Below are 144,179 nucleotides of genomic sequence, written 5' to 3'. Positions count from 1 at the left end.
TTAACTAACTGATTGAGCTGGAAACTAGTACACAACTTAGAAATGATCGAGATACGCTATCTCTTTTTGCAATAGCGCAACTGATGGGGAACTTACACATGTACCGTGAAATTTACTTATGTGATAGGCCTCAATTATCTCACGCGTGGCCTGCGAGTGGTGCTTGCCTATTACCTCGCAACGCTCAAAGAGGGGCACGCAGCCGCAGTCGCGGCAGTGAATTCCGAGGTGTCCTTGAACCGCATTGTGCACATTGTTATTATGCTCTCTTAAAGGGGCCCTGCAACACTTTTCGAGCATGCTCAAAAACCGCTGCCGATCGATAGTCGAGGCTCCCGAGAACACGCGAGCCAAATATTATAGCGATGCGCACGGCCTGGAATTTACAATAAATTCTCAAAGTCAGCTGAAAATCGCTCCCTCTTCTCTCGACAAATGATGTATTAGTCCGCAAAATATGACGCGATTGTCGGCAGTTCCACCATTGGCTGATGTTATAATCACGATAACACCCTCATTATTACTTTCGTTGTTAATTTTGAGTTCAACAAGTGGATAATATGTATGTTTATATTATGTTATCGCGTTAAAAACACCGAACAAACATTAATATTAGCACTTCCGGTCTCACCGACAGCTCGTCTGCTCGTAGTTGCGTGGTTCCGTTTTCTTCGCCATGCGCAGTGCCGAAAACGTGAATATTTCTCTGCTTTTGACCATCGCCGGTTGCCGTTGAGAGTGGCAGCCGTTCGAGTGTTGCCTCGTCAGCTGAGAACTGCATCGTCGGCACGTTCTCACGACCGACCGAGGCACGGGCGCAGCGTGTCTCCGATAACAATGCTGGCGTCCGGTAATGGCGGCGCTTCGGGGTCGTATGCCAGTGCCGTCTTACGAGGCGGTGTATCGGAGTATGGGCCGAAACCGATCTCAGCTGTCATTCGTTCCAAACGAGCGCGCACGTTTGCTTCCATGGTTGGCAGAGCGATGAAAACACTACGGCGTTCGAGGTGCACACCCAACATTACCAAACCGACGCGCAGTTTTCAAGCACGCGCGATACACAGCGCGATCGACTCCGCTCGACGAGAACGACGCAAGCCGACCGGAAGTGGCGGCACAGACCACGTGGTTGCGCCGAGACGCCAGAGAGAAGAAAATGAAAAAAATGCCGCCGGCGCTGACGTCGCCTCCTCGCACCTCCGCCCTCCCTCCCTCCCCTCACGCCGCGCGCAGCTTTCCGCGCGCTCGCTGCGTTGAGTTGAGAGAGAAAGCTGCGGAACGTGATCTCTATAATTTGGTAACACCACTTAGACTTAACGGATTCGAAAAATTTTTGCGGCATATGGCTCGTGAAGACTCATACGTCAATAATGGGACTATTCCAATATAACAACGAAAGGTGTTGCAGGGCCCCTTTAAGCGGTCATTCAAGCACCTACCAGTTTGCCCTATGTATTTCTTACCGCAGGAAAGCGGAAGAAGATACAGGACACCAGTAGCACAAGGAACAAAGCGCGTTCTGTGGTTCACAGAGCATCTTACTCTATTTGCAGCTGGTTGATCACCAACTTACAAAGTTTCGATAGCTTTTCCGGGGCGGAAAAGACAACAGTGATGCCAGCGCGTTTCCCAATTTTTTTCAGCCTATGCGAAACGTTATGCAGATAAGGGACTGCAACACAGTTCTTAGGAACTGACGCATTTTGAGGCTGAGACTGCCCTCCTGGACATTTGAATTGCTTCAAAAGCTTTTCCGCAACAGCAGAAATCAGGGCAATCGGGTAACCAGCGCTTAAGAGGCGCTCGACCTGTGCTTTGAAACTTGGTTCCATCGAGTGCGGGCATGACCTCCTACTCAGTTATGACCTACCAACTTGCCCAAGTTTCCACGCTTCATGCCAAGGAAGATGTTTGCGCACAAGTATGGCGCCTGCTACTCTTTATGTCTTGAGTGAATCCAGCACGCAACATAAGAAATAAACATGCAAGCATTAGTGTATGGAAGATAAACACACGAGCACACATATGTAAAAAACGCACACATCGAACAACACCATCATAACGTAAAATAGAATGTTCAGAAGGTAAATAATAATGTCTCTGATAATGTCTCTGGTCATCACTGAATCGAATCAGCACATGGCGGTAACATAACAGTCAAGTCATGATAAACTTATTTCCACAAGAGAGTAAAATGCTGTAAATAATATAGCAGGTTCAACTAAGAAAGCGATTGCGATGATTCATTGAGAACATCTTCCTTCGCGTCCTTCCCGTTATTATTGCGATAGCAATTATATAGACACTCTCAGCGGATTTTCGACATCGCCGTCACCGTCATGTCCTGTATATATATATATATATATATATATATATATATATATAATATATATATATATATGTACACAAATGCACAAAGAAAAAATTCCGAAGCACCCGACCAGGGATTTGAACCAGCGACCCCTTACCCCACAGCGCGCCGCGTTAGAAAACTCTACCACACGCCATCCATCAGCTGGCATAATAACGGCGACCTATTTACCCTGGCGGTACGCAGGTCTCGGAGGAGCTTGAGTCTGTTTTATATCACGCCACCATCCTACATTTTCTTTCAGTTTGAAGACTGCCCTTGAGACCTGCATGAAAAAGTTGCCCATTTCTGTACCCACTATCGATGTGGAACGAAAAAATAGAAAGAAAGAAAAAAAGAAAGAAAGAAAGGAAGAGAGAAAGAAAGAAAGAAAGAAAGAAAGAAAGAAAGAAAGAAAGAAAGAAAGAAAGAAAGAAAGAAAGAAAGAAAGAAAGAAAGAAAGAAAGAAAGAAAGAACGCCGGGCACACCTTGCGTTAGCCGCCACCACCTGACAGGAGACGCGAAGGGGTCACTCCACGCGCCGCCGTTAAAAAAAAAATCACAGCATATCCACGGAGTGAATGATGATGAGTGGGCGAAGCTGCGGAGGTTCATCGGTAAACCGTGAATCTTCCGTGAATTCTGCCCAGTACATCATCACCGACGTGAGATCGGGCGCGTTTATACTAAAGGTTCGATGAGTTATGACGACTTGCAGCTCACTTTAATTTTACATGTACGCTGTGAATTTTCATTGTTTAGAAAACCATTGCTTTAGAAAACATCTGGCGTCTTTCGTTAAGCAGCTGGCGTCTTTTTGTTTTGCTTTAGAAACATCTGGCGTTCTTTCCTTTTGCTTTTACAAAACATCTGGCGTCTTTCGTTGGTTTATTTCATCAATCAACGGCGTTTTGAACAAAATTTTTATTGTTTAATCACGCACAGGAGAAATATCACCAGGCACTACCTTGGAGGTAAACAATGGCTGCTAATGGGAATGAGAGACAGAAGAAGTCGGCTTTTAGCTAACACTTCTACTAACGTTTCCTACTGGAACATGCCACTGCCAATGGCTGCTAATGGGGAATGAGAGACAGAAGAATTCGGCTTTTAGTTAACGCGCACGCTGCGAATTTTTTATTGTTCAACAACGCACAGGAAAAATCTCCCACCGGCACCAACTTGGAGGTCAAAGCGTAAGACTGGTTACGCACTACGACTACTACGACTACGACTACGACTACGAGGGACGAACGGGTGCCGCCTTAAGGAGCTTCGCCCCTAAAAGAACTATCTAAGAGCGTTGGGTTCTGCATAGTCAACACTTGGAGCGCGCTGCTCAAGCACAAAGACGTAACAACGGTGACAGTTGTTTGTTCGAACCCGTACTGCGTACCTGTGCATTATGTGTATACATGTGCGTTCTTTTCGGGCGTCTTTCTTTGTGCTTCAGTGGCGCGCGCTGCAAGTTTCGAACTGCTTGTCGTTCTTCGTGCGATATTCAATTTCTGGCTGTCGCATTCATTGCTTCGCCCTTGCGGCGAAACTGTGACTTCTTCTTCCTATCCACTGCAGCGCAGGCCCCTCCAACTATGTTGCCAACAGAAAATATGACGTTCACGTCAAATGCCGTGGAAATCTTCTTAAGGCGACGGGACAACGCATGCACATAGGGTATAACGCCTAAATTGTTTGGTTTGTATTCGAGCAAGCGTTTATTCGAGAGGTTGACAGCTTCAAGTATTGCTACAGCCTGTTAGATACGCATTATAAAACAGAATCCGGGAAGCTGCAGCCTCTGTTCAACGATATATTGCTGTGTTGTTTGCCTTGTGATCCCGTATTTTGTGCTGTTTAAATATGAACCTTCTCCAGCTAGCCCAGTCTTACATCCTTTTACAAGTCTAGAGAACATGGTCGAGCGAGCATAGGCGTGTGTGTTGCGAAATGCTGCGAAAGTATCTGCCGGAAAAAAAAGGGGCGAAAAAGCGCGATTATTTCCTACAAAAAAGCTCGAGGTTTGCGCGGAAAGCGCAGCACATTCACAGCGAAAGCTGGAAGAGCGGCATTTCTGGAGCGCGTTGCAAACTCTCTTGGGGCTACTCATACAAGTACACTAGCAAGGTATCCACTACGCTACAAATCACAATATTTGTGAAGTTGGGAAGCACCTACAACGCCATTATTCATCATTGTGCGCAGAAGCGAGGTTCCAGCTACACATACGTAAGGCATTATGTGCACTTTGTTTACGTGACGACTGATGACGATGAAGAATTGTTGCTCAGCCCTTGTAATCTGTTGGAAGCTTTAAACGGCTCACCAGATACGTAATTCGCATTATGTGACGCCCGGTCGCTATTCGCTCTCCCATCATGCAATATAACATACGTTGACGTGAGAAAGAGAGACAGAGAGAGGAAGGAAGAACTTTATCGAGACCCTGAGGAAATGGATGATGGGCTTATGGGCTTCCTTGGCAACCAATGCAAGTGCACTTGCGAGGAACCCACTACGCTATACCTCATCATAATTTCTGTGACATAGGGACACAGCCACTATGCCAGTTTTCTTCGTTCAATGGAGAGCCGTGGTACCCGCTAAAAACATGTAAGGTATTATGCGCACTTTGTTGGTGTTGTGCCTGATGACGATGAAGAATTATTTCAGAGCCCCTTGTAACGGGTTGGAAGCATCCAACAGCCCACTCGTTGCGCAATTCGCATTGTGTGACGCCTGGTTACAGAATTCGCGTTGTGTGGGGCATGATTGTTATTTCACTCTTCTATCACACTAAATTACATATGTTAATGTGGTTCCTTTCCGACATGAAACCTGTATAGGACCTTTTTGCAAAGCAGTTTCAAGCACCGGCATGGCTCAGAGGTTGAATACTGGGCTCCCACGCAGAGGGCCCAGGTTGGAACCCCGTTCCATCCTGGAATTTTTTTCTTATATCGTTTTTTTTTTCTTATTTCGAGCGATAGTGGTTACGGACACCGGCGGCGGCGGCGGCGGCGGCGGACAACTACGGCGCCAAAAAGGGCCGGTGAAATGATCTCATAACAGCTTTCGCTGCAAAACGCGAGGTTTGCGCGGAAAGCGCAGCACAGTCACGGCGAAAGCTGGAAGAGCGGCATTTCTGCAGCCCGTTATAAACTCTCTTGTGGCTACTAACATAAGTACACTAGCAACGTACCCACTACGGCACAAATCATAATTTTTGTGAAGTTGGGGAGCAACCCCTACGACATTATTCGTTATTCTGCGGAGAAGCGAGGCACCATCTGTAAGGCATTACGTGCACTTTGTTGATGCGACGGTTGATGACGATGAAGAATTATGGCTGGACCATTTGTAATGCGTTGGAAGCTTTAAACGACCCACTAGTTACATAATTCGCAGCGTGTGACTCCTGGACGTTATTTTACTCTCCCACCGCGTTATATAACATACGTTAACGTGAGAAAGGGAGAGAGAGAGGGAGAGAGACAGGAAAAGAACTCTATTGAGGCCCTGAGGAAATGGATCATGGGAGCCTTGAGGGCTTCCTTGGCAAAGAACAGAAGTTCACTTGCGAGGAACCCACAACGCTATAAATCATCATAATTTTTGTGAAGTAGGGAAGCAGCCACTATGCAATTTTTCGTCGTTCTGCGGAGAACCGTGGTACTCGCTAAAGAGCTGCAAGTCATTATGTGTACTTTGTTGATCCTGTGGCTGATGACGACGAAGAATTATGGCAGAGCCCTTTGTAATGGCTTGGAAGTAATCAACAACCCACTCGTTGCGCAATTCCCATTGTATGACGCCTGGCTACAGAATTCGCGTTGTGTGACGCTCCTGGTTGTTATTTTACTCTTCTACCACACAAGATATGTTAATGTGGTTTCTTTCCGGCATGAAGCCTGTATTGGTTCTTTTTGCAAAACAATTTTAAGCACCAGCATGGCTCTGAAGTCGAGCACTGGGCTCCCACGCAGAGGGCCCAGGTACGAACTTCGTTCCATCCCGGATATATTTTTCTTATTTATTTTTTTTTTCTTCTTTCGCGCGATAATGGTTACGGACACCGGCGGTGGCAGCGGCGGCGGACAACTACTGCGCCAAAAATGACCCTTGTGATCTCATAACAGCTTTCGCTGTAAAATGTGCGCAGCAGCCGCCTAAGATAGTTTGCTTATTTCAAAGGGTGAAATGTTTCTATGTATTTATTGCTAAGAATACCTCAAAGCAGAACATTTTCTTTATTTCACGGTAAAAATGCTGAACTATGTTTGAATACCAAACTATTTTTATACCGAACTACTTTTTTAGAGCGAAAGCTGTAATGAGATCACAACAAGGGCTGTTATTGACGCCGTAGTTGTCCGCCGCCGCCGCCGCCGCCGGTGTCCGTAACCACTATCGCTCGAAATAAGAAAAAACGAAATAAGAAAGAAATTCCAGGATGGAACGAGGTTCGAACCTGGGTCCTTTGCGTGGGAGCCCAGTGTTCTACCTCAGAGCCATGCCGGTGCTTGAAACTGCTTTGCAACAACGCCCCGTGCAGGCTTCATGTCGGGAAGAAACCACATTAACATATGTAATGTAGCGTGGTAGAAGAGCAAAACTTCAACCAGGCGTCACACAATGCGAATTGCGCAACGAGTGAGTTGTTGAATGCTTTCAACCCGTTACAGATGGCTCTGCTATGATTCTTCATCGTCATCAGCAGCAGCATCAACAATTAGATAGATAGAGCGAATTTATTAGAAGGCAGAGAGGTCGGCCTGAGCTTGAGCGCTCTAGACTGCTACTCTGCACAGGGGAAAAGGGGAGGGGGAAAAAGAGTAATGAAGATGATGATGGGGACAGGAAGAGGTAATGCATATGTACAATAACCACCGCATCAACAAAGTGCACATAATGCCATAGAGGTGCTTAGCGGTTACCATGGTTCTCCGCAGAATGACGAAAAATTGCATTGTGGCTGCTTCCCAACATCAAAAAAATTATGAATATTTATAGCGTAGCGGGTTCTTCGCAAGTGCACTTCTGTTGGTTGCCATGGAAGCCGATAACGCTCCCATGATTCATTTCCTCAGGGTCTCAATAAAGTTAATTTCCCTCCCTCTCTCTCTTTCTGACGTTAACATATGTCATAAAGCGTGGTGGGAGATTTAAATAACGACCGGGAGTCACACAATGCGAATTTCGTAACTAGAGGGTCGTTTAAATATTCCAACCCATTACAAAGGACTCAGCCATAATTCTTCATCGTCATCTGCCGTTGAATCAACAAAGTGCACATAATACCTCAAAGATGGTACTCAAATATGGTACCTCGCTTCTCCACAGAATTACGAATAATGTCGTGGTGGGTGCTTCCCAACTTCACAAAAATTATGAATTCTGGCGGAGTGGGTACGTTGCTAGTGTACATTTATTAGTAGCCACAAGAGAGCTTATAACGGGCTCTAGAAATGCCGCTCTTCCAGCTTTCGCTGTGACTGTGCTGCGCTTTCCGCTCAGGCCTGGCGGTTTTTTTTTTTTTTTTTTTACGGATAGGTATCGCTAGGGTCAATTAGAGTTAGCGTACTTGCACCCTGAACACTGATGAGAATATAGAATTACTGCATACTGCTTCACGGTAGCCGAATAATGTAACTGTAGCCTTAGCTGTCTTTCACACAATCAGAATGTGGCATAGATGTTTTGGTTTATTTGCGCATGCACCATTGCATGGGAAGCAAGACAGCTTTAGCAAGACACGAGTAACAGCGCCGCTGGGCGCGCCATACATTTTCTACTAGGACACATGCTCAATATTTAAGCGCATGAGGCATTGTCAACCTTAGCGCTGCTTGAAATGCCTATAGCATTTCTATAGATAACGCCTCGCGATTTCAACAGACTGGCCCACCGATAGACTTACCGGGCACCTTACACCTACATTCTGTACTGGACGCGGTTTTCGCTTGTACAACCGCAAGGGATGTCACTAAGAAATATGCACATAAACTCGCGCACGCACGAGTGACATCCGGTCAGCACAAATATCTACACAGGATCAACGTTAGAAATGTTCCTTCGGCTTAATTTGAACTTTGGGACTAGTGCTGAATCCTGGTGCCTCAGTGACTACGCCGCTGGTGCATGTTTCAGCAGGCCGGAAGAAAAACCTTTAAAGGAGCAGGGATAAAAACTTCGAGTTCGAGATGTTGCCCACTTGATAGCTTGGTATGCATAAGTTCTTTGGCAATGTATGAATTGCTTCTGTCACGCGGAAGTTATCTTATTTCGAGGGTGAACAGCGTACGAAGACCCAGCGTGTTGTTCAGCACCCTTCGACATCGATAATGTACTGTGACGAGTTCAGCGGACACCAAAGCGCTGAATGATGATGCGCTGGAAACGATTAAGTCGACGATCTCAGTGCTGTCATTGTGGTGCCACTGTCAACGGCTTCACTTTAATTGCCTGGTTTAGTTCGTCTCAAATCCTGCGTCTTCTACTCGCCGCTTTGAATGATTTGTCACGTGCTCGTCAGTATTAGGAGCGACGATCTCGACTGCATTACGTGCCAGCGTGTTGTGGAACGAGGAGGAATGTATTTGCCGCGGACAGCTCCAAAAGTCGTTTTTAAAAGCTTCCATGCAATTTGCGTCTCCGTGTGACGCCATCATAACGTTGACTAGAACGTCACAACATGCTATCACAGAATGACGTCACCAACTGACATCGTGGACCGTTGAAAGGTGGGCCTATCCCGGAGGCTGCGCAGAAACCTTAACGCGTAAGTCGAATCTATGCGCTGCGTTGGCGCGATTGTGCGTGGTAAGTATGGCTCGACCACTCATTGTGAGAACGCCAGAGGGGCATTCAGCGCCCTTATAAAAAGCGCCGACGAAAGCATAGGCGGTACTGCGCCGGTCAGTCTCGCTCGTCATACTCCTTCACCGAGTGAAATGGCTCCAACTTTTTCTCCTGCGTTATCTTACAGAGCAAGTTGATTTCACTTGTCTGCATATTTGTTCCGACATTTAGTGTCCTTTTACTCTCCTCTGTGTCTTGCCGCACTCGTGCGGCGAACTTCGCAATTCTTTGCGATAGATAATATAAGCGATTAGTTCGTCTGTACAAGTCCTTCGTTTCGTTTGCCCTGCGCAATGATGGACTAGCCCGTGCCAGTCAAGACCCACCGGATACTTTAATTTCATGTAGTTCAATGAAAAAGTTGCTCAGAATTGTTAAAGCCTTTATTGCTCGCTCATAATTATAAAGTCTTTATTTTGCTTTCTTTTGTAATTGGTTGCAAGTAGCTTTTTAGACTCTGTGTTCGCATTCGGAATCCGGCCACGTTCCTCTGAGGATACTACGCTAAGAATGTGCCCTCAGACATTGTACCGCCTCCGGCACCAGCTAAATCTGTAACGAAACGAACTCCCAGCGTTTTCTAACCTCAAAGTTATTTATGGCGGGCTCGACCAAGAATCTACTTACATCATATCCGTCACGGAATGACTTGTGTTAATGCGTTTATAGACAAATAAGTACATGCTTTACTATGAGAGCAGTACGAGCCCAAAAATAATACGTGTGTTTGGAAACATGGTTTACGATTTGTATATACTCGTGAGCCGTTTCAGAAAGTAAGAATGAGTAACAAAACATGGATACTGTGAATGCTGTTATATAAAAAAAAGGGTTTTATCGTAGGAGACAAGTTGTGGTGTTCGGCATCTTCCACATCCCACTCTGCACACCCTTCAGAAAGTTGATAAGCCGGTTGGTTGTTTCGTCAAATTATTGCATCTAATTATTACTCGATTTTATTATTATCAAGGTATTTCATGAGCGTAATGACCACTGCATGTGACTTTTATCTAGTACTGGGCAAGGTTTGAGGCAGAAAGGAAATAAATGTATAATTTCGTTAGAAATTACGGCAGCCTGCGGGCTAAGAATGCTTCAGAATACGAGCACTCTGAGCTATACACATTGAGGAAAGAACAAAATTCACCGACGATTACGATACTTCCTAATGCGAATTCTTAGCGCAGCTTCGTGTTGGGGCAACACCAGCTGTTTTTTTGGCTGTCCGAAGTTGTAGCAATGTAACATTCGTTACATATTGCCACAGAAACTGCCAGCGCTCGAGTGCTACGCACCCCACTCTGTGCATAAAGACAATCGACTGAGCAGAAAACAAGAAAATAGCTTTCGCCTTTCAGTCGTTTTAGGCAAATGCATAAGCCACCACGGGAATTTTTTTGTTGTTTTTCTGCAGTGGTACAACAAACACGTTGCCACGGGATTCATGTCAGCAACATGCAGTGCCTGTGCGTATGATCTTGCTGCTGTAATCGAATGTGCGGCTGCTACACGCAGTATTGCTGGCATTACACAAACACATCCGTCTTTCCGATAGCACTTTCCAGAGCTCTGCTAAAAATGCTAGATTTCTCACTGCCCGCAAATTTTACGCACAAAATTGCCTCACAGTGCATATACAGATGGCGTATCAAAGTTACCCATCCTTAACGTTACGGTCTTTCCTTCAATCGCACTCCTCAGTAAAGAGACGCAAAGGTTTGTCGCCTGTACCAGGTTAGAGAGCTGTCAGTCGAAGGAACAATTTCCAGATAGGGTTGTCGGTTCCCACTACTCCTTTATTTTTTTTAATGCAGCGCCACGTGGAACGTCTCTCACATTGCTTCGAAGGAGTGTGATTTGAGGTAGAACGTTACGTTCCTTTTACGAATGTCCATTTGCTCATGCTCCCGCAAAAAAGAGAAGCGACGTGGGAACGTGAGACACCTGTTTCAATTCGCGTTAATATTTCATCCGCTATACCTGATATCCTCTTTTTTTTACGTGTTTCATTGCACGCCACTCAAACCCGAGTGAAGCCGCTTCAATATCCAGATTATCTCCACATCCCCGGGCAGTTGATGCGGGCAAATGAAATGGCGCGTGTACAGCTGGCCCACGGAACGTTAAGCACTTTTCTACAACGCTTACAAATCAAGTAAAAGTTCCGATGGAAAACTTATCAAAAAAAGAAAAATAAAAGAAGAGAAAGAAGGCAACTTCGCACTAGAGGTGCCAAGCCTGGAGGACGTGTGGAGCTGGGGGACCGGCCTTGCTTCTCTTTTTTTTCTCTTTCTTTCTTTCTTTGTTTCTTTCTTTCTTTCTTTCTTTCTTTCTTTCTTTCTTTCTTTCTCTCTCTTCCTTTCTTTCTTTCTTTCGTTCTTTCTTTCTTTCTTTCGTTCGTTCTTTCTTTCTTTCTTTATTTCTTTCGTTCTTTCCTTCGTTCTTTCTTTCGTTCTTTCTTTCTTTCTTTCTTTCTTTCTTTCTTTCTTTCTTTCTTTCTTTCTTTCTTTCTTTCTTTCTTTCTTTCTTTCTTTCTCTCTCTTCCTTTCTTTCTTTCTTTCTTTCGTCCTTTCTTTCTTTCTTTCTTTCGTTCTTTCTTTCTTTCTTTCGTTCTTTGTTTCTTTCTTTCTTTCTTTCTTTCTTCCTTTCGTTCTTTCTTTCTTTCGTTCTTACGTTCTTTCTTTCTTTCTTTCTTCTTTCTTCCTTTCGTTCTTCCTTTCTTTCGTTCTTTCTTTCTTTCGTTCTTTCTTTCTTTCTTTCGTTCCTTCTTTCTTTCTTTCTTTCTCTTTTTCTCTTTCTCTCTGTTTTCTTCATCTCTTTTTTTGTCTCTGTTTATTTCTACTTCTGTCTTTCTCTCACTATCTACTTCTTCATCTTTCTCGCTCTTTCTCTCTTCCTTTCTCTTTCTTCCCTTTCTTTCTCTATCTCTCTATTTGTGCCTCCCTCTTTCTCTTTTTTTCTTTCTTTCTTTCTTTGTTCCTCTCTTTCTTTCTCCTTATGTCTTGCTCTTTTTTTCTATCTGTTTTTTGTGTCGCTTTCTTCCTATATCTTTCTCTCTCTTTCTATTTCTTTCTCTGTCTTTCTTCCCTCCCTTTAAGTCTATTTCTTTCCCTTTCTTTTTATTTCTTTCTCTCCCTCTCTCTCTCTCTGTACTCGTTCTCTCGTCCATCAGAGTTATTGCATACAACGCCGGAGAGATCGGCACACGTGTTCTGGGAGCAAAGCTGAAGATGAAGAAGAGGACAAAGAGAGCGCGTGCCAGTTCATGATGATGATAGTTTTCTGTACGCTCTGCACGGACTAACGGTCGGCTCAAACAGCTACGCAGTTATTATGCGAAGAAGAAAAAAAGGAACGGTTTCATCGAAACGGTGTGTAGAATCTCTTATTCCCCGTTAATTAACTGGGTCACATGGGTCACTCATCCTCGCCTATACTATAGCGGATACGCAGTTTCGATTTGCTAATACTCATTAAGCCGGCGCCCTGCAGCCCGCCAATTAGAGTGTCCGGTTCCAAGCACCGAATGAATGGCTAGGATTTTCGAAAAGTCAGAGCCCGCACGGCCCGCTCTCTTTCAGCAGACCGTTTAAACGAAAGCTATGCGTCGCCCTTGTGCATTATTTATCGGCGCGGAAAGCTTCAAGTGAACTGCTCGTTGAGTTCTGGTTTGCTTCGCTGCAATTTTAAAGTAAAACATTTAGACCTAGATTGATGTGGAAGACGGTATGGGCACGTGCACGTGTGGAACTAATTTGTATCTCGACGAGGATCCCCGTTCAGAAGGTCCGTTTCTTTTTTTTTCTTTTCTTTTTTTCTTGCTGTTGTGCTGGGCGTCTATGGGTCTGTTTACGCTGCCCTGGAGCTCTCTATACAGAGTCGTTCGGCGTAAAAAAAAAACACATACTGACGAACGTACAGTGTCGTTGATATCAACACCAGACTGCTTTGTGAAAAGTTGGACAGTGACTGTTCGCAAGTATCTCTGATTAATCTGGGACCGTGTTGAGAGAAACCACTCAACTAACGCCAACAAGTTCGGTGACTTTGGTTTGATCACTGCGTCCGATACTGTGCCAACGTTGACTGCATATCTTCTCGGACTCCATCTATTTTAATAACTATCTGATTCCCTGTCGCATGCGAGATTAATCTCACCAACTCAAGTACATTTTTACTAAAATTATATTCTTGATTTACTGCTGTTACTACAAAATTCTGCTACGTTGTTGTGCTGTTTCTCTTTGTAGTCCTGCAGCAATGTTCGTCGCGCGTTCGCGCTACATTTAGGAAAATGCCAGGGAAATAGTTTGCGCACAGGAATAAGGTATAAGTGTCGATATGGGTATCTTTGTGATTTCAAAAGCATATATCATTATGTAATTGCAGTTATTTGGTGATTTCAGCCATACCTCTTTTTTTTTTCACCTCAGCCATCTGGTATCAGCGTAACACGTGCCTTTCATATACGTTATTATAGTGCTGTAGGAGGAACTAATATTTTGCTCACGTTCTACGTGCGGCAATGTGTCACACTTGAAATTATCTTGGGTCAGCACAGAGAAGGCAAATTCGTAAGATGAAGAAACGTTGAAAAGCGAAGCGTTCCAATTAAACGACTAAAGTGAGCGCGTTTTACCGTTTCAGTCCATAGCCTGGCATTACTGTCGATCATTCGCGTTTTCCTCGATACTGAGCACAGTTTATGTGCTGAAGCAAAGAAGGGTTTCATGGTGGATAAAATATTGTGTAGATATTGGCTAAATTTTGAGCGCCGGTAGAAACGCTGACCCCCTGTTGCTTACACTTCGCATATCCGACACAATCCCGTTGAAGCACGCATTTCTTTTAAAAACCACAGCAACCGCAAATATTTCGCATGAATGCCAGGAACAGCTTTAGATCGTCAGCACCAAAGCTCTGGTTGAATCATAGTCCGTCGACATACCGCTATTGCAGGAATTGTTCTTTTTGTTTGTAATTATAAGCCCTAATCAAACATATTTACTCTCCATGGTGCATTACAGTCGTACTGTTATACAGGGCGTCCCAGCTATCCCGCGGCACGATTTAAGAAAGGAGGAACAAAGTTATGCGATGCACACCTATGCATATTGTACACAGTGCACTGTAGTAGCCACTATTAATTTTTTCGTTATTGCGGTTTAGTTAATGGGTCCCAATTATGTTTCTAACTTGACAAGTACTCACTTAATCATTGAAATGTCACTGAGACTTAAGTAGGTATGCTCAAATAACATCTAACTGCGCTATTTTCAGCAAAGTACTGATTATGGACTTATTTCTTCCGGCTGATATAGAAAGCACGCGAAAAACGAAAAAGAACGCCTGACTTCACTCCTACCCGCAAAATGTGGGAGCATAGTCTTGACTTGCTACCGCACAGTGATCCTGTTTGAAGGCGCTGCTTCCTGATGCGCGCTGCAGTCCAGTCACGTGTCATTTTTCAGAATTCACGGGCTTTTTTTAGTAGCCAAAAAAGCAAGCACGCAATTAGTACGTTGTTGAAAATAGCGCAGTTAGACGTCATTTGAACAAGCCTTTATATGCCTCATTGAGATTTTAATGTTTAGGTGAGTATGTATCGAGTTAGAAACATAATTAGGACTAATTAAGTAAACCTCACTGACGAAAAAATTAGGAGTGGCTACTACAGAATACTGGAAAAAATATGCGCTAGGTGTGCTTCGCGTAACGACGTTCCTCTTTGTTTAAATCATGCTGCGTGGTATTTGGGGCACCCTGTATAAATTTCTGTTGAAACACACATTTTCTTTTTCACAAATCTCTTTGATTCCTTCATATAATGGGATTGCTTGATAGCGCTCATTTCGTGTTACCGCAAGGGCGGGTTCCTGTGTTTACGACAGTGGTTTTACTATCACGGGGATACAGCTAGGCGCTTGTGTGCTTTGGTTGAGGTGCCGTTTACATTGGAATAACTATTGAGGAAACGTCCCCTCAAGCGATTATTAAGAGCCAACGTTCACTTTTAGAACGCCGGTGAGCAACAACGTTACCGGCTGCGCCTAGAGATTGTTTATAATCTGCGCGAATTCAGAACAGCATAACTTTCTGGCAATGTATGCAACACGTATGTCCTTAAACGACAGCGGAAAACGATGGCAACACGTAAAGGAAGACATAGTGTGGTCGCGTTCTAACAATCGACCGTCGACCATAAAAATTTCAGGGGGCACATTTATTAAACGCTGCCTTATTGTTTGACGTGAAGTCCAATTTTCTTCTAGCCGGCTTGGCACTGCCACTTCTTTAGGGCAAATATGACGAGGGAACATTTTCTAGCAGGAGAGATATGTTGAGTAGGAAAGTCCTTTCAGTTACTGAAGCAAAATTCGTGTGCTATACTAGCTATAGCGAGTGCAGGGCAATATTGCATGCATCCTTAATGATACAAGCCCATGCGAAAATAATTCCGTCGAAAGTTTCTTCGCTCTTATTTTCAATGACGGAGAAGCAGCTTAGGTCTAACGTACAGTACGTTCGATTTACATGAGAAAAAAAAAAAAGAACCCCGAAAAACATGGAGATGAAATACAGCAAAGAATGCGCCGTCTAAACGTTGCCTGATTATGCCGCCTTGCCTCTCTTCGCCCATTTCATAGGTTTGCGTTACAAATACCTTAAAGCTTTATTGAATAAACCAAACCGGCACACATTTTACAACATATGAGGTATTGATGCAAGGCGCATTCATATTATACAAGGCATTTTCGGTTGAGAAGAAACGATGCAGAAAAAGAGACGTGTTACTAGAAACTGTAGACGAAGGCTGAAGAAGTTTCGCATGTGCAATGAAGCCGATTTATCATAATCCTTGCCACGGGTTGGCCGCTGGCAGCTTTGGGGAATTACTTCGCTTCTTTTACAACCCATATTGCGGCATTGTTGCGATGTTTCTCACTGGGCCAACCGGGGCCGCGGTCGTGCAATATCAATTTGTTTTCTCTCTTCCGTGATCCACTGCGAACAAACAAAAGCCGGTTGAATAAAATAATAGGGTGACAGCTCTGTTTTCTTTTTTCTTTTTCAGGCCACTGAGCAGAAGCTCAATGTCGCGCGGTCCTGCTGTTATATTCTCCAGTGAATAATGCATGGCGGGAGCTACCCGAGTGGACGATCAATCTCCTTCGATTGTTTATTCAAAGTAGCTTCTCGCGTTGCTCGAACGGCATTCTTTTCGGGATGCAGCGAAGTGACGGAAAATGAGAGCCAGGACACACGAATTTGTCGGCGAAAAGTTAGCCTCTGTGCAAAGGGTGCTTGCGAATTCGGAAATTCAGGTCTGTTTCACAGTTCTGTAACCCTAAGCTCTGACTCGTGTACCGTCCTGGAATAAAGATGTGAACACAAAATGGATTCTAAAGCGCTAAAAAATTAAACTGAGGAATAGTGGCACAAAACAGGTAGCCGTGTTGGCGCCAGTTTGAGTGTCTCGAATGCTAGCAATATATGCCAAGCCCGTATATAGACTCTTTCGAAAGGCAAACTGGAAACTGTCGCTTGTGTAACAACTGCAACAAAACAGTGAGTGTATACATTTCAATAAATGACGGAAGTTTCACAAGCCCCTAGAGAGGAATATGAATAGATCTGCAGGCAAAGCACCCTAACAAGTGCGCGTCGGCTGTAACCTATATAGGGAAACGAGCCCGAGTGACCGAGCCTGCCCAGTACGTGGTTGCATCGTCGACGAATGTTTGACGCAGACAAAGAGGAACATATGGCTTCACAGTCTGTTCGCTTGCAAAGCCTAACTGTAAGACGTAATGCCCTTCACAGTTCTTTATTTAAATTGCTATACATAACCGTAAACTACTGAGCAAAAGGTACGACACGGAAACAATGGGTGCTGCTGTTCTATTTTGTTATTTTAAGCAGCTGCGGATATCAGTCAACCTCACGCGTCCAAATATGTCACTGTAATGAAAGTTCCTCGAGGAAATAATAAGAATGAGGTTGAGATAAAACGTATCTTAGAGATATCAAATAATACAGCTAACCTACAAACTGGTCTCTAAATATGTCTACTGCAGTTTTATTAACACATTGCCTTCCGTATCCAGTAGGAGCAGTATGTTAGAGGAAACGGTGCAAGAGAATTAGCAACAACGACAACAACACAATACATCTAAAAGGAACAATGACAACAACAAAAGCTATCACGTAAGGAAAGAGAAATAGCCAGCGTGACACATAGGTATCAATAGTCAAATATAACTATATTTATCAAGAAAAAAAAACAGCCCACACACCATCTAAAAATATATGAAATGTAGCGTAACAAGGGTTCGGTGCAATAATAAGAACACCGTGTTTTGTATACAATTCTCAATATGAAGAATAAGATCATCATGATCAGAAAGAAAAGTTTTGGTTTAGAAGACATTGCATGGAGTTCTTGAATGCAGCCTATTCATGAATGTTTGCGATGTTATCAGGGAATTGGTTTCTATTTTTGATCGCGAAAATAACACAGCACATGCATTGGAGACCTGGATTTGTCACAGGAACGAGGAAAGCTCGGTCGATTATGTAGTAGGGGAGATGTACTATGACTTGGTGTCAGAGTACTGACAGCGTGGCACAAGTGAACCAGAAAAAACTTGGAGGATGCTTGAGCTTCGCCTTCGAGAGGAGAGCGTGATAGCGTAATCAGGTCCCGGGCGCATCGCGTTCAATTGCTAGCTTGGCTTCGGTTCTCGGTGGACGCCTCAACCGTGCCGTAAGGAAACGAACGACTGTGCGCGTAACATCGGCCGTTTCAAACTATCCTAGAATGCCTACTGCAAGTACAGTTGTTAAGTGTGCACTGCGCATGAATCCTTCCTTTTGCGAATCAGCGAATTACGCGTCCGTAAGGCAACATGCGAACCTACGCAGCTGCTCACTTTGTTGGTGGTATTGTAGCTGATAATGATTAACTTTGTCTCAGCACTTTGCAATGGGTGTGTCTTTAAAACAGACACTCAATGCGCAATTCACATGTTCGGACGCATGGCGCGATTCTACGCTTGTGCCGCGCAATATTACATGCGTTAAGAAGAATCCTTCCGCTACATGACATTCATAGAGCGTTTCTTTTCTAGGCAGTTTCAAGCAATATTATATCTCTGCGGTAGAACACCGGCTTGCCACGCAGGCGGCCTGGGTTTGATTCTCACTCGAACGTAACATTTTCTTATTTACATTATTGGCATCTTTCTTTTTGGGTCACGGACAAGATGATGATTTTTCGCTCACAACAGACGACACCGACGCCGACACCGAAATTTCTGCGAAACGAGCTCTTTAACGCTATGTCGTCAAAACTGATATAACAGCAAGAACTTTTAAGAAAATATGACTTTTAAGGGCTCGTTTTTCTTTGTTAGACGCAGTATTAATGAGAACTAATTGGGTACCTTGGCATTATGGTCTGTTTGTTCTCATTAAGAACTTTTAAGGGCTCACTACCTTCGTCTCTATAATTCTTGCCGAGTTCCCCGCCGCTCGCCTCACAGCAAGAATTCAAAGTTTGGATCCTCAGGTTGACATTCTAACGTATAACCAACACTGCCAATGTTGCAGCAAAGCAGAACACCGTACTTAACACGCTAAGGGCATTCTAAAAGGTAGTAGAAAAGTCGGGCAATTGTCCGAGGGGCTCGCTCTTTGTATTATACACAACTAAATAAACCGACAATGTTGACAATCTTTCTTTGGCTAAATTGTATGTCAGTCTCATTAGTAATTGTAAAATGAAGCAACTTAATCATAAACTCGAGTACATTCTTAAGGAGTACTTAACGAAGGTGTCCGCGGAAGTGAAGGGGAGGTTAGGAAACTAACTGAAAACAAAAATCATGCAACTTCAATCCTTCACGCACTTTTATACGGACGTATGCTTCAGCCAAAGTCGCACTAAACAGTGCAAGACTGTTTCAGTGAAATATTACGCCATCGGTTATGTTAGCCTTTGGCGTTGTCTATCTGTTCTACAGTCGCTCACGACGTAAGAATAAATAAAAGCTCCGCATTGAAAACCACGGCTAGCTTGTCAATAACCTCTAAAAGAGAGTTGTGCAAGCTGGTTTCCTTTCAAACCGTAACTACATTTTATGTGCTAATGTAAATAACATGCATATGTAATACTAAAGGTTCATCGTCTCTACTAAAGTTATAACATTTCGCTATAACCTTTGACTATGACCTTCGACCTTTGGCTATAACTTAAGGTATAACCTTTGGATGTCAGATTCTCTGATGAAATTTTCCAGGACGTTCAAGGTTTCGACTTCAAACCGGCGAAATGAACAGGTGTCTGCATGGGTACACCGACTATCTGAAACACGCCAAGAGCGCTTGACGTCACGGAAACAAGTAAATCTGATTGGGTGGAATGTCTATGCCAGTTCTCTCTGGTAGGACAGTGATGGCTGTTGGTGGAGCTTGTATTTATTCTTCGGTTGTGACAGACTACAGAATTTCGTATTTCACTTCACAAGGTGGGCATGATACTTGATGGTCTAGAGAGAGAGAGAGAGAGAGGTTTATTTGTAGAAAGGCAGAGAGGTCGGCCTGAGCGATATTATGCTCTAGCCTGCTACTCTACACCGGGGGTGGGGAGAGGGGAGAAAAAAGAATGATGGATGACGATGGTAAGTAAGAGAGGTGAGTATGTACAGTCCCGTCTAGGTGGTGCAGTGCTATAGCCGCGCATCCAGTCCAGTGGCTTGTAGGAAAGCTGCAACCGCTCTTATGACCACAGTTGTGCTGTTGGCGTCAGGCCATGGGCCCAACACAACCTCATCAGTTAATGGCCTATTATGCACTCCTTCAGTCGAGGAAATCAGTTTTTTTCGTTCGCGTGCGTATGCTGGGCAGGTACAAAATATGTGCTCAAGTGTTTCTGGCACTTGACAGTGATCACAGTTGGGACCGGTGTCACTGCGGCCGATGATATGTGCATAACGTCTTGTGAAGGCCACACCAAGACGAATTCGGTGAATCATACTTGTGTTGTGTCGTTTTAATTTACGAGGCATACAGAACCTCATTTCGGGGTCCCATTTGTGTAATCGCCGGTGTCGTCACTCCGGTTTCGTCCAGTGCTCAAGTGTGAGGTCACGCATTACGTACCGAAGCAGGGCGTTCGTGTCTGGTCGTGAAAACGCAGTGCGCACTTCAGGGCCACTGGTCAAGGCTCCTTTAGCTTCTGCGTCTGCGTCTTCGTTTCCCATTATGCCGCAGTGGGCAGGAATCCATTGGAAGGTGACGAGGTGGCCATTTGTTGAAGCAACGTGAAGAAGCTCCATAATTTCTATGGCTAAAATATAGTATGGACCTTGTCTCATGACGCAATTAATGGTTTGCAAAGCGGGTTTCGCATCGCAGAATATTGTCCATGTACGAGGTTGTTCTCCAGAAATGAATCTTATTGCCTCCCGGATAGCAACAAGCTCTGCGGCAGTTGATGTGGTCTTGTGGTCTATTTTGTACCGTCGAGCTATAACCATTTGTGGGATGACAAAGGCTGCAGCAGAGGTACATAGCGTGGTAGATCCATCGGTGTACACGTGCATGGTGCCGTCGTACGCTGTATAAATGTGATGTAGGGTCAGTTGCTTGAGGCCAATTGGTGAAACTAGGGACTTCTTCGTAATCCCAGGAATCACAAGGCTAACAGGCGGTTTAGGCAGGACCCACGGCGGTGTTCCAGGAAATCTCGGGGAAGAAAACCTTGATGGTAGAACGTTTTCGTGCCGTGATATTGCTCTTGAAAAGCTGCAGTTTGGGTGGGTGGCACGGAGTGCTGATAGCGGGTGCTGCCTGTGTCGGGTCAAGAGGCGAAGATGCACTCGAAGTGGCTCGCAGCGCATGTATACACTGATGGGACAAGCCCGAGCTTCCGCGATGGTTCCATTCGTTGACGTGCAGCGTGGTAGGCCCAAGCATGTTCGCAATCCTTGAGCTTGAATGCTCTCTAGCGTGTTCACACAGCTCGGTCTCATGTTTGAGAGCACCGGCATGCTATACCGTATATATCCTACAAACAGCGCATTGTAGAGTTGAAGAAGTGACGATTCTGATGGGCCCCATCTTGCTCCTGCCACAGTCCGAAGAACGAGAACAAAACTTTTCAATTTTGATTTCAGTGCTGCGACGTGTCTCGACCACGATAGATCCCTGTCTATGATTACCCCAAGGAACTTGTGGTGCGTTACAGTAGGTATCGCCGTTCCATTAATAGTTATAGGGTATCTTGACATATCTTTGCGCGTGAATGCAAGCACTGCGCATTTGTCAATGGAAAGAGTGAGACCCTGGAGCCGTAGATATTTAGCTGTTAACGTCACTGCACGTTGAAGTCGAGCACGCAATTGCGGACGAGTAGCTCCGGACGCCCATATGCATATGTCATCCGCATATGCGCTGACTTTTACCGTGCTGGGAATTTCTGCTGCCAGTCCAATCATAGTAACGTTGAACAGAATTGGGCTGAGAACTCCCCCTTGGGGAACACCACGGTGAATAGTATGTCGATCGGTGTCTCCGTCGCTTGTCGTCATGTAAATGGTACGGTCACTAAGGTAACTTACGATCCAGGCGTACAGTCGTCCGCCGACGTCTAAGTCTTCCAGTGCGTCAAGGATCGCATAATGCAGCACATTATCGTAGGCGCCCTTAATGTCTAGGAAGACGGCCGCTACTAGTCTGCGTCGGTTTCTTTCCTCTTCAACATTTGAGATCAAGTCGACCACACCGTCGACTGCAGATCGTCCTCTTCTAAAGCCGTTCATAAATTCAAGATTAGAGTGGCTTCTAGAAAGCAATAATTGCTTTCCTGATGGTCTATATTATTGAGTATATAAACGTGATTGGATGGAAAGCCACTGCCATTTCAACTACTAGTTGCATGCGGGACTGTATTTCGAATCTCTTCCGCATGCGACGAAAATTTCGTTTACTTATGTTGTTCACAGTACTCTTATTTATGAATGTACGTTCGCTCGCTGTGGTGGCCTAGTGGTTATGGCGCTCAACTGCTGACTCGAAGGTCGCGGGATTGAATTCCGGCCGCGGCGAAATGCTAGAGCCCCGTGGACGTACTAAGATTTGTGCACACGCCAAAGAACACCGGATGGTCAAAATTTCCGGAGCTTCGCACTACGGTGTCCCTCATAACCATGTCGTAGTTTTGGGGCGTAAAACCCCTATTATTATTATTATTATTATTATTATTATTATTATTATTATTATTATTATTATTATTATTATTATTATTATTATTATTATTATTATTATTAAACGAATGCACGTCTCTGTGTTTCAGAAGCGAATGGCGTTTAGGAAAACAGAGCCAGTTCTGAATGTATTCGCACGGGATGTACAACGTAGAAAAGTGATACTAAGGTTGCCCTATAGAATAACTCTTTTTTTTATTCAATTCTATTCTTTCCTTATCACCCGTCGCAAGCAATCACTTGTACGAAGAAAAAGCAAAGTCGTGGAGTTAGTGCAGTAGGAGTAGAGCATCAAAATAAACTTCCCAAAATACATGTAAGCACATTTTGAAATCAAGGTTCAGCTCTCTTCTTTCAGACAATGTTGAAGCTTAATGCACGAAGATTTCTTCAAAACAATTGCACTTGTGTGGAAAATGAATTGTAGCTATTCTGGAAGCACGGGCTTGAGAGTGGCTCACATACAAAGCAAGAAACGGCCCTAGAGTAAAACGGTGCAATATTTCCAGAGTCCGCTGTGGGCGTCATCCTATCCATGTGCGGATCGATGGGAGCCGCGCTCATTTGACGGTCACTCCAGAATTGTGACGTCATGGGCTGCGTCGCTATGGCTACCGTGATTGGTAGCGACATACGTGCGTGTGTTAATTCAAAATTTATTACAAGTTTGCTGCGAACGGGCACTCGCGTATCTTCTTGCATGCTCAAAGCTTCACGAAATAAAACGAAGGGAAGTCTTGCTATGAGGGCGGCGCAGCGAGCGGTGTAGAGCGTAGATAAGGCCATACAGACGGCAGTGGTCTTCGTGTACAGGTTCAACGTGCATGGAGTAGAACGTTTAGCTCACTTTTGTGTTTCTTAAACACTGCAATTCTCAATCGTGCACCTCGGGCTATGACGTCGTGTGATCCATCTATACGCCTTTTTGCAACGTTCTGTCCGTTATTTCACAATAAAACAATATGCTAAGACAAAAAAAAAAACGCAACCTACGCCCGTATTTCTTGAAACGTATCTCCCCTTGGCATAGACTGTCACCCATTCAGTCGAGAGCTCAGGCAAGAAAAGAAAGAGAAACGCACGTGGAGAGCGGCGAATAGGCGTTTGCTATCTACCAGAATGCAGAGGTCAGACGTCCACAGAAGCGCTTTGTGCTCCGATTCCTCGAGTGGTGATTGTTGTATTCCTCCATAGCTAGGTAAGCATTCAAGGCTTACTGAACCGTGAGCACAATAGAAAGGGCGGTAGGGACACCTCTTTTCTCATGCCTTCATTGTGTTCAATTTGCCTTTTGTAGAATGGTGCGAGCTTCTCGCTGCAAAGCTATGGTGCAGTGAGCACACTGCACTGCACAGGAGCTCGATGCTCCCATACTCACGAGCGGAATGGGTTCTTTTTTTCTGAATTTATCTGAAAGAAAATGAAGCTCTTTTTAATCTCAGTTCATATTCTAAGCAGACGGTGAGTTCTGCTTCACCCATTTGCTGCTGCTGAACGTAGTGGGACATTGCCGAATGCCCCGTTTCAAGGACTAAACACATTTTTCTAGAGTAAGAATTTTTGTTTTTGAAGTATACTATTCGGTACAAGGCTTCTTCTCATCCAATTACACTTCAAAATGGTCGGTCACAAGGAAAAGGAGCCCTTCTCTGTGACTTCGCCGCAGGACGTACCAGACTCCGTTGTATTGGAGTATAAATATCTCACTGCGGCATCGGTACGTAAAAAATAACTGTGCAGCCTGTAATACCTTATTTTTATGCAGCGAGTCAGCAGTGTACCGCCTACCTAGCTCTGCTGTCTCTTTTTTTAGGCTTTTAATCTAGTTGATTGTAGTTAAAATGATGAAGCATGCAAGAAAGGAAGGCGTACAAGCACAAACAATTACACCATATCCCGCTAAATGGGACCATGAGGCGATGCGAAGCCGGAGCACTTGCACGATCGCGTTCCCTTGGCGTTCGTTGCGCATACTACCGACCTCGGGCATGCTACCGACCTCGCGCCGTGGAACGCGAAGAGGAACACTACGCGCGTCGTGTCTTCCCTCTAGCCTGGCCGTTAATTCTCACAGGGCGAGCGGCGAATGCGGTCGACAGGCGCGTGAGAGGGGAGCAGCGTAGGAGAAAAGAGAGAGGGGGAAGGGACGCGCATGCGCAGGAGAGAATTTTCGCATGTCGAGCCTGCATTTCACAGGAGTCAACCGAAGCAAGCGCTGGACTGAAGGCGCGCAGCGCTCTACCACTTCAAGGAGAGGAGACTAGAGGAGGAGAGTAGCGCACGCGAGAGCAGAAGCGAGAACGCAGGAGAAGCGCAATCAGGTGCTGGTAGAGAAGTGGAGAGGGTGACGTGCGGCTGTTGGAGAGAGGGAAGGAGGAGAGTTGCGCATGCGTAGAGTGTGAGTGCGGACTACCGGGCCGACGCCGAGGCACATAGCCCCGAGCAAGAGATGCCCCTTCGGATCTAAAAATTTTCAAGAGTGAACAGTTGGACTGTTCATAAGCATCGTGATGGCTTCGAGTAGCCTGACATCTCGCAAATATCATTCGCTACACGTATTCACAGAAAGACTGCATTTACACACTCTAGTGACAAACGAGGCGTATCGAAACTCGTTGGACGAGTGTAACCTCCTGTTAAGATTCATATCGGTATTTAGTGCCATTGTTAGTCGTGCAAGTGGTTGTAATGAGACACTAGCCGAAGGCTCTCGCAAGATTCATTGAAGTATTGTTTTTTTTTTATTAACGAGTTCTTCATTCGTAAAAGTAACATAGGTTTCGCAAGGAATAAAAACATGAATGTTGAAAAGCTTGGGTGCTGCCAGGTATTTTTGAATGCGCGAGCTCTCACGCGACGCCACCACTGGCTAACTGATGGAGTGGCAGAGAGTTAGGTTACCGTTTAAAACTTTTAAGGAAGCATATGCTAAATTCAAAAGTGACCTTCTGGACAGAGATTTCAGAACTATAGTCGAGATCGCCGTGCATGAGACGTCGGATGCGCACGAACGGAAGTCGCTCCGAGAGCAGCCGCTCCTCGACGTCATGGTCTGTGATAGGAAGTTATACATACCCTTGCATGGTGGAATCGCAATCGCGATGCAGTCGCCGTACAATTGCAGCGAGCCATCGCAACCCATGCGGCTACTCATACGATGAAATACGATGATACGCAGGTGAGCTCGTATCCTTGTACGAAATGCTGTGTCATCTCTGCGTCATGTGCTGAAAAGTTTCGCTAGCCACCCGCCTTCGTCGAGTAGAATCGCTCACGATATTTTCTATTTTACCTTTTGACTCTTCTCTGAATACTTCAATCTCATATTTGTTCTCTCTGCTATTCTTCACTCATGCACTGTGCCATTTTTTAACAGCAGAGCTGTTTAGGGGCTGGCCTTCTCCGCTGTCCTTGATGTCAAGCGCGATGTCACGCTGCGGGGAATGACATCCAGATGTCATTCCCCACAGGTTCCCCGCAGGGTCAAGAGACGGCGCTATCGCCTCATAAAACTGAGCACCGGTGCGGTGCTCAGTTTATAGCGCGCGCCAAAAGGTGAGGTAGGAGAAGGGAAGGACAAAAGGGAGCGCGCACTTCAGACGACCTTTCCCGCCATGGATTCCGTTCGGAAAGGACGTGTGAGTGCGCTGGCCGGTGCCGCCAATCACTAATAAAAAAGTTAAACCCAGTTCCACGCAAAATCTGAAGAAACGGCGGACATGTGGTTCTCCTGTGTTTCCTTAAGATACCAGCAAGCCCGCGGAGCGGCCGGCAGGCTTGGCCTGACGGTCCTGACGTGGGAGTCGCCCGCTGCGCGCTGACGCGCGCCTTGCAGGACCTCAATAAAGTTTTGCAACCAACCAACCAACGTCAGCCGCACACCATAGCTTAACACAGTGCAATTTATACGTAAGAGCAATACAACAGTGAATACATGCGAACAACGAATAAGAATACAGCACAACCGGAGCTCCGCCCTTTCCTCAAGTTTCACATGCGTGGAACTGGGTTTAACTTTTTCATTGCAATAGCAATTATATGGACAGTCTCGGCTGGTTTTTGCCGTCGCCGCTTTCGAAGCGCGGAATCGAACCAGCGCCTTCTAGATCCGCAGCGCGTGGCTCTAACCACTGTGCCACAGAGCGCAGACCGTCCAGGTGGCTATCGGCGAGCGTTATATACACACCCTTTACCGCAGTACTCAGAGACCGCAGGCGCTTATAAGCGTTTCTTCATTACCAGCGAGATGGCACTAGGAGCGCAACGGGCGCACTTAAAGGCGTCGGCCAGCTCTCCCCGCTCCTGCGAACGCCGTTTCTCTTCGCCCTACATGGCGTGGTCGCATTCGTGCGCTTATCCGAGGAAAGAAGAGGGCGGGCGGGGGGGGGGGGGGGGGAGGTTGAGCGGGAGGTTGTCTGTCCTGTGCTTTGGCCGCGATGTCCACGCTGAAGTCACAGAGCGTACGAAGGTCACTTTGCTCGCTGCAGCGGCCGCATTTGCGAAAGGAGCGCGCTGTTCAAACAGAATAAGTAACAACTGTGACTGTTCGTTCGCGCTCGTCCTGTGTGTACCTGTTCGTTCGTTTCGTGCGTCCTGCTTTATGTGTGAGCAGTGCTCTTCAAGTGTCGACCTGTGACGCATGATAGTTCGCGCTCGTCCTGTGTGTGCTCTTTTCGTGCGTCCTTTGCGCTTGAGCGACGCGCTGGAAACTTCGAGCTGGTTTCGGTTCTTCTCGTTGCATTCCAGTTTGTTGCTATCGCGTTCATTGCTTCGCCGTTGTGGCGAAACTGTGATTTTTTTTAGTTAGCTTTCTGTTTCGTACTGAAGGCACGCATTGTGTTTGAATCCTGAGAGATCTGCCTGTTTTCTTGTGTTTAATATCTGCGAAAATAATAATAATAATAATCTCTAGCGCCACACTTTAGTCACGAACACGTTACATTCCTCAGCGGGTCCCCATTGCTGGAGTTTGCATAATGAGGCATGTTCACTGTGATTCTTTCGTATAATTGATAGCACTGCTGTGCACTCAAGTAGATAACTGCACTAGATGTGTGGCGATAGAAGGCAGGACGGGTTGATTAGCGAGGGGCGCACAATGTACACTGTACAAAACCCCTACATTCTGAAAACAGTCTCAACGCGATGCTGTAAAAAGCACGCTTAATTAGCCGGCTCAAGTTTAGAATGCGAAAGCAAAACGAGCCATATAGTACAAAAAGTTACGAACGCGTCCCTTCCTTCGAAAAGGCTTGACCTTGATGCATAGATTGAACTTGCATCCGCGTCATTATCTGTTCAGCTCAGCCGTACGTTCTGTGCAGCATCAAGGGTAAACTTGCACAAGTATTGTCGACGTTGCAGATTAGACGTTCTTAGCCGGCCCGAGTACCGGATAATGCTGCCACACAAGCCGGACTCACGCTAATGAAACTGTCCACCGCAATAAGTGGCGCATTATCCAGACTTCAGCATTCAGAGTGTCAGATTGTGATATTATGCGATCATAATGTTAGCCCTTCTGCTTGTTGTGATGGTGGCTGTGCAGGATCACAACACGCCTGCTCCTGTAATTATTTAACGTTGGGACTTTGTTGACAATTGTGGCGCCACCAAAAGTTTTATATTGCTACGCGTGGTTTACGTGGTCGGGTTCCACTCACAACTAACAGCACCGCTTGGCGCAGGCCGCGGCGCAATGTTTGAGAAGTGTTGCGATTGTTTAGTATCGTTCTCCTAAGATCACGTACGGAACTCGATTGGTCAACTTTATTCGGGAGAGTACGCTAGCACCAACGATAACGCTGGAAGGTTCGATCAGTGGATGGAAGACGACGCATTCCGCCGACGATTCCGTTACCGACGTCCGTGCTTGCAGTTATCATTGTACACTGTCGTCCTTTATGAAAGGGAACACGCGAGCGCGCGGCCTGCGCGCTGCGCCAGCTAGCGTACAGCACCATCAAGCGGGAGCTCAGGAAAGCACGTCCGCTTTTGGCGGCATCGCCCGCTGCGCGACCGAAGCGGGAGCGTAATGTAGCAGCGCTTGTCCACCGGTCATGCTCGTTATTTTGTTTGCCAATAGATGACGCCAAAAGCGGATAGCGCTTTCTTTCGCTCTCGGTTGATGGCACTGTAGGCAGCCGCAGCAGAGCTCAGGCCGCGCGCTCGCGTGTTCCCTTTCATAAAGGACCACAGTGTACGAAGAGTGTTGCTTGTACCTTGAGTTTTTGTTTTACTGGGCACAAGTTCGGCCAGTAGGCGTTTCAGCCAGCACCGGCTGCGATTGCTTCTTGGCCGTCACTACTGCGTGGCAATATACACCGCGTGTCTCGACTAACATTTGCTTTTGAAAAATGTATTGGCACGTATTGTAGTTATGATGCTTACTGTGTCGAGTCACGTGTCCTGCTCCACTAACAGGATGAATTTCGTGGACTGACTACCCTGCTAATTAAAGAATATCGAAGTGAGCATTTTTTAGCATTCACTCCCAGATTTTCCTGATCATGTTTGCTGCTGTATTTCCGAATAACTAGACCCAACAACGCGCTCCGCATGAAGTGATGTGCGCCCGCACGTTTTCAGTATAAGGAATGGAGGACGAATTAAAACAGAAATATAGCACCCAACTGCAATTCAGTATTTATTCCCACTTCACATACGGCAAAAACTTCATGAATGCAATCCCAGGGGTCGAGTGTGTGGTTATGTAGGGCCTAAAGACAGTGCTGCATATCCGTCGTGGTAGCTGCGCATAAGTACTTTTGACGAGATTTGAATGGCGTCCGTCACCTGGAAGTTACTTTATTTCGAGGGCAAAGAGCACACGAAAGTTGAAAGGGGCTTTTAGCACCCTGTGACGTCGACATACTGTGGCGTGTTCGGTGTGGCGTATCCACGGGGGAAGGAAAGAACTGAGGAGGGGCCCTGACGTCACTCTTGGTGAAGCCTCGGTGAAGCCGGAAGTTGGCCATATTTGACTGGGCAGATCCTCCTCTCTTGTTTATGCGCGAACAGCGCAGTGGAAGGCACGCCGCTCTCTCCGGCTCAAAAAAGAACGTAGGCTGCATGGCGCGTGTCGTGGCGATCCGATACCAACCGAACGGAAATCAACACGCTGGGCCAGCGCGATACCGCTGGCGAAATCATTTCGTGCGCTGCAGTTGCGCACGAGCCTACATTGAACGCGTTCGCCGGCTCGTCTGTCTACCCTTCGAATGCCCTTCCTCAGCGTCCGAGGTGAAAACGCAAGCAGCGCGCGCACCTGCTAGCAGAGGAGCGCGCGAGCGTCTGTTGGTGATTTAGGCAGTTTCGGGGCCTGGCGTTTCTCGCATCGGCTGCGGCGACGGCTTCCGTAACTGAGGAAACGGCTGTAGTGAGTGCACGCAGTACGGAACGTTCGCTTAGCCATATCGTTCGGTTGGCAGACTGTGCTTCGGCTACGAGGGTAAGCAGGCATAACCAAGTGAAGAAGCTTTCGCTTGCATAATCGAACCTAGACGAGCTAAGTCGCAGCCATTATTTTAAACACTTTAGTTTTATGCTGCTGCTTTGTTTTGCTCTGTTCCACAATGCGAGCTTGACGCGGGATCAGCCACAATGCGAGCTTGACGCGGGATAGTACGGGCAAAGCCTTCATGATTGCACTCCCAGGGGTCAAGTGTGTGGTTATGTAGGACCTAACGACAGTGCTGCATATCCACCTTGGTAGCTTAGCGGCTAAGGAGTCGCGCTGCTAAACCCGAGGATGCAGGTTCGATTCCCGGTCATGATAGCCTGATTTTGATGGGGGCGTAATGAAATAACTCCCGTGTACTTTGATTTATATGCACGATATGAACCCCAGGAGATCGAACTTAACGCCTAACGTCCAACGTTCCACCAAGGCTTGCCGCATACTCATGTAGTCAATGCACGTAAAAATTCTCAAAATGATATGTTTAATGCTTCATGCAAAATTCGAATCAGGCCCTTCACTTTAGCGATTCAAATAAAATTATTGCCTAAGAAAACTGACATATGATACTGCAAATAGTATAGCAACGTTGCGAGTGAACTCGGAACACAAGCACATGAGGTTACTCAGCAATTTTCCGGAATTTAGCAACCTTTCCTGATTTGTCTGTCGCTGGACCCCCATGGTAGAGATATATACACTCAGTTTCAATATTTGCAAGCAAGCAATCTGTCTTTATTTAAACTTTCACTGATATATATTGCCATACTTTTAATGTATGCGAGCAATAAAAATTAAATTGCTGATGCTGTCTCTTACTGCATTATTCAACACCAAGACAGACTTATATTTTTTTCGGCCTCCTTTTGTTCGTGTGAACAATGCCACATTGTTAGACTTGTCACAATTATGAATAGGTTTTTTCTTGCAAGTTCTGTTCAGTGTGGACAAAATGAACAGCCTCGTAAACCCGTTAGTCGATATTAAAATGAAAAGACGAATATTACGTACAAGACTAGTCAGGATATCAATAATCTTAGACTTTCAATTTCGTGTCCAATTCTGATCATCATCCAGAACTGCGTGAAGGTTTTCGTTCACACGAGCAGTGTTAAGCATCCTACTCCACAGCTACATACGTCAACCAGTACTGCCACACTCATAGCCCTTGTTAAATTGTCTTAATTCGACAATAATTAAATGCTCTTACATACTCCTTTACGCTGCCCGAACGGAAATATTTGAGAAAATATAGACACGCGAAATACGTATGTATGAATGAATACCCAGTGTACCGACAATAAGACATATGCGGGAATACAATTTCGGGTATTCTGAGAACACAACGATTCATCGCGAACGTGTCAGTAAACCGAAACCTCATCCGATCTCAGTTATGTCGGCTTTCGAAGTTACGTCTATAAGCTGACTGTTCGCGGCCAATTCTTCTTACGCGCTGATATTCGAACCACCCAGAAAGAAACCTTGTGCCAACAGCACGCATCGCCTAAATGCTTCATATCGGCAACACCAGATCAAGAAAGACTTAAGGCAAAGGAACACTTACGGGAAGGCAGGGCTAATCTCCTTGGCCTCCTTTGGTCTCCAGATGCCACAGATTATACCCAAATGGTACTAGCTTAGCGCTGGCCATGCTCTCATAGTGAGCTCGGTGCGTGCCTCGCTCATACGTTTGAGTGGTCGTCGGCCTGCACGTGTTGTCTGTCTTTTCACGCGGGAGCTTGTGTGTCTGAGAGTGATGGCGAGGCTCTGCAGTGGCCGCAGGTGAATGCTCTGATTGGTACGTTTGCGTTTAGCGCGCTTGGGTGCGTGCGTAAGAGCGGGTGGATATAAAGGTATCAGCCTCCATCGAAGAGCCCAAACGCAGGGTTGCTGGATTAGCACGGAGACGCGTCCTGAAGGTCAGCGATGCGCGTATTAGAGGTGGACAGTGGGCGGCACCTTGCTGCGTAATTAAAGGTCCCCAGGGCGTCCGGTCGGACTACGGAGCCTATATTGATCCCGTCCGCATGTGGGAAAAGATGAGTTGGTTAGGATCGCGGATGGCTTCAAGGTCACTTCTGTATCCTATTGTTAGGCTGCAACCCTTGTGCCGTGGGTAGTAGCACTGGATTGCGCATAAGGCTACAGTTCCCGACGTTGGGCAGAGGCGTTCGTCGTTACTATCTGTCCCGGTACTTGGTGTGTGCGTTGCATCGGCAGGTGGCCGCTCGTGAGTTATACTTTCAGTATACCTTACGGGTAGGCATAGTTACAGTGCAGAGTTAATGATTTACATTGGTAGATAGAACGAGCGTGTCTGTGACGTCTATTAACTTATTTTCGACCCGCCTTCAACATAGATGGTATTGCTTTGGGTGTTTAGCCATATAGTGCTGCCGAATAAAATTCACGTTCTTTTTCCTCCCATGCAGTCTAGTGATGCAGAACTATCGATGGTACTATCGATACTATCGATAGCTGAGTCACTATCGAACTATCGATGGTGAAAAATACTCTCGATAGCGCTATTGATAGTAAACAATTCGATGGTACTATAGATAGTATAAAATCAAGAGCGCGGACTCACTGCAGAATAAACTTGGTTTTCCGCGCGCGTGGGACATAGTGGAGCCGGAGGAGCAGGCTGAAAGGCAAGAAAGTTGACATCATTGCGTTCTTCACCAGAGTGCTTTGCTGACACATGATCATAAAGTCAAACTGTTCAGCTGTAGCGGAAAGGAAGCCTTTACATGTGGTAGGACTGCGTGACTTCAAATTGGTATTGGATTTTATTATTTCAAAATGAAAAAAATACCAAGAAGTTATTTCTAAGGTGTAACTGGTTGCTTTTGGATACGAATTTGTTGATGGACATATTCCTCCATTTCGACTGCGGAAATAATTAATTTCTCTGTCAAAAATTGCTCATAAATTAAGCGAAGCTGGTAGTAGGATATCGCAAATATTTTGGCAATATGGCCGGCCAGTAACCGCATCATTATTCACACCACTATCGATAGTATTGTCACGTGGTTGTGACGGTGAAGAATGCTGCAGCAAGACTGGCAAATACGGAGCTCTTTATTTGGGCGAACTTGTGTCCAGAAAATCAAAACTCAAAATACAAGCAATACATGCTGCGCACTGATAGCGGCAGGAGCAGTCGTCAGCCGTTGAGTAATATGATCATCGGCGTAACGCTCGTCCTTTATACATCAGTCATCAAACCATCCAGCTTTATCGCTGGTGCACGCCTAAGCTCTCGAATAAACTTGACTATTCGCGTCCGGCGCGTAATCTTAACAGAATGATCTCATACAAGTGTGAAGATTCTGACACATTACGGTGCGGTCTGTGTCAAACGTTGCTAACAGTCTTTGTGGGCGAAACCCGAATACGTCAAAACAAAGCAATAAACATGCGTGGCAGTAATATCGCTATAGCAATATTAACGATGGTACTACCGATTGCACTATCGATAGTTTGTAGATAGTAGCACTATCGATAGTTTATTTACACTATCGATAGTTTCAAAAAAACTATCGATACTATCGATAGTCAATTTACCGATAGTTCTGCATCACTAATGCAGTCAATATTCTAATGATTACAGCACGAACAACACATTTGCAGCTTATGTCACCGAGTTTGATATAGGGTAGTCCTCTACTGTTCTACTTAGCAAGAGGGGCAAATAGTTACCACATAAGGAGTTGTTTCCTATAAAACGCTCTAACGGTATCATAAGGCGAGGCTTATCATGCACCAAATATGCGTAATTAAGATTAAGGACAACTTACAGAAAATGACAGTTTCGCCGCAAGTTCGAAGCGATTAATGCGGTAGCAATGAATTCGAATGTTACACGAAGTAAGGCTAGCTGCTCACTTCTCTAGGAAACGCGGCCACTGCTGCGAGCGACGTGACCGTCGCGCTTTCTATGGCTTCAAACTGTCACGATGAGAGCAAAGCACATAACAAATCATGCGCCATCTGTTGAAGCCCCCTCTAGAGATAAGCGTGCGAGTACACGCCACCACGCCCTGTAAGCCAAAGTACGGGCGCTCTCCGGCTCCTATGTCCGTGCGGCGCTACGAAACACGGCGGGGAGATGCCCTTTAAAGCGCGCCCTTGGGCCCTTTCCGCCATGTGACAGTGAACAAGCTGCTGATGGTGAACACGCTTCTGACACGCCGAAGCACCTCTAAGATCTGCATACCGACCCACCACGGTGGTCTATAGTCGTCGTGATGCTCGACTGTTGACACGAAGGTCGCTGGGATGAAATCGCCGCCACGGCGGCCGCATTTTCGATGGAGGCTAAAATGTTTGAGGCCCGTGTACTTAGATTTAGGTGCACGTTAAAATTTCCCAGGTGGTCGAAATTTCCGGAGCCTTCCACTACGGCGCCCCTCATAATCATACCGTGGTGTTTAGACGTTAAACCCTAATAATTATTATTATTAAATTCACGTACCACCAACGGTAAATGTTGTATGATATAAATAGGGCAGCGTTAGTATGCTGAAGGTTGTATGCGTGGCGCGGAACGAGGGGCCGCAGGTTTGAATCCATATAGACGTACCTATACATATACGGAATGGTAAGATGGCACCTACGGCGAACCCCGCCGAGAGTGTCCCTATAATTGCTATCACAATAAGATTTCAAACTGGAGAAGTAATACGTATAAGAATCACAACCGCACCGAATATCTGCAGAGGGACAAAGCGGCTCTGTGACGAAATGCCTTTGTAATAAATGTTCGGGTTTTACGTCCAGAACCATGGCATTATTATGAGACACCTCGTAGTTTAGGATCCGGAAATTTCGACCATCGGAGGTTCTTCACCATGCACCCAAGTCTACGTACATGGGCCTCAAGCATGTTCACCTCTACCGAAAATGTGGCCGCCGCAGCCGGCATTTAATACCGTTACCTTCATTTCCGCAGCCGAGCACCATAACCACTAGACCACCGTGGCAGCCGGTGACATACACTTACAGCGGCAAGAGAGTGCTAGCAACTCTCTTTGCGAGAGTAAACGCTTGTCCCATATTTCACTCCCTTTTCAGGAGTGCAGGGAACTCCCTGCTGCACAGAGTAGGCACGCTCTCTCGACAGCATTCTGGTACTCTGGCTGAAGGAGAGTGAAGAAGCTCCCTAGCCAGAGTAAAGTGACGCTTTTGAAATGGAGTACATACACTCGCGGCTGGAATCACGCTACTCCCTCGCCGAGTTTCACAGTGCTGGTTGGGCTAGAGAGCATGAACTCCCTCCAAGAGTAGAATCACTCTTGCTGCTAGGACTAACGTCTAAAAAAAGGGAAAAAAAGAAGACCTTCGTAACAGTGAACATTACTGGAATGCCTGAAGCTTACCACACATATACACATAACTCACATCCGCACGCTCATTCATACAGACACAACACAGCAACACTGAACACATGCACTACTGGTGCTGCACACAACCATGCACCCGGTAGCCGGTATATATATCCATGGTGTTTTGCCCCCCATGTAGTGCCGGTGGCAACAGCTCTGCTTTGCGTATTTAAACAGCAAATATAGTCGGAACACGTGTAGGTATCTAATGATCTATTGGGATATTTCTGGCAGATCGACCTTTTACTATAAAACACCATAATATTCAACACTGTTTTCACTAGTAAATTCCCAATATCGGCTGGGACTCCACGATATCGGCTCAATGCCGCACAGCCGCTCATGCCCTAGTCTGAGAGTTGTAGCCACGCGCTTACACATACACTTACGACGATCTTTTACCAGGGCTGGCTGATGAATACTTTCCGACGGTACGATCTGGCGTCTCATCAGACATACAGTGCCGCGGCAGGCGCGGCATGTACGCCAGAAAAGCAACGCCGGTCAACATAACCACAATGCAAACGCATCTCTGGCAATTCTCGCACTTTCGCTCAACCTCGGTTGCATTTTAATGTAACAGGGAAAAGCTTTCGACGATAAAATGCGCAATCTTCAACCTTCGTCAGCCACTTGCGCCGAGATCGGTCGCACTCAATATGACCCGTACGACTCCCAGCGAAGGTAGGCCTAGCGCACCTGCCGAGTCCGTGTGTACATGCTGTCGGCGCTTCTGGGTTTAAGGATACGCGATTCTGACGTGTAAAAATGAGTGCGCAGTAAATATTGACTATCGGTTAACCTGAATGAACCATTTTTTCTTGCGTACGGTGCTCGTACAAGAGGCGATGGGCATCGTTACGACGCCGCTTTCAGCAAACGCACCCCGGCAGCCACCGAAAGCCGCCGGGCGCACTCGCCGGCACTTCGCAGACAGACTTGTCAATTAGTACGCATTGTTGAACTAACATGATGGCATACTTTCTTGCACGTTCAATTTGGTGTTTGGTGATCGGTTATGTATGTAGTTGCACCTATCGATTGAGATGCAAATCTGTACACTGGCATGGGCGTTGTATGCGTGTATCGTCGATAGCGCGAGAAAACACACGTTGTTCAATGTCATTCGTGGTCGTCAGCTGTTTGTGTGTTATGAAGACGCGAATTTTATTTGAAAAGGAAGATCGCGTCTATCTTCAGTATGCGACCCGTAAAGATAAAGTGGAGCGGTGAGCTCTGTCTTGACTAGTCTTTTTACGGATGTTATCTTTTTACTGGGTCTCCATTCGGTATGGCGCAGCATGTTAGCGTATAGACACTGTGATGTTAAAGTTCCATCTGTTCATGAGTGTTTCGTGGAAATTGTTGTCAAAGTTCGTGAGGTGTATAAGACGACTGACTGTGATGAAGATGTGATAGCTTTATTCGATGCATTAACGTACATGAAACGGATATGATGTGTGCTTGTTAGACGATCTTGACCTGTAGTCAAGAAGGCAATAAAGAAAAAAAAAAAGGAGCGTAACGCAGTGGTAGAGAACTTGGCTGAGAATCTGAGGGTGGCAGGTTCGATTCCTCCTGCCAAACGTTTTTTTTTCCGCGTCTCTTTTTTTTTATTGCAATAATGTTTTAGTGTCTACCTTATTCCAGTGGCAATTAGTTTGTGTCGTAAACTAAGTTGTCGATGCGTTAGAAGTTTCCGATGTTCGAGGCTTCGAAGCTGCCTCTGTTGGCGTTTCAGAAAGGTTTACGATCACAAACACTTTTTTTTTGTTATTACTGAAAGCTATCCTATCAACTTGCACATTAAAATGACATCTGTGGCGTCTACGCTCGGGGCATTATGGTTAAGAGACAGTTATATATCGCTGTGTGGCGTCGGCCACAACCTCGCGCTAGTTTGTACTCCGTCTGCTTGGGAGCGAGTTCCCGACCCTGTTCACGCTACGTGGGGGCGGGAGTTCCGTGGATTGGGAACTCTATCTGAGTAGCAGAGAGTTCGCGGTCTCTTTTACTCTGCCTTCAAGGAAAGAGTAAGTTCCGCGGCTAACTCTCCACTACTCCCCCACGGCGTTAAAGAACTCTGGCGAGAGTAATACAGTCGCTCTGCTCTTGCAGTACTCCCTCTACATCTGTGAGTGTAGGTTATTTGATGAACTTATAAGCACAATGGGCTGTTTACCATCACATATAGGTCTAAGTAGAAGTGGATTTCAGCGTGGAGTACCCTCCCCCCCCCTTCACTCCCTTTCTCTCCTACATGCGATCGCCGCTTCCTATAGATAAAACCCGCCAATCACAGCTCAGCATAGCCATCTGGCAGGAGTCAGGTAAGCTCATTTGAAAGCTTATCCCTATTACACATCCGCCAGTGCAGGGTAGCAAACCGGATGTGCATATGGTTGACCTCCCTCGCCTTCGTTTTCCTCTTCATTCTCCCTCTTTGGCTTTCGTTTAATAGCGTACCACTTTTCACTTGCTTCGCCAGGGTAATTGTTCCGTCTTTTACCACGTGGTTCGACGCCTACGTACTGTCCTAAATTCCTAAGTGGCCTTATTGGTTCCTCAATATGTGTACTTATTCTGCCTGCTTGACTGCGCAGCCATGGTATTATTTTCCTCGCATAACCGAGTGAGTGGCTCCAAAACTGGCGGGTAGTGTCAGGTCGCCTTAGCGATAAAGGGCCAATGGATCCGATTTAGTGAATTCCGCTATCACACAAGCAGTGCTTCGACATGAAAGGTAGGTCAATGACGCTGATATATGTTGCAGTGATACGGTCGCTCTCTTGATTATTCGTCGAAAGAAATTTTCGATGAAGGAGTGGTTCTTGGAGCAATATTTCGGACTGCATAAACAAAGTATTCAGTGGAAAATGCAGTTTCACCGTGCCGTCAGGTCACCCATAACTTTATTCTCAGAGCTACAGAGGTAAACGGCACCCACTGATACGAGGATCCCGGCTTAGAGAAAGGCAAGTCTGTTTCATTTTGAGCTTGTTCTTTACTCGTTTATTGTAGGCTGAGGGAGAAATATAGGATGTTATACTATTTTTCTTCTATTTCTCAAAGTGAGTGCGCCCTTTCCCTCGCCGGGCGCGGCGCGTCGTATCTCCTCTGAACAAACAACTCCACGCCTCCGAAAACACCAGGCGGCCTGCCTTCTTGAGATCTTTCAACTTCGCCCCTTCGGCATATGCAAAGGCAGTAGAGTCGGTGCCCGGGATTTGGTTAAATTATTCTGAGAATCATTCCTTGTTGAAAAGTAACGAGCATACACAAAAAAGCACGTCGTTATTGTTCGCAACGTAAATAGCGCTAAGGTCTTTATAGCAGTAGACGACGAAAGTAAGCACGGGCAATGATTAGGCAGGCCACGCCACCGCTTTCTGAACTTGGACGCTACGCCAGAAGAAAAAAAAACGTAGTTCATGGTATTATGTCACACGTTACTTTCGCTTTTGGACGAAATCAGACCTGTTCACATAAAAACAGGTTTAATAATCACGGAGGGCTACCCGAGCACCCATGGCAACGTCTTAGCCACAAGGCACCCGCAATACAATATATATAGAATGGAAATGTTCGACGGAATTCGGACGAATCATTCTGTGAAAATATTCTACAATAGCTAAAGACGCACGAGAACTCCTTCATTTTATTTTTCGATGTTCTCCGTTCCACAATGTTTTTATTGGTACCTGATATGCGGCCGGACTACGGCGACCGCTTAGCTGTCCGCAGCTTTCTAATGGCTGGAAGCGCCATGATTCTTGTACTTGAAATGTCGACGTCATAGAGTGACGTCACATGCAGGCGGTTTCCATAACATCCCTAAGTATGTTCACATTTTATACATACTCTCTGCAGCACATCTTCCGCGATACCGCGGAATGCAAACAATTTCCCCCAGGTCGCTGTCGTAGCTTCTCAAAAATCTTCTTTAGATTAAAAAGAATTAGGCGCTAAAATCTTAAGCATTTTGCCGGCATTGAAAAAGGTAAAAATACATGACCGACGTGAAAATACTAGATGTGTATCATCACGACACCGGTAGACTGCAGTCACACATAAATATACCCTTCAGTATCGCGCCCTGATTCTTATATGGTCGTATCTCATATAAACTGCGCCATTTTTGGGGGGTGGGAGTGCCACTGCCGGCGTTGCGTTCTTGTTTGCAGAGCTGGCGTGGATCAGATTGGACGGCGTTGATGAAACCGATACTCTTAAAGCACGACGTCTTGTGCCGTTCCTGCTATGAAAACACTCTTTACAAAGGCGGCTCTCTTCCGGCAGACGACGCTGCTCCTGTTACACAAGTTTACTCGTCACACTTGAGATGTTCTATTAGATGAAACGTAAAGCCGAGTTGGCGCCTGATGCGTCATTTTTGTCGCCAAAAATATCAGTCTCCTGAAAGAAACCCATTATACACACGCATCATGTATCTATAACATTTCAAAAATTTCGAGTATTTTGTAAAATATATCAAAACATATCTCGTTAACCTGGAAAGAAGAGTCATCATCATCATCATCAGCCTGACTACGCCCATTGGCAAAGGCCTCTCCCATATGTCACCTATTAACCCGGTCCTGTGCTTTCTGCGGCAACGTTGTCGCTGCGAATTACTAGTATCATCTGCCCACCTAACTTTCTGTCTCCACCTCGCGCGTTCGCCTTCTCTTGGAATCCAGTCAGTTACCCTTAATGACCAGCGGTTATCTTGCCTACGCGCTACGAGCTATGCCCATGTCCATTTTTACTTGATTTCCACTAAGATGTCATGTACACCCGCATGTTCCCTGACGAACTGTGCTCTCTTCTTGCCCCTTTTGTTTACACCTGTCATTTTTGTTTTCACGGCTCGTTGCACGATCTTCAATTTCAGTTGTACCCTTTTCGTAAGGCTACAGGTGTCTGCCTGTAGGCAAGTACCAGCAAGATACAGCTATTGTGTATCTTCCTCTTGAAGGATAGTGGTAAACTACTATTCATGATTTGAGAATGTCTGCCAATTGCGCTCTACCCCATTCTCATTCTTCTTGCTGCCCTAAGTAGACATATTCCTTTGCAACTTCTAGTGCTCTGCTACTTATCGCAAAGTGTTGTTCTTTTCTGGTACGGTCGCATTTTAGTTTAGTTTTCTGCATATTAATTTTCAGGCCTTCCGGCCAATTTTTAGTGGCCAGTTTTGCTAGCACAATATGTTCACCATATTTCATCAGAATGCATAGTTTGCCGCTGAAAACACGCACACAAAAGTTCGAAGTGCCGCCCGTGTCGTCGTTCTCGTCTCCTTTTGTGTGCGCGTTTTTAGCGGCAAGCTATGAATTCGGTATCTCACCAACTAGGCCAAGACACTAGCATATTTCAACAGTTCTGCTGTTGCCTGATCCTTACCAGCAGCCTGGCCTCTTGGCATTCGCTACAAGGCTTTCTTTACTACCTCTGTAGTTACTCGTGGGATGTGTGACTCCTCTTGGCTTACTGCTTATTCCATTAATATCCTGGTTCCCCGGGCTACTGTACATATTTCTGTAGAAATGCTCATCTACATTAACTACTTTATCCACATTGGTAGTCAGATTGCCTTCCTCGTCTCTTAGTGCATACATCTGGGTCCACATTCACAAAAACGTCTTACGCGAAAAATTTTCGCAGCAGACTATTTCAGCCACTCACGATGCCGGACATATCACTGGCGATACCGGCCTCTCAGTGGAAGAACGCACTTAGGAAAGAGAACTTTTGTGAATTCGGTCCCTCGTTCTTGCATGTGCCCAGTTTTCTTTTGACCGCTTTTAAGCTTCGTCCCTTCTTTAGAGCGTGTTCAATGCCCTTCATATTATACCTTCTTATGTCAGTTACCTTACACCTGCTGATTAACTTCAAACGCTCTTCAACTTTTACAGTGTCTGTTGGGTTGAAGGATACTATTATGAGGCACGCCATGGTGGGTGATTATAGATTGTTTTCAACTACACTGAGGCCGTCTATGCGCGCCTAAATGTAAGCACACGGGTGCACTTCCATTTTGCCCCCGTGGAAACGTGGCCGCTGTGCTTGGGAAGCGAACCCCCGTACTCGAGCTTAGCACCGCAGCACGCTTGCCGCTAAGCCGCCATGGCTGGTCATTTAAAGAGTTTCCGTGGGTATAGGTGAGAAATGTCTATTGTGGGAGGATGCGGGTTCGATTACCAGTCATAGCGGCTGCACCCCGAAGGGGACGAAATAGAAAAACAGCTTCCTACTTACATTTATGCCCACGTAAACGACCTCAAGTTTGCCTAAAAACAATCCATAGTCCATCGTCGTAGCGTGATTCATTATCATATCGTGGTTTCGGCGTTATAAAAATTCGGAAGTTAATTGAAATAAATATTTATTGCACCTGAATGAATGACATCACGACTGTGGAAAATAGGGGAGTTTGTGTTGTATATTCGACGACCAGGAGCATTGTGCGCCGAATGCAATGAAGTTGGGGGTATAGACAACTACATCTGGTCCTGCAAGTGATTTTGCCCTGAAAAGGGGGCGCTAATGAGCACCATAAAGAAGGTTTACCCATAAATACTGTGAAGATATTGCGTTTACATAAGGTGCGCGGATGATTCGCCAGGTAGTCACTCATATGCTTTTACGTTTTCTGCGAGAGACAGTTTAAGTGACACATGGTGAGAAATACTGCACGAAAAGGGTCGCTCGGGCGAAGCAATTGACGACCAGGTCTACCAGGCTACATCCGCCTGTGACAGCATTCCCACCACCACCTGCATGGTTGTGCCATGGAAAGCATGATTTATTCGTGCGGTCGCCGAGCCCAGTCACCTCGTTTGAAAGCGACCACGCTGTGTGAGAAAGTAGTCGCTAAGAGTAAGAACAAGGTTAACAAATTTAACGATATAATTGCATCATCGTCACTTGGTACCCTTCATGATGACCGATTCAAAGATAACACTTTCCAATACTAGTCGTTGTTTTCTTTCCCCTTTTTTTTAAGGTGGAACGTTTCGATGATAAACTTTCCGTACATTGCGATCGCTCAAGGTTGATCACTAACATGCGTATCTACAGATAGATGGCGCCATCGCGATCCACATAGTTAATGCTTCCAGTCTAATCAACCACCCCAGTAGATTCAAATGGACATTTTATTCCTTGAAAAGAAGTATCAGAAACAAAACTGCGACGTATTCTTTTACAGGTACAGAACAAAATCAAATGACGGGAAGAGCAGTGTCCTTACCCTGTTATTTTGTTAGCACGAGTTAATAAGTCCAAACAAGCACTTTCTTTTAGTATGCTATAATTGTAATGAGCTTACATCTAGAGTATTTATGACTGGGGCGAGTAAGCTCATATTTGTATCAAACAGTACAACACGCCCAACTAAAATACGCCGCAGATCCGCGAAGGAAAGGATCCCGTTGATGATACACGAGCGCGAAGCAGTAACCTTGTCTTCCAAACAAACGCTCAGCGTATAAATAAGCTGGTGCCGTGAAATCGAAGCATTTATTGCAGAAAAAAAAATAAAAGCCAAGAAAACAAAAGCGCAGAAACAAGACCGATCCATTCAACGTCTGTAATCACATACGTTTATCGATGCCTCCCGTCTCATATTTTTCCCTGAGTGGTAATGGGGCCTCGTTCCTAACCTGGAAATATCGATGACGCATTAATGTACATTGCGGCCCAGTGGCGTTGATATTTGCATCAGTGTGTCATCGATTTGTCTTCTATAAGTGATGATGAGGTCACATTTATTATTGGGGGAAAATACAACAGCGGGCATCATTGAACGCATGTTGATTAAAGAAAGGAAATGGTCCTCTCTTTACCGAGCTCTTGCATTCTTGCTTTGTAGGTATTTTTACACGTGCCATGGCTGGACATCAACAGCGGCGCAATTATTTATTCATACATTCAGAGCGACTGCTTAGAAGAAACAGTTGGCAGTCTGCGCTTGTCCTGTGTCCAGTGCGCCCCGTCTTTGTGTCCTTGCGTCTTGTTTCATTATGGCTCGTTTGCTATCATTACTGTGTTTCCTGATGAAAAAGGTCCTTAAAGGGGCCCTGCAACACATTTACAAGTAGCCATGGACTGGCTTCATTAAAGGAGCTTATTTCATTCGCGAATCGACCAACGCAAAAATTTTCTTAGAATCCGTCCAGTAGGAGCGGAGTTAAAAAAATTTGTCGCACGCTGTAATTGCTTTCTCTCTTCTCTCGTCCTGACGAAAGCGCTGGAAGCTAAGCAGGGAGGGATGGCGCGGGGGAAGAAGGTACGTCACGCGCGCCTCGTGACCTTGAGCACTTTTTGTTTCTTCGAACGCGCGCGCGCGCGGGCAAGTGGCGGCCTCGAGCGGCGGCCGCAGTAACTACCGAGCGCACCATGTTCAAATCAGCCAGGGTAGTGGAACTTGTGTCGGTGACGCCGTAAGCATCATTTTTGTCGAGAGAAGAGGAAGCGATTTTTAGCTGATTTTGGGAATTTATTGTAAATCCCAGGCCGCGTGCTGCGCTATAATGTTTGGCTCGCGAGTTCTCGGGAGCCTCAACAACCGATCGGCAGCGTTTTCTGACCATGCTGAAAAAGAGTTGCAGGGCCCCTTTAAGTGTTCCGACGTAAAGTGCTTCGACCACTTACTCATCGTTGTAGTTGTGACAACAATGCGTCAGAGGTCCGCTTTCCCTCAAAAACTTGGCTCCTTGTAATCGACCGTCGAGCCATTGTGCTCTTTAAGCATATTCTCTTTCTGTACAGAAAAGAATCCCATCAAGCGACATAGTAGAAACAAAAAAAGTGTGGTCCACACCGTGAAAACTGTCAGATAGCGAAGATGTAATGATGATGCGAATGATGAATTGGGATAAAAAGAAAGTCATCATCATCACTTCGAGCATCGCCATATTCATCATAACACGCCACGGTGGTCTAGTGGCTGTGGTGCTGACTGCTGACCCGAAGGTCGCGGGATCGAATGCCGGTCGCGGCGGCCGCCTTTCCGGTGGAGGCGAAAATGCTTCAGGCCTGTGCGCGTAGATTAAGGCGCATGTTAAAGAACCCCGGCTGGTCGAAATTTCCGGAGCCCTCCACTACGGCGTCCCTCATAATCATATTGTGGTTTTGGGACATTATACTCTAACAATTATTATTAACATCGTGGTTTAGCGCTAAAAAAAGATAGACACATGTGAGAGACAGTCCTGTCTCTCACATGTGCTAAGTACTCACCAACTCGCCCAACAACAAGTTCTTATCAATTATTATTAATTTACAAACCCTTGCGTTCGTAAACGCGATTTGCCATTGGTCGGCTCAGTTTGCTAATGACATGTCCAATATACCTATTGGCCAACATTATGCGCTATGAAGGACCCTAACATCAGAGCTGTTCTGTAAATACAGCCCTCGCTGTGGCCAAAATCAGCGCAATTCATGGCAGTAAACATGATGTTCGGTGACCCTTTGTGTGCAGTATGGCAAGGACCCAGCCATGGTTGCCATGTTTGGCTACCTGCGCCGATTCGGTTGCTATTTTAAGCCGCTGGCGACAGCAAAGAGAAAAAAAAGAACAGCTAGGCTATTTGGCTATATTGTTGCTCCCTCGATATTCACAAAATTATCAGTATCTGGTGATGCCGCAGCAGGTGCCTTTGAAGTATGCGATGTCCAAACACGGCAGCCAAAGCGTGTTTCCAGCTCCGAAAAATTAATTTGCCGTAAAAATTAATTTGCCGTTTGCATTAACCAAACGAAACGAGTTTCCCTACTTAGAGGGGGGGGGGGGTAAAAAAAACTGTTTCATGGGGCCTCATTTTGCGGACCACCTATATTGCTGAACGCGGCTTTAAACCGTAATTGGATGCGAACAGGACAATCGAAAGCGTTCCGCATCCAGGGCGCTCTGCAGTCATTTACATTAAAAATCGGGTATCCCACAAACTCCTGTGTGTCATTTCATGGACTGCGACTCAGGAATATAAAGTGCTCGCACTTCGGCATCACGCAAAACGATTATTGCGATACTGACTACAACATAATCTCCAAGCCCTGAAAGTGTGATTTTGAGCACGCTCATGCAGTACTTATTTTTATTGTCTACACAAGGCTGTTACTCTTAGTCCATTTAAGTAAGGTCACCCAAGACGCTTTTAGAGTATCATTTTTGCAATAGCGCCAGAAACGTCGTCATCCTGCATGAAATCATCTCTAAAGTCAACAATTCTTGCTTTAATCTCAGGAATTCTGGTTTTGAAAGGTTCGGGCTGTACTCATTTTTGATTTCGTCGAAAGGCTTTTGCATTTAGTCATTTAAATAAAACTTCACAGTCGTGTTCAGTAAAGTTGACAGTTGGGCGAGTTGGTGGCAGTTGATGTTAACGTGTGAAGCAGCGCACTGAGACAAGGCTCAGACAAGACAAGGATCAGTGGACCAGGGATGTAATCGAGGCCTTCCATATCATTAAAAGAAAATATTATTGTATCAGCTAAGCCTCAGTAGTTCTAAGCGATTGCGAAGTGTCTTTTTTGTAAGATCACCGGAAAGCTGTTGCAACTTGAACGTCATGGTCCCACGTGGTACGCTTTCATGTATGTATATAACAATATGTTTCCTTGAAATAAACTAGTTCCGAGTACAGCAATTATCCTATCGTTTTGTACTTTTTATGTCTTGTCTCAGTGCGCTGCTTCACACGTTAACATTCACAGTCGTTTTCACACACGTAGGGCTACTTATGGCTACATTGCAGCCCTTGGCTCAAGTTTGCCACTTTTCCGCTACTTTTTTATATTTTTTGGCTGTATATCGGCTTTTCCATCAGGCAACCCCTGACACAGCATCAATCAATGAAAAGACGGCAAAGACCATAAAAGTTCAACAATCTTTATTTGCATGGTGGCAGACGAGCGCTCTCTGAGCAAAAAATATTGCACCACTTTTTTTATCCGCAAACTCTTTCCTTGAGCTTCTAAAGGTTCTGCATAAAACGCGAGCCTCATATGCGCACATGACATTCAACACGTTCGCTTTCACGCGCAGCGCTCGTTTCTCCATACATTTTCAGAATTTGTTATACTTAAGCATGTCCTCAAAACTCAATCAGCCAGAGATATCTCGAAAGGCATGCTAATCTTTGAGATCATTTCGGACTACTAAGAACACACGACCGAGTTTTCCACGGGCAGATCAGAACACGGCTGATGGTTGACAGAAACAACGTGCGCTATATAAGCGCTCTTTTGTTACATAACTTGTACAACGACCTGCGTCGACCTGCGTCGAAGGACATAAGCATGACCACCTAATGAAAATTATGCCACAGAACTTCACTACCACAGGTCGTAATTGCTAAACTCATAAATTTTTCGCTAGTGAGCTCGTATGGTTAGAATCTACCTAACTTTCGGCCGGAATCTAGAAATTTTAACATTCGCAATCGAAGGACGTCAAACTAATGCAGAGGTGTCGGTGTCGGCAGGGATTGTCGCGGTTCGGATGGAAGGGCGGTGAGACGGCAGGACCCGTACTTGTAACGTACACGCAACGCTTATTTTTTCCGGGCAGCCGAACGTTTGTAGAATCCCTCGAATCCGGTTCTATCGATCTCGTCGAAGTTTCGCTTGTTGAAGCCTTCGAATCCATTCCTGTCGATCTCGTCGAAGTTTCGCTTGTAGAAGCCCGGCCACCCGGCGTGGTCGATCTCGTCGAACTCGCCGTGGCCATAGCCCCGCTTGTGCAGCCCCGCCTGGTCGCCGCCGAAGGTCAAACCGCTTAAGGAGTCGAACCTGCGAGTGATAAGGTGGGCGTAAAGCATATGAATATAGCAAATACCCAGGCAGTACGACGTCGCAGTTAAAAAAAAGTTAGGGCAGGTACGCACTAGAGGTGCAAACACTGGGGAAGCGGAGGAGCTGGTGGCGTCGCTCTCCTCCTTTTCCTCCTCCTCACCCTCACTCCTTTTCCCACCCCCTCCTATACTATAGTATACAACACAGCACTATACTTCACCCTGTGACCTCCTCCTTTCCCTCCTTGTTACTCTCACTTCCTTTTCCCACCCCTTCCTATACTAAGCTATACATGGCTATGCTTGCTGTCTTTTTTTGTCTTTTTTTTGTGTATGTTGCTTTGTATCTCTTTCTCTCTCTGTCTATTTCTTTCTATCTTTTTCTCTCTCTTACGCCTTTTCTTTCTTTTTATCTCTTTCTTTTTCTTTAGCACTATCTCTTTCTCTCTCTGTGTACTTGTTCCCTCCCCTTCTATCTTTTCTCTCTTTCTTCGCTTTCATTCTCTCTCTGTCTATTTCTTTCTCTGTCTTTCTATATCTTTCTTCCTTTTTTTCCTTTCCTTTCTCTCTATTTCTTTCTGTCTATATCTCTCTGTACTCGTTCTCTCGCCCGTCGGAGTTACTTGAATTCCCCGCCGGACAAACCGGCGCACGTGACCTAGGTGCGAAGGAAAAGATGAAGACGACGACGATGAGAGCGCGTGCCAGTTCATGATGTTGATAGTTTTCGGATCGAGCAGGCAGATTACGTCCGGCTTAAACAGCTACTCTTGTAAAACTGCCGCTAAAGCACTCCGTACCGACTGTTAAGCAGCGAAGCTGAAACCTGCGGCCCCCGTGATTCCGGCGGTTTCCGGCGGTTCATTGGAGTAGTTCTCAATCATTGGTCACGTCTTTGTGTTTCTTAATGATGTACTGGTCTCCGACGGAGAGAACGACGTCACTAACGTGCCACTGGAGCGCCTTTCTAAACTGTTAGCTCCGCATTCATCTTTAGTGGACCAGTGGTGAGTAGTGGGGCTTGCCATATTTCTGTGGCACGCGTGCGCTAGAAGTTGTTGCGTGCTTAGGACGAACGAATTTTGATTTCACCTAGCCATGTACACCTTAACATAGCTAATATTGCAACAACGAGGCCATGAAAGTCCTCTGAACTTCTGCGCTGCGCTGTACACTTCTTCGTGATTACGTTTGGTGCTGCTTTTATGCAAAAGATACCACACTGATTTAGTTTGCGAATTGCCTAGGATGAACATTATCATAACAGTCGCTCTCAGTTGCAAAGCATTTAAATCACTCTGTCACTAGTTTTGCGTCATCATAACCTCCAACCTAACAAGAAACAATTTCAGGGAAAGGTGAAATCTTGAAGCGGTAAAAGTATCTTTGCCCACGGGGCACCGCTGTAGCCAATGCTTCTGCAAGTGGACTTGTCTTCGTCGAGGCAACAGCGATGTTAAATGCGCATATTTTTTTTTTTAATTAGTTCATTTTAGCCGTTGACCTGTCGACATTGATGAACGAATGAACAGTGCGACATTTTCGGAGAACCGTGAAGCTTGACGCCTTTAAGAAGAAAGACTGGCTGCGTACTTCCATTATGTACTTCTCTTATATTTGTTTGTGTGTGTACGTGCTCATGTGTTCAGTGGTGCGGAGCATGTAGTTTGAAACTGTACGTCACTTTACCATAAAATTTCGCCACGAAAACATTGCACAGCGCTGATTGACAGCTTTCTCGTCTATAATCTGGTACAACCTTGGAAACCCGCAGCGGCATTTCTTCCTCAAAGGCGGATGCACACAAGCATGAACCAATGGGCGCACTCTCCAGACTAACGTCATGAGCCGAACGGCATGTACAATTACAAGGGTAGGAGCCTTCTTTGGACTTCATACGGAACATGGTTTGGACTTTATACGGAACATGACGGCGATGGCAAAAAAGCGCATTGAGTGTTCATATACTTGCTATGCCAATGACAAGATAGCTCCAAGCGTGAGTTTACGCACGGTGCTTGCCTTTTGGCCGGACGAGAGCCAGGTGGGAAAGCGCCCGTGGCGCGAATGTACTCGCCGCCGCCAATCTTGTCCAATCCGCGGCGAGGACCGGAGCCGAGCGACGAAGAAGAGAGTCCTCGCAGAGCGTACGGCAGCACCAGCGACCGAAGGAGCTCGGCATCGTCGGCAGCAGAGCGCAGCAACTCGCCGCCGCTGATTTTGTCGAGGTGACGGCCGCTCAGTCCGCGGATGTACTCTCCAGCGTTTATCTTGTCCAGCGTCCGTGCCCCCTTGGACGATGACGACGACGAAGCAGCAGCGCGGCCACCCGACTCGTCACCACGAACCTCCTGCAAAAATCAAAGCAGGCGGTATACGTACGGCATCTCGAAACGCAAGATGTGCTTGACGCATCAGTGATATTACCTTTTCTATTCCAAACGGCTGTCAAGGGCTTTTTAGCCAAAATTGAGGAGAACAAATGGGCATTGGCAAGACATGCAGCGAGAAGGCAAGATAACCGGTTGTCATTTGGAACGGAGTGGATTCCAAGAAAAGGCAAGCGCGCGAGGGGAAGACAGAAGTTTTATGTGGGCAGACGAGATTAGGAAGTTTGCCGTTATAACGTGGCCGCAGTAAGCACATGACCAGGCTAATTGGAGGGACAAGGGAGATGCTATTGTCCTGCAGTAGACGTAGACATCTGGCGATGATGATGATGACTTCAAACTACGTCATCTGTGCACTTGTAAACACGGTGTCCGAAAAAGCATCTCTATCGCAATATGCTGAATTGCTTCGACGTTTCTGATGAGTGTTGACAAAAATTGCTTACTCAGAGTTTCGCGGGTTTATAACTTAACGTAGCTGTTTTAACAGCTAAGCTGTTCTTGGTGAAGCCTTTGATGTCCGGGATCCGTGGTAACGCTTGTGGGCATCATAAACGGGCATGCGCCACAGACATTGGCTAAATCCCACTACTACCACCGGTCTAGCAAAGACGAAGGCAACATTTAGCCCAACAAACGGGTATATGCCGCAGAAATCTGAGTAGCCTATCGGAAAACTATCGTCATCATAAACGCGTATGTGCTGCTGAAATTGGGTAAATACCACTACACACAACTTCCACTAAAAGCAAGAAGGCAACAGTTAGCCCAAGAAATGGCGTGCGCGTGACCACAGTCACACCACTGTCACGTGATACTTTGTGGTTATAAAAGGTGGTGGCTATAAAACAACTTCAAACTTAAAGGACCCCTGACACCAAAATTGAAACCTCGAGATCGTTGTGTTATTTGACTTTCCTGTATACGGGGGCACATCTGACCGATTATTAGTGACGAACGTTGCCTTCAAGGTATCTTAATTTGGTTTTAAAGTAAGCGTGAGTGCTCACTTGAGTTGGCTGCACCTTGCGACATCCTGGTATGACGTAGATAGAGGCCCCTTGTGACGTTCCACGAGTAAAGCAAGTATTGTGGACGTCACAGAAGGTTTGCGGGGCGCACGTGCACAATACGACGACTGGCACCCGGCGAGGCCTATTGTTCCTCACCCCCCTGGCTCTGTTTTCGGGCTGCTCTCGAAGTAGTTTTCGTGAGGGGACACGCGCTTAACAAGTTTAACCCATACCGAGGCACCCACATACTTTCAATCTCTACCGCGCGCGGGGCCCCGACTTGAAAACCGCGCTGTCAACGTCACCACAGCTTGAGTGCACGTGGTCTTTGACGCTTCGCCGCATGGGGCGCCAGTTTCTTGTGATATTTAGGCGGGCGTTTTGAAGTGATGCTAAAATGGTCACAATTAACTACGCTAGAATTAGTTGTACGATACGCTAGAGCATTTACGATTTAATTTAGAGATTACCAGACATAAAGCTACAAATTACATCAAAAAAGTCACCAACAAAAATTTCGCTGTCAGGGGTCCTTTAACAAACAGTGTTTCATAAAGAGCAGTGATACAACATATCGGAGCATCATAAGCGAAGGCTTCTTTGTAAACCTGTGTGTAAGAGTGGTATGGTCAAGATGCGATAAAACTATACTACCACCTCAAAACTTAACAGAAAGTGTTCAATAAAGAGGAGTGATATAACATATCTGAAAGACTTGCTAAACATAGAAATGCGTTAGCCTGACGAAGGGAACGCCACAAGCCTCGCAGTTTCATTGGTGTCTGCTAAGCGAACCTTGTTGAATGGTTTCGTTTCTTTTTTACCATATAAAACTGCACAAACAGTGAAGTGCGGGACAGGGATGAATGCAGTAATACGCACCGCAGCAGCATTATCTTACAAGTACGTTGTGTTGTGAATGTGAACATGCTTTTCGGAAAGATAGTGAAATCAGTAAGCACTGCTTGGCAACATTGCTCTTTTCTCTTCGTATTATTGCAGCTGTTATGCGATGAATGATCTGATGGTCCATCACATCATTCATCTATCAGACAACCTGTTCATCGAAGATTATTGATTATTCAGCGAGTCGTTTACTCATTGCACCAGTTATGTCATGAATCATCGTATTGTTCAGCACGCAATGGCTGCATTACTGCGAAAAAAACGAAGAATTATTACAAATAGTATAAAATCACTTATACGCCTCGCATGTACTTATGTACGGTTCATATGCCCTCCTCACGGTATATTCGGTTCACTTAAATATCAACGTTCGCATTGAATTTGTATAGTTTTAGAAATTTTGAGAGCATTTTCAGAACCAATACTCCTAGTTAGATGACCTGGATTTTATATGAAAGAATACATATGCGAGGTGCTATTTCATAGAGTACAAAGCCCCACACCAAAGCGTACGTGGTAGCACATTCCCGGAAAGAGCGTTCGAGTTTCCTTCGTCGTTGCTATAGGATCACGGGAAGCTTCGTGTCCCCACTGTCGTCTTTTACCGTAGTAGACTAGTGGCGCACTACGTACACATAAGTGAGAAATGACACGAACATGCAATTGCGATAGGTGAAGACGTGCATAAAGCAAAAGGAAATCGGGTCGTCAAGATGACCGTTTCGAGGGGACCACGACACCCGCTCATGCATATGCAAACGCTTCCGTCCAGGCTGCATGCAGATCAGTGAGAGGCTGGAAGGAATTCTCGAGAATGTGCATATAGGCGAATGCAGTGCACACCTCCGAGGTGGGGCAGGCTGTTTTGCTGCTCCACGCAAGCAAAACGACCGTGCGCTGCCTCACTAATAGGGGACTACTGGCGTCCTATCTCTCTCTCTCTCTCTCACTGGTTCCAATTCTCTCATTCCAACTTTCTTGAGTCTAGCTTATGTCACGCGCTCGCCACGGATTAGCCTTGACCTTTTAGACTCCGCCATTTCGTCGTCTTCGTACAACCTCGTGAACCCAAGCGTACTCATGTGCCGGTGCCATTCTCGGCTTTAGCCTGGCTGGAATTATTAGTTCAAGAACTAGCTATGTCGCATGCATTGCAGAAGCCAAATATGCCCGGATAAACATTTCTTGGCAGGCCTAGGCCGCGCCACTCAAATTGCTGGTTCCCAATAAAGTTCATTCCTCCTACTATTTCTTGAATTGTCTTCTTCAAGACTGCACGTTCAGCGAGGTCTCGAAAGAGAATTGAAAGCTTTAGGGGTAGCAGTGAATGGATCTCCTCTGGCCTGGCACGTTTACCTTAACGAGTTGTCATCCTAATAATAAGAAAAGCTCACTATGTTTGTGCCTTGAATGTGCGGCACAGCTACATGTGTAAACGCTACTTGACAAAATGTGTTGTCCTGCTGTTGGTTCATTTTGAAGAGGCTTGAAACAGTACTAACATTTAAGGGACACGAAGGTAGAGACACGATAACCTCTCTTCCTTTATCTATCATCTTGTTCCGTAAAAGGTTTGCGGTGTGCTATATCTCATCAGAGCTTCCTGACGACATTGTCACTCCTGTCATTGTGCTTTTTCTGGTTGTCAGTGGCAGCGTTGTACCAGTTACAGTTGTTTTGAGTAGTCTTTTCGGTGTTCCTTCGAGTAACTCCACACAACTTTCTTGTCAGAGCCACTGTCACTCTCTATTTTTAGGGGCGTAGCTTTGTCTAACCTTGTCACGTCTCCGTTGTCCGGCGTAAACGGCAGTATCTCTGTCCGGCGTATACGGCAGATGGCGCTGTCTCATAGAAGTACATACAAACTGCAGTTCAGGGACGATACTCTAGATGGCGCTGTACACAATGTGTTTCGCCATCACCATTTCTCGTCTCATTTCCTAGATGGTGTTGGTCCAATAGAATTGTATGCAATATGGCGCTTGTGTGAATCGACACTAGATGGCGCTAGAAGTGTCGTTGCTCTCCGATTGGCTGCTGCGCGCGCTGCGCGGGGATCCGCGGGGAGCGAGCGCCTCTCTCATTCTCCTGGATCGTCGCCGTACGTGTCGGATCGTTGGTGGAGCATGAACGATGCGCAGCGGCGGGCGCTCGCTTGGCGGCAGCCAGGCGGATCCCCAGACGGTGCGCGCCAAGGACGCCGCTGCAAAACGGGCTCAACGAGAAGCCGATCCCGAGACCATGATTGCTTCAGGAGCTTCGCCCAAGCTCTTCATCATTCACCCGTGGATATGCTGTAATTTTTTCCTAGCTGAACTATTTTTATAGTTTTACTTATCTTCTATTTAACAGCGGAAAGAAGAGCCGTTGGCAGTGATAAGCACCAGGAAATAAGATGGTAAATGTAGATATTTCAATAAATAAAGACGTTCGCAATGAACCCAAAAAGTCGCATTTTGATAGTTTCCCAGCGCTCTCCCCACAGGCGCAGGAAAGGAACGCCCAAATTCCTGGAAGCCTTATCTCATCGTCATTTGCGTCGTTTCATCACATAGCAACAAGTGGTTCCAAGTATGACAGCAAGCAAACCAGTTTTCCCTGGTGTTGCATTACCATGTGCATTTGGAGCACCGTCTTCTGGAACAAGTTGTGACATATTGTAAATCACCTAGTCGGAAGCATAATAATTTCGTCCACATGTCGTCGCCGTCGGCATAATTGATTAGGCTGTGGCCGTCGTTTCATCCATCCCCGTCGTGTTGCAGCTGTTATTGTACATACGCGTGCCGCAGAAGATCGATTGATCGTCTTAGGCAAACGCGTTGATCCACATGGCAACGTTCTGCACTACGTTTTGCATATAATATATTTGTCGCAGTGCGGTGGGCACCTGGGTAACTTTATTTGTTTTTCAGTCCTAATAATGGCTGCATTTTTTTCTGAAAATTTTGTGACATATCAGCACTAAGTCTGCGAGTTGCAAGAGCCATCGTGCCGACAGAGTAAATCTATAGCTGCGCAGACTAAGCCTTAACTACGCCAGACGTATGCTCTCAAGTGCCCCTGCCTACTAAACAATTGTAGCACGGCCGATCCGAGAATCGCGCTTAACCATGACCTATCGGAAACACCATAGCGTACTGCCGAAGAGAAACCACGGGGCCTAATGAAAACGCACCGCTGTAGATTTCGAAAGAGCTCGCGAGAATCGTGTGATCCGAACGAGAGCCGCTGGGAGCGCGACAAGCGCAAACTGTAAAACGTCAGTCTGTGGACGTGAACTGCCCTTCGATCGGCTTCGTCTCACGTGCGGCAGCGTTCCTCACCTATTTAGCTGCGGTTAGTCGTGAACTAAAGTGGTTCTCGCTACCTCTCTATATATCGCCCCCTTCTGAAGGCGAGTAAACAAGTAGAGTGAAAGATAATTGCGGGCTTTGCTAAGTGCACTGAGCCTTTCCCATAGCACCCTTTCTTAATGAGCCGCAGCGAACGAGTCCCCCGTGGCCCGGCACCGCTGCCTGCAGACTCGAGCCGGCAAACACATTGGATTGGAGGGCGTAGGACTCCGCCAGTGCTCGTAAGCCTATACGACTAGCTTCACAGAAAATGGCGGCTGCTCCCCAGCCAGCAGAGCTGCCTCGCAAGCCACAATCTTCTACCCAGCACCGCCAACCAACGAATCTCAAGCGACGGCCACGTGCTTCTTTTCAGCTCGTTGAACGCGTTGTTGTTTAGATTTTTTTATATACGGTATCCTTTCTATTACGTCCTCCGCAGCATGTGGTTCGCCCCTCTCGAGAGTGCACGCAGCGTCGTATCGGGGGTGTCGTTGACCCAGAAAATGGCCAGATTGCGGGCGTGCGCTCCTTGTTTTCGTCTGCGCAGCTCGAGCCATTACACGCGCAACGGAGGAGACCACGCACACTTGCCGCTCTTTCGCGATCCTTTCGACGCTCACCTACTGTGCGTTAAAAAAAAATAGGAATACTAACCGAAGACGTGGGTGCGATAGTTTCCTAGTAGACTTTAATATATTAAGACGCGCAGTGAGCCCTATGATAATCCATGATAATTAGTGAAATTTGGTCGGCCGTAAATTGAGAACACTCGCGCTTAGGCCTCTACTCTTACCTGAATTTCGCCTTAGGGGAAAGTAAGGAGTAGAGACAAGGACGGAAGAGAACAGAAACTGATACCATAAAAAAGTAGGTCGAGCTGCTGCTTTTCGATTTCGACTGACCTCGGTAGAATGAACTAAGTGACGCCACCCGCACGTAACCTAACTGTCTGCCACTCCCTGAGTAAGCCAGTGGTGGCGTCGCGTGAGAGCTCGCGCCATCAAAAATACCTTGCAGCACCCCAGCTTTTCAACATTCATCCTTTTATCCCTTGCCAAACCTATGTTACTTCTACGAATGAAGAACTCGTTAATAAAAAAAATTCGGCAGATCCCACGTACCGTGGGAGTCGATGTTATGCGAAGCATGCGGTGGGAAGGTGACTGTGGCGTAATTTTTTTTTTTTTTACTGAGCGACACGTTACAAGATGAAGCTAAAGATTTGTATAAATTTTATGCGCACGCATATATGTTGAAGAGCCGCATATGTGTTATATAACCAATTGTTTACGGTTGGGTAACGCTGCCAATGGCAACGTGGGTATTACCAACACCAGGAGCGGTAAGCTCATATTTATTCAGCTTACCCCTCCTAAGTGGGTAATACCCACCTGGTGTTGGTATAAGCATATGTAGTGCTTATACGTGTCCCGAGAACGCACGCACGTTTCACGAACTCTTGTTCATGCGTGGAAGAAGTTCTTGACAGTTCTTGAACAAGGGCATCATCACCGTGATCAGTGAGCACCAGCAGCTGGTCATGACTTGTTATAGGATCCGGTCGTGATGGTGGTGAAGAGGGGTCCATGTGTAGTGAGATATGTGGTCTAGTAGAGCTGTTGGAATTTGTGGATGCCTCGGTCATTTCGTCAACAAATTGCCTGTGGATAGAGCCGGTGATATGTCGGAACCTGAAGCCACACTTTGCGTTGGTGAAGTATAGGCCGTCGAGGCTGGTAGGCCTGGATAGTGCTTCGTAGACCAACATCAATGGATGGTGTTTGTCGTATTCGTACACTACCTGAGCGTATGTGGCCTACATAGTCTAGTCTACAAAGCGGCTGTAAATCAATCTGGCATCCCCTCGGTCAGCATGAGGCCATCGCCCAGCCTCGTAAGAAATGAAGAGGGCACTGCGTCGTTCTGGCGGACGAAGTGCACTTTACGGTGCGGTGATGTGGATATCATATGTAACTTTCATTAATGTATTCCTCCGGGGTCGAGCAACGCTTCAATATAGCTTGCTGAATCATACGATTAAAAACGTAATGTTTATTAGACTGCTATAAAAGCGGACCCAATACTAGAACCGCAGACGTTATTCTGATATGACGCCTGTATCGTAGGAGTGCATATCGGATATCAATATCATATCATATTGCTTTCTTGTGAAATTAGATACCAAGCACCACAACCACAATTGACGTTGCGCCGATATTACGCCTGCGTAGGCTGTTTTTCCAAGCCAGTTTATAGACCTGGCGTGGCTGAGTGGTAGAACATCTGATTGCCACGCAGAATGGTTGGGTTCGATTCCTGTTGAGATCCTAGTTTTCATGTTTCCATTCGTCGAGTCAACGCTGCCGATGTTGGTTTTCCTTAACGCTCTAGCATTTAAGTTATCAATGTCTGTTCTCGCCGCTCCTGGGTAGATATAAACTGTCAATCACCTGTGGCGCATACCCGTACACCGCGGCCCGTGGCAAACGGGTATGTGCCACACGTGTCTAGTGGAAAGGGTTTGACGACGTACGCGACAGGATTTTCACGTTATTCAAGTCATGACCCGTCATTCATATTCGTCAAATCCTCTTCCTCTCCCATGCCAATTTTGGTCAACACCAAGTTAAGGAGGCGACCGTGAGAGCACCCAGACGTAGGCGGCTAGATAGATAGATATGTAGATAGATAGATAGATAGATAGATAGATAGATAGATAGATAGATAGATACGTAGATAGAAACGCTCAAAGTGCCAGAGGTTCGCTAAGAAATGCTTCGCATTTAATACGTCGGTGCTTGCGCTGCCGGTCTCTTTTGCTCATGTCTGCACGCCTCTTTAAAAGCGAAGCATTTCTTGGTGAACCAACCGCCCTTTGGCAGTATCTATCTATCTATCTATCTATCTATCTATCTATCTATCTATCTATCTATCTATCTATCTATCTATCTATCTATCTATCTATCTATCTATCTATCTATCTATCTATCTATCTATCTACACAAAGTGTATGACGAGCATCAGTAACAGGTAATGACATGAACAACGTGACATGTCTGCCGCGTACGTCATGAAACCTATTCCGCCAGTCACGTGTGGCGCATGCCCGCATTGCACGGCCTGTAATATGCGCGTATGCATTACAGGTGATTCAGAGTCTACGACAACTCAGGAACGGTGAGAATACACACAGAAAATTTTATCACTCATTTTGCGCTGGTAAAACTAGAGACGTACATGTCGTTCGTTATAGATGGCGATCTTAACATATCAGACGAAGTTTGGCAAGCGTGCTGCAACGACCCTCAGCTAGCAGGCATGCGGTACAGATCGTCAATAAATGTATTACATAAACGGCTGCCTAACACCATTTGTAGTGGTGGTGCTTGCCTAACGTCAATAATGCTTGCAGTGTTGACTATCCGCTTGTATAACAATGTAATAAACCTTAGATATTTACTGTTATGGCACATCATGCTATAGTCAAGGTTTGCTGAACTGCAGAGGAATACCCCGACAACCGTTACTTGTGATACGCACATCATCGCACTTTAACATGCTCTTCGTTTCGGTGACACTGACATCTGTGCTCTGATTTGATTGCGGACGTTACCTCGTACCAGAAGCTACCCTTTAGGCACCAGCGTAGTCGACGTGCCAGGAAAGTCCACGATATGCACAAACTACTCAATTTACACAAAGGCGTGTATCCAGCTCGTAGCGCCCGTAAGGTTTCCCTCTATAGCCTGAAAGGTTAATGAGTATACGTGGGTGCGCAAGATATATTGAGGGAATGGAAGTCGCATATCCTTTCTTCGACCACCGTCGATAATGTTTCAAGGTGTGTCTTGTTTTCATACGCGTACATAACTTCACTCTTGTGTCTAGAATGCGACCCAACGAAACTTTTCTCTGGTGGTTGGGTAAAAGCATAGGAGGTGTTACCGAGAAACAGCCTGACATCGAGAAACCGAGAAGTGTGCAATATGGCGTCAAGGCGGGCGAAACCGTAGGACCACCGAAGTGCGTCCGGAGGTCGACGTGGGAAAGTTTGGGTCGCGTGCGAGAGCAGAGTTCTGCAAACTCTTGGGGTGACAGGTGTCGCTCGCGTGTTGCCAAGTCGCGGTAACGATGCGGTCGGGAAGCACGTCCGACGCAAATCCTATGTGCCCAACTCATTTCCCGTTCACTTATTACGAAAGAGCTAATTTCGTCTAAGGGAAGGTGGCGAGACGAAATCGGCTTATAGGGGGCCCCCGTCCTGATTGCAGCATTCTTGTATAAAACGCATCAGTTACGTAAGGAACCTTTATATCATGTCGTTCATGTGACTACTAAATAATGCTTCGGTGTAGCAAGGAGTACGTTCCGCTCGCTTTTTTTGATGATGAATAGACCAAGAGCCACAATAAAAACAACAGATATTTTGCTCTACTTGTACTTCTACTACTGTACGCACACACGGCACGCGCACACGCACACACACACACACACACACACACGCGCGCACACACACACACACACACACACACACACACACACACACACACACACACACACACACACACACACACACACACACACGCACGCACGCACGCACGCACACTCACACATTAGCCTAAACAAGCGCCAGAAAAAGCTTGTGTCGTATAGGAAAGGAAGTGTACACACCGTGACTGGCAAGCATGCATTTGTCGATCACACTCGACATGAAAAAGCGAGCGGGAGACTCCATACAATGTACGACAAGCTATAGTATTGAACTTGTATTGAGCCAGTTCTGAATTACTGATCTAAAATTATTTCTTCTTGTTTCTTCCCTCCTCACTTATCATTAGGATACACAACAGCGAAAATAAAAATAAAGCAACAGTACAGCTTCGCTGCGGCTCGATAGTCAATCTAGCAAAAATTCAATCGCTAGAAAAAAACGAGAAGTTTCGCAGATCGATAGGAGGAAAAAAATATAGGATGAATGGGATATTATAAATATTATTTAGTGAATGTTTCTTCTCAAAGATATTGTCACGGGTATGGTAACAATATGTACAATTTTACATAATCCAGGATTGCGGGAGTACGGTTGTGAAACAAGGGAAGCTGCAGAAAAGGACGGCTATCAGAAAGTATAATCTAAGAAAACGAAAGCCATAGGAGGGTATACAAAGCACTCATAAACCTGTAACGAAAAGCCACAGCATGAACGGCGCAGTATTCTTGTGCTGTAGAGAAAGGAAGAAAAGAAAAGAGATGTACTGAATGTTGAAGGAAAAGCCCGACCTGCGAGCGCCATTGCCGTGCCACGCTACGCAGATTCCAAGCGAGCTCCTTTCACCGCGATGGTTTATTGTCTTTCCCCGTGTAAGACAGTGATGCAACAAAGGTTGACATTGATCTCGTTGCCAAACACCTCGAGCGTAGCGACTTCACCTTTTCTTTTCAATGGGGTGCGGCATGTTTGCAATGGAATTCCCTCAGTAGCGATCCGTCATTGTTCTGGGTGTCTTATTGTTTTATCTTTCTATTGCTCCTGCCTTCCCAAAAAGAAAACTTTTCATTCACTGCCGTGGATCGAAGGACAATCCTGTCGACACGAGTTTGGCGACACCCCGTTCGCGAAGCAGTTCATTCTGACAGTTGTAAAATAGTGGGGGATGCGTAGCTGTACCCTTTATTATGTACGCTAACTTATTAAGGCAAATAAGCAAATTACTGAGCCAAAGCAATCTACAGAGCAAGCTGCAGAGCTAAAGGACAATAGCTGCGACCTTAAAGACCCGATGAAGTTGGTCATTCCATTCGAAACCTGATCTCGTGAAGAAAACCAAACGATAAGAGAAAAATCAGGTAAAAAGAATGCACATATTTTATAGCTGCTGTCGTCATTCTTACTTGCTGGCATACAAACTCGGCCAAAATAAGGGTTTATTGTAGTTTACACAATCGTTCAACGCAGGAGGGTAGAAAGAATCAATTCTTCTAGACATGTTCTACTTGTCGTCTCAACTGTGTGGCGAGGTTCTTGTGATTAATTGGGCAGGCAGATTGTGTCCATGTCATGGTGTCGTTTTTATATTCTTTCCAGCGTTCGTGAGCCTGTAGAATGGCCCAACGAAAGGACCATCACGCCATCTCTGAAACACGGGTTAGAAATTCAATTTTCTCGGAATCGGAATTTTCCTGAGATGTGCTCAATTCCTAATATCGACCTTACGCGTTGTCCAGCCGATCGCTTTTAGTGCACCAGCGCGAAATATTTCAATGAAGCGCCCATAGCAAGTGTAATGTTTCGCAATCGTTTTTTGCATCGTCGGTAGAACGCATTCGTATGCTTCAGTTCACTTCACAATGGGCAAGCATGGGCGCGTAATCTAGTGCTAAAGGCACTCGCTTTCGCAGCGGGGAGACCCGGGTTCAAACCCAGTCAACCCCCAGCCCTGGAAAGAAAATGCATTGTGTTTTATTTCGTATTTCATTGGTGCGCGCCAGCTGCGGGTGAGGAAACCGCTGTCACCAGCTACACAGGTCAGTGGGTAAAAGCTTCGCTTAAAGAAGCACACAGAGGAAAGGCGTTCTAAGCAGAGCCGTTCAGATAGGCCGGTGGAACGCAGAAAGCATGGTTGCGCTTCTACAGCCGCCCAATTTTTAACCTGAACGCTCGAGCGTCGACTGCCGAGTCGATAAGCGCTGTATAACTGAGCACAGCGGAAAAATGAGCGGGAATGAATGCATGCGTGCAGTGAACAGTCTCGCGCAGCTTTGGTCTGCCAGGCTGTTATGCGAAACGTACCCGATCCCACCTGCCTTTTTAACACGAAAGTGTTTTATGCCGGGGTCCACCAAGACTTCGGTGACGTATTTCCGTCAAGGAAATGACGTCGAAAAAATATACACGATTAGATGGCAAAGAAGAAACGTTCCATCAACGGGCATCGCACCCACGACCGCTCGGTCCGCAACAGATGCCGGGCACGCTATCCACTGCGCCACGGTCACAGACTCTGGATGCTTTACAAACGCGCCTTTTATATCTACCATTCTCCCGGTCGGTGGGGTGGTGTTGCCCTCGGGGAGTGGTAAAGTAATTCGTCATTACTGTGGCCTCCGCGATTAGCACCTGCAACGCGTTACACGTCCCTCTCATTCGGCGCGTTTTCAATAGATGTTCTATTTTGTCAATGCCTTAAGACACCGCGGGGTGGCGACCTTAGCCAAGCGTTGTAAAAGCGTCGGCCTCACTGGGACGCGCGCCTGCCCAGCGCCCTCTAGAATATTTTCAGGCCTGCTCACTACTCCGGGCATGGCCTCTGACGTCAGTCATTTTTGACCCTCGTCTCCTGCCGAGTAGACGTGCGCATGCATGCTCACGCCATTCGAGAGAGCAGGATTGCTAAGCCTGACGAAGCCTGCCGTGGTATACTGGTGTTTCTTTTGGCGTCTGCTTGAAGACCGTGGTCTGCGTTTGTGAAGTGCTGCGTGGTGATGTGATGTGTTTCGTTCACGGAATGTTGTACACCTGCAAGCTCTCCCAATGGAGCAGTGCTGTGGGCCCAAGTGTCGCCGATATTGGCGATGTACCGAAGGTTCCAGTGGTTTCATTCTCCCAAGGCGACCAAAAAGAGAAATGAGAGCGTGCCGTTCATCGGGATGACATCGATATGCATTCTCTCCGTGATTCAAAGGTATGTGTAGTCTATGCTATTGCTTTTCAGATGTTTTAAAGGCACCACCTCTAACGCGTTCAGTTATTTCGACAAAATAATGTCGTGTGCACTTCTGACTTGTTAGCGTAAGCCTTGACATAAGGCACATTTAGCTGAGCGTGGCAGGCGCTCACCCCCCGCGATGATGTGGCGTCTCGCGTCTCTAGAGAGGGCATAGATTTCCCGTTTTTGACGAGCGCGTCTTGCCGAGACGCGATGAGCTTGGCTGCAAAACGACGGCGAAACGAAGTAGACGCACCTTCATGCTACAATCAAGCGACTTCACAAGCGGTGCGAGAGATGCGTTTTGCGTTCCGCTGCTCGCCCCCCGAACTCATAAAAATGGAGCAATAAACGCGCGTGGCAGTATATTCTCAGAACAGGCGTTTTTTTCCTTCAGGGTCGATAAACATTTCGCTATTTGAGCGTAGCTCCGCGGGCTTCTTTTGACTGAGAAAAGCTAAGGAGTGTCGGTGCGTGGCGTCGTGCATCTGTTTTGTACATAGTATTTCTTACCGGTGCTCCGACCACTTTTTGCGGTATTATAATTATGCGCCAGTCTCGCCAGCACTTTCGCCTAACTTTTTTCCTTGAAATGTGTACTGCTGCAAGTCAGCCGAATTGGGATGCCTGTAGACACCTCATAGATTTTGTTGTTTTGTAACTGAGCATATAAGGAGCACAGTGGGGCGGAAAGCCTGTGATAAACCGCTTTCTTAAATGGTTTTCAGGTCTGTGAGCTCGATTTCAAGCCAGAACACTGAAGGACGACTACCAAGTACACCGATCTAAGAACCGGCAGGACAGTAGTAGCTCCCATGGGGGCTACTCGGCTGACTCTGGACCTCTGGACGCAGTGCCGACAATTTTTCTCAGTTTACCAAATCAATAGGAACACTTCTGCGCATCTTATGGACAGTGTGGCGTGTGAGTGTGTGTAAATAAAGAGTGAAGTATGAATCAAAGTTACCCTATTTATTTCGTCAATTTTCGGGGCCATCAACCTTCGCATTTATAAATCTGTGACATTTTCGATAGCGCACAATCTTATCTTATTTTTAGGTGGAATAATAAGTCGCTTACAGACCAATCAGCAAAGACTCTAAAGCGTAACACATTCCTTAAGCCAGCGCCAATCCCGACGCTAAAGGCAAAATAAAGCTGTTACGAATGTAAAACTAGCCACGAACGCTTTATCATTTCATACGAGACGATAGTGGCAATGGCTTCACTGTCTCCCGCGCGTTCGCTCGCTCGGTCAAGACGCGTGACGTCACGGCGGCAGTGAGCAGGCCTGAATTTTTTTTCTAGGTGGCATTGGCCTGCCTCACTTGGCTGTAATACCGCGTTCCCCGCTCAGGTTAGAACATTGGACCACTGTAAAGCCTTCCTCTGCAACGTGAAGTTCTGTCAATGGTGGAGGATTCCATCTTCCGATAGAGGTTGGTCGTTCAACTTCTTGAACGCGCTGCAAAGTGGTTGTCTGTCTTCATTACTGTAGGCAGTCGCTCAGGACATGTCTAATCGTTTCTTCATTGCCGATGCGGTAACATGCTGCGTTCTCGGCCGATCCTATGCGGACCGCGTACGAATATGTAAATGCGATACCCAACCATAGCCTACGCGAGCAGGTAGCCTCTCCTCGGAGAGATCCTGATGGAATTGGAATGCTAAGGGTTCGATCTGCAGGAATATATTCGTGCCTGCTTGAACTGTGGCTAGTTGGGAGGTGGTGCACTGGCGAGCAAGGCCGCGGAGCTTCCATGCAACGTAAGTCCTAGAAACCGGTATTAATAGTTTGTGGTCTTCCGTATCGGCTGAACGGACCACTTGATCGGCCCGTTCATTGCCGATAATCCCGCAGTGACTTGGAAGCCAATGAAAAGCTGTTTTACTTAGATGACGTGTCATCTCTGCGATTTAAAATACCAGTGGCACGTGCGGACCGCGGCGTAAAGGTGACAGCCGAGATTGCAGCGCCGCATTTGAGTCGCTATAGCCACGTTATGCACGTAGCTATTGTAAGCATTATGCACGTGGCTATTCTTTATTATTTAATAGCACGCGCACTTTTGGGATATCAGATTGCTCACCTTCAAGTATGCAACTACGTGCGTCGCAGTTTTTTACTTGACTCGAAGTAGGTGAAATAAGATGAAGATCAAGAAGGATTAAACTACTGCTAAACATACGGAAACAAGATGAAGGTATGGATGACAAGAATTTAATTGTTTCCGTCTTGCGTAATAAATAATTATTGCTGGAGTTTTACGTCCCAGAACCATGATATCAATAAGGGAGACGCCGCAGTAGAGGGCTCCTGAAATTTCGGCCACCTGGGGTTCCTTAACGTGCACCAAAATCGAAGTGCACGGAGCTCTAGCATTTTTCTCTGTAGAAATTTGGCCACCACGGCCGGGATTCGATTCCACGATCTTTGAGTCAGCAGTTAAGCATCATAACCCCTAGACCACCGTGGCGGACTTCCGTCTAGTGTGTTTCGGGCCATTTCAACTCTTTAAAGGATCAGTAGAACACTTCTCCAAGTAAACATTGAATGGACTCACTAAAAGAGTTCATTGCTTCACGAATCGACTGCGGCAAAATCTTTAGAATACGTCAAGTACGAGCGGAGTTACAGAGATTTGTCGCATTCTTCAAACCCTTTCGTGCCAACGAGCCCGCTGAAAGCTATGTAGGAGGTGGAAGGGGGGGGGGAGGTGTGGAGGGGATCACACTGAGGCAAGATGATGTATCCGTTCGTCAGCGCGCGTCGTCACCTTGAGAACTTTCTTTTCTAATTGTGGAGCACTTTAGGGGCCCGGGCTGTCGTATGCTGTCGTCGTCTCATGTAGCTTGGCGTAACGATGGCAACACTAAACACTAAGGAGTACTCTTTTACCATATTATAGTGCAGTTTCACGCAATCGCTTACTGCTGAATTACTACGAATGGATTGGAAAACAGGAACAGTAATTCCTATTTGTAAATCCGGTGGTACGTGTAACCTGCGCAATTATGGGCCAATATCACTTACATCACTATCACGCAAAATAATAGAACATGTCATATATTCACACCTTGCACATTTTCTTGAGAATAAAATTTTTTTACTCCGTTTCAACATGGATTTGGTAAAAAAATATTCAGGTGATACTCAGCTTCTACTGTTCACTAATGATTTGCCTAATAATGTGGATTCTGGTTTTCTTACTTAATGTGTATTCCTTAATTTTGCTAAGGCTTTTGACAAAGTAAATCACTGCCAACAAATACTTAACATCGACCCTGCTATATTTAAATGGATTGAAGCCCTCCTGATTAACCACGTTCAATTCGTTTTGGCAAACGACACAGCGTCACCTGCGACACATGTCTTGTCTGGTGTGCCACAAGACTCCGTACTCGGACCATTACTATTTCTAATATACATAAATGACTTGCTTAATAACATTCTCTCACATATTTCCTCGTTTGCAGATGATTGTGTAATCTACCGTAAAATAACTAGCACCACTGACTTAGCGATTCTTCATAATGATCTGAACACTGTGCATGAGCGATGCCGTACTTGGCATATGGAATTAAATATAAGTACGTGCAAGGCTCTGCGAATTTCTTGTACTGAGATGGCGGACCATGCCTATCTCATAAATAACGAACCATTAGAATCAGTAATGTCATATAACACTTACGTGTACATATAACCAACAACTTACCTTGGCATAAACACATCGAACATATCACAACTAAAGCCAACCGTACTCTAGGTTACCTTCGTAAAAACTTTCGCGCACTACCATCCCCTGCTATGTTACTCTTATACACCACATGCGTTCGCCCACAGCCTGAGCGTGCGTCAGCGTTGTGGGACCCCCACCTTATCACATTAACACAAAACATAGAGGGGACACAAGACCGCGCTGCCCGTTTCATCTGATCTTGTTACCAGAGAACATCCAGCGTAACCTCCATGAAAGCATCGTTACCACTTCCTTTACTTGGTGTTCGCAGAAAACAATCGCGTCTATGTGTTTATCATAAGATTTACTGTCATAACGCCCATCCGTCTTCACTGTTGATACATGCCACATCTTTCATATCAGAGCGTCTGGACCATCGTTAGGAGGTTCAGATGCCCAAGAGTAACAGAATAACCCATTCATTGACATTTTTGCCCAAGGAAGGAAAACGGAAAACGGGAGAGAAGAAAGACAGGGATGTTAACCAGTTTGGCATAACCGGTATGCTACCTTGCACAGGGCGAAGGGATGGGGGAGATTGAAAGAAGAGTAAAGAAAGAGAGAAAGAGAGGGGAACACACACGCGCACACATAACTTCACAGCGCAAAGCGGCACTCTTGTGCGGTATGCGGCATCATTAAAAGTCTACAGCCGCTCGTGTAAGTCTGTTGTCCTTAGAAATTTGAGCAATGCCTTGGTTGCTTGAATTATCGATGACTTTTCAGAATGACATTGGAGAATTGTTTCTAGTGTTACCGTTCTATTGTGAAGACGAGCGAGAGCGAATATGAGGGATCGTCTCTACGCAGCGTAGCGAGAACCGTCGCAGAGGATATGCTGCAAGGTCTCCTCGGTGCCGCAGGCGTCGCAAAGAGCGTTGTCGGCCATCCCTATTCGAAACGAATATGACTTCGTGAAAGCCACTCTTAGCCACAAGCGGCATAGCAGAGTGGCCTCTCTTCGGTGGAGTCCAGATGGTATTTGAAGTCGCCACAACTCGTTTAGGTGGTGTTGCCGATAGTTATCACTTCTTGAGGTATTCAGTGTTGAGTGCGAAATATTCTTTGCGATCCTTTAGACTGCTTGAGAATGGAACCTGCTTCCTAGGTCTATGACAAAGATCCATCGCCCCATGCATTTTAAGAATGCTTGTTTAATAATTAATTCCCTAGAGTTAGCCGTTGTGAAATTTTATCTCTTTGTTGTACTATTGCGAGCTGGCTTATCCATTTACTGCGTGTATCAGTGTACTAATGGGCTTTTTAGGTTATGTACTACCGGTATGTTTTGTAATCATTGTCAAGTTCTATATTACATTTTTTGTCTATGAATAGACTGTTACAAACATGTATGATAGCCCCTCCCCTCTGCAACGTACTGTGTAACCTGAGGGTAAAATAAAATAAAATTAAAAAAAAATCACAGCATATCCACGGAGTGAATGATGATGAGTGGGCGAAGCTGCGGAGGTTCATCGGTAAACCGTGAATCTTCCGTGAATTCTGCCCAGTACATCATCACCGACGTGAGATCGGGCGCGTTTATACTAAAGGTTCGATGAGTTATGACGACTTGCAGCTCACTTTAATTTTACATGTACGCTGTGAATTTTCATTGTTTAGAAAACCATCGCTTTAGAAAACATCTGGCGTCTTTCGTTAAGCAGCTGGCGTCTTTTCGTTTTGCTTTAGAAACATCTGGCGTTCTTCCGTTTTGCTTTTACAAAACATCTGGCGTCTTTCGTTGGTTTATTTCATCAATCAACGGCGTTTTGAACAAAATTTTTATTGTTTAATCACGCACAGGAGAAATCTCACCAGGCACTACCTTGGAGGTAAAGAATGGCTGCTAATGGGAATGAGAGACAGAAGAAGTCGGCTTTTAGCTACCGCTGCGAATTTTTTATTGTTCAACAACGCACAGGAAAAATCTCCCACCGGCACCACCTTGGAGGTCAAAGCGTAAGACTGGTTACGCACTACGACTACGACTACGAGGGACGAACGGGTGCCGCCTTAAGGAGCTTCGCCCCTAAAAACACAAATAGCGTAGCCATCTGTAACACATTGAGCGTGCGCTCGCGCCAAGGAGAAGTCGTCATCCTCTTGTTCTTCGAGCGACTTGATGATGACAGGTAGCTAACGGCGAGCGTTATATACACACCCTTTTCCGCTGGCCGGACTCAGAGACGACATGCGCCTATAAGCGTTTCTTCATTACCAGCGAGATGGCGCGAGGAGCGCAGCGGGCGCATTTAAACGTCGTCGGCCAGCTCGCTCGCTTCTAATATTTACGCAGGGAGAACCTTGCCCTTCCGCTGTCTGCTCTTTATATATACCATTTACTTCAGCGTGCTTACTTACTCACCAGCGAGATGGCGTGATGTTCGCGCTGGGCGCTGGGCTTTAGTCGCCCCGCTCCAGCGAACGCCGATGCTCTTTGCCCTACAGGGTGTGGTCACCTTCGTGCGCTTATCTCAAGGAAAGAAGGAGGGCGGGCGGCGGGTGGAGCGGGAGGTTGTATGTGCTGTGCTTTCCCCGCAATGTCCGCGCTGAAGTCACAGAGCGTACGAAGGTCACTTCGCTCGCTGCAGCGGCCGCGTTTGCGAAATGAGAGCGCTGTTCAAACAGAAATAAGTAACAACTGCGACATTTAGTTCGCGCTCGTCCTGTGTGCACCTGATCGTTCGTTTCGTGCGTCCTGCTTTATGTTTCAGCAGTGTGCTTCAAGTATCTAGCTGTGACGTATGATAGTTGGCGCTCGTACTGTGTGCGTTCTTTTCGTGCGTCCTTTGGGCTCGAGGGACGCGCTGGCAATTTCGAGCTGCTTTCCGTTCTTCGCGTTACATTCCAATTTGTTGCTATTGCATTCATTGCTTCGCCGTTGTGGCGAAACTGGGACTTCTTTTCTTCGAACGTGCTGCTTACCTTAAGTGTGATTGCGAGCACGCGCGCGGGCACGTGGCGGCATCTTGCGGAGGCTGCGGTAACTGTGCAGCACACGATGCTCAAATCACTCAATGGCCGTGGACTTCTGGTCTATGGCGCCATTTGTCGAGACAAGAGGGAGGGATTTCTAGCGGACTTTGAGAATCAGTTGTAAATTCCTGGCCGCATGCTGCGCTGTAATGATTGGCTCGCGTGTTGACAGGAGCCTCGACTACAGATCGGCAGCGTTTTCTGAACATGCTGGAAAAGAGTTGCAGGACCGCTTTAAGGTCATTGTTTACGGTCCTCAAGTAAAGTTTAATTTCAGCGCCTTAAAAGTCATCGTGATAAATAGAGTATGGTGACATAAGTTACTTTTTCGCTCTTTCTGAAGATGTGTAAGGTTTACACTTGCAGGAGGGATCTAGCCATAATGCACATGGCGCAACAACGCTTAAACCTACACTTTTCGCAAACCTAATGTCAAAAACAAAAGGGCACCAGAAAAATCCTTTTTATACGTCGTGTGTCGCGCATTACAAGACATACAAAATATACACGGTTTTTAGCAATATATTATATATGAGACATCGTTCGTGTTGCCTGTCGACAGGGGAAGCTAAGAGTTCGTAGTGAAGTCATCCTTTCAGCAAGTCGTTTAGGAGAAGAGACAAGCGCTCGTCGGCGACATCCTGCCGTTACACGGCAGTCGTGGCGACAGTTCCATTCACGAGCGCTCGTGAATTCGCGCGAGTTCTGGGTGGTGGCACCTCGGTAGAGCGCGACGTCAGGGTTAATTTAGCTTTACAAGACCCTATTCAGACAGCGCAGGCTTGTCAATATTTCAACATCTACAAAGGAAGGATCCCTTCCCTATCGGGAAAATGGGGCCACACGAAGCTTGACGTGTGCGTGTGTGACCTACTATACTTCTTTCTTTCTTTCTTTCTTTCTTCCTTTCTCTCTCTCTTTCTTTCTTTCTTTTTTTCTTTCTCTCTTTCTTTCTTTCTTTCTTTCTTTATTTCTCTCTCTCTCTCTTTCTTTCTTCCTTTCTTTCTTTCTCTCTTTCCTTTTGATCGCATTACGCAATGCTTCCTCCTAACTTTTTCTTTCCGCCATGCTCCGGCATGGCGGAAAGGCCCTTCATTCGCGAGCTTAGCAATGCAACGACGGTCATGCGTGAAATAATGAAACGCAACACTGAAATGTGGCGACATAAAATGGCAAGTGACCTCGATAAAAGGTCAGATTGCCGTATAAGAAACGGCTTATCGCCGGCAAGCCCACGATCTAGAGAACATCAATTATTGGGAAACGGCGCATACTAATACGTATGTGAACGGCGCACCCTTCGAGGACCGTATTTCTGTACAACCGCATTTCCGTACGCTTGCCGGCGCCGGGTTTTTCGCGAACTATGCCACCGCCGCGGCCACCGAAGTCTGTAACCCGTAGTATCTTCGCTTAAAACGGCTTAGTAGTTTCCAACATTACCCAACGACTGATAACGTCGTCTCGGGAAACTTCTAAAAAATGCGTGAACGTTCAATGGTTTGTATTGCGCAAGCGGCGACAATCGTGCAGAGTCGTGCATCGAGCGCTGAGTTCAGATGGGGCACGAGTATTGTGCTAGGGCATAAGAAAACATCAAATACAAACGTTGAAAAAAAAAAGGAAAAGTGACGACACCCAGTGTGAAACCTGAGCCAATGGCGAAAGCGTCCCTAATCCCGGCTTTGCGAGCGCCGCTCCTCTAAATTAAATCGCGAGATGTGAGCGAGTATTCAAATTACTCGTAGCGAGGATAAGTTGCGGGGCATAAATTTACGTTAGGCTTTATTTTTTTAACGGGCATTCACATTTCAAAGCTGCAGTGCTGTTACGTGACTGGACGTTGTGTATTATTTTCAGCACAGATACGGTGTTCATGTGACTGCATTTTATGTCAACTATATTGATATGTGAGCGGACTGTTATATTATGCTGTTTTTCGTGACGCTACGTGAATGGCCTTAAACGAACTCTCCCTGGGTGGTGTTTTACGTAAATTTTTTTTCACTGCTGTGATTTTCACGAATTCGATTATTTGTGAAAAGAAGTAGCCGGCGCAATGTAAAAACACTATCGTCTCTTAAACAACCCATAACGAAAAAAAGCTTCAGTACATGTGCAACTAGTTTTATTAATTGCCCATAATGTGCTTTTATTCGTGTATATTATGTCCACTCACAGTTGTCTCCACATATGATTTTTTTCGGGAGTCATGAACACACTGCTTGCTGCTTCTTGCGCGCCTTTACGTTCTTCGTTTAGTTTCCGGGCCTTCCTTCGTCGCTGCTGGAAGAATCGAGTCGACTGCGCTCCACACACCGGTGGCAATTGCTCTTTGTCTCTTCTTCCTTTTTCTCTTATCTGTGGCAGCGCAAGACCTTTTAGCCGCACTGAAAGAGAGCTGGACCGTACTGGTCGCTTCAGTCCGATGCACCGGAGTGCTAAGCGCTAGCTCATAGCACTGAGCCCCCGCTGCGCACCAATATTTTCTGGGGGCGCCGAGCATAAAAGGGCGCTACCGCCATCTCGGCCACCCCGCGTTCTAATCTCGGAAAGACATCTGTGCCTCAGTCCGGTGGTCAATATCGAGCTGTAGCTTAAACAAAAGTGTGTTTTTAGTCCCTATCTGTCTTTCTGAACGTTTCTGGCGAACTCTGGTAGTGAAGGGTTTCGATTAGGGCTCTGTTTTCGAGTTGCATACTTCCTGGATTTGCTTCGTTGCCAAAGAGACTCTTTGCTGCTGAGGATGACGCGACGAAGAATGCCGTCGTTGGTGCCATTCCATTTTTGCGCCATATCATTTTGAGTTCGTGGTCAACTATCAATTGAGCTGGGTCGCGGAAAACAGTAATGGTAGCTGTGCTCCATTAGTGCAGTTCAGGCAGAAGCGTTTCTGTGTCTAACGGAGCGATGAGCGTAGTTGGACAATTTTTGCAACGAAGCTGTCTATGGCTAGGATCCGGGGATTTTGTGCCATCCGCACCGAAAAGCCTCTACCACACAAGGCAATGTAAAGGAACGCGGCTGGCTGTTTTTCAGTTGGACGTGCAAAGAAGTCTTCTCTAACACAGATGCTAACGAAGGTGCAGAGCGTGCAAACTAACGAAGGTGCAGAGCGAGTGAGTGAGTGAGTGAGTGAGTGAGTGAGTGAGTGAGTGAGTGAGTGAGTGAGTGAGTGAGTGAGTGAGTGAGTGAGTGAGTGAGTGAGTGAGTGAGTGAGTGAGTGAGTGAGTGAGTGAGTGAGTGAGTGAGTGAGTGAGTGAGTGAGTGAGTGAGTGAGTGAGTGAGTGAGTGAGTGAGTGAGTGAGTGAGTGAGTGAGTGAGGTTATATGTGAAGTTCTGCCTCACCGTGCCCTGATTTATTTTTACTCGTTAACGTTTTCCCCGTTTCGTTGGTGCCTACAGCAGAGATTCACATGATTAATTATTTGTTATTGCAAGAGCACAAAGTAATGCATTCTGTGTTCGACAAAAATAAAGATTATCATTCACTCTTCAAGAAGTACAATTGCCTTAATTATCTTACTGCGACCAATACAACTGTTCTTTAACTTCTGCGCGCATGTAAGGTACGACCTAACTAGAGTCATTCCGGTACTTGTTGCTTGAAGGATTCTAATTCTCAGAAGATTGAGTCCAACAGGAATGTTTTAGTGGATCACTTCTTGCAATCAGCACAGAGCCACGCGTACTTGCAATATCATATAAAAATATTATCTACGAAGTGTACCAATCTGCATAAGCAATTATACGTATATACAAAGCAAGGCCTGGTTTGCCAATATTCACCAGAAGGGTGCTATGGATTGGCCCATGGGCTCAAGAATCATCACAGCTCCCCCTACGGAGCTTGTTATATCAAAAAGTGAAAAATCGAGACAATGGTGCCCATTATACCATTAATAATCGGTCTGGCTATGACTTCTTTGCTCCTGTAAGAATAGAAGAAGCAATGTTTCAAGCAACTAGTAAGCATTAAACAATCAAATATACCTTTTTCTGTGGTTACGAATTTTAGGCGGTTCATTACCTGTAAGCACGCAGTCGTAGGAATATTCTTGCAAGGGAATGTCGGCCGTTGCGTTAGGCGTATAACAGGCATCCGGCGTAAATTTCTTAAACCAATATAAAGCACCTTTTTCCGTGTCTACTTCATTATGGACTTTGTCACGCTTTCGAAATCAGGTAGTGATTAACACAGGGCAACTGGGGGAAACATGGCTAACATTTCAGCGCCTGATGTACCACGTGAATAAAACAAATTACGTGAGCGACGATGAAATTAAAGCAAGGCACAATAAAACAAACACTAGCTCCGGCTGCTTTCTTTGTGACATTAGGCAAAAGGAAAGCATGGGAGGTTATCCACTAGTGATAATACACTCGTTACTCAAAGAAGCTAGCCAAGAATAAATAGTCGTCCAGCTAGGCCGCAATAAAACGGATAGGCAGTGTTATGGAACCGGTCTTAAAACCGGTCCCCCTGAAACCGGTCTTGTGAAGCCGGTTACGTGGAACCACGCCATGGCTCCCAGAACAGCGCTTAATAACTATCCGTGTGATTTATGATGACCTTTCAACCATTCCATCGTTATTTATTTGAAACTATAACTCGTAGAAAATGGACGCTAATAGATAGAACGCCTGACAGAAGCTTAGTAGTAGTAATTCTCTGTATTGAAAGGAAATAAACGTTGCTGCGGTCGTTCATTCCCATTATGAAAAAAGCTGTAGCATTCCATCGAGCGAAACAAAGCGAAGAGATGGAGAAGGACAGCTGCGTTCCCTCAGAACAAACTGACCTGCCAAGTTGTCTACCTGTGCGAAAAAACACCAGGCCTGCGCTGAAACCGCAGCACAGTCACAGCGAAAGCTGGAAGAGCGGCGTTTCTAGAACCTGTTGTAAGCTCTCTTGGGGCTACAATACAAGTACACTAGAAAGGTACCCACTACGCCATAAATCACAATTTTTGTGAAGTTGGGAAGCACCTACTAAGCCATTATTTGTCATTCTGCGGGGAAGCGAGGCACCAGCTACACGTCTGTAAGGCATTATGTCCACTTTGCTGACGCGACGACTGATGACGATGAAGAATTATGGCTCAGCCCTTTGTAATGCGTTGGAAGCTTTAAACGGCCCACCAGTTATGTAATTTGCATTGGGTGACGCCCGGTCGCTATTTCCCTCTCCCGTCATGCTGTATAACATACGTTGACGTGGGAGAGGACGGGGAGGGGGGGGGAGGGAGAACTTTACTGAGACCCGGAGGAAATGGATCATGCGCTTATGAGCTTCCTTGGCAACCAATATATGTGCACTTGCGAGGAACCCACTACGCTCTTAATCATTGTAATTTTACTGAGACCCCGAGGAAATGGATCATGCGCTTATGGGCTTTCTTGGCAACGAATACAAGTGTACTTGCGAGGAACCACCTACGCTATAGATCATTGTAATTTTTGAAAAGTAGGGCAGCAGGCACTGTGCCATTTTTCGTCATTCTACTGAGACCCGTAGTACCTGCTAAACGCATGTAAGGCATTAGCGCACTTTGTTGATGCTGTGCCTGATGACGACGAAGAATTATGGCAGAGCCCTCTGTAATGGGTTGCAAGCATTCAACAACCTACTCGTTGCGCAATTCGCATTGTGTGACGCCTGGTTACAGAATTCGCGTTGTGCGACGCTTGGCGCTTATTTTACTCTTCCACCACGCTATAATGCATATGCTAATGTGGCTCCTTCCCGACATGAAGCCTGTCTAGGACCTTTTTGCAAAGCCGTTTGAAGCACCGGTATGGCTCAGAGGTTGAATACTGGGCTCCCACGCAGAGGGCCCAGGTTCGAACCTTTTTTCTTATTTCGTTTTTTTTTTTCTTATTTCGAGCGATACTGGTTACGGACACCGGTGGCGGCGGCGGCGGCGGACAACTACGGCGCCAAAAACGGCCGGTGAAATGATCTCATAACAGCTTTCGCTGTAAAAGAGCACTGTGATATGATACAAGCAGAGAGAGACGTACTTTGTTCGCGCTGAGAGATGCTTGTCGTTTGGGATTATAGGGGACACGTTCTTTTCGTCGCGATGCCTGTTCTGCGAAGGTGGAGGATATCATGCTTGTTAAGCACCTCTCAGTGGCTTCGCGGCCAGAATGGTGTTGCACTCACTTCGGTATCGAGTAGGCGCCGTGCGTTTGTCTTTTTTTTTTTGTCCCTTCACACACTTGTCACTAGGGAGGGGAAAACTGATGCCTCTAGGGATGGTAAAATCGATGAACGATTAATCGATTAATCAATTAAAGGTCCACAATTAATCGACTAATCGTCGTCGATTTCCGCCTTTCGATTAATCGAATTAATCGATTAAAGCTATTCGATTAATCGATTACGGCACTCCCCACTCCCGCTGCCAACCTCCCCCCTTGGCCGGAGCGCATGACTTCGAGGCGCGCTATCCTGAGGCGCAAATGCAGTGCACATCGCCTCTCTTTTACTGCTTTCACTACAGCGCATATTTCTGCGCTAGCAGAACGAGCCCGGAGTTGACGGCGGCCATACCCCATAGAGAAAGACATGAACTCGCCCTGAACTCCAAGCACTCCCCAATGCTTCAATCCCGGACAGGAGGCGGCTCCACCCCATCGAGAGAGAAACGAACTTGCCCGCTTCGCTCCGGCTCACAGTCTACTGCTGCTACTGCCTTCACCTCCTCTCCCTTAAGGTGGTTAGCGTCGCCTGAGTATACGTGGGGCTTGCGTTGCTTGCGTGTTATATTGTGTAATTATTACACATTGGTGGTTATACTGCTACCTTTGGGATGTCATAATGCCGGGCAATCGGAAGAGGAGTGCAGTGTGGTCGTTGTTCGCTGAAGATGAGAAAACGAAGACTGCAGGTGTAATAAATGTGGCAATAAGCACTTCTCGAAGCCAGCGACGGAGACTCTAAGATATCACAAGCTACACGCCCACTTTATTCACGTGCCAAAGAGCCATCTCCCAAAGAAAGGTGGTAACGACGAAGGTGACAGTGTTGAAGAACCCTATCCTGGCAACACCAATCCGCCTCTCCAGTTAAGTTATCAGTATCTCGCTATTTAGCCAACAGCCATCTCCCGACGAAGGGCCCTTTGTGTCCAGTGTGCGAAAGTGGGAATTTTCGCACACTGGACACGAGGCTCGTCGTCGACACTTTCGAAAGCGGGAATTTTCGATCGTCAGTGCGTCTGATAAAAAGATTTGGGTCCATATCAAGCACGAACGATGCCTCTCAAGCAAAGAGATATTGCTTTTAAAGCGCCCATAAAAATGTCGATTAATCGATTAATCGATTAAAACTTTCCACCGAAAGCAATTATTCGATTAAAGGCTAAATCGGTTAACGATTAACGATTAATCGATTAAAAAATTTAATCGGCCATCCCTAGATGCTGCAGTCGTCATTTCAGCTTTATTAGAACTACATCATGCGACTTGTAGTCTCGGCTCTATACTGACACGCACATTCTGTTGGAGAAGTAACATGAACGCCAGTATGTATTACGTTTCCGAATTTTTCGTCTCCTATTTTTGTGTGTGTGTGTGTCTCTGTGTGTGTGTGTGTCTGTGTGTGTGTGTGTGTCTCTGTGTGTGTGTGTGTGTGTGCGTGTGTGTGTGTGTGTGCGTGTGTGTGTGTGTGTGTGTGTGCGTGTGTGTGTGTGTGTGTGTGTGTGTGTGTGTGTGTGTGTGTGTGTGTGTGTGTGTGCGTTTGTGTGTGTGTGTGTGTGTGTTTAAGCTTCACTTTTACAGTCACAATGGAGAGAACGAATTTCCGTTTCGGTTGTCGTACTGCGCGACTATAACTGACAATAAGAATTAAGGTTTTTCAAAGTATGATTACGTGCACACCGCAATGAGAGAATGTGAAGTAGGTAGCAAATGTTTCCTCTGCAATAACATCAAGACCGTTCCAGCATGAAATGCAAAATAGACAGACCATGGGCAGAAGACGTCAGAAGGAGCGCTCAAATGTCTTTCGACCGCGTGTAGTACCTAAACAAAAGCGTGTTAAATATTTGTCCAGAAAGCCACTTTTTGTAATGCGTTAACATCTCACATTCATCTAGAGTAATCCTTTTTTAAGATGTATTCTTGCTTTTATCTCATTGTTCACGCAACTGTAGAATATTGTGGTCGCTTCATACAACATATCATCTCTCGCTACATAACTTGCCCACATGCATTGAAGAATTTTAAGGTACGAGACAGATATCAGACTTCACTTGCGTTTTTAGGTTGAAGCCTTAAATGACTGTTTCAAGCTCCAGCGAGGCGCAAAAAGGATAGTTTAAAAATAGAAAAGCACGAAAGAGCGCTAGCAGCGCGTCTACTTCGGCCACCGCGTCATTGCGGCGCTGCCTGAGTGAAAAAAAAAAATCACAGCATATCCACGGGGTGAATGATGATGAGTGGGGCGAAGCTACGGAGGGAATCATCTGTAAACCGTGAAACTCTTCCGTGAAATGCGCCCAGTACATAATATAAATAGTGTGGAACATCGTGTATATATTAAACATCAAACTTTTATTGTACTGTTGGTTTACGTGGTCCCTTCATTGTCACTTGTGATCGGTGAAATGCAAGGAAGAAGTCCGCTCCCGAGCGAAAGAGCGACCGCATTCCCCGCTCGCCCTGTGCGAATTAAAGGCAAGGCTAGAGGGAAGACAGGACGCGCGTTCCACGACGCGAGGTCGGTAGCATGCCCAACGAAAGCCAACGGAACGCGATCGTGCAAGTGCTCCGGCTTCGCATCGCCTCATGGTTCCATTTAGCGTCCCAAAACCAAACATATTGCTCAAGGTGTGCCTTGCGTTTTTCGTAGAAATAATTTCTTTATCATGTACATTAAGACGAAAAGTTGAAAGCTCACTAGAGTGTATCGCCCGCAAAGTATGTCTTTTAGTGTGATTTAACTCTCGTACGGCAGGGTCCTCGCGCCGTTGCCGGTCCACCTCGCCCGTTGACGATCGGGCGAGGTGGCTACATGCAACTACTACTACTACACTTTAAGAAAAACATCTGGCGTTCTTTCGTTCTGCTTTTACAAAACATCTGGCGTCTTTCGTTGGTTTATTTCATCAATCAACGGCGTTTTGAACAAAATTTTTATTGTTTAATCACGCACAGGAGAAATCTCACCAGGCACTACCTTGGAGGTAAACAATGGCTGCTAATGGCAATGAGAGACAGAAGAAGTCGGCTTTTAGCTAACACTTACACTTCTACTTCTACTAACGTTTCCTACTGGAACATGCCAATGGCTGCTCATGGGGAATGAGAGACAGAAGAATTCGGCTTTTAGTTAACGCGCACGCTGCGAATTTTTTATTGTTCAACAACGCACAGGAGAAATCTCCCACCGGCACCACCTTGGAGGTCAAAGCGTAAGACTTGTTACTCACTACTACGACCACGACGACTACGAGGGACGAACGGGTGCCGCCTTAAGGAGCTTCGCCCCTAAAAAGAACAGAAAGCGTGTGAAGAAGGGTGAGACGCGTGCTCTACAACGGCCCTGCCGCGATGATCGTGCCAAGAAAGCGCCGTTTATACGAGAGGAGACGCGCAAGTCACGTTCGCTTCTATTCGGGTCCGGGCCCAATTTCCGTGCTTCTACTCGCTAGGTAGAAAGGTGCGTGAGTTAGAATCGATGCATCCTCTAAAAAAAAAAGAAAGCGTTGTTAGAAAATGAGTCAATGTACGTCAGGAGAAAGTCTACTTCCCCGTCACCCCTAGCCGTCGGCCAGAATCCCTTGAGACGCGGCAGCAGCAAGGGCTTGACTGATGATGTTCTGCTGGACGTTGGGGTCTGGGCTACGGAGCAGCGCCTCCTAGGATTCTAGAGTGTGTGAGCTATCGTAGTCGCATGTCGACGCCATGTGGACCAAGTCTGCTGCCTCATCACAAAATTTGGACTGTGACCTGAATACTTCTGGGTGCCACAGGCTGTACACTACGGGGTTCGAAATAACCCCCGTCTGTAATTTCCTCCACATAACCTCCCCTTTCTTAGCGAGAGATCTGTTCGCTCCCTGGTATATCAGCCGATTTAGTCTGTAGTGTGCCGTGATTTCGAGGTATGCCCGCATATCCTCTCTTTTCTTTGTAATATCGGTTACTTGGGCGGTTCCGGGGGTAAAAAACCAGCGCGAGGACGACGAATAACACAGAGAAGAAGGACACAGGACAAGCGCTGTGTCCTGGGTCCTTTTTCGTCTGTGCGTTATCCGTCGTCTTCGCGCTGGTTTTTTTTTTTTTTTTTTGTTCTGGCGCTGCTGTCGCATTTCAGAAGCTGCATTGCACGGTGCCTGTACGTCGCCGCGTGGGCTCAGCGCTTCATTCCACATCGTAATTGGCCCAACTAGGTTTTCGCGTTCACAGTCTTAGAAAGCTGTGAGCATGCTCCGCAATATTTTCCCTCTGCTCTTGCAACCTTCTTAACACATTGACGCAGCGTTTCTATGAATAACAGTTGCCTAGTATGTGCAGTGTGTTTTCTGGCGAACTTTCAGAGGGAAGGTAGCAATAAGGCTGCGTGAAATACTGTAGCGTGCTCTCCTTTTTGAGAAAACATAGCCAGTCGACATTTCGGTAACGAACGTAGCTTGGCACCAATACCACACATGGTGTAGCTCCCTACGAGACAAATCAAAGTTCTACTTAAGGCTAATTGGACAAAGGGCATAAAGATAAGAAACAAACTAACTAACAGTCAAACAACACAACGCATAACGCCTTGTGTGGTCAGACAACTGTAAAGCGTGCTTTGCCTGTAAGACACGTTTGTATGTGAAAGAAGCCGAAAAATTAACGTGGGGGGTTTAAAAATATTTGGCGTTTTACGTGTCGAAGCCACAATGTCATCTATAAATTGAGCAGCTGTGACTGGAAACCGAATTCGCGGACGCAAGCTTAGCAGAGGAACACGTTCGCCGCTTAGTTAAAGCGGGCGGGTAAATTTAGAAGGGTCGCATACGAACGACAATGAAGTTCTTGAACATTACAAATCATTTCAAGGGCGATCACATTAACTTGTACACAAAAAAAAAAGCAGCTTGACGCTCAATCATAGGAACATTGTTCATAATTGTGCCACAGTTTAACATGGGCTTGAACACTGTCTCGATTTAAGTACATATTGCATGCTGCTATAGAAATCTAAAATGACAGCTTCGTTCAAAGTAGACTTCGAAGTCTGTTAGTGATGTAATGGTCCGAAACCGCAATAAAAAAATTAAATTGCGCTGGAGATCATCTCGGGACATCACTCAATCAGGTGCGAACCACGACGGCCCCTTGACCTGTACCGTAATAGAGACGTCCATGATCGCAAATTTTAAAAATACGAGAAAAGGTTGACAAGTTGAAAATAAATTCATATCATCGATAGTTTTACGTAACATCATGTCTCTCTTCCCTTGCACATCACGAGTACCTTGCTTTCGATATTTTATTTTTTTTCCATCTTCTCCTCTCCTATCTCCGCTCTTTTAAGGGAAGCTTTTATAAATGACAGATTTCGGCGCCGTACTCGAAATACTTGGCTCTGGTGAGCATACAGAAATGGGACCTTCGAAGATGCGCTGGTCGTATGCGTCTTTGTAGGCGCCGTTTTCCAATAACTGATGCGCTCTCGATTCTAGGCTAGTTGGTGACCTGCCGTTTCTGATATGGCAGTTTGATCTTTCATGCAGGTCACTTGTCATATCACGTTACGTGAATGTCATTGTTGCCTGAGTATGAACGCATGCCCGTTGTTGTTGCCTGTAGCAACTGGAGTGTTGCGCTGCTAAGCACGTGGACGAAGTCAGGGAGGAAGGAAAAAGTTAAGAGGAAGCATTGAGCAATGCGAAAGAAAGTCAAATTAGTAGGTGATGCACGATCATGCCAAGCTTCGCCTGTCCCCATTTTTCTGATTGGGGAAGGGCACCGGAATTTTTTACTGATTGATTTAGCACTTTAGTAGAGAACCAATTATTCGAAGAAATGAACATCGACACCTACAAGATGGCTAATGATCTTTATGGTGTTCAACCACCGGGCTCGCAGCCGACCAGGGTTGCCAGCCGGGAGAGATGGATAGCAGCTATATACATTTATATACATACGATACATCTTCCCCCTTTAACACAAAGAATAAAAGCTCCCGATCAGCCATGTCACAAACACACCCCGCTCACCCCACACAGAAATGTCACAAGGAGCAATTGTCGAAGCATCGTCCTACCCACTGCCTGAGCTACATACTCCATTTCTTCTTTAACGATGTCTTGTGCAGCAGCAGCGGTAGCTATCAATTCAATAAGAGATGAAAAAAAAAGAAAGAGGACTAAAATAAACGCCAAGTGTAAAGGCTTAGACAAGCTAAGGGATGGAACGCAGTTAAAACTTTGTTGCAAAAACAGAAGGCGAAATAAAAAAAAGGAGTGGAAGTATCCGAAGGTGCCAATCGACACGTCGGTCAATCGAGAACCTTGCCGAGCTTGACACGAGAAAGGCGGGAGTGCGCACAAATGAACACCGGTTAGGAACGACCCGTGTCGCCATGAATATTCCTCTGTTTTCATTTTGAACAGCGCCTCGGAATTGAAACACAAACGAGGAAAAGCGCTTTGAGGGCACCCGTTGACTCCCGTCAACTTTTTTTCTTTCTGTCTGTTATCTGGTCCATCGTTTGTCATCTTCGCGCCCCGCGACCACCCGGCACACTTTGAGTTGCGCCACAAAGTTGTTGCCGCAGATATGTTGAAAGTCAGTGCGCCAAGATTCGAGCTTCTTCGCAAAAGTAGAAAACAAAAGAAAAAACTGCGCTGCGTTTTATGAATTGTTCATTGGCGATAGGGATATATGGCCCATAAAATATGCATGATAAGCAATATTTTTGTGTTCAGCACGTGCCCACCCTCTCCTCTATGCTTTTCCTTTTGAATGATCGAAGTTCACTTGCTAGCCGTCATTTTAAGCAAAACTAAGCACTTGTCCTCCTCAAGGTGAGGCATCACTTGGCTCGTTTTTCATACTGTGGTGGCCTGAACTTTAAGAACTTTCCTAACTTTTTCAGAGGTAACGTTGGGTCATTCCTGTGTGCACTGCATCATATTTGAGCATGGGCTCGCGCTTGTATGAATACTCACCCCCCCCCCTTTTTTTTTCTTGCATTGAGAAGGATAGATCGAGTAGTGATTACGGCAGCAAGAATAACGTTTCGGGCGGGGTCGCGGGTTTGATTCCCGGCAGCGGCGTTCGCATTCCGCGAAAGGAGGTGTGCAAAGATGTTCGCGGACTGTGCTTTGGGTGCGTATGAAAGAATCCCAGCTGGTCAAAAATTTATTCCGAGCCCTTTGCTCCGGCTAATCTTACGACACGGGCGCCTTGCTGTCTAAAGTCAAAGCGCGCGACTCGCACGAGGAACATTAATTATGCGTGCGGCTACCGTGTAAACAAGTGCGGTTGCGTCTAAAGTTGCACGATGTTATTAAGTTGTGACCTGCATCACGTCAGGAGAAGCGAGTCTGAAGAAACTCGTAGCGCTGATTTACAAGCTTCGTGCATATGCTACTCTGCGCATCTTAATTTCCTGCGCTGTACATCTAACTACGGATTAACCAACAACCTTAACCTCACACTTAGTTACACGGGGACTTGGAGGCAGTGTTCGCAATCTTAAGCGTCCCCGAATGAAATCTTGAATAAAGGGGCATTAAAAGCAATCGCATTATCGTTTCTGTGATAATTGTGGAACTGAATGTGTATAATTGCATCAGTGCAAGAGATTTAGGTAACGTATATGTGGAGCGCACTGAAGCATAAAAATGAATAAATTTTTACTGATGCCGATTCTGCAAAGGAATCTTTTGTGTATATCTAAACTTTCTTGTTGGCTAATTTGGACGGTATGCATATTAGTAGTTATTCGTACTCGCGTTAATTTATTTACTCTACTCGGACGTTCTAGCCCCTAGGTGAATTGCTAATACCGTCCGGTGCATGTAAGTGTGTCTAGATGATGTGATAAGAGTCGCGGAAAGAAGAAAGCCATTATGCCTTTTTTAACACAGACGACAACCTCGTAGTTTATAGTTAGAAAACCCTGTCGCAGCAGTTTAAAATGACCCAGCAGCTCATAAATAAAGTTTTAAAAGCATGCAGTGCATACGGCTTTATCCAACTCGGGCAAGTCGTGACGTTGAGAGCTGTTCCGTACTGCGAGGAAACGTTGACGCGGTCTTCGCTGCGACAACAGCTTTTGTAGACCGTTGTTCGCAGTGCCGACGGAGATAGATAGACCCATCACCAGCTACGAGCCTCACTCGAGCTTATCTCGACCGCGCGTGGAATATTTTATTTCAGTTTTTTTATCCGTATGGTCTAGGCTCTTCCGTCTCGACCACGGCAAGAAGCAAGGAAAGAAACCAAGCTTCTAGCCATCACGTTTAATGGTCACTAGGCCAAGCCATTGTTTATATTTTATAGCCCTGTTTTAGCTTCCGTTATGTAGAGCTAGCTTCGTAATGAGATGCCTAACGACCCGTTTTCTAGGGTCGTACAGAAAAACCGAAATAAATACTAAAAAAATACTGATTGTACAGGGTCAGGGCCTCAGTCAGGCGCAAGCTCGCGCCTTTAGCCCTCACCCCTTGGTTTTCTGTAAGAAAACTATCAAACGTGGGAATAAAAAAAAGAAAGGCAGAACAAGATGACATACATTGAGCTTCATCTCGCGGCTTAGCAATCTGCGTCCTCCTGAACTCGATACGAACTTATGCAAGTGAAGTGACGATTTTGTCATTTTAAATTTGTTCTTAAGGCTGACCAAGATGGTAAAATTCGCAATTATCTTACGACTTTCCTTTCCTTTTGTTCTTTTTATTTATTTCCTGCACTGCTTCAAATTCCCTCTTCAGGCACTTCGGACAGTGTCGGGGCGTCCTTAGAGTTTTAATTTCCGCGGCTGAAGACCGCTGATATGACGCGCACGGAAGTAGGGTCATAAGCGAGAAGCAGATTTAGGAAGGCGAGCACCTGCAAAAAAGAAAAAGAAAGAAAACGAGAAAACGGAGCTTCCAGCCATGTTGCTTTTTTTGGAAGCATATGTCGATGCTGGCACATGGAAATTTCCTTTCTGCAAGCGAGGTTTTGACTGCACGTGTACAGTCTCGACCTGAAACACCGCTATATCGGTGTGTCTTGGCCTATATGTATGTGCTCGCTACCACTTAGTGAGACGGCAGAGAGGGCCTCAAACTACATCGGTAAGATCACGCGAAGATACAGAAGGAAGGGCATAATAAAGCGTAAATCGCAAACTTTGACGGTAAACCGCTCCCTGCGAGACAACATGGGGGCTACTACCTCGTCCCTGCCGGGAGTGTGGACTGGCGCCGGTTTGAAGGCATAGCCTGTATTTTTACTTCGGGGTAAAAGTTTGCTGACACATATGTTAGGAAGGTGCCCAGATTGTCTGTGGCCTTACTGCGTTTGCTGCCATCGGGCTACGATTAGAAGTCATTGTATATGAGGAATTATTTTATTTATTCATTTTCCATACTCCGAATCTACGAGGCATTACAGAGTGGAGCACTTGGCGATGTATGTATAATCAATGCAAATTCACAGAACTCTACAAGCGGTGTTACATAATATTAGTGCTATGAAAAAATCCGTAAACAGGGGCTGGGTGCTCGAGCCGACGTTTCGACAAGTGGACTTGTCTTCTTCAAGGCTGGAACTGGTTTCCTTAGCTTTCGTGTGTATATGCTTCGTGTCCTCTCCACCACAAGAGAGAGGGGGAAGGCAACTGCCAGAGTGGGGGTGGGGGAGGGGGGGGAGAGGCCACGGTTACGAAGTGAGTGAGTCGCAAGGAAGGCGAAAAAAAAAGGAACAAAAAGTGGGGGGGGGGGGCGGGAAAGGGGAGGGTATACGTTTCGCTGAATGATTGTCAGTGGAAGCACATGGCATTTTAACAACAGTAGGTTCGGAATTCCTAGAAGAAGGGCTTAACTCTGATTGGTTTTCGTTGTGTATGTACCATAACGAATAGATTCAAGAGCCCCCTTAGAAACGTTAATACCTGCTGGCTGAAGTGTGTTCAACTTGAGAATAAGGTATGACTCGGTATATTTTCTCTCTCTTGGGGACCGGAAGTTTGACTGAAGTATGTAAAGTTTGAGATAGTATTAGTGCTAATCTTTTAGACGTACAAAACAAAAAAGTAACAAAAATGAACCGATACAAAAGCGTGTTTTACAATCTAGCGCGCCAAAATATAAACTTAGAAGATAAATTGCAAAGGGGACATAAAGAGACAATAAAGCTGCAGGTGGTGTGACAAATGTAAAAAGAAAGGGGTGGAAAAGAGATACATGAGATAATCAGGTAGGATTATCACAATGAAGCAACCTAGATAGATAATGGCAAAGTATTGGGAGTGACCAGCTACAGGGAGGTTGACGCCCGTTAGGTTGTTCGAATCGTTAAACGTGTGCGGTGAAAAGCAATAAGAGAAGTCAGGTGTGGTGGATAATATGCCTTTAATTTCGTGTGTAGGATCAATCCGATATGAACAAGTGGGTGGCGTGCTAAGCTCGGTACGTAACGATAAATGATGGAAGACCTTACTGAAATGGCACAAGGAGAAATACTTAATATGCAGTGATAGAAATGGTATTAACAGAGCATTTTTAATTGCTGCTGTGTTTGATGTACGATGGTAATAAGAAAGAGCGAAACGTGTAGCGCTATTCCGAATGAATTCAAGAAACTAGTTGCATTTGCGTGATGAGGATTCCAAATTACATCGACGTATTCTAACTTCGACCACACAAGCATTTTGCACAGAAGCATCTTGACAGAAGGTGGGGCTTTATTGAAATTACGCCGTCAGTATCACTGTTGCTGATCGTGTTGATGTGGGTATACCGTGTTAGACTCCAGGCAACGAGACACCGATGTAACGATTTGACGAGACACAGTCGACTTCGATGTCACCTAATTTGTGCGTTGAGAAGCATTGGTACTGCTTAGAAGCAGTCATTAGTTTCGTTCGTTAGGATTTAAATTCATGAGCCAACTATCTAAGTGAACTTCTAATATCACTTAAGTCCGTCCTGGAGATTTTTTTTCGTCGTCGTTACGCATTTACTTGTAAAGTACACCGTAAACCCCAAACAAGTCCATATTGTTGTTAGTGGGCACAAACGGTTCTTAGGGAATGCAGACACCCAAAGCTGTGGTTGTCGCAACATTAGCGTGCGATGCGTTCTCGACAAGTGCATTGGTGTTGTTGTTGTTGTAGTTCAAATATACATCGAGTCACCGACGACACCTCTTGACACCATGAGTGTATGAACTCCAGTGAGGCCTACGGCTCACAACTTCTCTGGGCTCACCCGCACAATTCCCTATGTCCGCCAGAACGCCATCTAATCATGTTGTACATACGAGGGTGCCTCGTTTTTTCTTACCATGCATTTGGCATAGCACTTATTGCGGCTCTGTTTGTTTAGTTAGCTCAGAAAATGTCTGAACATGTAATACGATCACTCAAGGAGGTTTCTTTTCTTTTTTTTTTTCACGATGTGATTTTTTTTACTACTTTGAGCACTCCGACAACGAATACCGACAAAGGGTCCTCCTTTCTTTCCCTTACAATTTTATCATTCGATCTTTCGTCTCCTTGCTTCGAGGGGACATTAGGTCGCTTTAGAAATTGCGCAAAGTCGCAGTGATGCCCCAGTGAACGGAGACGATTGTGTAAGGTTGCCAGTCATATAACCTTACATAACCAACTCAATCACGTATCTGCTGTTACCCTGAGTGTAGAGGAAGCAGCGAAGGGAATCCTGTCCAAAGAATTTCAAAGAATTTCAGGTGAATGGACATCGCTGCCTCATGGTCGATCGCCAGGACCGTTATATAAAACTGCGGCTACGTTAACATCTTCTTAAAGGGTTCAACTTATTGAGCTATTTTAAGATGTTCCAACTTTCAACTGCCATATAGGGCTTCTGCGAAGCGTGTGGCGTGTCACAATTGGTGGAGTTAGAGCGACAGTGCGTCTTCTTATAGGTACAATTGTGCTTGAGAAGCTTGGCGAACGCAGATAAAAAATGGTTGGTCCTTACAATGCTCGGGAAGCTTTTCTAATATTCCTAACAGAAATACACTCTTTAAAAAAATGGAGTGACCCTCTCTCCTTTAAGGGAGAAACGGCGATGTCCCCAATGTTCGTCTTCAAATGGAGAAACCGTTCCTCCCTTTTCAATGGAGAAACCGTCAAAATAAAGATGGCTGACGCCAAGCCAAGCCAGTGAAGCGAGCAATAGATTTAGGCCTAGCGAGCGCATCGATTCTCGACTGATAAAGAGTATGCGGCACTGGCAGTCACAAAAAACGGTCCCGCTGAGCTTAATATCGAACGCTATGACAATAAAATCAAGCAGACAAACCTGTAGTGATGAAAACCTCGCGAAACGGAACGACGGAACTCGTACGTTTCGCTCGGCCAGCGAGACGGCGTTCACTTTAAAAGAGACGGATACTGCAAAGGGGCTCTCACCCGGAGACTGTACGCTACGCTTGCTGTCTTTATTTGTCGAAGCGTCACCCGGTGTAGCGACGTTATCCACGCGTTTGTGCCTCCAAAATGTACATTCCGTCGCATCAAAACAATCCCGGCGCAGCAGAGCATAGTTTCGATAGATAGATGTTCAACTTCATATAAGTAGGTGGAGCTTTGAGAGCGCCGCGGCCGCGAAGTAGGTGGTAGCTGGCGCCATCTAGAGGGATTAAACAATACAAAAAAAAAGTTGTTTTTGACTGAGGCGGCGTACGTTGATACTGCACACGGCATTTCGGGGAGGTAGGCCCATTTATGGATTACTCAAGGACACCGGAAAGTTGATACAGCTTTTATTCATACGCACACGTTCACTGGCCAAACACATAGTATGCACATTGAATTCAATACATACACAATTCATTCGCATGTATAAAACCTATAACACGAACAATTCACTACAGACGCATACGTACAAACATTTACACATACTCCTCTATAAAGCGCTGGCCCTAATATAGTCACTGAATTACAGTGGACCATGGTGGCACAAAGATGCGTCACTTTTCTTCAACTCTTTACGATTTCATGGCTGCGTCACAATATACGCCAACATTATTAAATAGTAGCTATGGCTTAGCCAAGCGCACCAGTTAATCTAAAGCCGCATGATAATGAACAATATAATTACCGAGAGTTGATTAAGTTAGTGCGAAAGCGACCATATTGAGAACCGTTCGTACCATTCTGACGACATTTTGAAGTAGCGCCATCTTCCGACAGCGGCCACAGATGAAATTTCTCTCTCTGATTTCTTTATTTTCAATAGTTACTGTGTGAGGGCGCAACATCGGCAACATAGTTCAGAAATTCCGTCGCCTTCGTCGCGTCGACTTCGTTGAGTGGTTTGACGTTAACATCTGCTTACATTCTGTTCATGCGTTGACCACAAGTATGACGATGGGCTATGGATTCTTTCAACTGCTAGCCGTTCAGTGACAATGCTTCTGATGCGGTACGGCCGTCTCATTTGTGTATACGTACGTTACAACGCGGGTCGTGCGAAGAAACAAGACAAGATGGCCTCGCACCGGACGGTGGTCTTTCGAGAGCGATGTCAGTGGCTCTTGGCGTCGCGGCAGCTCGATTACTCGAGTAGAGAAACTGGCGCTACACCGCGCGAATTATGGAAAAGAACGCTACCCACACTACGTGTTTTGTAATATTTCAGTACGCTGTACCTACATGCTGCTCTGCTACTGTTACGTCACGGTATTCGCCTGGCGTGTGAAATTGTGGTCATTGTGCGACAACTGTGTAGTTGTCGTTGTGGCGGTGGTTTGTCTTGCGTTAGATTTGGAATACTCTTTTCACAAAGGTGAGTGAGAGTGTTAGTGATTACCCACTGTGCACAGCTGTCATTAGAAGCTCATTTTGTGTTGAGTTTCGCACGCCAAATCAAAATCCTGAGAACGAGAGATACATACTGCACGCGTGCATAAGTCGGTCCTAATTCTCAGTGATGGCATGCGTATTCCAAAACGCATGTGATTGAGAATTTTGGCTTAATTGACAGAAGTCATTGACTTATTTTTCAGATATGTGCAATTATGATGCAAGTTAACGTTAAAATGCGGCCACGGCGGCCACATTTCAATGGGGGCGAAAGGCAAAGAACACCCATGTGCTTATGCTCGGGTGCACGTTAAAGAACCCCAGTTGATCGAAATTAATCCGTAGTCCCACACTACGGCGTGCCTCATAATCATACGGTGGTTTCGACACGTCAAACTCCAGCAATTATATGTTATCGTACTTTCACGCATGCACTGTCCAGTGGTATCACGTTTGCTAAAATGTTGTAAAAATTAACCTTCATGCTTCTTTATATTGCTTGTTGTATTGATAAGCGCTATAAGTGCTGTGTAAAACTACAAACGCGTGCTCTAGCCAAGTATGTTAACGCCGAAAAAAGTTGAATTTTGGTGTACAGTCTAAGGTGTTCATTAAAACAAGACTGTTTTGTGAAGCGGGACTTACTGTATTTATGACAAGCAGATCGTGCGCAAACGTATACAAACAACACGAGACACACGGAAGTATGCGGCGCATCGCGCACACGCCGAGCCTATAAAAAAAAGAAAAAAAAACACCACGCACGTTACTCAACACATAGAACAAAAACAATGAACGTCACTCGTGTGTTGCTCACATCAATCCTAGGTACAAGTAATTGCACGCGATTGGCCGAGATCGGTAGCACTGGATAGTCTGGTCTGAGGCTGCCGAGTGAGCGCGAAAGGGCAGCCGCTCTCCGCAGCACTGAATCACGATTTAACTCGGCGTGCGCATGCGCGCGCGCGCAAGTCACGTGGTTGAGGAGAAAAGTTTCTCCCTTGGCGCTTGCCGCAAGAGGGCGCGACGAGTAAATCGTCCGCAAAGGAGAAAGTCGCGGCTCCGAAGGAGGAACGGAGCCCGTTGCTCCATTCTCGCTCCCTGTTTTTTTAGAGTGTATAGGCAGAAAAACCTTCTTTTTTCATGTGTGTGTTTGAGTACACTTCCCAAAGTATTCCCAAATCGTTGACCCAGCCTGTGGAAAATATAACGTGTAAGAACTGAAGCTTGGGCAAGTTGGTAAGGATCCACTACAAAGGTAATAACAGCGCATGGATGATAAAGAAGAGGGATAGGATAAGTAGCCGTTAAGAGCGGTTTTTGCCTCTACTTATCTTGTAATTTTTTGCTTATCGTATATGCGCTGTTAATACCTTCTTGTGGAAACTAATACCTCTGTTTTTTTTTGTTTTTTATATGTACGCGCTATAAGGCACATTGAAATAGTACTTAAAGAGGCTTAAACGAAGCCCACAGAAATACGAAGTGCGAACTAACGTCTGTTTTCAAATCATTTTTTACTTCCCGCTTTATCTTAGTCTGTGCTTCTTTTTAGGCCTCTTCAAGTCCTGTTACGAAAATGCCCCAAAACGCATAACCAACTGGCCCTCATCGCCGCACTACAGTGCAGTAAAACCTCGGTGATACGATCACGGCTCGTACGAATTTCGTGGTGATACGAATTTTTCCGTGGTCTCGGCCAAGGCCTATTAGAGTGCAATGTATTGGAGTACGGTTGTTGCGAACCGATTTGCACCCCGCGACGTTTGAAACAGTACGCGCATGCGCACAAAGCAGCGCTAGCGCAAGCGTCGTCTGCCACGCTGTTCCTTTCAGGACGATGCACGCCCTACCACAATGACTGTATTAGTCTCCTTAGATAAAAAAAAGGAAAACAAAAGCGGTGTGAACAAAACCATGCGCACAACTTAAACCGTGATCTACCGATTCATGTTCTCTTGATCTTTCCTGTGATTGCAGTCAAAGAAACTGCTCAAAGTTGATGCGCAGGGAAATTTGAATAAAAAAAAAGTAATACACAAGACCGATGAACACAAGAACACAAGAACGATTCCACCTAAAGAAGGTGCTAGTATTGGCAGCAGCGCATGCTGTTGAACGCAAACGTGGAAATAAAAAAAAAGCAAAACGTTCGTGACGTTTCTATCTGCGATTGTGCGCACTCCGGGCGCCTTTAACAAAGAAAGGGAGTGTTTGATCCTGAAAGGAACAGACTGGCAGGCGACGCTTGCGCTAGCGCTGCTTCGTGCGCCTGCGCGTACTGCTACCAGTCTCGCAGATTATCTCCGTTGTAAGGCGCTGATACTGCGTGCGGCCGACGCTCGCGCGATATTATTAATAATGCTGGAGGCTGTACGCTAGCGCACAGGTACGAACAGGTGCGGCCCGCGCTGTCGAGGAAGCCGCGGTAGTCACGCGCGGGCGCGGGCATGCGCGCTTCGCGACCATCAACGTTGCGTCGTTGCCTGCGAGATAGTGCGAGCGAATATTGGAGGCCTTTAGACGCCTTAGCGTTTAGGTTACAGATGACGTTGACGTCGCGCTTTTTTTTTTTCGACGCGTTGACGCGTGCTCTTATGCTCGAGGCAGCAGCGTCTTTGTACTGTGTTAACACGTGCCTGCCACGTCGATGCAAGCCATATCCCCGCAATCAGACCTTCTATGAAACAAGACTGAAGCTTGGGCTGCGGGTCTGCCATGAAATTAAAGGTGGACGAAGACCCCAAGACACGAAGCGGACGGTCTTGGCGAAGGAGCTTGGCCTCCATCTATCGTGTGCAAAGCGCACCTTAAGTCACTTTCGCCGCAGTACTTTGTTGTCACGCAGAAAGGAACTAGGAAGCGGCTACTAGCAGTCACGGGGCACAACACATCTGGTTCATTAATGACAGATGCGCGTATGCGCCTTATAGACGAGTACAAGTATGATAGTTGTCGTTTAAAATCTTTACTGGCAATCATTCAGAGCGGTTCGTGACGTCGCTGCGGCCCTGAGAAACACTGAATCAAAACGTATGCCAACTTCTTTTTTTTTTCGCATACTAATTTTCCATGTTTGCTGATGATACGAATTTCGGATGATATGAATATTTTTGTCAACCCCGTGAGATTCGTATCACCGAGGTTTCACTGTATTGCGCTTCAGTTCAACTCACTGGTCGTTCGTCGTAGACATTGTCTCAACGCGCGCAGGCAGCTCACGTATCGCGTTGTTGCTCAAACGCATTTGTTTCCAGAATGAACCTTTTATATAAACGCGGCGTCGAGCTGGGCCCGGCCAAGAAGCAGACGCCGGAAAATTGGCTTTGCGCCTGAAGACCATCGGTCAAGCGTATAGCCAGAATAAATGTTTTATTTTTGTTTGTTTTTTTTTCGTTTTCATTTCGCTAGGAAGTAGCCGTGTAATAGAAAACAATGAAACAAAGAATACAATTGGCCTGAGAAAAGCTTATGTGGATACACCGAAACAAATAGGTCATCTCGGTAAGGGTCCAGCGCGAAAATGTATCCACGAGACCCTTAGGACTCCCAGAATATTAAAGAGAAAAAGAAACCAGTGCACAAAAAAACGGACTATTATTCGGCAGTGTCTCACGTGTATAAGCCGCTCATTACTAAAACCAATTCGGAAACCTCTAAGGGGGCACCTGACCTATTTACCGCATGGAATAGTAGTGTGATATTGCGGTGAACGCGTCGCAATATGCATCGGCAGGCGATCGGACCATAAACGAGTAGATGGCACAGCCGCTCCAGCCCTTGGTATAGATTATTCCTCGCGGGGCACAAATAGGTCGATCATATGCCTTGAAAAATGATCTGGCGGGTTGCGTTAGTACTTGGCGTGTTGCCAAGAAGATGGCCACCGTCAGTTCTTAGTGGAGGACATTCGGTGGTGTACCCAATTGTTTTAGCAAGCGTGGGCGTCTGTTTGCCGAGGTAGACGCCGTGAGATTCATTTGAACATTCACCGTCTAAACGCACCGTTAGCTGAGCACAAACGCACAAGAAAAATCGAAACCTTAAGCCGATCTATAGAAATATACTCTAAGGAAGCCGACGTAATGGCATCAGCTTAGACCTATGCTTCGATATTTGGAAAGCACTTCCAAGCGCATTTTTCCCGTGAAGTTGTAGATATCATACGGCTGAGTAATTTAGAGGAAGTTTCCCTCGAGGAACATACGTATTTTATGGAAGAGGCTGTGGAAGCTGGCCCGGCGCCCACGTGCTCCCGTACAATTTATTGCAACTACGGGGCGACTGTTTCTAGACTTTGCAGTTTCCCAGTAGGAATAAAGATATACTCAGTAGCGGCATATAGTCCTACTTGGATGTTTCTCCATGTATATACTTGCACCAACTCCCTGCCTGCATGGTGAGCCAATGATAGAACACCTGTGATTTTTCCCGCGCTCTCTCGGGCATATGATTATTACGACCCGTGCTTGAGCACAGACGTTTTCTATTACATGAACACAGGGCGAGACTTACAGCCGGCGGTGGTAGGGGGCAGGGCCATAGGTTCTTCTTCCTCGGGAAGTTGCGCCGGAAGACAGGTTGCCAAACCGACCATGACAGCTGTCGACGATGCCGCGCCCGTACAGTGACCAGACGTGGACGTGCCCGGGGAAAGTGATGGCTGGTGGAAGCGGCGTAGATCATCGCTTACAGCAAATGCGGCTATTCAGGACCTTCTGCTCACTGCTAGACTTGTGCGCTGAACGGTGTCAGCGAATGATTCAAATGGAGGGCGTGACGAAAGGAAGGTGTTGCAGAGTTTTTATTGCGCAACGGCCCAGATCCCAGCTCCCTCCTGGCTGACCAGCTCTGGGCCGTCCAGCAGGCCCGCGGAGCGGCCGGCAGGCTTGGTCTGACGGTCCCGACGTGGGAGTCGCCCGCTGCGCGCTGACGCGCGCCTTGCAGGACCCAAATAAAGTTTTTTCAACCAACCAACCAACGGCCCAGATGGTCTTTCGTAGCTCATCGCAGTTGATACCAGGACTTCACAATTGTGCGTTTGAATTTGGAAGTTATACTATCTGGGCGAGGCTTTAGGCGCCTTCACAGTTAATTTTGCTGCCATGAAATGCTCAGAAAAAGTATTGCGCGGCTTTAGAGAGTATTCAACTATGAGGCCACTGACTTGTGGCCATTGTCAGTAAGCCAATTTTATATTCTGTAGAGAAGTCCGCGGGAGGGCTAGAAAGGGTATTGGGCTGATTATCTCATAAGTGAAGGCAGTAACGCCTTCAGTGCAGTGGGTGATTTGAGCTTGCTCTATCCGGACTTCGTTCATTTTTTTGTTAAGAACCAGTCGGTATGGCGCTCATTCAAAGAAGAGGTGGCATAACTTGTCGTCGCAGCTACTGTTGAAAGCAGCGACCCTTTCATATGTCTAGCTTTCTTGTACATAAATCGGCCAACATTTTGAAATGCCCCTATTTAGGAAGCCGCACCTTCACGTACGCAGATTGGGATGTGTTAGACGGCAAACAAAATGGCAGCGGGAGAAACGAAATCGTTTCACTGCGGGGTTCTTTTGAGGCACTGCGCTTACCTAATTTTCAATTGTGCGAGCGCAGGCGATAGGGTGCACAAAATGGCACGTGATTGGTGGCGTTGCTTTGTGCGTGATTTCTCCCAAGCATTTTGTCAGAGAGATAAATTGCAGACCCGCCTTAGCCTTTCGGTGTCATTCGACGTCTTCGCAACGCGCATCGCTCTTACGCGGTCGCGCCAACGTTGTAAAAGAAAATAATAAAAATATCACGTGTGTACCACCTTGGCAGTTTTATGAAGAGTATTCAGCTCACGTCCTGGCTCCTGTTAAGTTTAGCAACGACTGAAACGGTATGTTAGTCAATCTACGTAGTGCTAGTGATTATTACGCGTGGGCTATTGGTTGCAAAATGCCTAGCTAAATTACAATAGTTGCAACAAAGCCAGTGCAATACGCTTACGAGTTTCTTCATAAGTTATGCTTCGCGAAACATAACAGAGCTCTAAGTTTTACAATATCTAGCGCTCTATGTAGCTTTCAGGAATATAACTGGCGACTTCACATAAGGTATGAGTGAACATGAAAATGTTTCCGCGCATCCGCCATAAAAATAGAGTAAATGAAGAAAGAAGAGCCAATAAAAAGCAAAACACCACATAAAATTAACGAAAGCACAAAAATTTCTTATTAGTACGCAAACACGTACACACGGTGTTTATTAATTTAAGCAAACGTTAAGCATGAAAAATAATTTTCAGTTTGCGTGGTATGAAAATTTGAGGAGTCTCTTTGCTTTTTCTCTAAAATAATTTGCAGAACGTTCGCAACGCTTCGAATGCACTGGAGCCTATAATGCGCGTCGTGTCCTTGTTTTGCTAAGCGAAGCGAATGAGCGGAAATTGCGCGCTTTAATTTTCTACCAAAACTTTAGTGGTAGACGAGACGGCTCGCAAATTACTAAATGTATTGTTGCGAGGTTTACGTGTATTCACTCCAACAGTTTTAATAACAAATCTGGCCAGTGATTGATTTATACAGCGGGGCAGTCGTTGAGAGCTACCGCCTGAAATATATCAGGACGATCGAGGTTATGCTTTACGATTTTGTATCTTTCGTCTGGCAGGGCTATCCCTGTGTCCCCTTATATGCTGAATACGCCCGAAGTACAGGTTGACTTACCGATCCTGGCCAGTGTCCTCTTTCTTTTCCTTTCTTTTTTTTACAGGAACAAAAGTAAATGCGTGTTCTACTTTCGTACCGATGAGAGCGATATTCATTAACGATTCCATACGACGTTGACTTTTGTGCGTGCCTAGCGTGCTGCACTCGACGACATGAAACGAACCCCTGCAAATAAACAACAGCGGCATACAGCTAGAGTTACCTACAGAGTGTGTTTCCTAGGCCGGTGTACGGGTGCAATATTAATGACTGTCTCTACGGTATGCAAAGCAAGGCGCATGGGCGATGTTTTTGCAGTTTCGCTAAAAACCGTTGCATTTGTTCGATATCGTCGATGAACACAGCATCGCTGCACTTGAACTGTTACACACCATCGCTACGCAAACTTTCTTAGAGACAAATCAACCGGCTTCATTCACAGCGCGAAACTCTTTTTCGAAACATTTGCTCGAGCGGCAATGAATAGTGGCAACTTCGAGAGACTTAGATATTAGCTTTTACAGGGCACCTAAAAGCACCGCAATCGCTATATACACGATAAGCTGAAGTGCTTGCGCTGTGTGGAAGCCGTAAGTCTTCATGGTAACAAGAATATGACTCGAAGAATCCCCTGTTCGAAGGGGTTCATGCATTCAATATTGCTGCTATTCAGAAGGCAGAAAGAGCGGAAACCTGTTCATTTAGTTTTTAAAAAAATCGACAAGAGTTTGCGCTGGCGTCACGCAATACGCTTAAAGCGAATTGAGTATCAACTACGAGGTGAATACCCGCATATGAACTCTCAAACGGTTCTCGCGCTCGTGCGATTGCAGTAAGGTGTTCTTGGATTCCCGCAAGTTCTGAGATGTAGAGAACTGAATAAAGGCGAGTGCTCTTTAGCGATCGTACATGCAGTTTGTATGTTGTAGCACACGTGCTTTGAATTGGGAGCAATTTATGCGGCAATATTGAGCAATGCGAGCATGAATGGTAAGAGTTGGCTCATGGTAAGGGCTCTAACTAACACCTTCAGTGTAATTTTTTCTGTTACTGCTTACTTTACCACCGTAGCAGTCGAGAAACGTACGCTGACAACGTAGAAGCTTCGTGATTCACGATTAGAAAATCAATCCGTGGATAGACTTCTGTCATTTACTCCTTGATAGTCTGCACTGGTGTCTGATTGTTTATACAAAAACTACTCGCACCCACGCGCGTTCGCCATCAAACACGCAGTCACGAGCTTATCACACCGTGATAAATGTTTATAAAAATAAGCGATGTCATTTTATGGAAGCGAAGTGCTACATTCATTGAGAGACACGACCTAACACTTTAGACGTGTTTAATATACAATTGTGGGGTCAGTTGTATGCGTGTTTTCTTCGGAAGGTAATGTCATTTCTCAGATTTCTGAAGCTTGTGTATTGGCACATATATACAAAAGGCTGTTAAAAGTGCACGCATAAGTTTGAGTCATGTACAAAGTCTTGAAGAGGTCAAATTAAATGGCCCATAAATTTAGTGATGAAAGTGTGGTTGTCAGCCAGACCTGAGGCCTGTTGCTCGGTAGTAGCCAACGTGGCTTCATTTCAGGCCTGGTCAAGTCTACGGCAAGTGTGTCGCTATGGTATTCTGGACTGTGGCGTCAGTAGAATGGCACGACGTACTACCAAAAAATTACGCTTCTGGGATGTATTTCTGTCACGCTACAATAATCATCACCGACCTTGCGTGCCGTTCGAGGCTTTAGCGCCGCGTGCCCGGTACTTCCAGGTCACGAACGGCGTGCGTGCTATCAGCGGGACGTTGGACTAATGATAGAAACGAAGCGAACGCCAAGTTTCTACAAACGTAGCGCAACCAGGCGAGATGTCGATTATTGTGGTGCGACAGAGCGACACTCAAAAAGGATGCCGCGAATGTCAGAGGGTATACGGGCCCCATTATACTTCTTCGTCCAGATAGAGCGTTCACAGACGGAGTGAGCCCCGACTTTTACATTTTAAAACTAATTTGAAACAGACACAACGAACACAGACGACTTCGAAGGCCTTTCTACAAAAAAAATTGGCCGCGTATCTGCGTGCTCCGCCGTAAATGCCGTGTAAAGACGATGGAGGAGGCGCTGCGTGAGATATGGACGCCATCTGGCAATACGTCGGGAAACATGAGCTTGGGCAGAGGGTTTTCTTCCTCCGTGGCAGAGGGCGTTCGCCGGCGCGCATAGGCATTTTCAGCGCAGCCGCATTTTCAGCGCAGCTTAAGAAACTGTGGTCTTTAAAATTACGTATCTTTGTATTTTCTACTAACGGAACACACCACGTAATACTTACGTAGTGATGTTGCGCCTCAGGTATGCGTAATATTTAATTTTTGATCGACAATGTTCACAAGTATGAAGAGCCGTACCAGTTCAAGATGGGTGGGCGGTAAGCAAGTGGTTCAACTTTGGCCGGGTCGCTGAATCGGGTGACAGATAGACAAACAGAAAGACAGACAGACCAAACTTTCTGCGTTTAAGTTCCCCAAGAAAGACTATCGTCTTTAAAACACGAAGGCCTTTCTGCACCTAACGTGGTTTTGCACTGCCTCCGCGATCGGAGGCGTTGCAGGCTTTCTGCGCTTCCCGTGGTTTGCAGTGCCTCCGGGATCGGCCCAACTTTACCAAGCGACGATGTAATGTGAAGGCGTCATCGTGTGACGTCACGCTACATAACGTCATAGTGATGTCATGGCGATATCAAACATTTTGACGATCTGCGACGTCATGATAATGATTCTTGGCATTACTTCTTGATGACTCCGACGATCACGTGTCGCGTTTCATTAGGTAACCAAGGCCTTCGTCTTAATAACAGCGCGAAAACTGATTCTCGTAATCTATGTAAGCTCGTGCGTAGTTACATAACAAAAAGCGTTGCTTACTAGCATCACGCTGCAAGTGTGCATCACGCTTGTAATTTACGCTTAGAAACAAGCAAACATACAAAGCGCGTCTCAAGCGAACCAAAAACAATAAAGCTGCGCGCGCATTCTCAAATATGAGAGCGGCAAAACTGATGAGCCCGAAATCCCTTATGCTAGTGATTAAAATTTCGAGAGCAATTGCATTCCAAAAGGGACGCTGCTTTCGCAAACACAGATCGGGGCAGGGAAACTCATTTATGCTTAGTAAGCGGTTGCGGCAGCTAAACGACAGGTGCGCATTACTACCCTCCCCCTCTTCGTTATTACTTTTTTTTTATGGATGCCACAGTTAAACAACACGTTAACTATGATGGTAAAATACGACTTTGCAGCACCAAAGACACGGCTCATGCATTACCGAAAGGCTTCTTACTTTCGGAGCTTCGATCTAGGTAATCAAGGTAGCGGAAAAATCGTTTTTACTCGTTTGTATGCTGCCCTGAATGTGATCGGTGTTGAAGAATGATAAGCGAAAACTTACCATCTAAGGAATCTGGAGAACGTCTGTTTAATTTAAACCATCATTAGCTTTGATAATATTTGTTCAATATTGCTAAATAAGATGAAGCTGGACCAGAAATATACATGATTTGTCAAATCAGCATATAAAATTTTGATAGCTAATACGTAACTTAAACGAACTTTCATTGCGAATTCTCAGTAGGGAAATAGAACTCATTCTTATCACCTGTGATAACATCTGTATTTCAATGTACTTATTTGAATAAGAAAGAGTGATAATCAATTTGCTGATCGAAGGTGGTTTAACGTCACCTTATAGTGTGCCAGTAAACAGCGTGACAGGCCCGTACAAGTGGTGCCAGGAGGTGGCCTTCGCGACGCATTTACGCTTCTGCAATGACTTCCGGCGCATGCATTCAGAAAAAGCTTTTGACATTCATGTTCGTCCCTTGGACGGAGCCGTCGCAGGAGCTTGGGTTTGGACGCTGTACTTGTTTACGACGCCTGTATTACGTAAGCGGCGCCCACGATTACCCATCAAGCTGGCATTAGCGTCGTTATCACATCCGCTGCTGTTACGAAGGGTCAAAGCCTAAACGCCGTCTAACTGCGAAATACTTTTGTTTGTGGGGTAAGATTTCTAAATATGTTGTAGGATTTGCCGCCTACGTAACGACATGGTACACCCGGAATGTATGCTGAAAGTTTAACTGTCAGGATGTGTAAGATTTATGAGGCTTAGCCCGTACATACGTCATCTGCATCTAGGCTCTATGGCAGTCTGTGTGCGATTGAATTTTTTTTTATGCACCTGTTCTTTCGGACTTGCGGTATATCATAGTTTTTATATTTTTACGCCATCCCTGAATACCTCACTAGTGATTGGTGCAATCGAAAAAGAAGGCCAAAAATACAAGTACACCACCAAGTGTCCACCAGACTTTAGGGAGTAAAGTCCTAGCAGGAAATATTTTGGTGGTTTAAACTGCTCTGTCTGGAAATTAAATGTTCATGAATATGCATCATGAAGACAATAAGAGCGAAGTTATTGAATAAAGCGCGAAATTTAAACAAAAAGGCGTACACCTTGAAGTTTCAAGTGTCCGTCATTATTGCCTTCAAATATTAATTGCCACGCAGACAACATCAGAGTAAGCTCTGTGGACGCCATGACCGAATTGCGAACCATACTGTCTTTTCTAAGTTGTGCTCAGAGTTGTACATGCTGCTGAAAAAAAATTACAAAATAAAATTACAATTGCTTCATTCCAAAATTTAACCAATTAAAGTTGTGATTACAGCCTCAAAAATGTAATTACAGATTACTCGAGAGTAATCGATTACACCGCACGTTACTTCTTACGCATCTTTTTTATTACGGTAGCAAATGTATACACAGATAACGTGGCATGAATAGCGAGGCCGCTGGTAAATCGAGACGGAAAAATCGGTACCTGCACGTACGTACCTCAAATTTTGTTAAATGTTATTTTAATGGTGCACGCTATACAGTGTCAAATTTTAATGTGCAGCTTGTTATTTGAGACGATAACTATTGACGTGTGCATGTGCGGGTACCAATTTTTCCGGTGGCTTCGCCATTTATACAACACTACAGCTTGAATATCGCTTCCGCATTTATACATTTCATGTTTTTTTTTTTTTGGCTCCTATACCTTGTTCAGTTTCAGCAGCAATTGCCTACCAAAGTTTGCGTCGGGCTATATTCCCGCGTTTTCTCGTGAAATCATCCGCCGCAACGCCTAAGACCCTCTCCATGAACGCTCCAGAGGGATGTGCGATCCTGTACCGTACTAACACTTTGCGTGCCTGTTCGTGATTGCACAGCGCTTTGATGCGCGTCTCCGAGTCGTGCGACGTGCTTCATTGCTATTGGCGCTCGAAGAACGCACATCAGGCAGGGAAACGCTGAAGTATCCGCGGGCGAATTCTTGGCAACATCTGAGGTACATGTGATCTTGTAATGTGTAATTACCCATACGATTACAGGAACAAGTGATCGCAATAAAAGGATAGCTACACCGCAAAAAGAGTAAGCGAAGAGTTTGAAAATTACAATGAAATGTAATGGGTTACAAGTAACCCATTACTTGCAACACGTTACGTATATGTCTGTTTATGCTCTAGTCATATATGATGAAAGGAATCCTACGTTTGGCCTGGGTATTGAATGAAACTGTGAAATCTGAACGCAGTACGGTGCAGTGTTGACATTACTTATTCGTGGACAGCCGTGACCGATGGTGTTCAGCTGCTCAGCTCTTGCTGAAGGTTTATATTATGGGCCACTGCAGCGCCCGGAATTAATTCAAACACAAGAGATAAAATGAGCGCACAATGTGCGACAAAGGTAGACAACTTGACTACGTGTCTTAACAATCTGATCTGATTGAGCTGCTAGTTGCAGCCTCGTATCGATGTCCTTTTTATCTTGCGATCCTTGATTTTTTGCTGGATTTCAAACTTTTAACACAGGTAGAAGAACGCTTACACAAAAGAAAAACGCAACAGGTGAGACTTTGTTTTAAACTTCAAGCGAGCTTTTGATAACTTTGCGTCCATTCTTAACACCTTGCTAAATGTTCAAGAATATTCCAGGCAGCGTTTTATAGGCATATTAGGAACAATTTCAGCAAGTTTTGGCCGGTGCCGTTGCGGTGCTGTTCTTTGTAAACTCCAAGTGACTACAGCATTTCATCGAGCACCGCGAGTCGTTCGCTGTAATTGTGAGAGAAAGGGTTGGAGGTTGTCCCGAGAAAGATGGCGTCTTGATTCGCGCCGTATTTCCGCGCTTCTGTTTGTTTTCTTTGTTTTTCTCGTTTCTTCAACTTCCATTCTCCTATCCCCTACAATGATGCACCTTGCTTCCTTGTGGGCTTCAGAAGTCAGCGCCATTTCTTTCTCTCTCACTACTACTACTACTACTACTACTACTACTACTACTACTACTACTACTACTACTACTACTACTACTATAATATTATTGATCGGCCCGCGGGCGCAGTAACTGCAGGTGTAAGGAGGTTAGTACACGTCTCTTACTTTATAGAGCTGGCCTGGCCGTGACGCCTGTACACGCCGAAGCAGGAAACGCGAAGCGTTCGCTTACTTTCGCATGCGCTGTTATTCGCGCCAGCCCTGAGACACCGCGTGTTCGCGGTAGCTGGGAGGGATAAGTTTCGGCTCGCTTGTGCGCGCCTGGTAGCCCGTTTGGCAATTGAGGGGATGTTTACTGCTATATGTTGCTATTGTCGTGACTACTTCACCGTTTGGGCGAAATTGCGTTGTCATCGAGCGTCATGATGTGTCATGAAGCTTGCTTGACCAAAACTGACATACCGGGAGCAAAATATTTTATTTTTTATGGCATGGCTTCACAGAAGAGCTGGCATTAATCAGTCTTCTACATCTGCGTTTCTCACACCAAGTAGGTTCGCGAAATCTTGAGTGGAACGGTATTCCCTCCTAAATGACGTGAGATTTAAAAAAAAAAATAGCTCAAGCATTTGCCCTTTCTGAAAACGTTAAGGAACGAACGATAATAACAAGATCCAAATGCGAGCTCAAAAGTAACAGAGATAGAAATCGTCTTCGTTGGTATCTGTCTCGTGTCTTCCCCTGTGCTGTAAATCACAATTTGAAATGAAAATGAAACTTGTTCAAGGACTTAGGCGCCCCAAGTATAACCTACCCTAATTATTCTCATAACGACAGAGCACAATATATTTGGCATACAAAGACGTCGAGTCTGCGCCCATTTTACCAGAAATACCACCGACAATGTGTCAATACACAGCGCCCATGCTGTCCCACTGGAATGAAAGCAAAAAATATCGAAATAAACTTAAATCACGGAAGTTTAACTGAGAGGAGCACCTACTCTTTTTTTTCCCCGGAAACTGGTAATCACCCACCTCACTTTTCATCTTCTTGATACGCTATGGATGATGCCTTTTGAAGTCTTTCCATGTTCCGAAATGATAAGCTATAGAATATTCTTATGTAACGTCAAGCCTTTCAACAGCCAAAAATATGTCAAGCCTGCATCTCTTCTAATCTCATGGGTTTTCAAAACAGTTATTACTTTGTGTGAGACGTACCACTGCGCTATCGCGCACGACAAAAAGTATTCGTGCGCAACTCATTTCAATTACAACGCAATCGTGTGACAATGATGGATTAAAATTGCGCATGAGAAAGCTGTACAGAACGTTAAACTGTATTTGTTTGGGGAAATGAAAACACGCTTTGATCAGAACAAACTGTAGAAATTATTGTCCATATTCATGGAGGCGATTAAGTAAACAGCTGCTCGTCTGTTTTGATCGTTGCGGTAGCTGTCCAGGTATTTTGACTCACCTGATGCCGGTTGTCAGCCAGCACCAAAATTAAAGGTGCTGTGGACCTTTCAGATTGTGGGCTCCGTGGAGACGTGATCTACTTTCGCTTCCATGCTTCGTCGCTGTGTTATTCTCATTTGCAATGGAGTATACTATTTGTTGTAGTAACATGAACTTCAAGGCAAGCTCAAGAACAAATTTAAAACAGGCCCGTGCAGTTATATTCACACTGCTAAGTTCCGCAAGAATGTGCCTTTGTGAATGCAAACGACCTACCCTGTTAATCATAATGTTTAAGCATTAGGTTGCTGCGACAGTGTCAAGGCACTGTGACATCATTAAAATGACGAGACCTACTTACGTTGAGCCGCGAGCACAATGCGATGCTGACGAGAAGTAGCATGATGACAGAAGATGCCATAGCTGTTGGAGCGGTGGCAACGTTGACCGGAACCTGTTTCAACCTCTACGCCTGTATACAGTTACGTGAACAACGTCAACTCGCTGAGCGCGTCTCTGGACTTCAGTAAGCTGTTGTAACTACGCGTTTTTCGGTCTTTATATTGTGCTTACTATCTTTATAATACCAAAAAAAGTGGGACGCTAAAGCTGTACGATTTACTTCAAGCTAAGTAGCGCACGCTTGCAAACTTATGAATCGGTGAACTCAGTGAAAGCTACTAGTGCTTCGTGATGCAGTTGGTGATGACGGAAGAGGAACGCAGCGAACGATTGACGGCGTGCCGTGCAGGGCGCTCCGAGTTTGGCGCCCGCGCGACGGCTCCCTTTTATGGAAGCGTGCGTCCACTGCCACGTGACCGCGACTTGGGCGGCCAATCATTAGAGAGCGAGTCGCGCCGGAAGGCGGGCTGAACGAGCCCCGTTTCCCGAGGTAGCGAGGGAGTAGAAAGGGTGTGCAAAGCTGAATGGGGGAAGCGCACGGGAGCGCAATCGAAAGGGTGGCGCCAGGAAAAGGTGTCGCAACAAATCTTTTCGGCGTCGACAAAAGAAAAAAGTGAGGAGCGGGGAACGCGAAACTTATCGGCACTGTTGGTATATCGTTCGCGCCCGCTGCCTGTACAAACCTGGCGCACATTTTGATCTGTCGTGACTTCGCGTCAGATAGTCTTGTGAAAGGGACGGAAATGGATGCTGCCGGAAACACGTGGAATTTAAAAAGAAAGGTAAGGCACACAGCAAAGAGACGGGGTATTTCTGAGCGAGACTACCTTAATTCCTGTAACAGGCGTCCTAAATGGTTGTATGTGCTTGTTTGAACCATGTACCGTTTTTTTAAGTTTTATTATTGTAGATTTGAACCTCCAGAGACTTTTCCCCGAGCAATCACTTCGGGTAATAATTATTCCTTGCGGAATGCCATTAGTCGAGATTGCAGGGCTAGCATCTCGAAAGTACGACGACGGGGGATTTGCATGCCGAAATGGATATCCCGATTATTTTTTTCTTCGCTACATTTCTTTTTCGAAAATAAACGATTGAGCCGACAGTCGCAACGCCACGCTTCGCAGAAATTCTTGCTGTACAAAAAGTTTTGAAAAAAATTATTGATAGTTATGTTCTTGCTTATTTAAAATAATGAAAGAGCGATAACAGCCGTCGGCATGTATAAATATATTCTGGAAGTTTAGAGGCAAGCTTATGAGAAAGGTGCATAGTAGGTAGTGTGCAACCGGGGTTGCTAGCACGAACTTCGAATATTCAACATCAAAGCATATTTGCGCAGTGCAAGAAGTGAATGTGTTTTCTGCCGAAGCGCTATAACGTTTAGCAGCAATGGGAGAACGTTCACGATAGAAGATTTAGGAAAAAAACAGGGAAAAAAAGAATCGCAGTGTTGCACGAGGACGAACTGCAAGTTAAACATGTTAATATTGGATGCAGTGAGGTTATCAAAGTGCTTGATGCAAGTAACGATGAATAGTACAGGACTACACAACCGCGATAGAGCAGCAGTCATAAGGTACACGTAGCAGGGGTAATTATTCCGAACCCGGTCAGCTGTACTCTACTGTCGAACAGGAACGGAAACTGAAAAAGGCAGGAGGAATGGAAAAGTTCGAAAAATCTTAAGCATTTCCCAGCATGGTTTCTGATGTGGTGATAGCACCATTACTCAACTGACAGCATTCGTTCACAACGTCATCGGCACTTTAGACACAGGTGACCAGGTTTGATGGCATTTTCATTGATTTTGGTAAGGCCTTTGATACTGTATCACATCATAAACTACTGCACGAGCTGTTTGACATGTTAAAGAATGCATCCTTGCTTTGCTGGATATCCGACTTCCTTTCCCAGCGTTCACAATATGCGTGTTTCAACTCTACTCACTCGTATTTCATGCCTGTTTCATCACGAGTCCCCCAGGCTTCTGTGCTAAGTCCCCTCTTACTACTGCTTTATATTCTTGACCTTCCCTTGCACACCTCTCTGAGGATACGCCCTTTCGCAGATGATTGTGTTCTAAATCGTACTATTAAATCTCCGATTGATCATGCCACCCTCAAAAATTCCTTCTATTACTTCTGCATCTGGTCCAAATATTGGCAAATGAATATTAACTTCTCCGAGACAGTCATTATGTGATTTACCCGACGTTCATGCCCCTTGACTTTTCACTACGGTTTTATTAATACCAATTTATGCAGTGTGTCCGAATTCAAGTGCCTCAGTATCCTTATAAGACACAAATTTTCATTGTCTAAACACATTGATCTCACATGTAACAAGGCCCTTAAGAGATTAGGTTATTTACATCGTACGCTCCACCTTACTTCTCAAGAAACCAAACTTCTTGCGTAAGAAGCTCTCATTCTTCCCTCTCTGGAATATGGCTGCGTTGTGTGGAACCCCCCCCCCCCCCCAGAAAATGTGATATCAAAAGAATAGCATCCATTCAAAAAAGGGCTGTGCGTCTTGTATGCAAAAGGTGACAGAGATTTTTCTCTGCCGAATTTGCTTCCCCAGCTAGGCTTGACTACACTTGCAAAGCGTCGCCATGTTGAATGCCTGAAAATTCTCTACATTCTAACAAATTGCAGGAGTTAAGATTTGCGTGATATACTGTGTCGAATAAAAGAAATCAAAAGTATTTTCTATGCGCTTAAAAAATACTTTCTTCACAAAAATGAACAGTACCAGTAGCACACACTTTTTCTATAATCTCTGCTTCATTTTATATTGATGAGCCATGTCACACTTGACATGGTTTAATTGCTTCTCTGTATTTACTTTTAATGTATAGCATACATACAATCCGTTGCATGAATGTAACATGTTGCACGATAGCGCAATTCTCCTATCATAAATATATTTCTTCTTTATATTTTGCTCCATATTTTTTTCTTGTTACGATTAATGCATACTTAGAAAATGTCTGCTTTGTCAAAAAGATCTGTTCCTTTAAATGCATATTTATTTAGACCCCCTATAGCCAGTTCCAGATCTCCAGGTCTCTTCTCTTGGGGGCCTATCGTTCAAGTGCCGTGATCCTATGCGAAGGGCAGGTACGTCATCCTAGTATAGCCACGCAAGAGGTGTATTGCGGTCTCTTCTATACCACACTTGCTTCAACCGGCCCTTTCCGCCATTCCAGTAGGATAAAGTACACGTTCGTAAAGACAACTGCTATTCCGAGGCAGCCAAGTAAGTTTCAAGCTGTCGAATAAAACAAGGTTAACTGCAGGTAGTGACTGCCACGTTAGTAACTTTACTACCAGAACACGACTTTGCAGTTACCACCTACAGAGAAGTAGTATTACAAAGTCAGTAACTTTACTAGCGTAACAGTCACCAGCTTTTTACTGTGGTTACTAACTCTAACGATATTAACCCAATAATAGGTTTACGCGTACTCGGCTTGCGTGTGCCGTCGGCATTTTCGTATCAAGTGGAATCTATTGCAAATGCATACGCTCAAGTAATGACAATATTTACGATCTCTCAAAAATTTCTATAGTTGTAAAATATTAGCTCAGTCTAGTAAAGCTGACCTAGAGATTGCAACTGTTGCAGTTTCTTGCTTTTTAGTACCATTTTTAAGAGTTCATTTTAAAATTTAACGTTGGAAAACCACAGCGACATTTGATATGTTCTTTGCTCCAACTGTACACAGCGAATCTACAGAAGTGCTTCATGTTCATCATCAGCCTGTCTACGCCCACTGCAGGGCAAAGGCCTCTCCCATGTTCCGCCAATCAACCCGGTCCTGTGCTTTCTGCTGCCACGTTATACCTGCAAACTTCGTAATCTCATCTACCCACCTAATTTTCTGTCTCCCCCTCACGCGTTTGCCATCTCATGTTACCAAAGCGCAAATACATTGCTGCACATGTTCCAGCAATCGTCGCGTTTATTGATTTAATAAAACGGTACCATCTAGGCACTGTGCCACAGACCAAAGGATTGATCGATGTTGACAACCCTAAAAAGAATACTATAAAAGTTGGGTGCAGGCTCTTCAGTTCGATCTCCAGAATAGAAACGCGGCGGCAGTGAAGCGCGCCCTTTTTTATATGAGACAAACCAGGCGCACAAGGTCTGTCTTTAATTAAAGCTAGCAAGGCTAATAATGCGTAGGAAGCCCGAAGGACAAGTAAATTTTCTCTGATTTGGCTCCATATAAGAGGACGAAAGAATTATTTCATTTACTCGTGGCCTGAAGACAGATATTGGTGAAGTAGGCGTGGTTAAAAGTAGTTATTGGTTTCGTTATAAGTCTGTGCAATTGTTGTCTTCCACGATTTCGCATGAAGTGGCCATCTATACGGTGCAGAAGTCCACGGCATTGAATTGAGAGCTGTTAATCTGTCTGCAAACAAGTACAGTGCCACGGAATTTGCTGTACAGCTCCAGAAAGTAATAAGGCGAACAGAACGAAAAAGGAAAGTGTGCTGACTGCACAGTTTTTTGAACTGCAGGGTTTGATTGGCGCCGTTACGCTAGTTGTTTAGTTCAAAGAAATATAGTTCGGGTATTTTTACGTGCTGAAACACGGATATTAATATTAGGTGCATAACAGTGGGAAGATCGGTTTCGCCTATATTCGCTATCTGTTAAAAGCAAAGAAAAAATGAAGGCGCCGCCCACAGCCGTCGCTGTCACAACCAATTGCATCTGCTCATTTACGTGACGACAACAACGTCTCGCGTATTTTCAGGTACGTGACCTTACCATGCAAGGCACATGTTCGTGTTGCTGGTTCTCGGTCGAAAGCTTGAATTTCCTGACAATTCAGCAAATATGCCCAGATCACTGTTGAGTCAAGAGTAATAAAGAAAGTACGACGAACTTTAATTCAACATGCGTCGTATTTAAGTTAGCGGAGAAAGAAAAATACTCAGTGTTTCTACGGAAAACACCTAGTACGACTATTTGGCCCATACCTATGGCAGGCGCGCCGCAGTTTAGGGGAAGGGGGGAGAGCTTGTATTTCTTGCTAGGTTGTAAGCGACTATAGCTGTGTATCTTTAACGTACAGCTAAGTCTAAGTGCAATTCTACGTTTGCATATTGTCCCCATCGAAGCGCGGCCGTCGTCGCCGGGAATCGAACCCGCGTCGTCGAGCTTCGCAACGCAAGAAACTCTCAAGGTCTCTTATGCATCTGCCCAATCGACACGAAGGCGAAAGCCATCTTCTACTTTTTTTCCCCTAAGTCGATGTATTGTACCTCCCGTGCCCCCCTCCGAAAGCTTTCTGCAACCAACGTGGTTTTGCAATGCTTCCAGGAACGCAGGCATTGCAAGCTTCCTACCCGTCACCTTGTTTTGCTCTGCCTACGGCATTTACTTGCCTTTGGCCAAGCAATGATGACCTGTCATGACGTCACCATGCGATGTAGCGTTATGTTACGTCGTAATGACTTGACAAATTTAGCGACCTGTGACGTCGTGATGACCTCATACGATGACTTTATCACGTGATGCTGATTTTTTGCACAACTGGAGTTGACGCCACTGACGGGCTATTTCGACGCGGGACGCCGGTCAATTTTCTCGTTTGAAGAGGCACCTAAGGCTTTCGCGTTAATACTGTAACCGCTAGGCCACCAATGCAGCTGTTGGGTTAGTTGAAGCCCTCTTTGAACCAGTGTGATCACATATATAGGGAATAGTCTATATTTATTGACTTTTGCTTACCTAATTATGAATTGCTATAATTATAAGGTAGCCGAGCCTGCTCCACTGATCATTGCGAAGAGAAAGAGAAAGAGCGTTAGATGTGAAGCGCTTCTGTGACCATTCTGCCTGTATATTCTAGCAATGTTGTACCGAAAAAAAGGCCTTCATCTGTCAACGTATTATGCAAGTACGTGCTACAGCCTCTATGTCCGTTTTATTACAGCCGTTGCCGTCCTCCTCATGGCAGGCGTAAACAAGGCGCTTACATAAATAACTGCCTTGTTTGCGAGTAACCAGCTGATCAACCTAAGTAGTTGTGTACGCCAAAACTAAAGTGAAAATGAAGAACGAACCAAGTTGCTCGGTTGACAATGCTCTTTCTGAGTGTCAGGCATTGTAAAGCACCAATCAAAAAGCTCGATATATGGTTACCAATACTCACAGTTGAATATTTTAGCATTGTTGCAGCAACGTGACTGCAGCGGCACCTAGCTCTAGCGACGTCATTTAGGGGGTTATATAGTATTAAATCTTGAGGCGCAAGGAAATGGTAGCTTCGCTTTCACATCAGCGCAACCGAGCACTCTGTTGCGTCTGGATGTACTCAAAAAATATGTGGTCGTATACTTTTAGATATGGGGCACAGCATACACTCGAATGATTATAAGTCTCTAAGGATTGCGCGAGACACGGTCATGATATGTTAAAAATTAGATTTGAATACGAAAGCTCACGAAACCAAGCAATTCAGTTAGAATCGGCTTCATTGGCGTTAGCTAGACTTGTGGGCTTGCAGGCGCATGGGGGGGGGGGGGGGGGGGGGGTGACTATATTATAGTCCTTTGTATATTAACGTCATCTTAAGTAACACTGTTGGAAAACACGTAAATAAATTGTCGGATGTTTCGCCATGAGGAAGCCCTGGCATTAGGTTTAAATGCATGACACATTAAGCTGCTAGAAGAGCAAAGACACGAAAACTTCAAAAAAGGTTCAAAATTGCATTTGTTCGGCATCGCACGCTTCTGCAGAGTCATCGCTGAATTCAATGTGGTAGTGCCTTGATCCTACCGCTGTATTCTACTGGTATCCTTGATAAAAGCTCGGCGACTGTAGAAACGCATTATGCATTGCTAGTATAACTATATTATGCAAAGAATATAACAAAATGACGTAAATAAAGAGTGATCGAGACCGAATTCTCCAATATAAAAGTTCGAATGAGGTAAATCGTCGAAAGAGTTTGAAGAGGTCACCGTGGTGCCTTTTCCGTACTGCTCGATTTCTTACTCTATTTCTCTCCTCTTTCTTTCATCCTATCTTCATTTCCTGTATTTATTCCCTCGATCCGAAAGAGTGAGCAGGCGTGGTGCCCTTCTAGGCGGCAGTTGTCAGTCGGTTTTCCCCCCTATTTCGTCTGTGTCCTTGTGTATTAATAATAATAATAATAATAATAATAATAATAATAATAATAATAATAATAATAATAATAATAATAATAATAATAATAATAGGAAGAAGAAGAAGAAGAACAGAAGGCTATAGTTATTTTGCTGCGAATGCATTGGGGTAATATTAGTTGCTGTAAACTTTGTGAAGGAAGGTTGTTGTGACGCTGTCACATCAATGCTAAAAAAAATGTGAGACATTCGATTGCCCTTAGTCATCGTCTATACACCGCGTAATGTTATGAAAGTTTATGCGGCAGGCCAATACTTTTGCAACGCAAAAGTACCCGAGAAAGGGCACGCTAGCATACCCATCATGTTAGCGCAATTTCTAACGTAACGCACGCTTATAGTAAATGATGGGATGAAACATTGTTGAACAGAAAACGTGGTGTTGCATCTGATAAATTCGATTTCTGTCGGGGTTAGCAGGTTGAACTGGAGCTCTAACTGACGCGTTCGCTTTGCTGGCTCGATATGTGGAGGGCTTCCCATATTTCCCGTGTGGTTTCATTCTTTGACTTAGCCCAAACTGTAGTTTTGTGGAACATTGGGCTAGACCCACACTCCCTGCAGGGCATGGAAAGGTTGCCTGAAATTGCCGTTTTCTGGCACGCATAGCGATGCTCTTGGAGTCGTTACGTGTTGCCAGAGAAATTGCCAGCGCTCGAGTGTTACGCAAACCACTCTTTGCATTGTAGGCGTCGCGCATCAAGCGAAACGCCGGCAGCTCCGCTACCACAAGCGAAACCAGCCGCAGTGCACGTGCCAGCCCTGCATGCGCACTAGCTCTGACTGAGGGGTCAGCGCGTGTGACGGAGGAAGAATGCGAGGTTAGAGGCCAGTGGCTCGTGGATATCGACAGACTCCGCTTGCGTTCTCTTCTGTCCTTGTTCGCTCCATCGGTTGCGCCGCCGACGACAACGGCGACGCCACTAAATGCAGCGACAGGCGCCTAAGAGCAACGCTCTAATAAGTGGCGAGGAGGAGATAGCGCCTGCTGTAGGAACGGTAGAAGGCGAGAAGAAAGTCATCCTCTCATCTTTGAACTCGGAGTGGTTCAGGGGCCCTTTCAGTCATTCTCTCGACATGTTGGATCCAGATATCTTTCCTGTGCATGAATTTTTTTTAACTTCAAGTCTCTGTTTTCCATAAAATTCTTTCTTGTTTGTATTCATACTGAATCATTTGAGCTCGGCTGTCGGCGAAAAAGAAATTTGGCAGTACGCGCAATTTCCTGTTCGTCGGCATAGCTTTTTCTGTTAAAATGATTCCTACATCTGAATTAGACGTGAGAGTAAGGCTTCTTATATGTTATCGGCGGCTTCGCCATCGGTTATTTTTGAATGCCTAGAACTAATTAATTACCAATCCGACTGACTATTTTCGTTCTCTTCGCACATTAAAATGTTAGTGTTTACTATCAATAGGTGCATCCAGTCAACGAGGGCTACTACCCAACGAGAAATTTGGCCGACGAAGCAGAAACTGCGTGAAGTACACCCAAGATGACACTCGTGATTTGCCACGAATCTTTTTTAATCAACGGCAGCGTTGATGAAATTTGCATGCATGACTTCGCTCAGCGAGATCTTTCGGCACTGTTTACTTTTTGAGGTCAATACCGTCGCGGTGTAGATCAGCTGCCTTCTTTCTTAGAACGCAAATGTGGCTCTATAACGCTAGAGCTTCCATGTTGAGCTGTATTAATTTGGCGCTTTGAATGAGCTGAATATCCCACCCATGTCGAAACAAGTGCAGCTGCCTTTGAGCTTACAGGTTCCTTGCTTCAACTTTGATTGATGCTAAGGTACAACAATACGTGCGCAGTGACCATATGGATACCGCTCTTTATCCTGCCTTATGAAATGCTTCCAAAAAGACGTGGCTGCGTAGACGTACAATGTGGCACCATGTGAGGACCCGCAGTCATTCATCGCCAGGACGTTAATAAGCCGGAAAAATATTAGCCACTCCACTATGGAGCAACCACACTGAGGTCTCTCCTGACAACCTTCATCGTCGGGTTTGAGCAGAGGATAAAAGAGCCTCGAAATTATCGCCGCGGGCTTATCACAGCCCGATGAAATATATGCTTGCTAGAATAGACGCAGCGAGTTTTGGGTAGTTTGACTTTATCGGCGAGATGAAAACTTCGCATTTACAGCAGGACGCACTTTACCTATAGACGGTGGCGGATGCTATAAAGAAGTTGATCGGAAAACACAAAGATGGAAGCATGATTAAAACTTTCGAAATAACATATCCGCGTGCTCTCATGTATTCAGCCAGTCCTGTGCACTATTGGCTCAAAGATCAAAGAAAAATGGAACAGAGGGTATGATTGGGCTATGAGAGTGCAAAGATTAAACACCTTTGCCACTAATTGTAGCTTGTGTAGAAAGTAAGCAGTTGGATCGACATAAAAAGCGTGTACATTGAACGCACATGTACGAATGCATATGCTGTTTAGATTTTAGCTGTTGGAACTCTGTCCTCATTGAGATACTCCTTATCACATAATTCCTTTTTTTTCTAGATGCATGTATACATGTGAATATCTGCGCAGTTACGAAAATAAAATAACCAATACGGACTGATTATTACAGGCAGTCGTGAGACTGCTGTCCCACCTGCCGATCTAAGGTAATTTTATCTAGTCATGATGTGAAAACATAAAATAGGCTGGGTGTCCCTGCAACATCCGAATTAAATGCGGATATGGGGTAAAGGAATATGTGGTCCGTATCAGGGCTGAACACGGAAACATTCCCGAATTAAGCGCCTTCCGGTGATGTGTCGTTTCCTCGACATGTTTCTCCCTCCTATTCCCCGTAGTACAAGGTGTTTCAATGCCGGCTAACCTCCGCGCCTTTCCTTCTTGTATCTCTCCTCTATCTCCCCCTCAATGAAGAAGCTCAAACGAACCCTACAGGATCTAACCAGTGTGTACGGAAGTGTTGATGTAGTTCTCAATCGCATACGTACGTAGACACTTCCCCTCATTGAAATTCACCAAATTGTGCCATTCACGTTCTAGTGGCCACGTGAACTCATTTATATACCTAGTGTTAATTGAATTAATCGTTCAAACGTAAACACACGTATTATAGGCGAACAAAGAACAACACCGACAGCTCTGTATTGTTGTGTGTTCACGTATAACATATGCCCGTACGTTAGAGCACGACTACGTCAAGTAAAAGTTGCAGGAGCCACGGCCACCGCCCGGCTGGATTGATTGTGCCACGTGCTGCGCAGTGGCGATGCGCGTGGCCGACTCGTATGCCTTAAAAGCAGATGCCAGCGCGCACCTCAGGAGTCGGGAGCAGAGTGGCGGACAGCGTGGCCGGCGAAGTGCTGTCGTGTTCGATGTGCGCCCCGCCAGTGACAAAGGTAGTGCTCCGTGAGTTGTGCGACGTGAGCTCTTGTTTTATTCAAGTCTATTCGAATTGTCTTCACTAATAAATGTGTGACTTGAGTTCTTATAACAGTCTGCCTGTGTCTTCTTTGGGGCAGACGACGCGAACCCCCCCTTTGTGCAACTAACTGACCCCTACTGCAACGTTTCTTTCATATATAGGCTTCGTTATGCCATACACATTGGCTCTACTCAAGACCGAATGCGGAACATGATGGGCGGAGGAGGGGGGGGGGAAACAAGGTCGGGCCTTGTAGAGACTGTACAGTGCTGGATTCAGAAAATTAGAGAAGCGACAGCCTTCGGCAAGCTAAGTTCTTGTCAACTACCTGTGCAAGCACTCTTCAAATTGTGCAGTAAGAGACTCTTATCCATATCCGCCAACAACTCTTATCTCCCCGTCACCGGGGTTATACTGGAGCTTATTGCAGTGCGGTATCCGTATTCGTACCTAACAATACTAATGACAAGTTGTTTCGCAGTTCTAATCGAAATGGGCGCTCCTACGACGTGTCGGGAAATGCATTGGGGCCGCGGTGACGAAGGAACGCGGTATTTCAGAAATAATATGAGTCACAGGTTCCATCCAAGAGAACAGAGTTTTGGGCTATTTGGTTTGTTACGTTCATTGAAGCCTTAGCGCTGAAAAGACAGGGACCGAAGAAGAGGACAGCACGTTCGCTACTATGAACAGAATTTTTATTCCTGACTGCGTGTGCACAGATTTCATTATCGCCAAATTTTCACCATAGTTATCAAACTCACTTTTTCTCCTCTTGCATTCTTAGTTCTTAGAACAGGCAGAGTTAATCTACGCGCTTCGAAAGTATAAGTTCTTTACCTGAATATGTTAGCATCTGAAGAGGCGTGCAAAAGATAGATACGATGCTACGTACAACGTGCAAGAGAACTATGTCGTTAACTTTAATTACCTTATCCTCCCAGCCTACTATAAGTAAATTTCACTTCGATGAATACGTGAAATGCACGCCACCAGCCCTGTTCGCACAGCGACGCGCGTAGTAGGATCTCTGAATTCTCAGAATAATTGCAGGAGCACGCGAATGCCTTACCCAAAACCCGCATTCCTGATCGAGCCTTGCTCTCCTGTCATTCTCAAATATTTTCTCCCCCTAAGTCTCCCCCCTTCGTTGTCCACGAGATTGACCTATATTGTCTCGTATTTCTCTCTCTCTCTCTCGCCGCGTAACAGTCTGCCCACCGAGACGGAATGACTCCCGTTGTCGCCTCTAATCTAGCGGGCTTTATTGGGCACTCAAGAATATATCTGCACCCCCGACTCTTAAGGAAGCGGGCAATGCCGTTGTCGGCCGTTCTCGCCTAATGGCTTCCCTTACGGTCCAGGCGTACTGGTCGGGAACTAGGGCTGCGCGTGTAAATGGGTTTCTTTTCGCCTAGCCAAGATTAAGTCCGAAGGCTGCACATAATTATTCATTTCGGCCTCAAGATTGCTTGCGTCTTTCATAACTTCTTCGGCAGAGGGATATGTCACTTAAATCAAGGGCGCCTAATGCGGCGCGTTTCGCTGCTTCTGTACTAGTTGCAACCCTAGACAAGACAACAACAAGGCCGCATGAAAACATGCGTGTCCTAACAATATATGACTTCTGGTGAATTCATTAAGGAAAAAAAATGCGAGCAGTTTGCACTAAGTCGCCCAAAGCTTGGCACAGTGAAGCACGCACCCGTCGCTGCTCGTACTCCCCGTCGACCGACACGTCTAGCTTCGAGATCCGCGGCTTCCTCCTCGGGAATATGCAGCCAGGCTGTGCATTTTAGAGCGGTGGTTGCGCGCGATGTCTCCGTCGGTGGGCGTGGCTTAGCTACTACGCATGCGCGGCGGCCAGGTGGTGCGGTATATGGTCGCTAGATGACGCTATGTTTGCTTCCTCTTTCTTTCTATCCTTTTTTTCTCTCTCTACTTCGTTCTCTCTCTTTCGTTGATGTTCTCTCTGTCTCTCTTTTTCTTTCTACATTTCTCTCTCTCTTTCTCATTCTTTCTGTGCTACCCTTTAAACTCTCTCCTCCCCCTTTCCCTCCACCAGACCAGCACATCTCTCCTCCTCACGCTCACCCCCCTTTCCCACCCCCTTGCTACACCATACTATACAAGACTATGCTCTGCTAGTGCTTCTGCAGGCTACTCGGCACTTAAGGTCAGGGTTTAGCCAACAAATGGAGGCACATGTGCTATAACGGGTACCGAAGTTTATTAAGGTACTGAGACGCAATCGCGGCGGCAAAAGCAAACCATTATAAAAAACTGAACCATAAATTTGCTTCGTAAGGCGATTTACGAGCAAATAACTTTCATGAATGGCGTAGAAAATTTATCTAGAATGAAATTTTTGAACACGAAGATGTTGAATGAATGCTGGAATGAATACACACACATTGACTACACTACTTACGATTCACCGACTCAAGATCAGCGCTGCAGTCTCTGATGTCCCCAAGCAAGACGGAACAGCTCGTAATGGACATCATACGCCCATGCAACAAAGCCTGCGAACTAAATCGCCGTATTTTTCTGCAGTGGATACCTGCCCACTGTGGAATACAAGGCAACGTCCAGGCTGATGACGCTGCCATAGCTGGACACGACGCCTCGAGAGAAATGGTCGAGATACCTTTTTCGAGAAAAGACGCGGCGACACTCGTATCGGCGCACGCTTGTCGCTTCCAGCGATTCCTCTCGACTGATGCTAGTCACCAGCATGGGTCTCTTCACAAAACTGATCCATCGTGCGACTTTGATATGCCGCGAAACCTTAATCTGATGCGTGCTTGCACCGCATCAGATTAAACGTCGCCTACACTAATTACTTCAAGAGTGAAATTCAGCTGTCGGACTCATCATTGTGCGTTCAATGTAATGTTCCAGAAGACCTGAAACACGTTCTGTGTGAATGCAGGCGATACGCATCAGCCAGACGATCTCTCAAGGCAGCCCTGCACTTTCAACGGGACTCGTGCTTAGAAGTGAGAGATATTCTGGGCCCATAGCAAAGCAGGACCGGTGCGTTACGCGCCACGAAAGCGCTGCTCACTTTCTTGCGGGCCACGTGCCTGAACGAAACTTTGCAAACAGTCTAGAATGAAGATTTTTCATGCAGTAAATAGCTGGTCATTCGCGTACCTCCTTTACGCTGCACAACCTCCTGCCGTATTTGGTAGTATTGCAAGCCAGACGTGACTATATAAAGGTCGTAATCACATTCTCTAAGATAACCACCTCACACTACGAGGCCAAAGAAGAGACGGCCGGATAATAAGGCAAGTCTCTCCCGAGTTTGCTAAGGTGAGTTTAATGCCTTTTTTGTGCAGCCTGCTTTAATGAGTCGCAGCGAATGAGTCCCCCGTGGTTTGGTACGAGTATCGCAGCAACGCGCATAACACTGTGCCCCAACAAACGAGGCCGAACTGAGAGCAAAAACGCATTACCACGTTGCCGCTAGCACAACGGCGAGCGTTCACAACAACGCGGTCACTACCCCGTGCACTCCTTAAAGTGAACGCTTCCGCCGCCACAACAACTTCTTAGCTCTTTCGCGCGTCTACGCTCATTCAGCTTGTTCATTTTAACCTATACGTTTTTTCTTAGCCTTTCTTCCCACCATGTGGTCCCCCCTGCGTGGGCAGTCGTGCTGGACGCTCGTTGACCTAGAAACGATCTCGTACCTCGCTGCTGTTCCTACGACTCGGAAAGTTTGTAAGTACGGAGGACCTCAACTCGGAGTACCTTGCGCACTTCTTCTCTCCCATTTGCCCTTGTGTGTTACGGCAAGTCGGTTATATTTCGCCTGCGCGTGGGCGCGTTTTATCTACATGGTCACTTGCTCGGGCAATCATCCTCTATAACGCACATGGTTCAAGGTTTATTTTACGAGGCTTAGCGAAAGGCTGCACTTCTGGATCGCCCGTCCTTGAGCGTGGCACGGGCACTTATCTGACCGAGACGAGCCACACGAATGTGTTTTCTGTGTCATCTATACATAGCCGCTGCAGAGAAAGAGAAAGAGAGAGCAATAGCGTTCAGGTCGCCAATGTTGAGAAGCGCTATATTTAAAAGCGGCAGAGTAGGTTTCAACAGCACCTTTGATTATTCTACTAACTCCATCTTAAGCGAGACGGAACTGCTGAAAGCTTAGAATCATTAACAAGAGGCAAAGGTGGGGGATCTGACAAGCAGGGTGGACACCGCCAGCTGTATTTTCTGCGCTAATGTTACAAATGTCGGGAGCTACTTGAGTCAAGGGTAGACTGCAATGTTTGTTGCACCAGGCTGATCGGATCGTCTTCCCTGAAGTACTTAACACAACTGAAAATTGATTGGATGAAGTTCCCACAAAAAAAGAAACATAATATCAGGAAAATACTAATGAAACTTTCTTGAGAAGATCAAACGACAAGTAAAATTACGCCATGTTTTAAAGATGTAGCAATAATATCGATTTGACGAAGAAAACTTTCTTCGCGGCAGCGCTGACATTAATATCCCGTTGTCCCTTAAGGACATGGGGAGGGCGGACGACGAAGAGATAGAATATCAGGAAATTATATATTTGGCCCCGTATGACGAAAACCTGCTTTTACGGTAGCATTCAGTGCAATATTAAACGCCGCCTAATTAGAAGACGTTATTCGTCTTCCCTTCATTATTGCGCGCTTATTAGCGACGATGCGGAGGACGCAGAAACAGACCTACCAAGATGCAACTTTAAGGCCAGACGCCTGTTTAAGGCGTCCCAAACTGTAAATACGCTGTAAAGGATCCGCACTTGTTTCGTGAAGAGCCGTGGCAGCCAAAATGCTGCGCAAATATCTATTGGTTAGGGCATGGATTTACCGTGGCCGGTCGGGCGGCCCCCTGGAGGCGTTCCTGACCGTCAACACTATGGTTATGGTCAGCACGCGTGCCCAGAATTCATGGCGTGCCGTGCGAGTTCCATTTGCTCTTTTCTTCATCTTCATCTTATTCTTCTTTTTTTGCGGGTTTACGAGATACTGTTGTCTCTGGGTTCACTGGGACACCTGTGGTCCTCGCAACCTGCAGTGAATACAGCAACCGAATCTCAGGACTATGCCAACATTGCTCGGTCCTGGTGAACCAGGTCCGCGGCCTCAACAAGGAGCCGGCTGTTAATGTGGGAGGAACGTGAGCGGCGTAATTCCCATATAGGAGCTGCGAGCTCCGCATAGTCATGAGCTTATTGGACATCCGCGAGCTCGAGCAGCTGCGCTCGTAGCCTACTGTACTTTGTGCTTGCGTCAGTGCAGCTTAGCGGCCTACTATTAATCCCACTTTCGTTCACCTGCGCCCACGGACCCCACCTCTTAGAAATAAACGAAAACACTGATAACAAGAGCGGTGACAAAAACCACATTGATGAAGGTTTAGCCTGGAAACCACTCGTGAAAGGAGCACTTCAACTCTAGCGAAGCGCTTTCTTTGAGTAATAACTACGGATAGCATACCTGAAGGAAAGACTGCTTTTAAGGGCTCATTTTTCTTTGTTAGGCACGATTTTTTATGAGAACTAACAGACAATAATGCCAAGGAAAGCATACCTGTAGCATACCTGTTTTTCTCCATGTGCAGTGTTTAATTTTCGGCGGGCGTCGAAAAGGTGCATACAGGCTTGCCTTTAAATGTAATGAAAGTCACACTCTTTTACATAAGCGATATAAAAGGCTAGCGAAGATGCATTTCTCTATGCACGGCATAGCATGTAAAGGCGACATACGTACATACGGTGCGGAAAATGGGCGCGTTATATATATTTAAGATAATATGCTTTATCTTTAATGGTGTAAAATGTTGTGCCGGAAGCTACCCCGAGTATTCATGGGAACGAATGGAATACTATACTGCTTCCTCTTCAAGGAAGATTTCGTGAAGCTAAGAGCGCTTCTTTCGACATCGATTTATTTATTATACTTGAAATAGGAAGCCTTGTTCGTGTATCTTGGCGTCCTCGTTGTATTTGTAGCGAGAGTTTTTCGTTTCATTACTTAAAATTTACACTGTCGAAAAATCTTTTGGTTCTGACATCGCTTCACTGTTTTTTCTGCTGCCTATTTTTCTGTATGCAATACATGCGCTATTTTGGATTCTTCGCTTCGATTACATCCTTTGATTTATTTTGCCTGAATCGTACCAGTTGAGTTGCATTTACGAGGTATGAGGTACAAACCTTGTCGCGTCGAATCATGGAACTTAATGCCTGTGCTATTGCATATATTGAATAGATAGATAGATAGATAGATAGATAGATAGATAGATAGATAGATAGATAGATAGATAGATAGATAGATAGATAGATAGATAGATAGATAGATAGATAGATAGATAGATAGATAGATAGATAGATAGATAGATAGATAGATAGATAGATAGATAGATAGATAGATAGATAGATAGATAGATAGATAGATAGATAGATAGATAGATAGATAGATAGATAGATAGATAGATAGATAGATAGGTCTGAATAGGAGGCCGCTGTAACTGCCAATCGTCATTTGTTGAACGTCGCAGTGTACAGCATCCATTCCTTGCTCCGTTTCATACAACTTAAGGACCCACTGCAAGGCGCTGTGTGTGTCTCGGCTCTCGGGAGTCGAAGAACGGAACGCTCTCAGAACCTTCGCGAGAGGGCAATCTCGGCGCATGAGAACTTCGACCCCCCTCGAAGCTCGACGTTTGTCGTGTTTCACATTAACTGTTTTCTCCCGCTGCTGAGCGGAAGTGTCTCAATGTTCTCGCGCATTTGTTCGCGGTCCTCGAGCCGTTGAGGCAAGCCGGCGTGTGTGTGTGTGTGTCGAAACACACGGGCAGAGTTGCTGATCGGGCCGATAAGACTGTGGCCGCGTACGAGAGAAGTTGTTTTCACTTCGAACTCGTTTCTTTGGGGTGTGTCGCAGGGGCACTCTTCTATAACGACCTGCGTTGTGTGGCTACAGGAACGAGTAAGCTCGGCGCCTCGCGGAAGTACGCTCGCTCACTTCGTTTTCGCTCGAACGAATAGTCTTCGGGCGCGAAATGGATAACGGTACTTTATTTTGGCACGTGATGAAGCAGGGCTTACGAACGGCGATGAAGCAACGTCTGTGTTGTGATATAACGGCTGAACAACTCGATACCGGTACGACAAAGGGCTGAATGTCGTTTCGATCTTTCCACCGATTTACTTTGCACTCATGTAAGAATGTTTTTCGCGTCACGACGAAAGGACACCGCCTGTGAGGTGTTATCTTTGCGATCGTACACGGACGCGTAATTTCAGCAACGACGAGCAAACGATGACAAATAAAGGTTATCCTGACAGAATCTGACAGCGAATGTTTATATGGCTAGGGTTCCATGTATATTTAGTGCCTGTGCGGGAACAGGAAGTTTGCGTGAACAAAACAATGCATTGCAGTGTGACAGTTCGTCTGAACCAAAGCGTGCAGTGTTACAGTGCATCTCACTGAGTCGCGAAAACACTGTACGTATGTTGTACGGATCACGGGACTTCGTCTGCTCTTATACGGAAGATACGGGCCGATCCCGGAGGTAGTGCCTTCTAGCGCGTGTACTTTTATCCTACCAATTCTCTTTAGCGTTGACTAGTGTGAACTGGTAGCTAAAGTAGGCCCACCCAAGTGTTACATCGAGAAGTTCATGACCACGCAATTTGCGTAGATTAGCCGTTATGACACTACCCGTCTGATCATCGCTGGAGACTTCTAGGCGGACAATTCAGAATCTGTGCTTGAACAGCTCTGTTTGCAGTGCCGCACCAATCCAATTCCCTCAAATAATTAAAGAAGTAAGGTGCACAACCACAAACACAAGAAAATAGAACGAGAGAACGCAAATGGTGGTTTGTCTTGTCCTATTCCCTTCTCTTGAGTTTGTGCTTGTACGCATTACCTATTTTATGATGAATCCTTGCCAACTAGCTCAGTTTCCTATCGTTCTAAGCATCACTAAACTACTTGACAGTGGTTCACAGATTTAACTTGGGCCGTGAAGTTTTCTAAGCCTGCTGTAACCCAACCAATCAATCTTCATCATAAATACATGTAGAAACACATGTACAAATACATGTTCAAATACATGTACTCTTGTCTGACATTGGTTCATGTGCTAAAACTTCGCTGGTCGTCCACATTTAGAGAGTGAAATGGCTCCTCAGTTTTTCACTATTGCTTCCACAGCTGGCTTGTCCCGTGTTTGAACCCTAGTGGGGAGTTTTGTCCGTGGCCCTCAAATACAGTGCGGGTTAGCAGTGAGGTTTTCTGGGCCAGTTGATACATGATGAGTAGTGAAGGGTTCCAGCAAGTTTTAAACGCGAGCACAAGAAGAAAGGAACGTACAGGACAAGGCTTTTGTGTTCCTTTCTTCTTGTGCTCGCGTTTGAAACTTGCTGGAACCCTTCACTACTCACAGTGCAGGTCCTTGAACAATTAGTCCAGTCTTTTTTTCTAGTTGCTGCTTACACGCTTTTTGCTCCCTCTCCAATAATTGTCTTCAATTCTTTCATTGAAATCGACATCATCATTGAAATTCTCCGCCGCGGCGGTGCAGTTTGATACGGCGCTCGGTACCTGACCCGCTGGTGGCGGATTCGATCCCGGCCGCGGCGGCTGCATTTATATGTAGGCGAAACGCTAGAGGTCCGTGTGCTGTGCGATGTCAATGCACGTTAAAGAACAGCAGTTACACTACTGACGACCTGCGAATGTCTCGTGAATGTGGCAGAGTTTTTGATAACTATGTGATACAGAAAAAAACAGTTTAAGTTTATTTTGTGGTCGCATGGAAAACAGCGAATATCGGTAACTATGGCCAGGCAGCTTAGACGAAATCGCGCTCAGAATATCTGAATGTTAATATACAATTTCAACTTACTTTCCATGTCTTTAAAGTGTCTATATCGCTCGCAATAAGGTGGGCTCTGAAGGCTCCTTCGTGCTTTTAGGCACCAAGTGTGCAGATTTGGATGGCGCTGAAACTATATATCCAATACAGACAGCACTGTTTCTACACTTGCGTATTCCGGAAACGTTTTCACGTTCACCGGCCGGCCGTGCTCATCTCTCCTCTACTGATTCTGCCGACGTTTTTTCGCGGCGTTGCCGTCAGAAAATTGTCGATCGGAAGCCCGAAATTGCGCCAGAAGTTTCGGTTTTCGCTTAAATTATTATTCACGGAGCGTACGCCATTGCAGTCTGACGGTAAGCCGCATAGTAATGCGCAGGAAAATGCTCGGAACACGAGCCTGTGTCGGCTGTAGTGCGCGTGCGAATATATATCGCACGAATTTCCAGCGAAGAAACACTAAAGAAAGAAGCAAGTAAGCAGAAAGGTGCTGACGTCGCGACCTAAGGTTTGGACTTGAGCGATGTGCAAGGAGCAGAGAGAAGCTTTTGGAGCAATCTTTTGAAAAGCACGGCTTTGACAATATACTGCGCATGCATGCCATCGCGAAGCCTGGCGTAGGTAGTTCACTTTCTCCTGTGTCATGCTGAGTGAGGGGACAACATGGCTGTTGTTTCCTTCGTTCCGTGTGCCGAAAGCTTCACGCAATAGAGCAGTTCATTCTTTTTTATAATGTTTGGGAATTGATGTGGTACCGAAAAGGGAATGGAGACCAAAGCACCCTTCGCACACTGCTTTCTTCCCAATCTTCATTGTTTTGTCTAGCGTCATTCTGTCCACTTGCGTCAGTTTTGAGCATTTTTTTTTCCGCTGGAACTTCTTGCAATACACCTAAAGCGGAACCAACTTGGCAAGCGCTCAGCGCTGCATGCGAACGAATATTTTTGTTATTGTACTACAACACATTCCCCTAAGTCGCCTAGCGAAGATGCGGACATTGGGTTCTAGTTTCATTGTCATATTGATGTGCCTTACGCGTTTTTTTATCGGTGTGCCCAACATTAGCGTTTTTATACAAGTAACATGAGAGGTCCTGCACTAGACAAGGGTCATTTGGGTAGCTCTCTCTGGTCGTTTGTCTAGTGTGCTTTCATAAAAGAAGAATAATAAATAAGGTATCTTTCTCTCTCAAACACACCTAGAAACGCATGAAGGTTGGCCATTTTTTCTTCGCAATACCATCTAAAAAGTATGTAGGTTTCTTGTAGTGCACACTCGCTTTTCTCAAATGTCGCGGCAGCAATTTAGTGTGCGCCTACCATTTGACATGCTCATGTTTAGGAATACGCATTTGATAGCAGTAAGTCTATCACGAATAAATTAAACTTATCAGATACTTTCCGAAAGCTTTCGTTATAACGCTTAATATGAATGCGCATAGGTTGACACTGTGCGAAATTCCTGTAAGTTCTTCTTTGTTTCATTCTGGTAATATCAGCATCCGATTGATTTTCTAGCGCCTTAAATCAAAATAAGGGAAACACATAGTGTCGTCTCTTCAATATATCTATCCGCTAAAAGAGGCAAGGTTGTAAAGGACCAACGTGTTAAATTCTGGTCGGTGAAATTCGTGAAATAGCGCTATGATGTGGACGGTGAAACATACGCGCCATGAGAAAGAAGCTGCAATGTTACTGAGTAAAATTTTCAGTTTTCTCTCTTCAGTGCATGGCGGTCGATCGGGGCAAACAGCTAACAAGTAAACGGAACGGGAATATAATTTTCTCGTCATATGTATGCACGTCCGAAGCACGAATTCATCCCCGAGAAAAGCTGTGTGCAAATAGCTATAAAGAGCTGTAGAGAGTTTCGTTGACCCCATCAGCGAGCACGATATCTGCAGCTACTTTTTTTTTGTTATCTTAGATGCTAATTTGAATTAAAAAGCTGTATGCGTGCTGTATGCACAATCCCTCTTTCAGAAGCATGAACAGCAATACGCCAATGTGCTTCCATAGTGAAGTGTACGCTAACAATTTGTTTTGGCTTTTTTTGTATTCTGATTTTCTCTGTAGAACATTTAACAGCGGATCTGTTTAAGCTTTTCGTGCCGCCCCTATTGCGTGACCCTAAAACTAAGCTGCGTCTAGCGCATGCAACACAATAACTCGGCCGGTGCGCGCTCTTTTCGTCCTCTTCCTCTTAGGATTGACTATAAATCAAGACAGTTTGCTCTTGGCGACGTGCATTCGCGAAATCAAAATAGTTATAGCACGTTTTTCTGTATCGCCTAGTAACTCGGCGGATAATATGTCCTGTGCCCAGCACACCCATTGATGTTTACAGGATGGATGTGATGTGGGCGTTCCTTGAATGCATGGGCCTTCTGAATGAAACAAAAGAGAATTAGCGCATAGCAGATCAGCGGAAGAGAAAGGAGGGAAAGAAAGAGAAAGAGGAATAAACAGAAGTGACTAGAGAGAGAAAGGGGTTTTGCTAATTAAGAGCGCGCTAATTAATATATACTACTAATTAGGAACTTGCCAATTAGGACCACGGTAATCAAGACCTTGCTAATGAGGCCCTAGCTAATAATCTAGGTCAGCCACAAGCAACGCTGTTAGTTCAGCTTTGCAGCACTATAGATACAGTGCTCAGCAACTGAACCGCGACAGTAGGCCGCCATGGCCTACTGTCGTTTTTTTTTTTCGTTGTTTTGTATTTTTCATGCTGTAACCCACCCCCCTCTGTAATTGGCGATTGAGGGTAACAAAATAAATAAATAAATAAATAAATAAATGGTGCTTGACGCTTCCTTGCGCCACCGTTGAGCACTGAGGACACCGGCATAACTCATTGTGGTATCTAATGAAAGAAAAAGCCTTGCTCTCGCATTATGATAGCATGTGAGTCCCATGCGAAAACCAAGCATTCACGAATGGCTCAAAAAAGCACCAGCTGCTGTGCGGGCCGACTATAGCATTTCAATTGCACTGTGCAACATATTGTGGTTAATTCAACATTTTCCTTAAAAGTTACTTTGCTTTATGTTTGCAACGAGAAAAATGAGAAGCTGCGGATAATTTATGGCATGCTATCGAAAATTTAGTAACGTTCAGTTTAACCTGAGCTTCCGATACACAAACTAGTGTTTTGCTTGTTCGTGTACGTCTTCGTGAATACGAAATGCAAGGACACCACTCTATTTAGCTTTATGTGCACCCGAAAGAAGCACATGGGAAAATTAATCCGAAGTTCCATACCGTGGCATGCTTCACCATCACGTTTAGATTCAGGCACGTAAACCCCGGTAATCCACTCCTTCCAAGCCTACCAAGCATCCTTCCAAGCCTCCAATACAAGTCTTCTACTGCAGAAGAGCATGTTCCTGAGCAAGTTGGCGTTTACTAACATACATTGTAGCGCTGAAGCACAATCACACAAGCGCCTGCCCCATCGTCTTGTGTTTCTTCTTGTGGTCGATTCCACGAAAGATAAAAAAAGTGTGTATATTTGATGTTTCCGATTTTCCTGATAATTTTGTATGTTGTGCATATATGACTGCACAGCACGAAATCGCAGTTCGTTTTCAAATAATTTTTTTTTTCATAACAGGAAAATTCGACAAGTGTCGCCGGTTGACGACGACCAGTTTACGAAGAGTGCGTTTTCGTAAATTCGCGATCATGCTGGCAGGTACTGAAGCTATATATTACAAATATCTTTCTTATTGGCGGAAGTAGAAGTAAAGAGGAAATAGCTCTTATGATTTCATGGAATTCTGAGCAAATTATGTATTTTTAAAAATTCACGAAAAACGCTGCGTTTTTGAAAATCAGTCAAATTTGGGACGGTATGGCTACTTCTGTGAACATCTTAGCTTGTTCATATTTGCAGCATGAATAGGCCTCTATGTGAATAATGAACCTCTGCATTTGTATTTCTCTAATAATTTTCAAAGTAGTAAATTTTCATGCTCGAAACACCAAAAAGAGAAAAGTGCTCCTCGATTCAAAAATCTATAATAAAAAAACCCAATCTCAATTTTGTTCAAAGTCCCCCAAAATGTTCTCAAAGGACTGCAGAATAATATTATGAAAAAACATGTTGCATCATTTTTATTAGGACAAAAGCAGAAAATGTCAAACATTGTGTTTCCAGAGCGTGGTGGCTACTGCGTGAAGGACATCTCTAGTAACAAGAAAATACAGTAACACGTCTTTTTTCTTCTCTGAGCTTCGCTAAACAACAGTAATGGTCTATTGTCGGAAAGTGGGAACTGTTTTGTAAAGAAAAAAAGATCGTTCCAATTAAATGCATTTGCGTGGTTTGCGACTTCACGCCAGTGTTAGACATCCCTCAGTCCACAGTAGGCACTTTCAGTTGTAGCCTCCTTTTCTTTCATCTATTTCAGTTGAATATAATTCATATCTTGCATGCTAAAGAACGCATTCCCTCCATGCGTCTCTTATGATGATGTGGTGCGCCAGAATTGAGAGATTGGTATAAAAGCCAAGGTCTCTTCATGAATGGAAATGAATTTCTGGAGAGCGGTCGCCAAGACGTGTGGTTTTTGTTGGCCCAAATGTGCACGTTGTCAAACCTTATGTGATCAATGCAGAGTTTAAAAAGAATCGATTGCGTGAAGATTGCTGGCAGCAGTTTTGGCCACAGTAGGCACTTTCAGTTGTAGCCTCCTTTTCTTTCATCTATTTCAGTTGAATATAATTCATATCTTGCATGCTAAAGAACGCATTCCCTCCATGCGTCTCTTATGATGATATGGTGCGCCAGAATTGAGAGATTGGTATAAAAGCCAAGGTCTCTTCATGAATGGAAATGAATTTCTGGAGAGCGGTCGCCAAGACGTGTGGTTTTTGTTGGCCCAAGTGTGCACGTTGTCAAACCTTATGTGATCAATGCAGAGTTTAAAAAGAATCGATTACGTGAAGATTGCTGGCAGCAGTTTTGGCCACGGATAAAACACCAGATCTGCCTTGTATGTCTTGAAGCAGTGCTGGCAGATCTGGTCTCCCTCTTGAATTGAGCGCGCATCCTACTCCATGACCCTCCGCAAAAGAGACTCGATACATCTTCTACATAACGAAAATTCCGCTGCAGCGGAATTTTCTTTTTGTGCACCATGAGGCAGTCCGTACAAAATCTCGGTCATGGCTATAACGCCTACCCGTAACCACCTTCAGAGCGTAGGACAGTGATTGCATCAAGGTGAAGCACAATTTGGATGCTTAACTTCTATCTCAGGTGGTGTTTGGCTGACTGGCACAGCCGTGCTCGTTGCTGTCGTCTGCTCAGGCGGGCGTCTATCGCGCCGCCCTTTGCACCTGTCCGCCTAACGCATGCTACTCCGTTTACACGAGTGCTTGTAGCGCGGGCCACTCGATCCGCCACACGATCCGCACGGTGCGGATCCAGAGACCGGGCGGGAGAGCGACGAGCGGTGAAAAATGTATCGTGTAAACAACGCAATCGACACCCCAGCATTTTCTCGTGCAGAGCGACAAAGCCTGGCAAACAATGTGTGGCTGCTGTGCAGGTTGCACTGCGGTACTCGCCGTTCACCACTGTCGCTATTTGCGATTTATCACATTCTTACAATGCATGATCGACTCAGCTACACAAATTTCGCGTTTAGCTTCGTGCTTTTATATAGGTAAGCGCATTTACTTAAAAAAAATTATCCAGAGGAATGAAAATGTCCGTGCTGCCCGTCGACGAGGAATGTAAGTGGTGTCGCAAATGCATTTAATTGGAACGATCTTTTTTTCTTTACAAAACAGTTCCCACTTTCCGACAATAGATCATTACTGTTGTTTAGCGAAGCTCAGAGAAGAAAAAAGACGTGTTACTGTATTTTCTTGTTACTAGAGATGTCCTTCACGCAGTAGCCACCACGCTCTGGAAACACAATGTTTGACATTTTCTGCTTTTGTCCTAATAAAAATGATACAACATGTTTTTTCATAATATCATTCTGCAGTCCTTTGAGAACATTTTGGGGGACTTTGAACAAAATTGAGATTGGGTTTTTTTTATTATAGATTTTTGAATCGAGGAGCACTTTTCTCTTTTTGGTGTTTCGAGCATGAAAATTTACTACTTTGAAAATTATTAGAGAAATACAAATTTAGAGGTTCATTATTCACATAGAGGCCTATTCATGCTGCAAATATTAACAAGCTAAGATGTTCACAGAAGTAGCCATAGCGTCCCAAATTTGACTGATTTTCAAAAACGCAGCGTTTTTCGTGAATTTTTAAAAATACATAATTTGCTCAGAATTCCATGAAATCATAAGAGCTATTTCCTCTTTACTTCTACTTCCGCCAAAAGGAAAGATATTTGTAATATATAGCTTGAGTACCTGCCAGCATGATCGCGAATTTACGAAAACGCACTCTTCGTAAACTGGTCGTCGTCAACCGGCGACACTTGTCGAATTTTCCTGTTATGAAAAAAAAAATTTATTTGAGAACGAACTGCGATTTCGTGCTGTGCAGTCATATGTGCACAACATACAAAATTATCAGGAAAATCGGAAACATCAAATATACACACTTTTTTTATCTTTCGTGGAATCGACCTTGTGTGATTGTGCTGCAGCAGCGCTACAATATGTCTGTAAGCCTTCTAACGTTTTCTGTTAGGACGTACCTCACGTGGTAACGTTTTTGCAAGCTGAAATGCTTATGAGAGGTGAAACGCAGCCGGTGTGCGGCGGCTGGGACGACTGAACGCGTGTAGTGCTGGATATACACTGCGGGATAGCACTCGCTATGGGGGAATGAATGAGTTCGCCTCCGATGGCCTCCACGAACTGAGAACCAGTTTGGGCATCGGTTATAATCACTTTCCGTCACGATCGTCTTGCTTAGACACTTGGCCGCTGGGGAGAATTTACGTCAACATCGGTAGAATGCGCCCAGAACATCTGGACGACCTACATTGCAAATGAAGGTGTCCGAACAATACTCAAGTTAAGCCTTGATCGAATTCATATTCAGGTTGAAGTGGTGAGTGGAGCGCGTGCGCTGATCTTTCGACTCACTTAATCGACATCTCGTGAGTCAGCCGCACTTTCTCTTAACCGAGAGTGTCAAGGAGAAAACAAGAAGAAAAAAGGTCAGCTAGTTTCACGCCATGAAAACCGTGGGATAGTTAGGCTGTAAGCGCGCGAATGTATGTGAAGGTAGACTAAGACAGCCTAGTTTCATTTCAAGCATCTATGTCATATCATCATCATCATTATTATTTCAAGCAACATCATAACCACTGCGTTTCATTTATTTCTTTATTCACTCCTTCCTCTGGACACGTGACCTGCGTGACGCCTCCTTCTCCTCCTCCTTCTACTACTACTACTACTACTACTACTACTACTACTACTACTACTACTAATACTACTACTACTAATACTACTACTACTAATACTACTACTACTACTACGACTATCACTACTACTACTCCTAATACTACGCCGGCTGGCGAAGAAAGAGTGTTCCTCACCCGCCGTCATGGCTACGAGCGGTGCTGACCAGCACTCCTAGGTTTGCATGCACATTAATACTCGATAAAGTGAGCGAGGGTACGACCGCCGTCGTAGCTCAATTCGTAGAGCATCGGGCGCGTTATTCGAAGGCTGCAGGTTCGGTCCCTGCCGGCGGCAAGGTGTCTTTTTGTCCACTTTACTTTCTGCACATCTATATCAAAATTACCACTATAGGCTTACAACAGTACAATAGACCATTCCCTGTTTACAAACAGTGTGACGTCACTGCGAGTGTCCCACCCACAAGTACCGCCCTCGGAGCAGGCGCTGGTTGGCAAGAAAGTTCCGCTGGCGGGACTTCTCTGCATAGCAGCGCTGCGTGTGTCTGGGTTATTTCGATAGAAGTTTCTACAGATTGCTATATTCGGAACTCACAGCTATTAAAAGGAAGAGTCGCTGCCCATAATGCACGATTCTGTTGGGCCAACATATGCTGATTTGCTCGTCGTTGATGACAGCCATAACAAAATCTTATGCCATTCGAAAACGAGCATTGTACATGTTCACGATGACTGGTATTTGGAGAAATACTTACGCAGCATGGATGTGAACGTACTCAATTTCCGTCGCGACATCTGCGCAGCACTTTCAAACGATGAACAGCATTGGCGGCAACATGGTTTTCAGCTGCTGGGCGCGAGGTCACGGATTAGATTCTCACTTACGGCGCAAAATTCCGATCGGAGATGAATGAAAGAAAAAGAAAGAGAATAAGAAGGAAGCACTCGTAGCCGTGGTTCGGTTTAGGATAACGAATCCCAGTAAAAATTAAAGCGACGTTCTCTCCTACAACGTTCTTCGTAACCCACTGAGCAGTTTTGCGATGTATTAACGCGATAATTTAATTATATAAACATTCTCTTAACTACGCGGCTACTTCACTATATTCGATGCCTACAACGTGTTTGCGTACTTATTTCGCTGCTTTAGACTTGATACACAAACTTGGAATGTGCATTGTCACTTCACAAAGATTGATCCGTAAAGGCAAGCTAACAATATGACAGACAACTGACTGTTTCCATAAGACGTATTGGATATCCGATAAAAAGCGATACCTTTAATGTGTTTTTGTATTCGCCGTGGCCAACCGCACATGAAGCTTCGGCAATGCTAAAACATGGTCGTACCTTTCAGGCCGGAGATTATGCACATTTTTTCCCTGCACACAGCGCAAACGCTGAGAGGCACGCACCCGCATATCATCGAGTCAAATGTATTTTTACCTTCACTAAGCTGTCGCACCTTGATGTTCAGTCCCGAACCATTCACAGCAATTGGCCCACAACGAGCGACAATGTTTTCGCAAACAAGACGCATTGTTGTTCACCCAGCACACACCACACACAATACTGCAGTCAGTCCCACCATCCTCGATGCCGGTCAAAGTGCACTACACGCCACAATAAACGCCCCGCATTTTTAAAGACGATGCCGCTGTTCCTCGCACAGGCCGTCCCGTGGGTTCACTTCTCCAAGTTAAACAGCCAGCCAGCGTGACAAATTTTTCGTCAAGCAGTTTACGACAAACCTAAATGTTCTCTGGCACATACCACAACTAATGTTGCCACGGCATTATTCAAATATTAGAGGTTAAAAAGACAAAAAAAAAACATGCCCCAAGCACCGCGCGACAGTACCACGCTGAGCCCGCAATGGGGGGTGTTTTGCCAACCACCACCGTGGCACGTGCGGCGTCGACGTCATGCTGTGACGTTCCCCGCGAGAGGTCTATTAACGTTCCCTATACCTTGTTTGGCTTCACTATCTGCTGGTTTTAGTTGGGATTCTGTCAAACAAATAAACAAGCCCTCAAAATTCCTCCATCTTTCATTACTACAGCTACTACTATGACGCCAACCGCACAGGGTAGACTAGCCCCGCCACGATGGTCTAGTGGTTATGGCGTTCGACTGGACCCGCAGTTCGCGGGATCGAATCCCGGCTGCGACGGCTGCATTTTCGACGGAGCCGAAAATGTTTGAGGGCCGTGTACTTAGATTTAGGTGCACGTTAAAGAACCCCACGTGGTCAAAATTTCCGGAGCCCTCCACTACGGCCTTCTCATACTCATATCGTGGTTTTAAGACGTTAAACCCCAGATATTGTTATTATTAGCACAGGGTAGACTAAGGCAGCTTCATTGTAAAGCAAAGTCAGAAACAAATGAAAGCAGCAGCTAATACTTCAAAGTCCATGATAGCTTTTTTTTCTCGTTCAAAGCTCGAAACCTCCATCGATCTGACGAGCTCATTACTGCGTGGCCTCCACTTCATTTATGGCATAAGTCCTTTGCAAAAGATCTAATACACAATACTGAAGGGAAAATGGAAACGACATTAAGTACAGCCATTCGCAACGCGCTCAAATCCATATTTCTCTGCGTCATGCTCGGCCGTCAGTGAGAATGCCTTCACGCGCTGCTGCTAACAAGGGCATTGCTTTGTGAGCCTCTTGACGGCAGCCAGAGAAAGAGGAGCGATAAACATTATTTATGGATGCAATTTCGGTACTCCACTGCAACAACCCTGATTGCGGGCGTCGTTTTGCCATTTGGCTCAGGTTATGCACTAAAGCACGGAATGGCGTTTCGATGTCGGATAGCTTAGAGTTGGTCGCCTGCAGTGCCCTTGCCCGTGGGCGTTTCGAATGCGTGTTTTTGTTTGCTAGGAAATGGGCGTCAACAGCAGAGCTATGAACACTTTACTATGCTTGTTTATACTGCCCTTACTCTACGGGGACGTTGCGACATTGCGTATATACATTTTATTAATATACTTCTTCAAATGCAAAGCACTTAACTTCAGTAGTAAACCTAAAGGTCATAGAACTTTTTTTGTTACCGCATCTCGAACATTTCTAATGGTTTTGCTGCTGAAAAAATTAAATGTGAATTTGTAAATGCTGAGAACACCTTTGAAATTGTAGCAAACGTAACCTTTGTAATGTTTGAAAGAAATTTATAAATATATAGCAACTCCACTTCAGTATTGGCGTCAAGCATGTTAAAGATTACCGAGTCTGTAACACCACCGCCTTATAGTGAGAGCAACAGGTGTTCGTGCGCAAGTATTACCTAAACCTGCCAAAACAAGGATAATGTAAGCTCTTTTCGCAAGTTTGACGTTTCTTAATTTACTATATTGCCTACCTTATATAAGTTAACAGCAATATCAGATATAATAAACAGTTTATTTTGTTGCAGAGGAGTATCGAAGCAATATATGAGATAATAAACAAAATAAATTGAGTGGACGTAGATGGGCGTGTGTTATTTCCTTCGGGAGACTTCCGAGAATGATTTCCCACTTCGTTCACCAACCAACTAATCCCCCAGAAACATTGGGACTGTGAAAGTCCTAGCAGATACATTGTTTTTTTATGCTCGACAGCACGGTGGAAGTCCTTTAAAGTAAAGCTACTTCATTACCTACTAGTCAGATACAACTTAAGTGGCGAGGTCACCGGTCATTACCTACTAGTCAGATACAACAATGGTGGCGAGGTCACCGGTCGTCCGGCTCATGACGTCAGTCTGGTTCCTCACGGTCACTGGTGCAGGCTCGTGAGCATCCGCCTTTGGGGAGGAAGTGCCGCGAACTTCTAAAATTGCATCCGTCTAAAGATAAAAACGCCTTGCCTTTTCTTTCGGGACATGTACTTACACAACCTGCATGACAGGTGCAGCTCCCAAAATAATTGATGTCGCACAAGCGAACTTAGCCCTCGATACTTGTGCAGAATAAGAGAATTCACGGAAACAACGATGAAACTTGAAAAACAAGTTGTAGGTAATAAATAAAATGGGATTTTATAGGTAAGTGCTTTATTTTTTTCATAATTTGTAAATCAAATCCGCGCTCCTTGAAACGGTTAGTGATTGTCTCATTGCAGTTGTTTCTACTATATTTCTTGTAATTATGAGGAAGGAAGGAAGGAAGGAAGCAGAAAGGGAGAAGGCAGAAACGTTAACACGAAAAACGTCCGGTTGGCTACCCTTCTCTGAGAAATTAGGGGGTGGACGACGGGCTTGTGCGAACTCCTCTGACTTGTGGTGCAGTCCCGCACGCTGCAGTGAATTCACTGCGCCTCTATCTCTCTCTCTTTTTTTCTTCTCTTCCTTCCTATCTCTGTCTCATCTTATAACTATAACATACGAAAGTTATTGTTATTACAAGGATACACAATTTAGTGAGTCCCCCGCGCCCCTCTTTGAAAGGCCGTGGCGAGAAACAAAGGCGCTTTTTACAGCTTGTAAATATTTTTCTTCGAATAAACCACAACAACACCCCCCCCCCTCCTCTTTGTCAGCTGGTAAAACGCAAAGTTTGTACCCTTCAGAAAAGACAGGATGCGCTTAATCGGCACCTTCGGAAAACGAACTTTGTACCAGTATGAAGCGCCCACGCCGTCCGACACACACCGCACCGAGACGGGTGTCTTGTCAGACGGGTGTCTCGTCAGTTCGTCAGACGTGTGTCTCAGCGTGCTTCTGTACCTCTTTCGTTGACTGCGCACGGTACAGTTTGCAATTTGCCTTTGACCCGTGGTAGCTATTATGCTGGCCAAAGTGGACGATGCCCTAATGACAGGCTCCGGGAGCATCGTTACAACGTGTCCGGGATGAGAGGAGAGAGAGAGAGAGAGATAAAAGCGAAGGAAAGGCAGGGAGGTTAACCAGGTTGCACCCGGAGGAGGTTTTTAGATGCACACTGCAGATCATGCACTGTTATGAACACGTATGATCCGACTTACAATGAGTGTTCAGTTGTAAGCAGGTAACCCGCGAGGTTATTGAGGCCGAGTTAATCGATAGATTAGGTGACGCATGTGTTTCAAAACCGTCAATTGCTCTTTCTGGGAAACAGTTATGTTTTTTTCTTTTTTTTGCGTCCTGATATGAATTTTGTACAGACGGCGCACACGTGATGTGTCATGGTTTTTGAGCTATATATGTGATTGCCTGTTTCCACATAAAATACTGTTGTAAGTCAGCGCTCGTGTGTGTCAAACCTCGTCTATGTCTTCGTCTTATACGATTTCACCTTGTATCATGCCAAACCAAGAAGCCTGAACAGCTACCCTAGTCAACTGAGTTCCTGTTGTTAGCTGAACAAGAGCTAAGAACTGACACAAAATGTAGCTTAGCAGGCATGTGTAAAAAGTGCCGCCATTTCATTAGATTTATGTGGTGCTTTCCCGGGTTCAAAACATTTTATGGGAACGCTGCAGCAATGTTTAATTAAGCTACATCAGATATATATTCAGTGTTCGATAGACCACTACATAAATTCACAAATTGACGAGTATATGTGCCATCTAGTTTATACACACCTGTAACTCGGCATCTTTGTGTAAGAAAAAAATATGCGGCAGTGACAGAAAACACACCGGCGATTGATTACTTTAGAAAAACTACGGTTAAAAGCGCACACTTTGTATGAATGACGTCAAGGGTAGAACACCGCGAGACGTATTAAGGCGCATTTTGGAGTTAACTTATGAGAGTGCATAGCTAATGTTGCAGGGGCAGCAAAAAACGTAAACAAAGTGCCTCCTCAAATATTTGCGCAGCATCGTTCAGAATCTTCATGTTTAACGCCGTTAAAGGGACTGTCTACCGTCCTTCATCGCTTTTTTTTTTGTACCACAATAGAAAGCGTACCGTCTGAAGTGTCCAACCTTGCAGAGGTTTCTCTGGAAAGTGTGTGGAAAATTTTAAACCTGAATTTTTCGATCTGCGTTCCGTCTTCTTCCGTTGGCGTGAGAGATGCCCACAACACTGGTTGGTGGACGCGATGACTATTGTAGTGCCGGTAAAAATTAAAACCGAAAGCACATGCGGTTTCTGTAGGATTACTTTATTTTCGCTGAACAACTATTGTAGTGAATATAACAGTCGTTTTCAGCACGCTAGCGGTTAAATGAAATTACACGATTATAGAGCACTTGTTTTGCTGTAATCGCAGTCTATGCGTTTATTTCAGCACTGCTGCCGCAATCTAAGCCAAGTTGATTCATCAAAACGAGACAATAAATGCGCGCCTTCACAGCGCAGCACACGTGAGACATCCTAACAACAATACAGCGCGGCACAGTACGACCAACGCGGTGAGCCGCGTGGCATAGCGCATGAGTTGAAGCTGACGAAATCGAAGACGTCGCAGCAAGCAGCGCCACCGGGCACCTTTTTGGATACGTGAGAAAAAAGCAACAAATTACTGTCTCACGCAACCGAAAGGTGCCTCAATTGCGTAAAATACAATTTCAAGTTGTACATGTTTGTTTTTAGGCAACATGAGCCTACCTGCGAGGATTTCTTGTCCTACCAGTAGGTTGAACCACATCGCCGTTGGGTGACGCTAGCGGTCATTCTTTCACGATTTTCAACATCAAATTTAAAATATAATTCCTTTCTTGGGGGGCAAAAGCATGCTCGTTGCCGCCGATGTGACGAACGATCTTCTCATTTTCACCACAATCAGAAAAATGTTTCTGAGCGGTAGACAGTCCCTTTAAGGATTCGACATTTAATGTGATAGAGGACCAACAATTCCGGCAGTATGTTAAAATGCCTGCTTCCTTGTGAATTTCGATATTTTACAATAATACCAAAAAAGCAAGTTCGAAAACTGAAGCAATTGCGAGCTAACTCGCGCACTGTCCTTAATCTTACTTTTCAAACACACCTAGCATTGTTCTACTTCTGTCATTCTTTATATTCGATTAACTCTTTCGTGGTGCCTGGAAGGCAATGTTCTTGTTTTTTTTTACCTTACGGTGTCCTATGGCCAAAGCCTTGCTGTTAACCTGCTTGTGCTCATTAACGTTAGGTCGCGTTAAGGATCTTCAGCACGTGTGGGGATATGTCTCTCAACGGTGTAGCTGGCACAGCCAATGGCTGCACTTTTCGCTGCTTTTTTATTTCTTTCAGTATGCCATGGCCTCAACGCTGACTCCGGGCGCTATGCGTCGCCAAGTTTTCACGTGGCAGAGAAGAAAATAATGAGTGACAACGTTGGGGGCTTCGGAAAAACTTGTGCTTGAGGAACAAATCATGGCAAGGCTTCGTCTACGGCCAGCCCCCTCCGTCTTAGCTCCTTAACTCTTACGACAAACGATTCGAATGGTGCGGGAAGACTCGATTTGAAGAGCGCTGGGAAAGAAGGATTGTCGCTCAGAGGGGGAAGAGGCCGTATGCAAATATGAACTCCTCGCTAGGAATTCCCGTCGATTCCTGCCGCCGTTGGCTTTAGTGATTCGTCGCGCACCAAGCACGCGATGCAGGCCGCGGCAAATGAAGGGCTGCACGAATATCGATCTTTCTTTCGGCGGGATTGCGTGCGGAGCATTTCGCGACGCCTCGTGCGTTGCCAAAAGAAACAAAGAAACAAACAAAAGAAAAACGCGCGCGTATGTAGAACATAGCGCGAATGAAATACGTCAAGTAAGTTTGTTCCCATCGAATACAGAAATTTAATTTGTTTTAAGGTCCATCAAGATCTGCTGCCGAGAATTTGACATAAAATCTATAAAATAAAATACTCAGAAATTAAGAAAACCTGGCAAGTCCCGCCTGTACAAGCTCATCTACGCGGCTACACGATGCAATGCTTTGAAAGAAAAGGAAGCGATTACAAACACCGTACTCAGTGAGCTTTTCTTTCCTAAATGCTGTTCCGTTGGCAGGCTGTCCGATATTAAGTCGAGCGCGAGCACACGCTAGAATATACTCCTGCGAACAGTTATTCGAGTAGCTTATTTGAGATTCGTTGGCGGATTAGCGTTCGCATAATTGTTGACAACTGGTTTTGCCTAGCAGGCAAAGCGCATCACAAATTTTCTCCCCGATTAGGTCTGGCTGCTGGCGGTTTGCTGGCGCAGTTGGGGGTCAATGAGTACATACATATAGGAATTAAGAACATCACGTCAGGTTCCTTATTAAACGCTCTGAACTTGCCCAAGCCTCAAACCTGCTTTGTCACTTGCATCGTCTATATCCCCAACCATAATCATCATAATATTCGTATATGATTCGTATACATAATCATCGTATATTTATGTGAAGCATATCGTTACCAATCACCCATTCGTTGTACGAATGATTGTGAGTCTCATTAACGTTCAGCATAACCAGCAGAGGTTGAATGCACCGCCACCCTTTTTGTGCTTGGGAAGTATACATTAGGGCAAGTGCAACGGTATACGTACCTGTAAACAAACAGATTTGCGCACTTCCGAGCTTAATTATTTACGCCGATTTGAGAATGCTGTAGATTGGCAGACACGCAGATTATCGTAGTGAAAACAAAAATTTTTAAAGTGGAAAACTAAAGGTAGGTAGATAAGTCAGCTTGCTCAATGCAATACAAGTCACAAGTTGAAAACGAAAAAAAAAATAATTACGCTGCTTCATGAAACATGGATTGCCCACCATGAATGAAATTCAATACTCGTCTATAAACACAATACCTGTAAGGCAAGTGAATAGCACAGCTTGAAAGAAGGACTGAAGAACAGAAAAAAAAGGTAGTTGCACTGTATCAAGGTTTCAGGTTCATCAATGCAGTAAATTGCGGTCTAATGCACAGAAAGGCATTGATTGGTGAAACGCGATTACTATTTGTTGCTGAGAATACAGAATAAGGTTTGGCTGTGCTTCCTATAACTTTATATAAAGGATTTGTGCGCGTATACATACCGCAAATAACTGCGATGAAAAAGCACGCGTAATGTTCTATTGTCGCATGAATATTGAATATTGTATGAAATAACTATTTCGTTTGATCTGCTGCACAACTACGACAGTCTATATTTTCTAAATGCACATCGTAGACCTTGTGTGAATATTTTTATCTATTTAACATGTTCCGTACTCAATATAAAGAGTGCTGTGTGAAACCTCTTGCGCGAATTCTCTTGTGTCGCATACGTGCCTACCAAGAGGTATTTTTGATATAGGAAAAATAAGAACCCACGCTAAATAGGACGCCAACTTTTTGGAAAACACACATCATTCCACAAGTCCAACATCTACGGGCCACAACACCACGTCGAAGCTCGCTAAATGCAGTATAAAACGTAAAAATATATATTGACAGCGTCGTCATCAGTGCTTCTAACAACTGCGTCTTGATAAAAGAAGTTAGGCAGGTCTGAACGGAAACACGAAGCTACGATTAATAGGCAGTTTTAGAATAGACTACGCAATGATAGCGGTCGTTGCGGTCGCCCGCTATTTCCGTCACTTAACGGGGGCCCGCAAAACGTTAGCGTACGACGCATGCGCAGTGGCGACAACCACTAACGCAGAGCTTTGCGTACGCTAATCTAAAACTCCCCAATGAGGAAAAAAACCTGAACGTTTCAGGAAAAAAAATGTAATAGGGAGCCGTGGTCAACGCATGCATTACAGTGGCGGGCACTCTTGGCATTAAACAGATTTTTAAAACCGAGCGATATTCTCAAAAACTATGGACAATATAAGTTTTTGAGTCCAGCGAAAGCTCGGTGTAGGCATGTAATTTTGAGCTGACCTTGTTGCTTCACGCGTAATCAGGTTCCGTGTCCGTGTGACCCGACCTTGTGTCACCTCTAGTGTGGTGTTTGGCAGGACTTCGTGCTTATGTGAATTGCTCTCGTGTCTTGACTGACAGACTTATGTTTCCGTGGTGACTGCAAATATCACTTTGTTCAAGTTATTTTCCTGTTTATGGTCTTGAAAACCTTAAGTATTCTGGAAACAACTTACAACTAGAAAAAAAAAAGAGTTCAACTTAATCTCTGAAATTATTTCAGACATACGTGATAAGAAGAGTAAGCGATTAGTCATGTTTAGGATGACAACTTTCATTCTCCACTTTTTCTCTAAAAAAAGTTATGAAAAACGTGCAAAGCGGCACATAATTCTTATTATGCTGTCATTTATGTCAAGTTGTCAGTGTGCGCTCGGGCTGAAAAAAAAAATGCTGTTATAGGCATCTAATGGTTCTTCTTCGTCACGCTTGTAAACTGTCACATCCCGGTTTTTTTGTGTGCCCCACCGTCGGAAGCTCTGCTGGCCGAGACACGTGGAAAGTGTTCGCATGTAATGGAGCGAAAGTTGGCGTGTTGGCTTGATCAAACAGCGACGATGACGCGCGCAAAGCTGCCACGTGCCAGATGCAAGCGTCGCGCACGTTAGGGAGGGACGCGTAGGTGTACGCGAGTGATGGAGAACACTTTAGTCAAGAAGGGACGTCACCGTTATTGCTGTAATAGCCATACGCGTTCACGAGAGCTTTATACCTCCAACGCAGGCGTCTGTCCTTCGCTTTCGCGAATTCCAAGGAATCTCAAATGTTACACCTAGAAAGCCAGAGAGTTGACGCAGGCAAGCGCTCCCAAATAAGGTCACGAGTTTTCAGGTTGCTTGCGCCGCACGTGTTTATTTAGAAGGAATTCTAGAGCGTAGAGTAAACCGCTCGAACGTCCTCTACGGAGGCCTTCATGGGCATCATGCAAGGAGGATCGCAATAACGCAAATTGCGGCGAAAACTGACAGCTCATTTTTTTTTCAGTTCCTACGTTACAACGGATTCGAAAATAACGCAGCAAAACAGTTCTGTGGTTTGCTTCATGTTTTTAACAGGATTGAATTAGGTTTTTCTAATGCGTATGCGTTGTTTGTCTAGCATTGTGCGAAAATTGGAGCTAGAACCGTATGCTCAACGCAAAATGGCGTGACACGTCTTTTGTGTACCACACGAATACATAAGCCTCCGCCGAAAATGAATGGTGACGCGTATAATCTATATGTATTCAGATACAAATTTTGTTCGAGGAAGTACGAAGAGATCTATGATGAGCACATTAGGTCCACAAATGGTAGCGGCTATAACAACCAATTCCTAAAGAATGTAGGTGGGTGTTGTTTAGCGGCTTTGTGTATTATTTCCGGCTGTGCAGTTAGTAATTTCTCACTATATCACACAGTTGTCCCGACGAATTACTGAAATGTTTACCATGTATGTGGCACTCACGGGCTTGTACCTGTTCTATTTACGCCACGCGAAATTAACACATGTGCTTTTTGTCCCAAATTCAAATAACGAGCTTTATTCGCAGCTTGTTTGAGATATAGGTCGTTTTTCAACGCGATAGCGTTAAAGAGCTCGCTTCGCAGAAATTCGGATGTCGGCGTCGGTGTCGGCGTCTTTGGTTGTGAGCGAGAAATGATCATCTTGTCTGTACCCGAAAAATCGAGAAATATGCAATTAAAATAAATAATAAAAAACTTCGGTTCGAGTGCCCAGGCCGTCTACGTGGCTTGCAAGTGTTCTACCACCTAGCCATGCTATCACTTGAAACCACTACGGAAAACAACACTATATGAATTTTATGTAGTGAAAGGAGTCTCGTTAATGCACGTAATATTGCGTGGCAGAAGCGTAGAATCGCGCCAGGCGTCAAAACGTGTGAATTGCGAGTGGGTGTCTTAAAGGCCCACCCATTACACAGCGCTCAGACATGCTTAATCATCATCAGCTGCAAAAGCATAAACAAAGTGAACAGCTGCGTGGGTTCACGGCTTGCCTTACGGACACGTAGTGGATCCTTTGTTGACTCGCAAAAGGAAGAAATATGGCGTAGTAGGTACTTAACATCTGTACTTGCTGTAGGCATTCTAGGATAGCTTGAAACGGCTAATGTTACGCGCACAGTCGTTCGTTTCCTTACGGCATGGTTGAGGCATGAACCGACAACCGAAGCCAGGTTTGTAATTGAGAAGGCGATGCGCACGGAGACCGATTACGCTATCGCGTTCTACTCTTGAAGGCGACACTCAAACGTCCTCCAAGTTTTTTTTTCATATATGTGCGTTATATTGAAGCAATTATTTCTTTCAGCCTGCACGGGAAGCACGACATCTTGTTGCGAAGCCTTTTACGCATACTCCGGGAATGTAATGAGAGCCCAGCGTACTCAATCATCACATCTCTGGAACACATAAGGCTTCAGGTTTGCAAAACACCTCCAGTAAAGCAGACCGAGCGACGTGCGTGTTATCTCAGGGGAAACCGCCAGACAGTGTGACTTTGCTTTCGTTTAGGTAAGCAAGTCACGTTCCCTTCATCGCCCTTAGCCTAGGCTTGTGCCTTCTGAGCAGCGGTTGCGCTTTTCAGCCAAAGTGCTACTGGCCTCCACGTCCATAGTTAGCTTATTCAAACATCTTGTTAAGAGGCGCTGTCCCTTTTTTTCTGAAACACGACGACGGAAAAGTTTGCGTCAATAGAGCTCAAGGAATACCACCTCTAAAATCATCCCAGTAGAATACCCTTTCTTCAAACACCTCTGAAACAAGCACCGTCGGGATTGATTAGTGGTTACGATGCCCTGCTGCTGACCCGAAAAACGTGGGCTCGAACCCGGCCGCGGTGGTATCATTTCGAAGATGGCGAAGGGCTAAAGGCCCGTGTACTGTGCGATGTCAGTGAACGTTAAAGAACCCCGGGTTTTTGAAATCACCCGGAGTCTCCCATCGCGGCGCCTCCCATAGCCTGAGTCACTTTGCGACGCTGAACCCCGTAGACCAAAGAATCAACACCTCTTAACAAATTTTCGACAGACATACGTGGGTGTGCTTTCTTCACGAACAATATTAGCAGTCATACGTTATAAAAAATCTGATTAGTTAGTCTCGCAAAAGCTGCATGGTAACATAAGCGTCGAATGGAATAATTACAAGCTCCCTAACGAGGAATCGTCAAGAATTCAGCGAGTGTTCAGTTTGAGGAGCAGCCTTCTGTTGGTGCTCAGTGAAACTATAATTAAACAGAAACAACTTTCTGAGAAGAAACTTTCATGTTTGAAAGAGCAACCTTGCTCTTTCGAACGTGAAATTTTTTGCTCCTCAACCAGCGCTTGCGAAAGACATTTGCCCGCGTGTTGCCGGCGACGCTACCCGCAGGCAACTCGCACGCACTGCATCATATTATGTATCTATCATAAATCAAATATATACATTCGATACTTACGGTTCTCCCCTTTCCCAACC

At 45.4% G+C, this 144,179-nt stretch overlaps 1 protein-coding gene across 1 annotated transcript; it reads right to left on the bottom strand.

Annotated features, from left to right (window-relative positions):
• Positions 1–46,211: 46,211 nt before the first annotated feature.
• LOC119390411 (uncharacterized) lies at positions 46,212–104,423 on the bottom strand. Its single transcript, XM_049414830.1, has 3 exons — positions 104,032–104,423; positions 49,144–49,481; positions 46,212–47,128 (listed from the first exon to the last, which is right to left on the bottom strand). The coding sequence occupies exons 1-3, from the start codon at positions 104,089–104,091 to the stop codon at positions 46,891–46,893; spliced, it is 636 nt and encodes a 211-aa protein (XP_049270787.1). The 5' UTR covers positions 104,092–104,423; the 3' UTR covers positions 46,212–46,890.
• Positions 104,424–144,179: the final 39,756 nt, after the last annotated feature.

The sequence above is a fragment of the Rhipicephalus sanguineus genome, chromosome 4 (genome assembly GCF_013339695.2).
Source record: "Rhipicephalus sanguineus isolate Rsan-2018 chromosome 4, BIME_Rsan_1.4, whole genome shotgun sequence".
In the NCBI taxonomy this organism is placed as follows: Eukaryota; Metazoa; Arthropoda; class Arachnida; order Ixodida; family Ixodidae; genus Rhipicephalus; species Rhipicephalus sanguineus.
The sequence above is the reverse complement of the archived record's forward strand: the minus strand, read 5'-3'. Positions and strand labels throughout refer to the sequence as shown.

Coding starts and splice junctions, on each gene's coding strand:
- LOC119390411 (XM_049414830.1), bottom strand. CDS start 104,091: ATGGCATCTTCTGTCATCATGCTACTTCTCGTCAGCATCGCATTGTGC. Junction 49,482..104,031: donor CATTGTGCTCGCGGCTCAAC/GTAAGTAGGTCT, acceptor TGATTTTTGCAG/GAGGTTCGTGGTGACGAGTC. Junction 47,129..49,143: donor CCGGCCAAAAGGCAAGCACC/GTGCGTAAACTC, acceptor TATCACTCGCAG/GTTCGACTCCTTAAGCGGTT.